The following is a 140,906-nucleotide window of genomic DNA, read 5'->3' on the forward strand; positions in this document are numbered from 1 at the left end:
GGGCTCCCTGTTCGGCAGGAAGCCTGCTTCTCCCTCTCCCACTCCCCCTGCTTGTGTTTCCTCTCTCGCTGTGTCTCTCTCTGTCAAATAAATAAAATCTTTACAAATAAAATAAAATAAATAATAAACGAGGGGGGGGGGCACCTGAGTGGCTCAGTTGGTTAAGCGTCTGCCTTCGGCTCAGATCATGATCTCAGGGTGCTGGGATTGAGTCCTGTATCAGGCTCCCTGCTCAGCGGGAAGCCTGCTTCTCCCTCTGCCTGCATCTCTCAGTGCTCATGCTCTCTCTCTGTCTCTCTCAAATAAATAAATAAAATCTTTTTAAAAAATAAAATAAAAAAAGAGAAGAAAATAATGCATCATATGGCTGACTTACAATAGCTTTAGTCAATTTACCCCAAGACCTTCTTTCATGCCTCCTTTATCATTATTTTTGTAGCATTTTTTTTCTTTTGAAGATTATCCTTGCACTGGCCTGTTGAAGTCTCTTCTAATTCTCAAATTCATCAAAGCCACTTTAAAATGGAAAGCTTATCTCCATCTTAGCACCAAGACGTTTTACTGTGAGTTGAGCTCCTACTGTATATTGGGTGTTTTACATACACTGCAAACACTACTATCCTTAAATGAAACCTTAAAGATAAGTAATATTTTCCCACTTCATTGAGGAAACAAGTCTCAGAGAGGTTAAAACATTTGCTCAAAGCCACACAGCTGGAACCAAGACTAAAACACAGCTCTATGTGACTACAAAAGCTACCTCGCCAAGCTACTTTTCAATTAAAGTCTCAGCATGGACAGGTTCTTCGCTTGTAGAGGCACATATCTTTACCAGTCAAAAAATCATCAGTGTCAATCTGATAAGTCAGAAGATACTATTTAGAGTCCCAAGCAAATCATAACATAAGATAATGACATTTCCCTTATGTATTTTGCACACTGGCTTCACAATGCAATTGGAACTTGTTCTGAGAAATGACAGTATCTAAGAACACACCTGTGGCCTCACAAGGTCTCAACATTGGGAACCAACAGTCCTTTGGGTAGGTTTGTTAGAAAAGAAAATGACTCGTGAAGATTATACCTATATGGACTTCATAATACTAGTTAACATTTGTTAAGCACTTACCAGGTTATCTCATTAAGTGCTTGTAGTATGCGAGGCCAGTACCAAAATGTATCCTCTTCCTTTTGCAGATGAAAAACTAAGGCTCATGCTAGTGCTGAGACCCAAACTCTGATGTAATGCCAAATTCTAGTCTCTCTCTTTTTTTAAGTAGGCTCCATACCCAGCGTGAGCCATGTGGGGCTTGAGCTCACGACCCTGAGATCAAGACCTGAGCTGAGATCAAGAGTCAGACGCTTAATTGACTGAGCCACCCAGGCACCCCCAAATTCTAGTCTCTTAATCATTATGCTACACAGTCAGAAGAGACAAATCAAAACCAATAAAGTTAAACCTCTGTCTTTTTAAGCCTTCATATTCCCAAACCTTATGTTGGAAGTCTCTGAGTTTGAAGTTCTTTTTGTCCTTATTACTTTTTTTCATAGGTTCTCTCTTCTCCTTGGGTTCTGTGGAGGGAATATGGAAAAATTGAAAAAAGTGAGCTCTCCTTTCTAATCCCCCAGTCAAACCCAAAAAAGCAAGAATCAATTTTCAAGTCTAATTAGGATTATTAGATCCAATTTAAGAGCAATGAACACTTGGTCTCATAGAAGAATTTAACAGACTCAGCAACAAGATTCCCTGGCAATTCACCACCAGAAACTTCATGCAATCTACCCATTGACACTGAACTCTGTAGCCATTTTTTAAATTTTTTTTAAAGATTTTATTTATTTGAGAGAGAGAATGAGAGAGAGCATGAGAGAAAGGAGGATCAGAGGGAGAAGCAGACTCCCCGCTGAGTAGGGAGCCCGATGTGGGACTCGATCCCAGGACTCCAGGATCATGACCTGAGCTGAAGGCAGTCGCCTAACCAACTGAGCCACCCAGGCGCCCCTCCCCGTAGCCATTTAGAGAAAGAGGCACAGGCAGCAGCAGCACCTGCCTCCCAAAGTCCAGAAATCAAATTCTACGAGGCTGTTGAACATAACATTTGAGTTCTAATTATTTTGAGGCTTCCCTATAGGCAGACAGAAGAGCTCTATCTGCAAATCTTTTATGGAAGTGTTACTATAAGCTTTTAACCCAAATCAGGGGACTTCAAAGAATTCTAAGAATTATTACCCATATTCAAATATACAAGTTAAATACACTGTTAGCCAAATCAGATTCAACAGGGATTGTGAATCCTGCTCCTTCAGTGTAACTTACTTATGTCTTGCTTTTAAAACCCGATAAAACAGTAAGAATTGATTATAAATAGACTACATGTATATAACTAAATTTTCATTACCCTTAAATTGAAATATCCATTAGAAGAAGGCAAAAATTCTCTATCATTAATAATAAAAAGCCTGTAATACCTTCCACTCACAGTTTTTCCATCTACAAAGAGTTTCAAACACAGTATTTCACTAGACATCCTTGCTGTCTGGACATCTTGAAATGTGCCCCATCTTTGGCCCTGTGACTCTCCTCTCCTGATTTTCTGGGTTCTGTAATACTTCCTTCTAGGTCCCCTCCCCTGGCCATCATTATCTACTGGTGTTCCCAGGATTCCATCCTTGATGCTGTTCTCATGCTTTATGAGGGGCTGCCCATTCACATGCATGGCTTACACTACCATCTCCATGCTAGCTCTTCCCATTTCTTTATCTACAGCCCCGCTTTTGGTCCTGGGCTCTGGACTTGTATTTTCAACTACTTGCTGGGCATATGAATATATATATATATATATGTAAGTTTGGATGTAATAGGTTCTTCAAACTCAACACCTAGTCTCTAAAGATGATTTTTATCTCCCACCTTTTGCCCCCTCCCTCAATGAGCTCCACCCCCACCAACCTGGTGGTTGTTCCTCCAGTATGCCAATCACAGCCTCTCTGGACATCGTGAAATGTGCCCCATGTAAGCCTCACTACCTTACATTTGCTCTTCAGTAAATGATGTATTTAGAATATTTTCCCCAGATATCCTGATGACTCATTCAGGACTCTGCTCTAATGTCACCTCTTTAGAGGGGGCTTTCCTTGACCACTCTCTCTAAAATAGTAGCCTCCTGGGGCGCCTGGGTGGCTCAAGTCGTTAAGCGTCTGCCTTCGGCTCAGGTCGTGATCCTAGGGTCCTGGGATCGAGCCCTGCATTGGGCTGCCTGCTCCGTGGGAAGCCTGCTTCTCCCTCTCCTGCTCCCCCTGCTTGTGTTTCCTCTCTCGCTGTGTCTCTGTCAAATAAGTAAATAAAATCTTTAAAAAAATAAAATAGTAGCCTCCTTCACTCTCTTTCCCTTACTTCTGTTTTTCTTGTTATCACCTGATGTTATATATGTTTTTGTTTATTGTCCATCTCCCCCCCCACCACCACCAGAATATAAGTTCTGCAAGGGCAGAGTCTTCATCTCATTCAGTCTTATGCCAGGTACATAAACTGGCGCTCAGCAAATTTTTCTTAAATGACTTAATTTGTAATCTCGATACCCATCCCAGACTCCTCCTCTTTTGTGTGTTCTGGCTCCATTCATAGCATACTCATCCATTCAACAAATCACTTACCTCAGAAATCTGGATTTCATAGGTTCTGACTCCTCACAAGTCACTCATGGAAATAAAATTTTTTAAGTAACCTCTACATCCAACGCGGGTCCCGAACTCACAACCCCAAGATCAAGAGTTGTATGCTCTACTGACTGAGCCAGCCAGGTGCCCCCCAACTTTTTAAAAAAATTTTATTTATTTTAGTAATGTCTACACCCAATGTGGGGCTCAAACTCATGACCTGGAGCTCAAGAGTCACATGCTCTTCCTACCCAGCCAGCCAGATGCCCTGGAAATTTTTGATAGCACATCTGGAGCCAGGACTGGAAAAGAGTACAGAGGCCTGCCCCCTTCTTTTCCCATTCTGTCTCTGTCCCATTCTAGGAGGGCCCTAATGTCCACGTGTGTGAGGCTACCCAACCTGCAGGTATAAGTCTATCCTCCCAAACCTGGGCCTAGGGGTATACACATGAAGGTTGATTTGCCCTCAAGAAAACAACCTGGGGAAGAAGCTTGGAAGTGGGCTGTTTGGGCGAAGAATTCCAAGGTCCTAGATACTTGGGAGTCTGTGAACTAAAGAAGTGGGGAGGGGTATGAGCTCTAGATGGGCATGTCCCCTTAGCCCCATGAGGAAATGTACAAGTGGAGGAGATCCAGATCAGGCCCTTTAAAGAGCAGGGCTCAGGCAGGTGGCCCTGTTGTCCTGGTCTAATGGCAGTACTACCTAGGCCAAAAGCCAGACTCCACTAGAGTGGATGTAACTAAACAAGAATGAAGTCCAGAAAGCATGCTTCTGCCTTCCCTTGCTAAAAACCAAAGATTTAAGTGCTATGATTCAAGAGCTGTCAATGTGGAGATCCAGAGAAGGAAACCTTGGTTAAAAATCCTATCAGAAAATGAACATCAAAATTTAAAACTGGTTCTTTGAAAGACACTATTAAGAGAATGAAAAGACAAGCCAAAGACTGGGAGAAATATTTGCAAATCATATGTCTGATAAAGGACTTGTATCCAAAACATATAAAGAATTCTCAAAACTCAATAAAAGCAAATGTTGGCAAAACTTTCATTAGAGTCTCAAAGGGATCTGGATTCTCCCTGTAAAAAATTAATCACCATTGGTTTATGTGTTCTGCTTGGAGAATTCAGAGGTTGACCAAATACCAAACTTAGAGCAGGGAGCTTAAAATCCTACTCATGCTCCCTGTATCGACAGCCTGTCATGCAACACAACTCCAAAGTTGCCATAAAGAGTCTATTCCTAGATAACCCTCCAAAGATGACAATGTCTCATTAAACACAGGAACCATCAGGGCTGGGTGTCTTTATGATCCCAGCTTTATCTGGGGGAGGGGAGAGGAGTCGTCTTAGATGGCTCACATCACCTTGGGGAGCCTTCACCCTCTTGCACAAGGCCCCACCAGCTATGCAATGACAGAATTTCTACAGTTCTTTCGTGAGTAGCTTGTGTGATGACAATTCAGAACTGAAGCCACTGGCCTTGCTGAGGGGAAGTTTACACATATTCTCCTCTCATTTATCCAACAAATATCTGTTGCCTGGCTACTCTATACCTGAAGTCAAACATTTGCTAGTGGCTGAAGATACAATGGTGAGCAAGACACAATGACTTCTTCAAGGGTAACAAAGTTTAATGGAGGAGACAAAAAAGTAAACAGCCAATGATGAAACAGGGATAAAAGGGCTTTGATTGGAATAAACCCATGGAACACTGACAAGGAACATCTGATCCAGTCTTGTGGGATCGGGAAAGGGTTCCTAGAACAAGTGAGGTACATGACCTGAAGAATGAGGAGTTGGCCAGAAGAGTGGAGAGAAAGAGATGCAGCTTGGACAGTGAAGATAGTGCAGAGAACTGAAACTGAGGGCAGCGGAGGACAGCAGAGGCCAGAGCAAGGATGACCTCCTCAAAAATTACACCAAAGGAGTTTCACTGTATGCCACTGGCAGGGGGAGGCATGAGAAGGTTTTACACAGAACAGTGGCAAGAAAGGATTTGCCCTTCAGAAAGATCTAGCTCTAGCAAGGCAGAATTAGACTAAGGGGGTTGAAAATAGCAAAAAGACTGGTGGCGCCTGGGTGGCTCAGTCAATTAAATGTCTGACTCTTGACCTTGGCTCAGGTCATGATCTCAGTGTTGTGAGACTGAGCCTTGAGTCGGGCTCTGAGCTGGGCATGGAGTCTGCTTAAGCTTCTCTCTCTCCCTCTCTTAAAAAAAAAAAAAAGAAAAGGGCTCCTGGGTGGCTCAGTCGGTTGAACATCTGCTTTCAGCCCAGGTCATGATCCCAGGGTCCTGGGATCGAGTCCTGAGTTGGGCTCCCTGCTCACTGGGGAGTTTGCTTCTCCCTCTGCCCTTCCCACTGCTTGTGTGTGCTCTCTCGCTCTGTCTTGCAAAAATAAATAAATAAATAAATCTTTAAAAAAAATGAAAACTCATTAGGAGGTGGTTTCGGTAAGCAAGATGTGGGGTGTCTAGCTGGCTCAGAGGAGCTTGCAACTCTTGATCTTGGGGTTGTGAGTTTGAGCCCCAAGTTGGGTGTAAAGATTACTTAAAAATAAAAGATTTAGGGGCACCTGAGTGGCTCAGTTGGTTAAGCGCCAACTCGGTTTCAGCTCAGGTCATGATCTCAGGGTCTTGGGATGGAGCCTGCATTGGGCTCTGCGCTCAGCAGCAGTCGGCTTCAGGATTCTCTCTCTCGCTCTGCTCCACCCCCAGCTTGCTCACTCTGTCTCTCTTAAATAAATCTTTAAAAACAAAATAAAATCTTTTTTAAAAAAAGATTATTTATTTATTTGAGAGAGAGAGCAGAGTGAGAGAGAGAGTACAAGCTGGGGGGAGGAACAAGAGAAGCAGATTCCCCACTGAGCAGGGAGGCCGACATGGGGCTGGACCACAGGACCCCGGGACCATGACCCGAGCTGAAGGCAGATGCCCAACTGACTGAGCCACCCAGGCACCCCCCCAAATAAAATCTTTGAAAGTATTTGCAATGACAGATGGAGCTAGAGTGTATTAACGCTAAGTGAAATAAGTCAGAGAAAGATAAATACCGTATGATCCATGATCTCACTCATATGTGGAATTTAAGACAGAAAACAGATGAACATGTGGGAAGGGGGAAAAGAAAAAAAAGGAGAGAGGGAAACAAGCCATAGGAGACTCTTAAGGATAGCAAACAGACAAGGTTGTTGGAGGGAGGTGGGTGGGGGATGGGTTAAATGAGGGATGGATATTAAGGAGGGCATTTGTTGCGATGAGCACTGGGGCTTGTATGTAAGTGATGAATCACTGAATTCTACCCCAGAAACCAATATTGTACTGTCTGTTAACTAAAGAAAATTTAAAAGACACTGCAAGCAAGGTGTGGCCTGGTGATGGTCTGAATAACTGCAGCTAATATTTCGAGCCCATTATCTCACTTATATCTTTGCAACTCTATGAGGTAGATATAATTACCCCCATTTTATGGATGGGAAATCCAAGGAACAGGAAAATTAATTAACTTGCCCAGGGTCACATGGTAAGTGGTGAGAGAGCAAGTAGAGAAAGCTAGGTTGGTCATGTCTGAATGACTATTCCAATAGGATTTATTGGTTTGGGGAGGGTGCCAAAAGGAGCAGGAGCTGGTGAGTATGATAAGCACGTTTCTAGCTTGGATAACTAGGCAGTGACTGAGTTAAGAAATACAGGAGGGGTACCTGGATGGCTCAGTCAGTTAAGCATTCTACTCTTAGTTTCAGCTCAGGTTGTGATCTCAAGGTGAATTGAGCCTCGTGTCCCGCTCCCCGCTCAGCAGGGAGTCGGCTAGAAGATTTTCTCCCTCTCTCTGCCCCTCCCCCCATGCATTTTAGAGAGAGAGAGGAATCTCTCTCTCTCTCTAAAATGGATAAATAAATCTAAAAGAAAGAAAGAAAAAAGAGAAAGAAAAAGAAAGAAAGAAAGAAAGAAAGAAAGAAAGAAAGAAAGAAAGAAAGAAAGAAAGAGAAAGAAAGAAAGAAAGAAAGAAAAAAAGAAAGAAAGAAAGAGAAAAAGAAAGGAAGGAAGGAAGGAAGGAAGGAAGGAAGGAAGAAAGAAAGGAAGAAAGAAAGAAAGAAAAAGAGAAAGACAAAGAAAAATACAGGAGAAGCAGCTGGGAGGTGGCAGAAGAAAGTGGTAAGGTCAGTTTGGGGTTTGATTTTAAGGTGCCTGGGTAATTTCCAAATGGAGGTGTCTACATGCCAGCTAGGTGCAGGGGCTGTTGTGAAACTCAAAGTGAGATTTTGAGGTTATCAGCCTCAATCTCTCCCAGAAGGAAAAACAACACCGGAGGAGCTGAAAATGATACAAACTTTGAACATGAAACATTTAGGAAAACAGATTTAAAAATGGAATTAACTATGAAACAATTTTAGGTCATGAGAAGGTAATTTTTTTCTGGAAGTTTCACTCCTCAGTTGTTTTTCACTAATGACCTCTTATCTTGAAGTCTCCCATAGATAAGCAGTAGCCCACGATACTGTAGAGATGGGTATCTAACCAATACTTCAAAAAGTCCATTTCTCCCAGGGCATAGGAACTCCTTTTCAAATAATACCAACTTTTGAAACAGTAGGGAACCACTTAACAAATTATCATTTCAGTGCATTCATCGGTATCCTAGTGGCCTGGAAGCAAAGCCAAAGCCCTAAACTAGCCTCTTAGAGAAAAGATCACACAGAAGGAAATTTGTTCCATTACAATAATGGCAAAGTATTAACATATCAAATACCTTTAGAGCGGAGGCTCCAGGTGAGCCCGCGTTTTCCTTTAACTTTTCCTTCCAGAAATAAAAATAGTTGAACATGTAGAGGGAAAAATAGAATTTTAAAAATTTTTTGATAAAATCTCTTTTCCAAGTTTTGTCTATAGGGTTACAACTTTTCTTCCATATTTGTATTTTTCCCCAATTTAAAGCATTTCTACCTCCTCCCTCTGCCTAGATTGGCCCCCCCTTTGAAGAAAGGTTTCTTAAAATTGCTTGTAAGTAATTTGAAAATTGTGGTTACACCCTAGTAATACATAATCACTGCCTTAGGCAAACTGTAACTTTGTCATGAATAGAGAGCCTTTGACTGTTTCTAAGAGGTATCTGTTCTGGGATCCCAATACTGGTTCAGTAGAAATTGTTTCAGCGTTCTCAACAGATACCCAAAAATATCTCTTTAAAGCAACAAGGCCTCCTCTCATTTCTGCGTTTGGATGTGTTTGTTTTTTCCTTCTCCAAAGCTAATGAGGCACTCATAACCAAAGATTTCCATGCTGTTTTGCCACCAGCCCAATCTTCATAGGAAACTATCCAGATTTTTGCATCTTCCCCAAATATGGCAATATCCAGAGGGCTCACCAATGTGTGAAAACAATGTACTCCCAAATTTCCACAAGAACATCTGTACAAATGCATCAATGTAAAGACAATCGTGCCCCATTTTAATGAATCTGATGAAATGCCATTTTAAGAATCAGTGCTGGATTACTAAAATAATTCTCAGTGTTTTGATTTTTAAAAATTATACTTTTAATTATAGAATATTGTTAGAATACAGATGTAGATAGACACTAGTGTAACTGTGACCAATACCATACAAAAAACTGCTCTACACACTTACTTGTTCACTCACTCTCCACAACCATAAAAAACAGGCACAAAGTGTTCAGGGTATATGTGCAGAAGCAGCCAGAGGCTTGGGAGCAGAAGACATGCAAAAAGCGTTAGCAAGGAGAGTCTGATGCATAGGTTCTACACAAAGCTCAACACAGCAGATGGGCAGCAATTGGGAAAAAGAGAGGAAACAGCTGGCCTGGCCCTTGCCCTTTTAACTTCCCAGCTGGAGTGTATGCGTGTGCAGAGATGGCTGGGGCACTTGAGCCACTCACCTCTAAGAAGCCAAAGGCAGCAGCAGGAACAGGCTGGGGTGGGGCAGGAGGATAGGGAAGAGAAAAGGAGTGATACACACTTGGGTCGTGAGGATGCTGTCTTCTGTGGCCACTCCAAAGCTGATGCCCGTTGTGGCACACAGAAACAACAGGAGAACTCTGATATTCATTAAAACCGTTAGCAACATTGATACAGGAAAAGACATATTCGAGTTTAGTCATCAAGAACATGTTAAGTCATTCAACAATTAAAACATGAATACCCACAGTCGGCTAGATTTTGTATAGAACACCAAACATGCTCCCTGCCCAAGTTTGTATTTCAATGGGAGTGGCAACCTAATAAAGAGACCTCCTTGACTGAGTGGTGTTTCATTTTCTTACTTTCAAGGCTGTGTCACTGCAAAGGATGCAGTCCCACACAGCTGTGGGTCCTAATGACTCCTTTTAGTAGATTACCCGAGAAACCACTGGCTCCTTTAACACACCAAGTCCCAAAGAGCTATGGCAGGAGTATTTTTCAAATGTTACAACACTCACAATAAAGCACGGTAGAAAGAACTTGGGGGCACGCTTAAAAATATATATGCCTTACTCTAGTCCCCTCACACTGCCACCCCCAAATGCCTGGGTAAGCATCAACATCTGGGGTATTTCTTAATTCCTATGGTGGGCTGGGATAAGGAGAACGGACACTAACAGGCTTAAATTGGGTCAACTCTCATTTTAACCACATGTATCTGTAGACCGAAGGGATGGAAATATATTCCTATCTAGGTTTATTAATTCCTTGTGACTAGTCCAAAGAGAAGATAATTCGGTCTGAGAACAGGACAATCACCCTCTCTGTCCGGTCATTATCTCCCATAATTGACTGATACACATAAACAAGTGCTTAGTTCTGTACAAAGACAGATCTTACAGGAGATGCACACTAGAGCACTAGTGTTTAAATTTTTTCCTTAGAAAAAATGAAAACAAAAGGACATATCTCACATTGGAGTTGTCTGTAGTTCTGTCACATGATCAACATCACCCAAGAACATGCTAATTCTGTGTGAATTAATTTCTGCTACTGAAAAATTACAGGAATACACGTTTTACTGTACATTACACATGCCCTTATGCAAGCCAAGTTAAACACTGGGATGTGGCCCTTATCAAATTCTACATTTAGCAGTATACAGAGAATTGATCTTAAAGGGTAGAGGGGGAAGAACACAGAAAGGACCAGTGGTGTTTCTTGCGGAGGAATTCTGTGTTTCCTTCCCTGAAGTGGTCAATCCCACTTGCTCCTTACACTCCACCATCAGTATGGTCCTAGCTTTCCTTGAAGATATTTTCCCTACAGTGTTCCCTACAGTGATCCCCAAAGAAAATGAATACATTTTGATTAATGGCAGTAACAACAGTGGGCATCTCTTGCTAAAGTCACTACCACTGATAAGTCCTTGGTCCCCAAACCTGTGTCTCATTTTTCTTTCAATCTGTATCTTCAGTTAGCTTTTGCGAAGATGCAAGCTTTAATAAAGTTAAATTAGAAACAATGAGGAAAAAAAGTTTTGATCATTGCCTTCATTATGCAGAATCCTGCTCTCAGGAAGATGGAAAGATATAAATGCATGAGTAACTCAAGGAAAAAGCCTTTTGAAGGGGAAGATGTGTGTGCCCAACTACTATGGAGAGTGAATAGGTGTGGCAATTCAGGCAGTCTCTGGTTGTCTTTTTCCGAAGCAGCTGTGACCACCCTATTACAGTACAACATTTCCCCTAGCATAGTTCTTTGGGCCAAGGATGAGAGAAATAAGTTTTAAAGATTTACTCCATTCCCAGGCCTGAGTATTTACCAGCATTTATCCCCTAGTCTTCAGATTCCCAGTTATTTGTGGGGCTGATTTTGATGAAGTACTTCATTAATATCGAATGAATAAAAATCACTACTTTGGAGGAGGGGATAACATTCCCAGAGTTGTGGGTCAGAACTGCAAATGGCTTATCTTCTTTGATGTTTTAAACCATGGCCCACAAAGAAATTCAGTATGGTAAAAGAAGCTCAGTCTTGAGAGAGCTCTTTGATGTCAAATAAAATTGTACCTTCAAATGAATCATTTCTTGTAATTACAGGACTTAGTCAGTGTGAACTCTCTTATGTTTAATAAGGGCTGAGCTCCGGCTGAAACTCTTCTCACATTCGGTACATTCATAAGGCTTCTCTCCCGTATGAACTCTTTGATGTGTGATGAGGTTGGAGCTCTGAGTGAAACCTTTTCCACACTGTACACACTCATAGGGCTTCTCTCCTGTGTGGGTTCTCTGGTGTTTAATTAGATCTGATCTTTCACCAAAGCTTCGCCAACACTCATTGCACTCATAGGGCTTCTCTCCAGTGTGAATTTTCTGGTGTGTGATGAGATGAGAGCTCCGGCTGAAGCTTTTCCCACAAGCATTACATTCATATGGCTTTTCCCCGGTGTGGGTTCTCTGGTGCTGAACCAAATGCGAGATGCGGCTGAAATTCTCCCCACATTCATTACAGTGGTACGGCTTTTCTCCTGTGTGGGCTCTGCGATGGCGCACTAGGTCAGAGTTCTGACTGAAATTCTTCCCACACTCATCACACTTGTAGGGCCTCTCCCCTGTATGGACTCGATAGTGTTTGATGAGATCAGATCTCTCGCTGAAGCCTCGTCCACATTCATTACACTCATAAGGCTTCTCACCTGTGTGGGTCCTCTGGTGCTGAGCTAGGTGAGAGCTCCGGCTGAAGCTTTTCCCACACTCCTCACACTCATAGGGCTTTTCTCCACTGTGTGTCCTTTGGTGCTGGATTAGGTGAGACAGCCGGCAGAAACTTTTCCCACACTCGTTACATTTGTGGGGCTTTTCTCCAGTGTGGATTGTCTGGTGCTGAATGAGGTGAGAGCTTCTTCCAAAACTTTTCCCGCACTCATTACAGTCATAGGGCCTTTCCCCAGTGTGTGTTCTTTGATGCTGAATAAGGTGTGAGCTTCGACTGAAGCCCTTTCCACATTCATAACACTTATAAGGTCTGTCTCCAGTGTGGGTTTTCTGATGTCGATTAAGGTCTGAGATCTGACTGAAGGCCTTTCCACAATGAGAGCATATATGGTATCGGATGCCTGTGTGGACTTCCTTGTGAACAAGCAGATCAGTGACTTGTTGAAGAGGATAGCTTACCCATTCGTCTGCTGTTAAATCTCCCCACTGTCTTTCTGGTCTATCCCCGCTTTCAAAGGCCTCTTCATTTTCAGGATTTTCCTCAGTATTCTCAACAGGTCTTTCAGAGGCAGTCCCAAATTCTACATCTTCACTAATCTCTTGCTTTGGATTCACCTCGTTCTCACTCCTAATCTCAAAATCTGTAACAAAGGGTAAATAATAATAATAATACTGGCAAATACACACAAAAAATTTATCTACTGTGTACCAGGCATTGTGCTATGTTTTTTACCTGAATTACCTCAACCACCCTGAAAGTCGGGCATTATGATGATTTCTATGAATCATTCTATGAATGATTTAAATGATTTAAATCCAAGACCCAGAGAAGAGGGACACCTGGGTGGTTCAGTCAGTTAAATGTCTGCCTTCAGCTAAGATCATGATCCCAGGGTCCTGGGATCAAGTCCCACATTGGGCTCCTTGCTCAGCAGGGAGCCTGCTTCTCCCTCTGCCTGCTGCTTCCCCTGCTTGATCGCACACTCTCTCTGACAAATAAATAAATAAAATCTTAAAAAAAAAAAAAAAAAAGACCCAGAGAAGTGACTTGTGCAGGCTCATAGAGTAGAAAATGGTGGAGCCGAGATTTAAATCCAGGTCTGTCTGATAATAGTTCATGCTCTCTACAGTTAATGGTTCTTTATGAAAATTGTATATATTCCTGGTGTTTTGAAAGAAAAGAGTCAGAAACAGAAAGTATAAGAGACTCTATTTTAGAATCTCTAAAAGCCAAGGGCCTAGGTATTTTATGTGTGATTGTGTTGCATGTTATGTTCTTAACTTTTCAAGTCTTCATTATTACCATTATATAATAGTTACTAAGAATCTACTGGGTTATTATGAAAAAAAACAAATTTTTATCTAGCTATATCAAGTCTTAGTTGACAGGAAAGGTGACTGCCAAAAGTTACTTGTTACTTTCCAGTGGCCTTTTAATATGAATAGAGGAGGGAAGGTTGGAGGATGCAAAAACAATGCCTGGCTCAGAACATTCCTGACATTAAATACAGTCTTCAAATGAAAATGAAAATAAACCACCACTTTCTACAAGAAACTTTCTACCAGACACTGTATTCTCCAAGTTGTGTTCTTAGCATACTCCTTAACAAAAGGGTTACTAGGTATGCTGGGAGAAAAGGGTCCATGAATAAATTCAGTTGGTAAATGGTGCATCCAACATCTTCTTAGAATTCACATACAATTTAACACATTAAAGGTTCTGAAGAGTCTTGAGGTAAAGAAACCTCGTAAATATTACTAACCCAGTTCCAAATTTATTTGGGAAAGGAACTTGTGTGTGTGTGTGTGTGTGTGTGTGTGTGTGTGTGTGTGTGTGTGTGTGTGTTCTTCCATGCTTCAATCCTTCTAACAAGTGCTCCTTGGGCTGGACCACAGCCATATAAATTTACATTTTTTTTTAAAGATTTTATTTATTTATTTGACAGAGAGAGACAGCTGCAGGCAGAGGGAGAGTGAGAAGCAGACTCCCCACCGAGCAGGGAGCCCGATGTGGGGCTAGATCCCAGGACCCTGGGATCATGACCTGAGCCGAAGGCAGACGCTCAACCGACTGAGCCACTCAGGTGCCCCTAAATTTACATTTCTTTAAGATTCTCACTTCCTGCTTTTGTTGGATTGAGTGTAATATTGGGATTAGAGACTGTCATACATCTAGGTAAATAACTTCATTTCTAGTTACTTTTCTAAAGGAAAGATCCAAGAATCTTGGAACATCAGGAAGAGCCCAAGTTTAAAAGGAAAGCCCTCATAGTTGCCTTTGGTTCTGGAAAAGGCTACAGAAATAAAGGTTTCCAAAAAACAATTAGTCCTAATGAGTGGCAGATGACCTAGTGAACCATACACAGTTGCTAACTTCTGTCAAGTCTTACCAGAGGATGAACTGAGTCAAAGACCGTTCAGCTCAGGAATATACTGTTTATTATAGTTACACCCAGACCAAAGGATAGCTAAGAGAAGACAGGTTTGCAGACCATCAAAAAAATTAGCTTCCCTTCCTAATAGCATCTGTGATCTCATTTAGTTCATGATTCTCCTGAACAACCTTTGACACACTCAAAACCTACAATTGACTCTGAAACATCTCTAGACAAGTACCTGCTCCAGATAAATAAAGGACCTCAGGCAAAGCCAGGGCTCTGAAGCCAAAACAAACACAAAAATGTGGCTTTTGCCCTCCCATGAACCTGGGTCAGAACCCCCCTCATCTTCCAGTAAAACCACCATTTATAGGGGCATTTACATCCTGGCACGCACCATTATGTCAGACCTGTTTGGTCAGTGATCTGTACAAACAGGCTGGAGAATGGTAGATGACTCAGGGCACAAGAAATCTGAATGTTTCTAAAATGGGCAGAAACAGTTTTTCTTTTTAGACAATATGACCTTGATGTTCCTACGCTCAAAGATTTGCCTGAGGACTCAACTCAAGCCAAAAGCCAATTAAATGCTTTTAAAAATCCAACAACTAGGTTGCATTGAAAGATTTAGCCATTTTTGAGAGTCTTGAAAATGTGGGGGTAAAGAAAGAGAGAGAATCCTTACTTACCTAATGAGACAACGTTTCCATAATTCTCCTGCATAACATCCCTGTAAAGGTCCCTTTGTGTAGGGTCCAGAGGTCTCCATTCTTCCCGAGTGAGGTACATGGCCATATCTTCAAATGTCACAGGTGCCTGAAATCACACAACGCTTCCTCATTACTTGGTATCCGGAGGTTAGTACCAGTTTTTCTTCTTGAAATTAGAGACATGGCTAGAATTGTTGAGAAGGCAAAAGGAATTAACTTTGATCTGAAGAGTCGAGAGAAGAAATAAGCAGGCAAAAAAAGAGATGTGGTAGAGAAGGGAGCCATTTACCAGCTGACTGCTCTGGTTCCATGGCCAGATACTGCTGCCCACTCCAGAACTTTATCCTCTGTATGTCTTCTCAGAACACATACAACACCTACATCACTCCACACCTTTACTCACAATGTTCCTCTTTTCATGGAATCTCTTTCTCAGACTAGTGAAATCTTACAATTCTTTAAGGCCCTGTTCCAGTACCAACTGTTCTTCAGTGGCCCCTATCCCCCTGCTCCGCTCCACTCCTCCCTCGGACTCTCGAGAATTAATCACTCCCACTTCTTGGTTCGCACACCACGGCACTTTGTTCCTACGACAAATAAAACTGTTATCACGTTGTATCACGGTTAATCGGATGCGTCGGTCTCCCTACAGATTGTGAGCAGGCGGGGAGGGCCCGTTTCATCCATCTTTTGTCTCCCCAGTATTTAAAGGCATACAGCTGGTGTTCAATAAATGCTTGTTAGTGGCTATAATGGCTTGGTACTGAGGTTCCTGGAGGCAGGACACTGAAGCGAGCTAATTACTAATCCCCGGAATTTCCAACAGGGATTTGCAGAGCAAAGAAACGCGGGACAAGGTGGATAGGCAGAGGCAGGGTCCGAGAAGCCACCCCCGGCTTACCTGGGACCCAGCCATGAGCAGGGTGGCTGCCATCACGGACTCAAGGATTCACCTCCCAGAAGATAGAGCAGGAAAAGCAGCTAGCAGACAGCGCTAAAGGAGGCGAAAAGCAGGGCGTGAGGCACAGAAAACAGGCCCTGCCCACTCCCCAGGGCTGGAGTTCTGGCCGCCAGGCGGGTGGGGAGGGCCCTGGACCCGGGGCGGGTCACTCTCCTCCCTGACCCTCAGGCGCGACCCGCCCTCTGTGTCTCCGCCACCGTAGGGTGGAGGCACTGCAGGAATCTACTAAGACAGCCCCCTGGCTCGGGCCCTCCGGGGCCGGGGGTCAAGCCGATGCTGTCTCGGGGAGGAGGCTCTCAGCCCAGCCCACAGAACGCCTCCGCTCTCCCATCTCGAGGCTGGGCCCTTTCCGGCAGCTACCTCAACCAACCAGCGAGCAAAGCTCGCAAAACCCTCTGCCAACGAGCTGCCGAACACTAGGCCCGCCTCTTGTAGCGTGGCTGAGCACCTCTATCACGCGTGCGCCTGCCCCCGTGGCCTGCCGGGAGTTGGAGTTCCATTCTGGCGTACAAAGGCCAGTCAGAGGCCAAAAACCAAGGAGGGAAAAGAACAAAAGGGTGAAGAAGCACGGCCTCCTAGCCAGGGCGTAGTATCTTCCGCTTTCTTCTCTTGGAGACCACAGCCCGATTAAGCCAGTGAGGTTGCCCTGCATCTCCTCACGACCTTAGAAGCTTATCCTGAGTCGGGCCTTAACTTCCACGTCGGGCCTAATTTAGGCGCTGGCCTGTGTTGGGTTCTTCTGGGGTTAGCCCTCATTTGACAGCCGGGGCCCGAGAGGAAAGCGGCAGCCGCCCACTCCCCAGGGGAGACTCAGCGGCCGCACTGTAACTTTGAGCTCCGCCCACGCACTACGTCTCCCAGCAGTGCCTGCGGCACTCTCCTCCGGCCACTCAGACTACAACTCCCAGGAAGCCCCGCGCCGCCCGTGCGCCGGCTAGTGCAGTCCGCGGCTTGGCCAGGGGGCGTCCCGGCCCCATCGCTATTAACCCTATAGGGGACTACAACCTTGTCCTTCTAAAGAGGGCGCCCCTTGAGGGGCGGGTTGAGTTGCGCCCAGTGGAGGGGAGGCGAAAACCCCGAAGGAATACAGAAGGGAGGGTGGGGGACAGGGCGTCTAAGGAGGAGCGAGTCAAGCTTCAGGGCTGAGAAGAGTCGTCCTTACCATCCCTGAGAGCTTGTCTCCTAAAAGGATTTCTGACAGTTTCCTGCACGGATGGGCTCTCGGGCCTCTGAGGGCCTGAGCCGGGGAGACAGACCATCAGGATGCTAGCAGTCCCTGACCGGCTGAAGGTGGGAAGCCGAAAGACCCAGCTGGGAAAAGAACAGACTTACCTCTTGACCCGCAAAAGATCCCCTAGCTCGCCGGCTCCAAGATCCGAGAGGCCTCAAACAGATTCCAAATCCGCAGGCAGAGTTCTCTGAGACTTCGGATGTTTGGGAAGATTCTGGAGATCACTGGCAGATCCCGGATATCTCAGCCCCGTAGGTAGATTTCAAATCCGTAGACTTGCAGGCAGAGCCCAAAGATCCGTAGGCGGATCCCAAAGACTCACAGACTCTCAGGCAGCTCGGGGAAACCACAGACTCATAGGCAGATCTCTGAGACCACAGCAGCTAGCCAAGAAACACCAGCAGCAGCTAAGCTGCATTCAGCTGGAGTTCTTCCGAACGGAAGGACTTGAAGCCTTCCCTTTCCCCAGCCAGGATGAGAAAACTAGACAATGGCAGCCCAGCATTAGGGTAAGCAGGCATTCTGCGTGGGGAAGAGCTCTGAGCTCGCTGTAGCCTTGGAGAGGGAAGTGATGGAAAAAGAATATAGCAGCTTATTAGGGACTCCCACCCTCTTCAAGTTATAAATATCCCCAGAACCTTGGCTATGTGCCCAGGAGCCTGTTGTCTCTAACTTTACAGGAGACTTCTCTGCCTGGGCTGGTAAAGGGGCTTTTCTTTTGTTTTGCAGATACATCCACCCACTGAGTGACTTGAATTCCCCCCCTTCACCCCCAACATGACTCCAGGCTATGCTTTTATTAGTGAGTGTCCTGTTCCCAGTGCCCAGTTATTTATGGTTAAATTACTCAAGTGTCTAAAAAGAACTAGGACCCTACCCAGCCATGAGGCGGACTCCCCCACTCCCACTCCTCTTCTCATCCCCAGCTGTGAGACTGGGAATTCTTTAGGTAGCTCAGAATTGAACCATCCTACCCCATCTGAGATTTATTTGGGTACCACAAAAAAAGGGGGGGAAGGAATTGTAGAGGGTCCCCGAGAGACAGTGTCCATGGTGGGAAGAATGTGGGGTATCAAGGTCAGACAGACCTGGGTTGGAATCCAGGCTGTCTGTCCTTTAGGTAGTCATTCAATCTCTCCAGGCCTATTTCCCTTTCCGTAAAACAGGGCAATCATACCTCAGGTGGCGGTGAGCACTAAGCGAGGTGATATAAAGCACTCCACACAGAATGAACACTCATATGACAGCTGGTATTATTATTAATCCTGCCTTTGGTGGCAGGGGAGACTTCCAGAAAGGCCTGTGGATGTTTACCCTGGCTCATAAAATCTGGGAAGTCAGAGTGGCCCAAGAGCTGTGAGAATCTGCTGGTGACCTTCACCTCACATAGTGTTTCTGCTGGAAATCCAGAGGGAATTGGAAGTTGGGCCAGCGGGTGGATTCAAGCAAATTGGTAGATTGAGCCCAGTAGAGCAGAGGTATTTGAGGCTGCCAGAACCCAGCAAGTTGAGGCCTCACGCTCAGGGAAACTTCTGGGACAAGGAGGAGGGGAGTCAGTTCAGACTTTTGTGGAGTAATTACACATTTCTAATTGGGCCTAAGGTGAGTTGAGCGCCTGAGCCTCTCAGCCCAGCAGGGCTCCCTTTTCATCCCTTCTCTGACAGATTGCTTTGTAAACTTCCTTAGGCCTTTCTCCCCCTTGCTTCAGTGCTTTAAGTCCTTCTTTGTCCTCTCACTGTTTCTTTTATTCCTCAGGCCTGCCTGGGGGCAGGCTGCTGGCCTCCTTCTGTGGGTCTGTGCTTTTCTCTCTCTTCACCTGGGACCCTCAAGAGGGTGGAGGAGAAGAGAGGCTGAGAGCAAAGGGAAAGCCCGACTGCCTTTGGTGCCCTTGGGGAAGTAGGGGAGGAAAGACGGTGGGTGAGGGGCTTCCTGCTGCAGCCTTCAGCGGGACTCTGAGGGTTGGGGGTCACTGGAGAAGGAGGTGGCTTCCTGCCCCATTGTTCAGGACTTCATTGTTTCTCAGGAATACTTATTGTATGTGAATTTTCAATAATTAACTGGAAAGCTGCAGGTGTTCCCATCATTCAGCAAACACTGAGCACCTACTGGGTACAGAGGGGGCAGTGGAGCCCCTCATCATGGAAAGGGGCCAGACGAACCACTGGGCCAGGGTCTCCAAGTTAGGCTTTTGACATTATCTCCGAATGGGGTTGGTTATACATTGTGTCAGATCCACTGACCAATTTGGATCCAAGATCCCCTTTCTGTGTCCTTAGGCTTGTTTCTTATTGACAAAGACCGCTCTGCCTGTGGAGCACTATACATTATTGTATTTTAATAAATCCTATAATCATCTTGTGAGCAGCACAATTATGGTGTAATTTTTTTTTGTATTAGAAGCCATTAATGCATTAAACATGGAAAAATATGCCTCAGTATTTATTTGTGAACTTGTTTTGCCATCTCTTCGTTTTCAAATATACTAGGAGTGTCAAAAAAATCGAAGCGCCTGGGGTTCCTCTTGACCCCTGCAACGAGCAGAGATGAAGCGTCATCCCAGCACAAGGAACTGGGGACATGGGGGACACACCGACTCTGGGTCATTGCAGTCCAAGTGCTGTAGTATATGATGAGCAAGTCTCTGCACAGGAGGGGGCGGACTGACAGCAGAGGGTAGGAGAGGAGGCTTCCCCGAGGAGGTGAAGTCTGAGCTGGCTTGCAAAGATTGTAGGAGTCTCGGAGGTGGAGAACGAGGGGAGGGAAAGCATTCCAGTCTTCCAGAACAGCATGTGCGAAGCCAGGGAGGCGTGAAAGGACAGAGCTTGTTCCAGGATGGCCAGGAGTGTGCATGGCTAGAAGGAAGAGTGTGGGGGTGGAGTGGCAGGGGGAGGAAGCCGAGTAGGGACAGTCTCTCATGTCCCCTTGCCTGCCTGCCTCAGCCTTTGGCTGTGGATCAGCAGAGCTGGTGATGAGGTGCAGATGGGGGGCTGCCTGGGGGCTGGTCTGGGGTGAGAAGAGCAGATTGACTCTGCAGGAGGAGGGGGAGTGGAGAGGATTGGGAAGGAAGTCCTTTACCAGCTCCTGAATTTCAGCTGGTTTTCTCCTGAGAGGATCAACATTTTCCAAAAAATGTAAACAATTGCATTAAAAACGTAGAACAATTTTATTTAGTATGAGTTAGCCTACTTAAAGGCGTCGGATAGGCCCATATTCACTGAACATGCTTTGCTGTGTCTCACTTCTGTATCAGACACTGTGCGGGGAGACAGGACACGGCCCCTCACAATGACCGTGGGCTGCTGTGAGGATTAAATGGGAGAATGGCGGCAAAACACGGGCACAGAGGAGGCCTGGGCGCACGGGCACCACCATTGTTATGAGGGAAATAAAACACATCACAGATGCCCTGCGAGATGAAGCCCTATTTCACAGTGGCTTGAGGCATGAACTCGGGCCTGGGTTCAAGTACAGATTCTGTCTCCTAGAAGCAAATTACTCTCTGAACTTTGGTATCCTCGGTTTGTGAAAAGAGTATGATAATATGGGGCGCCTGGTGGCTCAGTTGGTTAAGGGTCTGCCTTCGGCTCTGGTCATGATCTCAGGGTCCTGGGATTGAGCCCAGTGTGGGGCTCCCTGCTCCGTGGGGAGTCTGCTTCTCTCTCTCCCTCTGCCCCTCCCCCTGCTTGTGCTCTCTCTCAAATAAATAAATAAAATCTTTAAAAGAAAAAAGAGTATAATAATACAATTCGTAGAGACAGAAAGCAGAATAGTGCTTGCCTAGGGCTCAGGAAGGAGGGAATGGGGAATTGCTTAATAGGTATAGAGGTGCAGTTTTGTAAGATGAATATGTTCCGGAGATTGGCTGCACAACGATGTGAATGTACTGAACACTACTGAACTATATGTATACTTAAAAATGATTAAGATCGGTGCTCACTTTGGCAGCACATACACTAAAATTGGAACAATACAGAGATTAGCATGCCCCCTGCACAGGGATGACATGCAAACCCGTGAAGCATTCCATTAAAAGAAAATGTCAAAACAAAGGTTAAAATCATAAATTTTATGTTATGTATATGTTATCACAATTTAAAAAAGGGGCACCTGGGGGCGCCTGGGTGGCTCAGTCAGTTAAGAGTCTGACTCTTGATTTCAGCTCAGGTCATGATCTTAGGGTCATGGGATTGAGCCCTATATGGGGCTCTAAGCTCAGCATGGAGTCTGCTTCAGATGTTCTCTCTCTTTCTGCTTCTGCCCCCCCCACCCTCTGTGTGCACGTGCTCTCTCTCTCAAAGTAAATAATAAAATCTTTTTTTTAAGATTTTTTAAAGATTTTATTTATTTATTCGACAGAGAGAGAGATAGAGCAGAAACACAAGTAGGGGGAGTGGGAGAGGGAGAAGCAGGCTCCCCACTGAGCAGGGAGCCCGATGCGGGGCTTGATCCCAGGACCCTGGGACCATGACCTGAGCCGAAGGCAGACGCTTAACGACTGAGCCACCCAGGTGCCCCCCCCCCTTTTTTTAAAGGGTGCACCTGGTTGGCTTAGTTGGTAAAGCATGCGACTCTTGATCTCGGGGTTGTGAGTTTGAGCCCCATGATGGGTGTAGAGATTACTTAAAGATAAAATCTTTTTTTTAAAGATTTTATTTATTTATTTGACAGAGAGAGACACAGTGAGAGAGGGAATGCAAGCAGGGGGAGTGGGAGAGGGAGAAGCAGGCTTCCCGCTGAGCGGGGAGCCCGATGCGGGGCTCCATCCCAGGACCCTGGGATCATGACCTGAGCCGAAGGCAGACGCTTAATGACTGAGCCACCCAGGCGCCCCACTTAAAGATAAAATCTTTAAAAAACAAAAGAAAACAAAAGAGTATAATAATAGTAACCCAGTTCATGGGGTCTGAGGGTTAGTGGGACAATAAGCCCCTATACTCACAGTAATGACAGTAGCTGACATTCACTAATCAAGTACTTTGTGTCAGGTAGGATTGTAACGTATCCTCACAACCCTTTGAGCCAGGTGCCATTATTACCACCATGTTACAGATGAAAAAGAGAGGCATGGAGAAGTTGTTACATAATGTGCCCAAGATACCTGGCTAGGTCAATGCTCAATAATTAATAGATGTTATTGATACTGTGATACAAAGAAATCATCATCATCATGGTAGAATGCAGTGTAATTATTCAATTGTCACAGCAGTTGCGGGAGTTCTGAGAAACCTCTCTTGCGGCCAGGGGGTTAGAGACGACTTCACAGAAGACGTGCCTCTGGGGAGGGAGGCAGGGGGAGGGGGTGACCTAGGTGAGGAGGGTTAAGAGGTACAAACTTTAGTTATAAAATAAGTAAGTCACGGAGACGAAAAGTACAGCAGGAGTATAGTCAATAATATCGTCAACGTTGTACGGTGACAAGTGGTGCCTATAATCTCTGTGGTGAGCACTGGGTCATGTATAGAGTTGTCAAATCACTACGCTGTACACTGGAAACTAAGAATGTATGTCAACCGTACCTCAATTAAACAACAAAAAAGATGCGCACCTGAGGTGAGCCTTGAAAAATGGGCAAGATTAGGACAGGGGTGGGGGGTGGGGGGTGGGGTCAGAATAGGCAGCCACAGCTGGGAAGGCCCATCAGGTTTTCAAGGGCAGGGCAAATACCTCCCATAGGCCGGAGCAAAGGGGCAGCGGAGGTGGAAGATAAGCCACCCAAGGCAGCAGAGGAGCTTGAAAGTCAAACCAAGGAGTTTGAGTTTTGTTTGCCAGTTGGAGGGGATCCGGTGGAGGAGACTGGGGGGAACGACGCTCAGAGCCGTGCAGGGCAGATGCAGGTAAGGTAGGGATGCTCTGAGCTGGGAGGCCAGTGGAAGGTCTTGGCATCAGTGCAGGAACAAAGAAACCCTGAAAGAATGCTGCTAGTGTTGGGGGAGAGCAGGGTTGGACAAGGGAGGGGCAATAGAATCCGTAACTGACAAAGAGAAGAGGGCAAGGGGGAGGGTCAGAGATGGTTCTAGGTAGCCATCTAGCTGACAAACATGAAAGACAGAAGAGGGCACTTAAGAAAGAGAAGATGTGAGTTTAGTTTCAGATTAATTGTATGGAGAGGGCCAGCGTATTGAGAGGAAAAATCCAGAGAGACACTTGGTGACGTAAGTCTTAAGCTCAAGGAATCTCAGGGCTAAAGACAGATTTGGTAGGCTGGATGAGCCTACTAGGAAAGATTTCTCACTCCATATAGTCTTTCAGATTCCTGTAAACCTTTAGAAAATATCTTCTAAGTTGGTCATAAGATCTTGAATGTACTTTGCTTTCAAGGTCTTTTGGCCATGACATTGCGGGTGAGAAGTCCTCTCCTTCATCCCAAGCATGGTCTCTGTTTCACCTTCCCTGACCTTGCCTTTTTCCTCCCGTAAGGGAGCCATCTCCCCTCCCCCGGGAAGCCTTCTTGGTGGCAGAAGTTCATGCTAACTCCCTTGCAGCTCGCCCTCTTTGTCTTTGACATGAAGGAGGGGATGGGGTTAAATCATGAGTCCCAGGGCGCCTGGGTGGCTCAGTTGTTAAGCGTCTGCCTTCGGCTCAGGTCATGATCCCAGGGTCTTGGGATCGAGTTCCACATCGGGCTCCCTGCTCAGCAGGGAGCCTGCTTCTCCCTCTGCCTCTCCCCCTGCTTATGTTCCCTCTCTCGCTGTGTCTCTAGCAAATAAATAAATAAAATCTTAAAAAAAAAAATCATGAGTCCCAGCCAACAGGCTGTGTGCAAGGACTGTGTGACGAGGGGCACAGGGTACGGGGGCAGGGCAGAGGCCAGCCCTGCAGGGCCTGTGGATCCTGCCAAACACAGTGGGGGGAAATGGAAGGCCTGAAATTTGGGGTGGTAGAGGGGGGGCACTATAACATGATCAGATTTGCAATTTTGAAAAGCCTATTCTGGTCAGTGCAGGGGAGAGCATGAACTGGAACAGGTCCAGAGTGGACACAGGAAGACCAGTTGGGAGGGTATTGATGTCTGCTGATGAACACAGTCTGAGGCCTATTCATGCTTTTCTGTGTCCTTTTGTGAAGTGGAAGTGTACTGTATAGATGTGCGGACTGGAGCCGACTTGTTCTTGTGCTGTTTAATCTGACTCACTCCTTTGTAAACAGTAAGGTTATTGAGGGCGGAGATTCAGTGTTTGTACTTTTTCCTGTGTTGTAATTCCCCACGACACCAGGAACACAATGGGTATTAGGACTGTGACTACTGAAATTCACCCCACGGGGCCACCTGAAACAGCCCGAAGTAACATTTATTGACACAGTTATATTGATAATTGTTGCTTTTGGTTTCTAGACATTTGGATGGAAGATTTGATCATGCAAAGAAAAAGTTGGATATCTCAACCCTCACTACTCAAAGCATGGTCTCTGGACCAGCAGCATCAGAATCACCTGGGAGCTTGTAAGAAATGAAAAATCTCAAAAAAATAGAAAATTAAAAATAAATAAATAAATAAAAGTTAACCAAAAAAAAAAAAAAAAGGCAGGGGACACCTGGGTGGTTCAGTCGGTTAAGTGTCCAGCTCTTGATTTCCGCTCAGGTCATGCTCTCAGGGTCATGAGTTTGAGCCCCACTTGGGGGCTCAGGGCTGGACGTGGAGTCTGCTTGAGATGCTCTCTCTCCCTTTCCCGCTGCCCCTCCCCCCACCCTGCTTGCGTACGCATTCTCTCTCTCAAAAATAAATAAGTAAACGTTAAAAAAAGAAAAAAAAGAAAAACTCAGACTCCCCTCCCCCCAGCCCAGACCGGTTGAATCAGTATCTTCATTTTAACATGATCCCCAGGGGATTCGGGCCTAGTTTAAGAAGCACCTGGCTGTGTAAACAACACGGCTCCCCACTCCTGTGGGTAATATTTGTACCTCAGGTATGCCATTTATCACATCCTGTCCGGTGTGGAAGACTGCTTATGGTTTCTTTCCCTGCCAGGCCGGGCATTCCTGGAAGGCAGGGGCTGAGCATTGTGTTCGGCTCCGGAGCTTCCATAGCATCAAGCACAATGACAGGAAGCAGAAGACCAAGGTTTTGGTCCTGGTTCTGCCACTGACAAGCTCTGTGTGTTTTATCTTCTGAGAGAACATTTTCCGTCCTTGGGGCGCCTGGGTGGCTCAGTCGTTAGGCGTCTGCCTTCGGCTCAGGTCATGATCCCGGGGTCCTGGGATCGAGCCCCGCATCGGGCTCCCTGCTCAACGGGAAGCCTGCTTCTCCCTCTCCCACTCCCCCTGCTTGTGGTCCCTCTCTTGCTGTGTCTCTCTCTGTCAAATAAATAAATAAAATCTTAAAAAAAAAAAAAAGATTTTCTGTCCTTCCAAATGACCCACCCCAAATCTGACGTTGGCAAGGCTGAAGATGGTGGCCGATTTCTATGCACCGTTTCCTTCCTATCCACCATTTCGTCTATAGGAGGAAGCACGTTATGGGTGGAAGGAGGAAGGCAGTAATCAGTTCCAGAGTGGATGAGGCCCGGGCATATAAGGAACGTGGGCAGAAGTTACTCCCAACAGCTGCCCTAAGAGGGAACCAAGGCAGACAGAAACCAGCCGCCTCCGTGCCATCACACTGTGAAGTAGGCACTCGGGCTGCTCCTATATTTACAGGTAAGAAAGTGGCTCAGAGAGGTTCAGTGACTTGCCCAAATTGCCAGGAGTTCACAGACTCCTGTACTTAGGCCATTTTAGGAAACACAGAGTCCAGGAGGCTCAGCCTGGGGCTCTCAGGAAGGCTAGGGACAGTCAGAGACTGAGACCCTGGACATGCCCACCAGGCCTGCTCACAAGGCTTTTCCAGAAGGTTCTAGATTTGCCTAAAGCTCCTATAAGCCTAAAAAAACCAAGCCAATGTCATTGTAGGAGGAGCATGACAAGGCCCCTCGTGGCCCTGCAGACTTCCTCTGAAGCTCAGGCCATGGATGGAGCTGTGCTGACCAGGTTCTGAGCCCCAGGATCTGCAGAACTTGGGCATCACTGTACCCTTCACTCCGAAAACCTGAGCTCAAGAGGATCTGTTCCCTGCCTAGAGGGACCGGGTCTGGAGTCCTTAAAGGCCCCCGAAGTCAGCTATGAACAGGGGATAGCAGAGAGTCTGGGAAGAGATCTTTCTATACAGCGTGGGAGTCCCATCTGCCAATGCCAAGCAGGGTACCAGCTGTTGCACACGTGACTCTGGGGTGGGGTGGGGTAAGCTTTGTGTCCGGCTGGTATTTTTCAATTCACTAAAAGCTGAGAGGTTGGGATGTGAGGGAAGGGACTCAAAGCAAAGGACTGTCAGCCCATAGTCCAAGACATGACACCTCAGCCATGAGGCTCTGAAGTCTCTGAGCTCCTACAAGAGGTTTGTCGACACAGACTCTGAGCATCATACCCCAATCAGGCTCCCCTGTTAGCGAATCAATTTTAATAACAGATTATTAGTTTGCAAAAGAATTCTCCCTCTGATCCCTAAGACCCCATTCAGAATTCAGCATTTTTCTTCATCTTAATTTTTATTTTTTCTCCAGCTACAATGGCTTAGTGCTTTCTCTTTGTTCTTCCTCACCTTGTTCACCGAAATCCTGGCTGGCGGTTCTATCAGCAGAACTACAAAACCAAAAAGGCAATACAATTTTAGAGCTCTCCCTGTGTCACCCAAGGAAGCCAGGGGCGGGGGAGACATGAAAAAGAAGGTAGTATCTGGAGCCACAGAAACCAGAGTCCAAATCCCAGTTCTGCCCTTATTAGCTGTGTGGCCTTGAATAAATCACTCAACTGTAAAATGGGATCATAATTCTGGCCAGTGCAAGAGGCTAGCAGGTAATAAATAAGAGGAAATTCGATGCTGGGCGCATGGTGGGCTTTTAATTCATGGTCAAAAATATCACTGTGATTGTCAGTTATCAGTTGGCTAGACTTTAGGCCTCCCACATGGCAATGGGCACTACCTGAAAATGTTGTCAGAAGTCATGTAGCTGCCATCTCTAGTGGGCCCTGTCGCTCTAATAGGAATGAAGGAAGAGGAGCTGGGTTTGGAGCATGCAGAATGTCCTCTCCCCAACAGTAATAATCACAAGAGCTACCATTTATTGAGCACTTACTCTGGGCTAAGCAATAGTACATCCTCATGATCACCCTATGAGGTAGGCACTATATATATCACTCCCATTTTCACAGGCAAAAAGTAATTCAGACAGGTTTAGTGACTTACCCAAACTCCCATAATACTGGTAGGTAACAAACTCAGAATAATAAGAATGGTGGTTTCTGTGTGCCAGCCCATAAGTGCTCAGGGCTTTTTTTGTTGTTGTGGTTGCTACAGGTTGTGCACTGCACAAGAGAGCCTGGCCCCAGGGCAAGTTGGGGCTGAAACTTAGCTCCTGCCCTGTTTGCCTAGCTCTGTACCCTGGTGCAAGGCTATGACCACTTGGGAGGCAGGGAGACCTTTTTTTGATTTGACAAAGATACCGTATGAGCTATCAGCTGTTAATAACAAAGCTGTTAATGCTTTGTTTATATTACCTTCTCTAATTCCTCAAAACAGCTCTGTAGACTAGATATTAATACTCCCTTTTTATAGATGAGGAAATTCAGGCCTGGAGAGTTCAGGTCACTTAGCAAAGTCACTTTGTAAGTGATAAAGGTAGAATCTGAGCCTGATGCCAAAGCCCACACTCTAAACCACTAGGCCACTAAGCTGGCCCCATCCCTAAGTGCTCAATAGGTGAATAAATGAAAAATACACCATCATCTGACTTTTACCTTAAAAAATATGGCAGTTCTAATGAGGCCCCAGGGCTATCAAGGCCCTTAGTAAGGTTGCAGAAAACTCAATCGATCAGGAATTTGGAGTATTGTCTTTCAGGGCTCCAAACTGCATGGCTTTATGTTTGCTAAGTATTTTTCAGTAGCTCAATTTCCTCGCCTGAAAGTGAGAGTAATATTGTAAGGAACATTTCTCATAGTTGTTTGCCAAGTGTGTATGTGTGTATAATAATCTTCACATCAGCCATGGGAGAAAGGCATTATCATCACCCTTTTGCTCAGGGAGGTGAGTGACATGCTCAGGGCCACACAACGAGTAGGGCAGAGTGGGACCTATAACCAGGGCTCCCGAATCCCAGCCAGTCTTAGGCTCCTTGCTAAGTACCTCAGAACTTTTGGAGCACTGCCGGCTGCCTGGTGGCCCAGACATCACCCAGTGCCCATGCAAGTCAGACGGTAATGGAAACTGACATTAGTCACACGATCACACTGAGTTTTTTTCAGAAGAAGACGTGGCAGGAAGGAGCACTCTGGGAGGAGTCTTTGCTTGGCTCCCATGCCTGAAAACAAAACCTCTGTCTTTGCAGGGGCTGGGACACCCCAAATTACAGTCTTGGGTAACGTAGGGCTCTTCCAGAGCTGCCTTACAAAGGGAGGATGACCTGGGAGCTATTTGGTGGCAATGCCCCCTGACAGGGCTCAGTCTTCCTGTCATCCCCAGCTCTGGCAGGGTTCAAAGGAAGTCCCATCTGTGAAAGCACTTTGCAAAGAGGTGCAGTCCAAAGGCAGAGTGCTGTTGTTTTCCCTCCCTTCTGTGGATCTCAGGAGGCTGACTTGCATCTATGCTCAAATGACAGACTTGCCCATCCTGTGATAAAATGTGGACTGTTCCTCCCACCCGCACTGGGTGCCTTCCAGAACAAAAACATGCACATGTGACCTCTCCCCGCCTCCCCAACAACCGTCTGCCTCTATCTCCAGCTCTGCAGACCCACTCTGCACAGGCTGATCAGCCCCCCTTCTTGGCTGTGGGTATAGTACTCCTTCTGTGGGTCAGCGGCTGTGGATGACAGGGAAGGGAGAAAGTTATGGACATACAGACCTTCCAGCGATTGCCACATTCATTGCATAAGACAAAGGTAGTCATGGGCTCATCAGCACTGCGTGTTTGCACCTGAGAGAGAGAGAGAGAGCGAGGGCTGGACCATTCAGGAATTCATCCCCATGCTCTAAGACCTGCCATAGCTCCCACTGTCTGTAGCAGTAGGTCCAAATCCCAGAGCTTGGCACTGCTATTCCCGACCCATTTCGGCAACTCCTTCATCGCTGAGAACTCCAGAGTGTGCACCTCCTCTCTCAGGCCCATCAGCTCACCTCCAGTGCCTCACTGGCTCAACCAGTCCTCTGCACTTTCACTTTTGTTCTTCATCCTTCTGAACTGATCCCTCTTCTCTTGCCTCAAGGCTCATCTCCTACAGGAATTATTTCCTGACTCACCTCTGAACACACCCTATCTGCTGACCCTCACTGGTCAGAACTTCAGGGAGCTGGAAGCACCCTTAAAGATCTTCTAGTTCGTTCCTCTATCTATCTATCTATCTATCTATCTATCTATCTATCTATCTATCTATCTATCTATCTATCTATCTATCATCTATCCATCCACCTAAGTGGGCTCCACGCCCAGCTCCCAGTGCAGAGCTCAAACTCACAACCCTGAGTTCAAGACCAGAGCCGAGATCAAGAGTCCGACACTTCACGAACTGAGTCCAGGTGCCCCTCCCCCTCATTCCTTATGTTAGAGGTGCAAGACTTGAGGCCCAGAGAGGAAAAGCAAGTTGAAGATCAGTGGACCCCTGGGACTCTTTAATGTCTTGTTTCCTAGTTTCTCACACCTTTGACCAAACCAGGCAGATGGCAGGAATCGGGCTTCCTGCGGCAAATCCCTTCCATTTGAAGATTTAACAATTACTCTTCTGATTTTCTACAGCCAACCCTGGATGAGCATGACGTGTTACTTTGCTGACACTCACCTCTGACTGTGATGTCAGCTGGGAGTCTGTGAGGGGGGAGGCGGTGGGTAGTTGCAGGGCTCCTGAGTGAGCCCAATGGTGGGCCAAGAGGGCACAGCTCAGCCCAGCCTCCTTACTGCAGAGTGGTAACACGGGAGGGACAATAACACTGGGGTTTCTCTGTGCAGAGAAAACTCGGCTAATGGGCGGTTTACTTCTGGTGGGAGGCGATGCACAGGAAACACATCACTCCACATGGAAATGTGCTTGGAAGAAAGCAGGAGGCTTGCACAAGCATCCCTGAATTCCTGAATGGGAATTCTTTGAGAGACTCCTCCAGAACAACAAGGCTGGCTGTATTTCTGCTGCAGCCACAGATTCCCGTGAGCAAGGTGCTCTTGATAAACCTTGCTTGCCCAGCAGATGGAAGAATGAATAGAGTTCTAGAATGACCAAGTACAAATTAGAATCCAAGAAGAGTGGTGCCCCAAGAACATAATATGTACAACTCAGAAACAGAAGGCAGTTCTTGGGTTTTAAGTCTTTCAGAGAAGCGGGCTCCACAGCCTTTTGCGACCCCCCCCCCCCCCGATGCCAGGACACTGGTCTTCAGCCTTAGGACTTGGGGCTAAATGCCTTCAATTCTCTGGCCACGTTGGCTCTATTACAGGCAGGCAGAAAAGTTTAGATCAGGGTTTGTTACTATCTCTGCCATTTATGACTGTCTTGGCCACCTTGGACAAAGCTGCGAAGCTTGACTCTTGCCTGGGCCTCAGTTTCCCAAGTATGAAACGAGGGAGCTAAGTTTTCTATTGCTAAGTTTTTCCAACCATCTGTGACTCTACAGATGTCCGTGCCTGGTGAGTCTGGTTCCTCCTATTCTTGCTTCAGGGCAGGCCAGAGCATGCTGGCCGTGGCTCACAGACCCCAATCTGGGTGATTCTACATGCAGGAGAACATTTTCTAGAAGCCACGGGTGCAGCATGGTGGTGGACCAAGACTTGGCCTTCTCTCTGCAGCCCGGAGTTTTAGTCCTTTCTCCCCATCCCCCCCAACCCCTGGCTCCTCCCTAAGCTGCCTCTCCACCTCCAAGCCCTCATAGTCCCCTGTCCCACACCTGGTTATAGGTACAGTTCTTCTTCTTGCATTTGCTGCACTGGAAAAGGTCAGTGGTGGTGCCGCCTGTCTTGGCCATCTGGTGCTCACGGATTGCCTCCTGGGTCATGGCGTTCCTCAGTTCCCTCAGCTCATCGCTGGCCATTTCCTGGAGAGAAAGCAGTCTGCCCTTCAGGGTGAGAGAGTCCCAGGGGCCCTGCCCCCCACCCGGTTTCTAGAGAGCCTGAACAGAGGAGAGGGGAACATGCTGGGCTGAGGACAAGGAGCTGGAGGGAGGCCTGGACTCCTGGCCTTGGTCCAGCTTGGAAAAGGCTATACCCAAAGAGTCCCCATCCCGCTCTGGGTGGAAGGACAAACCTGCAGGCTCTGACTGGGCCAAGAGCAGGAGGGCGTGTGTGGGAGAGCAGAAGGCAAACAGCTTCCACCCCAGGGGCAATAGCTTGTGTACATTTCCTCAGATCTGGTGCTCACCCTGCCTGCCAGGACCTTGGGTACCTGCCTGAACCTCCTGCTTGAGCTGCCTGGACGGTGACCCCCTGATCTGCGCTGTTCCCTTTATCTTTCCGGTCTGGACTTGACCCGGTGCCTATCCAAACTGAGATCACGGCCTGCTGGGAACCTTGACTTGCTGTGGCGACCCTGACCCACGCGGGACCCGAAGCTCCTGGGTTCACATAGCTAACTGCTCCCCTGCATCACAGAACATCTTTTTCTTTAAGCTCCTATAGAACAGGGGCACCTGGGTGGCTCAGTCGTTAAGCGTCTGCCTTCAGCTCAGGTCATGGTCCCAGGGTCCTGGCATCGAGCCCCGCATTGGGCTCCCTGCTCGGCGGGAAGCCTGCTTCTCCCTCTCCTACTCCCCCTGCTTGTGTTCCTGCTCTCGCTGTGTCTCTCTCTGTCAAATAAATAAATAAAATCTTTTTTTTTTTTTTAAAAGCTCTCAGTCCCACGTCTCCTGTCAGCTCACTGCAGACACTCAGTGTTTGCATTATCCAGGTCCTACCTTTATCCATCTCCCTGGCTGTCTGACTCCCCTTTAAACCTCTGCCAGAGGACAGCAGAGGAGGGGACACTCAAACTGGAGAGAGTTCTAGGTAAGGTTGGTTTAGGGGAGGAGGGATGGCCGGAGCTAATGTTAAAAGGAGAACCGGGGTGCCTGGGTGGCTCAGTTGGTTGAGCAACTGCCTTCAGCTCAGGTCATGATCCTGGAGTCCCTGGATCGAGTCCCTCATCGGGCTCCCTGCTCAGCGGGGAGTCTGCTTCTCCCTCTGACCCTCTTCCCTCTCGTGCTCTCTATCTCTCAAATAAATAAATAAAATCTTTAAAAAAAAAAAAAAGGAGAACCTGGCGCCGGCTAAACATTTCCACTGTTGCTATCTATCCCAACTCTTTAAACCACGGAAAACAGAGTTGGCAAAAAGGTCAAGTGACTATAGTGTGCTGACCACTGCATTATCACCACCTGGGCTTCCTGATGAAATGCAGAGTCCTCTGAATCCAAAATCTTAAGGGCAGGCCTGGGAATCTTACTAGTGCCCTGAAGTTATTCTGGTGCATGCCAATGTGTTAAGTCCAGCCCTATTAAGTTCAAGGACTAGGTCCTAACCATGGGCAGGAGTATACAGAAAAACAAATCAACCTGGGGCCATATAAACAAAAAGCAGCTAATTTTAATTTGGGGGAAAATCCAGAGCATAATGCATTCATTCAAAATGTATCGAGTGTCAATTTACTGAATGCCTTTAACTGCATTTGTGTGCTGGTGAATGGGCCTTGGCCTCACTAGTGCCCGATTTCCATAGTGTAAATGCTCCTCCCACGGCCAATTTCAAGCTACGAATGTAGTGTAACTGAGTGCAGAGCTAAAAAACAAACAAACAAACAAAAAAAACTGAGTGCAGAGCTGGGAATAGCTACACAGGATCACCTCTCTTGAGCTGGTAGGTGCCGACCGCGGACTGCTGCTTCTGAGCCCTAAGGATTCAGATATGAAGATTTGCTTCCTGTCCTCAGGTAATGCTAATCTGGCACAGCAGCCAGGTATTTAGACAGGATTGTGAGATAGCATAGGAGGTACTTAATGCGGAGGTATACAAAGTATAGGGGGAAGCCCAGCGTAGGATGGCTAACTGCTTCGGGGCAGGGGAGGCTGTTAAAGAAGCTGACACCTTAACCAGCCTTGAAAGATAAGCAGGAGTTCCCAAGGGAGACAGCAGTTGAGAAAGAGAATAGTAGACACAAAAGATCAGGCAAGAATAACGCGTTTGGGGAAGGGTGTTTGGGGATGGGTTCAAGCTGGGACATGTGGCAGGGGGGTCAGATCGTGGAAAGGGGGGTTCTGTGTGCCAGCTAAGGAACAGAGAACAGAAAGAACACCCACTCACCAATCCATTTGCCTGTCTCTGCCCTGCCTCATGGAGGAGGTAGTGTCAAAGGCACGTGGAGTGAACACAGTGCTGTAGTAATACTATAGTTCTATAATAAGGTGGGGCATGAGGATGCAGATGGAGCGGGAGAGGACACTGGTCCTTGTGTGTACACATCTCTGGAGGAGGAACCCCGAAGGTGAACCCCGTGAGTATGTGCTGCACACCTATGCGGTGCCGGGTACGGGTCTCAGTGCTGGGCGAGCAGCGGACAAACAAAACCCCCCTCCTCACGGGGCTGACGGTATAGCCACTCAACAGCTCTAAAGAACATCTCAGAATCAACTCCATTCTGGGATACGTCTGGGTAGAGAGGAGAAGAGGGAAGACTGAGGGAGACACGGGATGCGGAGAGGGACACCCACGTCCACGGGCATCAGCTCTCCCAGGCTCTCCCTGTCCCCTGAGCCAGGGCACAGCAGGCCGCCCAAACCCAAGCTGTTCTTTTTCTTACTGGGGCAAAAATGGTCTTCTATTTCTTATAGAAACTTCCTGCCTGGGGCCAAAGAGGTCCCCAAGGTGAAGGTCTCCACTGCGTTCGGTGCCTGGGCTGCTGGCAGAGGGTAGGGTCCTTGGTGCCTGGCCCTGTGGAGGACCTGCTAAGTTCTCGGCTTGCCCCTCTTGGTCTGGTCAGCCTCTTCATGGGCATGGGTTGACCACCTGATTCTCTTGCTCTGTTCTAGTGAACGGTCCTTGGGTGGGGCCACACCATCCACACATCTGGCTTTGGCCAGTTACTTTGCTGGGTTGTCTCGGGCCTGTCTTTGTCTTAATCCAGACACTCAGCTCCATTCTGACCTCTAGTTTATGGGAACTTGCTGGGTTTGGCTCAAACCTGTGTCTATACCTTGCTCTTGGTTCTCCTGGGCCTGGTCTCCCCATGCCTTGGATTGCCTGGAAGAGTCTCTTGGTAGCATTCCTACAATGCACATGCATAGAGGTAGAGGGACCCCAGAGCCATGGAGTGAGGGACAGGGACGAGGAAACACAAGGCCAGGTTTCCATAAAAGTCACAGCTTCTCCTTGCAAGGAAAGAGAAGATTCTGTAAAGCCAAGTTGCAATTTGTAACTCTGGGCATACGTTGCTATTTGCCTAAAAAGATCAGATTTTTTTTTTTAAGATTTAATTTATTCATTTGAGAGAGACCACATGTGCGCCAGAGAGACAAGCTGGGGGAGGGGCAGAGGGAGAGGGAGAAGCAGGCTCCCCACCGAGCAGGGAGCCCAACGCAGGGCTCGATCCCAGGACCCTGAGATCACAACCTGAGCCGAAGGCAGATGCTCAACCAACTGAGCCACCCAGGTGCCCAAGATCAGATATTTTGAATTAAGCAGAGAACCCCGGTTCACCTGTGCCAAGTTCCCCATTTTTATACTAAAGCCAGGGCTCACTCTTGTTTTGGGTATTTGAGGAAAGCAATGAAGAGAAGAAATGTATATACCCCCGCTACATCCCCCCCCAACATATACTAAATACCAAGTACACTCCACACACCACACACATTACACACCACACATATCACAAACACACACAGGCACACCCTTGCCAACAGTTTCAGAGGGTTCCTAGATGTCCTGAGGCACAGCCAGACTCCAGGATCCCAACGCACTTCCACTCCCCTTGTCCGGGCCACTTTGATTTAGTGGTGCTTGCACGGAATCCCCTCGATCAGCCCTGGCAACAAAGGGCCACTCATACCTGAGGGTGTACAAAAGGTGTTTCCAAGATGTGGGCTCTGAAATAAACCGATCTGGGTTCGAATTTTTATCTGTCACTTACTAGTTGTGTGTGGCTTCAGTTTTTCTCATCCATAAAATGGGGATAATTATTTCCTCTTTCACAGCATGGTGCCCAGGGTTACATGAAATGGTCAGTGACTGAGCCTATCATGTACGAATTCTGGGGAGGGCTTTATGTATATTAACCTAAACACTCACATATATTAACTCATTCAGTTCTTCACGAGATAGCTATTATTTCTTATTTTTATTTTTTAAGGCGTGGAGCGTGGAGCCCAACTCAGGGCTTGAACTCACAACCCTCAGATCAAGACCAGAGCTGAGGCCAAGAGTCAGACGCTTAACCCACTGAGCCACCCAGACACCCCATGTTAGTTATTATTATTATTCCTGTTTGACAGATGAGAAAACTGAGGCACAGAGAGGTTAAGTAGCTTGTCTAAGAGCACACTAAGTGTGCTAAGTGAGAGAGGCAGAATTCAAACCCATGCAGTTCTGAAGCTTGTAACCACTGCCCATACTTCCTCGGACAGGCTGTTCCCTTTTCCTTCCCTTCTTGACCCCTTCAAGTTGGGTCAGTCCTTCCCTGCTGTAAGTTCCCATGGTGGCTCGATCGTGGCACTTACCACCTCTGTACTGTACAAAGTTGAAAATATGTCTGTCTCCCCACCTTGGACTGTGTTCCGCGGAGACAGGCTCTGCTAATCTGGCTTGGGCCCAGGACTGAACGAGGCAGGAGAGGGAGGTAGACGACCAAGCAGTAGAGAGTGGGTGTTCTGGGGCCAGACAGCTTGGCTTCTGGCTTTGACATTTTCTTTTTCTCTTTTTTTAAAGATTTTTTTTTTTTTTTAAGTAATCTCTACACCCAACGTGGGGCTTGCACTCACAAGAGCCCCTGAGATCAAGAGTCGCACGTTCCACTGACTGAGCCAACCGCGCCCCTGGTTTTGACATCTTCTAGCTGTGTGTGTAGGCAAATCAGTTAACTCCTCTGAGCCTCAGTATCCTCTTCTGTAAAATGGGGATACTAAACATTTCTACCTCAGATGCTGTGAAGATATAATTGGCCAATGAGCCTAAGGCACTTAGCACCATGTTTAATTCATAGTGGCTGTGTTCACTATCCTGATGGTCCAGAAGCCCAGAGGGATGGGGAGTCTGAGAGGGTCTGGCTGAAAAAGCCCCCAGGTTGTCTCCCCTGAGTCACAAGGCACAGACACGGGCAAAGCCAGAGGGGCCTGGCCTCCGACCCCACCACTCAACGGTCCCAGCCCCACTCTCACCTCTGCCGTCATCCTGGCAATGAGCCCAGCAGAAATGGTCCCGCTGAGCACATTCCTCCTCAGGCTGGGGTTCCTGGGGTCTTTGAGGTTGCTGATTCGGCTGCGCACCCGGTTCCGGTACTTCATGTCCGTGCTCTTGAGCTCCTGGTAGATATGTGACCAGATGTGTCAAGGACCAGCGAGCTGCTCGTGGAGGGGCACAGAAGGATGGGGAGCCACTCCCTGAAGCCCGAGGAGCCCCAGGACCATCTGCTCCTCTCCTCGGACTTGTACAGGGATTGGGCACCTACGTGGCCTCTGACCTCCGAAGTGGGGATCTCACTCGGGCATTTAGGGTCAGCAACGCATCAGGGACAGCAAGCACTGTGGTGTCCGGGCCCCCAGGGATGGGCATCCTGGGTTTGTCTGAGCCTTTTATGTGACTCGGGTGAGTCACATGACTTCTTTGTGCCTCAGTTTCCTTATTTATAAAATATAGGGCTGTTATGAGGATTTAGCAAGCTACACCGCATGATGCACTAGGCTGGTGTCTGGGATATCAAGTGCTCAACATTTAGGGGCTGTTAGGATGAAGACAGTGATGAAGATAACCCCCAGTTTTGAAGGGCCTCTGGAAGGTAGGAGTCCAGCTATCAGAGGAAAACAGATGATGAGGAGCCTCATGTTGAAGGCTCAGAGAGGTATTGCAATAAAGACCTCATTTTGTTCAGTTGTGTTCCCAACATATTCGAGCATAGAACCCCCTCCCCCCGCCCCCTCCCCTTTTTTCCCTAGAAAGACCTATTACCATGCCATGGAACCCACTTTGGGAATTGCTGGTCAGAGTTACTTCTGTCATGAATAGATAAGGAAGCTAAGACTTAGAAAGGACGCGGGGGCCCTTGCTCAAGGTCACAGGGCAAATTCCCGGCAGAGACAGGGCGGGAAGCCAGACGCCCCTCGGACGGTAATGTTCTCTCCTCTCACGCGGCAGGAAGTCGCCCCTGACCACCGACCACAGCGAGCTCTCTGTCCAGACAGGTCGCCCACCCCCTCCTCCCTTCCCCACCCTCTGGAGGGGACTCAGGACATGGAATCCAAAAGCCAGGGAACACAGCCGCAGTGTCTTGGTCTCCCACGCCAAGCAGGATCAGGAAGACAAACCCTTTGCTGGGAAGAGCCATATGCGAGAAAGGCTGTGGGGAATCTGGACGCATGGAAACAGCTGACTTGCTAGAAGTGGTGGGAGCAAGGTGGTGTTAGCTATTTTTTTCTGCGATTGCTGTTTTTTTTTTTTTTTAAGGTTTTATTTATTTGAGAGAGAGAGAATGAGAGATAGAGAGCACGAGAGGGAAGAGGGTCAGAGGGAGAAGCAGACTCTCTGCCGAGCAGGGAGCCCGATGCGGGACTCAATCCTGGGACTCCAGGATCATGACCTGAGCCGAAGGCAGTCGCCTAACCAACTGAGACAGATCTTTTGGGGACCCAGAGCATTGAAGCCCCCGGAACTTATCCTCCCCCTTATCTCCCACCTTCTAAGAACAAAGAGGTAAAGGGCTTGATGCAGCTCCGATTTCCTGTCCTTCAGAAGAGGGAGGAAGGGAAGGAGGAAAGGCCAGGAGTGGAACCACGTACCAGGTCACCCGGCCTTTGCTTCCAACTGGGCTTGAAAGTCGAAGGGACCTGTTTGGAGGGATGACTGCTCGGAGAGAATAAAGATGAAGCTCAGAGTTTCGCTCTGTGTTCCTGAACCATTGGGATTGATGAAAATGTACTTGGTGAGGAGTTCGATAGCCTCAGACGTGCTAGTTAATAATTAAATGACGGAGGCGCCGGGGTGGCTCAGTGGTTAAGCGTCTGCCTTCGGCCTGGGTCATGGTCCCAGGGTCCTGGGATCGAGCCCTGCATCGGGCTCCACGCTCCGCGGGAAGCCGGCTTCTCCCTCTCCCGCTCCCCCTGCTTGTGTTCCCTCTTCTCGCTGTGTCTCTCTCTGTCAAATAAATAAAATCTTTAAAAAATAATAATAATTAAATGACGGTGGAGGGGAAGTCCCAGGAAGTATGTGGGAGGATATCCAGGCAGGCCTCCCACAGGAGGTGACAGCAGGGGAGCCGGTCAGACCAGATGGCCCAGGACCCTCCACAACAGACCCGACTGAGCTCCCTAGGTAGCCCAGGAGGCTTAAAAGGGCCACTCACACCTCACTGTGACACTCAGAACCCCTCTCCCCTGGGGATTCTGTCTCCCTCCCTTGACACCTCTTTGATATGCTGTGGGGGCACAGCAGAGAGGGAGTTTCTTCCCCCAAACAACAATCCTTCGGTGCACTGGGCCCACATGACTTGGGTGGTCCCCTCCTCTGTCTACACAGCCCCCTCTCAAAGAGTGGGAGGGTGGGTCACACGGAAAGAACTCAGGACATGGAATCCAAAGGCCAATGTTTTCAGTCAAGCTGTGGCACCCAGTAGTTCCTGATCCTCAGTTTCCTGATCTATAAAATGGAAGCAACAGCCCCTGCCTCATAGAGATTGTGAGAACTGACGGAGCAGGAAGCTATGCAGCAGGGAATCAGTCTTCAGGGGACAGAAGAGGGGAGAAGGCTGAGCACGAGGAACGCTGTCCTCCCTGTCTATTCTGACACTTGACATTGCAACCCAGCCACGTGACGACATGGCTTGCCTAGCACGGCAGTTGAGCTCCCAGGTTCTAGAGTCACACTTTCTGGGTTCAAATCCCAACTCGACCACTACTATTAGCTGTATGAGCTTTGGCTGGTGACTTCACCTCTCTGAGCCTGTTTACCTCCCTCACAAAATGAGATTAGTCAGGGAACCTACCTTGCGGGATTGTTTTCAACCTTGAACGAGGTACTGCTCATAAACAGCAAGAGGCTGGCAGGTTGCAAGACTTAATAAATGTTAGCTAGAATTAAGAACTCTGGTTCAGAGGCAGAGCAGGGGGCTGTCCCCAGAGCCCTTCCCTACCCCCTCACTGTCCCGGGTCCCTTGCACTTGGGAGACCCTTCCGCTGGACAGTCCCGGCACCCACAGCCCTGGCACAGCTCAAGGATATGATCTTCGATTTCTGACGCCATCTTGTCACAGTTGACTCCATAGTCCTTGTAATTGTCTATAAGAGATTTGGGAAATACAGGCGTCAGCCAGACATGACCTTGGCAGTGGAGCCTGCCCATACAGGGGAATGGAGTGTCCTGTGCCACTCCTGAGAGGGACCACATCTCATCGGCCCTCGGGAAGCCCTTCCTCCCCCCCGCCCCCTCCCAGCCCAGGCCCTCTCACCTTCGGCCTTCAAGGCTGCTGAGAGCATCTCCACACACTTGTCCCGCACAGAGTCTCCTGTGAGATAGCAGGGTGCCAGGAGGCAGACAGAAGGGGCGAAGGTTGGGGTCAAGGGACTGCTGGGTGTTTTGGGGGTCTCTGCTTTCGATTTGCTGCTGTTTGATCTGAGGATGACAAAGAGTAATAGACATTTTGACATTAAGCGAATAAAGCCTTCACTGAGCACCATTCTGGATGTTTTCATGGGTGATCTCCCTTAATCCTCATGACAACACTATGAGGTAGGTGTTATTTTTAGGTGCTTGACATGGATCATCTCATTTAATCCTCATGACAACCCCAGGAGGCTGTTGCTATTCTTACCTTCATGTTAGAGCTGCATTTTAAAGTGGATTGTAGAGATAGTCGCATTTACAATAATTTGACTCCGGTCACACATCTGGAAGCCAGAACTGAAACCCAAGCAGCTGAACTCAGGTGCCCAGACTCTTAACCAACCACTCTGCTCTGCAGGTTACCGAACATTGTAACACTGCCCGAAACTACACTATGATCCATTAGACACCGTGCTAACTGCTCTCTCTACCCTCTCATTGAACCATTTACTCACTCATTCAGTGAATACGTATTAGGCCCTTATTCTGCAGGTCATGTGCTAGGAACAAGGGCTAAAGCAGACAAGTCAGGAAAGCTCCATCCCTCAAGGAGCTGACAGTCTAGTGAATGGTGAATTTACCACCACTGAAGAGGGCTGGCTTTTACCATGTGCCAGGCACTGTGCCAGGCACTTTAGGAACATTTTCTAATTTAATCCTCAAAGCAATCCTAGGAGGTAGATACTGTTCTCCTTCTTGTTTGCAGATGAGGAAACACAGTATTACACCATTGAGATTTGAACCCAGGTCTGTCTGATTCCAAAGTCTACTCTTAACTCCCACGATATACTGCCTAAGAATGATCTCATTTTAGGGATGTGTGGGTGGCTCAGTCAGTTAAGCATCTGCCTTTGGCTCAGGTCACGATCTCAGGGTCCTGGGATCGAGTCCCACGTTGGGCTCCCTGCTCAGTGGAGAGCCTGCTTCTCCCTCTGCCTGCCGCTCCCCCTGCTTGTGCGCTCGCTCTCTCTCTCTCTGACAAATAAATAAAATCCTAAAAAAAAAAAACAAAAAAACAAAAACGATCTCATTTTGGTTTGGGTTTAAAAACCCACAAATATATATACAGATGATTGGCAGGATAACCATGTGTCCTAGCTTGGGCTGCTATAACAAAATACCATAGACTGGGTGGTTTGTACACTAGATATTTCCCACAGATCTGGAGACTGGGAAGTCCAAGATCAAGGTGCTGGTCAATTCAGTTTTCTGGAGAGAGCTCGCTTCCTGGCTTGTAGACTTTCTTGCTAGGTCCTCACATGGCAGAGAGCAAGCAAACTCTCAGGTGTCTCTGTAAGGACACTAATCCTTTTGGATCAGGGCTCTATCCTCACGACCTCATTTAGCCTTAATTACCTCCATAAAGGCTCCATCTCCCAATACAGTCACTTTGGCCACAATACACTTAAAAGTGGTTAAAATGGCTAAATTTCATGTTATGTGTATTTTGACACAATAAAAAAATCCATCTAGGAAGTTCATGAAATAAGAATAACCATAACTTGAGATATGCAGTGATAACTAATCTGTTTTATATATTTGGTAAATCAATGCATTCAAAATGATAAAATATCTTTTTTCTTACGCTGGAAAAAAAAGGTTAAAATGCACATTTTGTTATATATATTTTATCACAATAAAAAAGCTTAAAAAAAAAAGAAGTACTGATACATGCAACCAAAAAAAAAAAACTAGGCTGAAGCTCAGACTCCAACTGTTGTTGGTCCCTTTCAAGTCCTTGCAAAGAGAGTGCTGGGCGATGGAAGAGGCATCCTCCCGCATCCCGTGGTGACCTGTGCCAATCAGTATCACAATGGCAGCCCTTAATAACTGCATGGCTTAAGAAAGCTCCAAGAGGTTCCACACTGCAGTGCAATTCAGTTCAACAAATTCCACAAGGGATGGGGAGTAGGAGTTGGCCACTGGAGGAGTGGACGGGAAGATGCAGTCTTGGCAGAAATGCACAGAAGTGCGAAACCCATGGTTTGCACGGGCAATGTTGAGGGGCTTGAGGCAGCTGGAGGGTGAGGGTTGAGGGGGCTGGCGAGAAAGGACAGAACTTGTTAAGGGGCTTGTTAAGGAAGGCAAAAGCCAAAGCCACCTTTTACCGCCTGTTTACTATTTCTTCCTCTCCATAACCCTGAGAGTTGCAAGTTCCCGGCCCCATTTCACAGATGAGAGGATGGAGTGATAGTTGCACAACTCCCTCCCTTTCAGAGCTGCTTCTACACTACTCTTGGGGTGGGGGCCAGGCAGTCAAGAAGCCTCCACCTTCATCTCTTTCAGTAACCAGCAGGATCAGCCAGCCAGCCAGCTCTCAGGCCTCCTAGGAAAAACTGACGCGTGAGAGTTGAAGAAATGAAGGTCCCTTCCTCCACTCCAGAGTCTTAACACACTAAGCCCTTATGGAAGGTCTTAAAGGGCTGCTGCATTTCTTAATTCCAGGGAGTGCCATTCATATTGTCAGCTGGGTACCTTCTGGAGTTGTACAGTGCACAGCCTTGGCAGCTGCACCAGACAGCTCTGGAGCTATGGAAGCCCTTCTTCCCTTCAGGAAGATGATGCTGGGCTTCTGAAAAGTCAGGTCCAAGGAGTTGGTCTGAGAGTGAGGCTGAGTAGCCTAAGCTTTCCATTGTTAAAAATCTGGGGTTACAAGACCCAACATCCAACATCCTGCTGGGTACTCTTCAATGTAAATTCTGCCAAAGACCTTCTTGTTCCTCAGCCTTTGCTGTTTGGCTTGAACTTGGATGCCCTCTGTCACCACAGACACCCTTGGATCATTGGGAATTTTGTGTTCTCTGGAACCTTGAGATTCCTCAAAGGTGCCTCAGTGCTGCCTCAGGACTGAGATGGGCTGGGGAGGGAAGGCTCTGCTCTTGTAAGGTTTATATTTTGAATTACGAAAAATTTTGTCCAAAGGGATTTCTTAGCTTTTATTTATTTTTAAAAATGCAGTTTGAACCTTTCTGTTCTAGATAAACTTACCCTGGATTCGACCCAACCCTGCCTGACAAGTGAGTGGCCTGGCAGCCGGGCACAGGGCTGGGGAACCTGAGCTCCAACCTGCTCTCTGCTGGAGTCAGATTTCAGTGGGAGGGAAAGGTGTGGGTGAGGGAGGGCTGGGAAGGGTGTAAACTCTAGAGCTTAAGGGGCGGCCTGCAATCAGAAGGAATCTCCCCGTACCCGAACCTGGTCCTGGCCACTGGGCTCTCACCCATAATAGCCCAAAAGCTGGTCTCCCGGCATCCTCTTGCCCCCCTTACAATCCATTTGCCACACAGAAGCCTGGGGAATGCTTTCAAAAACTCACAGCAGATCTCATCACTCCCTGCTTCTGACCCTCTAATGGCTTCCAATTATTTTCAGCATAAAGTCAAACTCTTCACCATGGCCTCCCAGCCCCCTGACATTGGCCCCTACCTCCCCTCTGATCTAATCAGTTCATGGAAGCCCCCCCCCGCCACCGCACCCCCCCCCCCCCGCCACCGCACTGCTTCTTTTTCTTCCTTAAATACACCGGTTACTCCCACCCTGTACAGTGCCATTGCACTGGCTGCTCCCTCCTCCGGGAAGGCTCTTCCTCCTCCAGATTTTCTTAGGACTGGTCCTCTTCCCTCCAGTCAGGTCTCAGCTCCAATATCACATCCTCAGGGAGGTCTCCCCCAAACAGCCCGGCCAAGCAGCCTATTCCTGCCCTGTAACTCCCTAGCACGTGACCTCATTCATCGCCCTTATCCAAGTCTAGAATTAACTTGTGTGTTTATAAGCATTGTCTGCCTCCATCTCCAGAGTATAGGGACCCCTTTGGCTGGTTCACCACTGTTTCCAGCACCTGGAACAACATTCTGGACCACCACTTGATGAATCTTTGTTGAGTGCATGAATATAAGATGGGTTGAGGGAGCTGGCCACAAAGAGATGAAAGGCACATCCAGGGGGCCTAGGTAGAGCTGAATTGGGGGGTGACAGGTCCTCTTTGGAAGGCTAGTGACCCTACTCCTTGGGATTAAGAGAGTGATCTCTCTCTGAGCCAGTGTCTGTCAACTCCCACCACCCAGGTCAGCCCATCTCCAACTGTGATGGAGCCCCAGATTCTTCCTGGCGCTGGCCCTCACTGACCTGCGTGTCCCATCACCATATCCTCAACGTCTAGGACTCACCAGTGGGGACCCTACAGGGGAGCCTGGAGCATATGCTGCTTGGAAGGACGCATGATAACAAACAACAGCTTTTGTCTGGGGAATGCCTACACTGAGGTGGTATATTTATTAAGAACCCAAGCTGCTCCAGAGCTGAACTCCAAGGCTCAAGGCCTGACACCACCACTTTGTAGCTCTGTGACCCTGGGCTAGTAATGGGGATGACAACAGTACCCATCTTACAGAGTTTCTGAGAGGATTAAAGCACCGAGGAGAATTCTAGTACTGAGGGGCGCCTGGGTGGCTCAGTCGTTAAGCGTCTGCCTTCGGCTTACGTCATGATCCCGGGGTCCTGGGATCGAGCCCCGCATCGGGCTCCCTGCTCGGCGGGAAGCCTGCTTCTCCCTCTCTCACTCCCCCCTGCTTGTGTTCCCTCTCTCGCTGTGTCTTTCTCTGTCAAATAAATAAAATAAAATCTTAAAAAAAAAGAATTCTAGTAATGAAGCGTTAGGTAATTTACCTAGTTTGCCACATTAAGTGTGAGTATTATTACGAAGCATTATGCACTGATTGAGAATTTATATGGGTTGGGAAGAGTGTTAAGCATTTTGATACCTCATTTAATCCTCATAATGACCTGGAAAGGGGGTCATAATTATCCCCATCTTACAGATCAATAGACTGAGGTTCAGAGAGCTGAACTGACTTGTCCAAGGTCATCCAACCAGCAAATGGCAGAGTTACACCACAAACCGAGATCTGCCTGCCTTCCAAATTCTTTTTTTTTTTTTTTTTATTCATGAGAGTCAGAGAGAGAGAGAGAGGCAGAGGCAGAGGCAGAGGGAGAAGCAGGCTCCTTGCCTAGCAGGGAGCCCGATGCGGGACTCGATCCCAGGACCCCGGGATCATGACCTGAGCTGAAGGCAGACGCCTAACCATCTGAGCCACCCAGGCACCCTCCAAATTCTTTTCAACACATCTCACTGTGTCCCTACAAGGCAGAGAGTTTTCCAGGGTCCCCTAACCCAGGCTAGGTTAGGCTGCTTGTTGCCTTCTTCCCCCCACCTTCCGGGCAGGGCACTCCCAGCCCTGGTCCCTCCTCTTGGCTAGGAGCTGGCTGGCTGGCTGGTATTCCTGTCTTGGTGCATTTCAGGCAGCCAGGCTCATTTTGCTTTCAGTGCACACGATTGGAAGTGCGACAAATTGCAGAGAGGGCATCACTGGCGGGGGTGGGGGTGGGGCGTCGGATTTATCAACAGCTTCCTTCTGCTCCCCGGATGTGCCAGCGCCAGCCCCCCCAGCCTGCGATCTGACATCACCAAGCCCTTAGAAAAAGTCTCCCGCCCCAGGTCGGAGCTGAGGCACCTGGCGGCCCACTCGGGGCTCCTGCGCGCCACCTCGAGGACACTGCGGTTACTACACCGCCAGGCAAGCCTAGCTGCTGGGTGAAAAGTCAACAATTCAGACAGCTGGGTCCTAAGGGCAGTTGGTAAAGGGCAACCTTCCTCCTTGTCACAGTGGTGCCCTTCGCGGTCTGCTCCCTGATGCCCCAGCTACAGTTCCCAGAGCATCACGCTCACTCATATTACTACACCTTTGCATGTTCCAGTCCCACTGCCGCGCAAGCCCTCTCTTGACTTGTCTACCAGACAAACTCCTTCTCATCTTTCAATTCTGAGCACAAATATATTATCTTCCATGATAATGGAAGTTATATTGAGACTCTCTTCCTATGTTCCCATCGAATGTTATACCTTTGAAAAACATTTAAAAAAAGCATTTGGAAAACAAAAACAAAAAGCATTTTGGTGTCTGCCTCTATGTTAGTGATTTGCTGTATAAAGGCAGAGATCATGAGTTTAAATCTTTGCCTGGGCTTAGAGGCTGCACCTGGTGGGCTCCAAATGTATTTTGTTTGCCCTACTGTGTCTCAGAAAAATATGAATACATTGTCCATATTTAAGATTGGGAGTTTCATATGAACATCTAGATGTCTAGCTTTCCTTAAAAAATAGGAAGACAAGGCATGCAGGGCCTGCATTTCCAGCAACAGACAGCTGGGCTGGATAGTGAGTGCCCCCTTCAGACAGACAGGTACCCTCCAGTCTGCCGTGGTCTCCAGTAGTCACCTACTGTGTGCACATGACCTTGGTCTTTGGAGCATGTTAGGTTTGCAAGGAGGTGCTCAACAAACGTGCTCATCAGATGGATGGAAGGATGGATGGATGGAGGAGAAAGATGAAATCGAGAGGTAGAGAGTGCAGGAAACAGTCTGGGTAGTAGATGAGGTGGATTTACAAGACTTGCTTGTGTTTCTTTGGATTCCCCACCCCCAATTTGGAACCAGCAGGAAATGGCACAGCTGCTCTAAGGACAAACATATTCTGCTTGACTGACCTTCAGAAAAAAAAGGATTTAGAGGAGGGAGTCAGGAGACTTCAAGGTCACAAGGCAAAGTCATGAAAGGAATATGGAGGTATAAATCCTTACACAAACACGAAATGTTTTTATTATAACATCACACCCAGAACTGGACTAGTGGTCAGTGTTTCCTTTTGGGATAGAACAATCCTTCATTATGCAGGGTTGTCCTTCATGTTCCAGGACATTTAGCATGTCTGGCCCCTGCCGACTAAATGCTGTCGTGCTCCTGCCTCTCTCCCATTGCAGACTGAATGTTTGTGTCCTCCATAGAGTCGTATGTCGAAGCCCTAACCTCCCCCCGGACCACAGCGCACGCTCTCTATTTCAGTCACAATCTCTCCTTAGCGATCTCTTCAAGGTTTATGGCTTCAAACAATCCATACTAATGAGTCTGAAACTTAGATTTCTAACCCCGATGTTCTTCCTGAATTCTAACTTGGTATAACAAGTGCCTATTCAACTTCTCCACCTGAATGACTAGGACACCCCTCCACAACCCAACACTTCCAGACCTCAGCTCTGCATCACCTGCTGCAGCCTGATTTACACACGGTCTTCCCCATTCCACCCTTGCAGGGGCTCAAGAGAAAAGTTTTGGAGTCATCTTGACTCTTGATATTCTCTGCTACCCCCACTCCCCAGTCTGTCGGGAAATCCACCGTCATATCTTGCCTGAATTATTGAATAGCGTCCTGGCTGGGCTCTGCTCCCGCCCTTGGCCCCGACAGCCCATTCTCAGCTCACAGCCAAAGGCATTCCGAAAAATTCCCTCTGGTGATTCCTGTTCCAGAGCCACAATTCTCTCGCCTCACTTACTCACTCCGGCCCTGGCACCTCCCTGCTTCTTGACCCTGCCACCCAGGGTCCCGGGCTTAGAATGACCCCGCTATCTGCATGGCTAATGAAGGGTTTGTTCAAAGAGGGCTCTCTTGACCACCCTGATGACCATCCTTCCCAACCCCCCTCACTCTGCTCTGTTGTCTCCACAGTGCGCGTCCCCTTCTAAATCATTGCCTGATTTACTTATTCTGTGGATTCCCTGTCACCCCTTATTAGAATATAGGCCTCATGACCGTAGAGATTTTTCTTTTGTTCATTGCTGTATCCTTGGCATCTAGAACAGTTCCTGGCACATAGCTGCCCCTCAATAAATATTTGATGAATAAATAACTCGATGACTTATGCCATTTCGGGTGACTAAAGCCAGAGATCCCACTCCAGGGATAAGCTCTCAAGACCTCTGTCCTCACTGGGTTCAACTTGACCTTGAGAATGTTCCCTGGATATCGATGGGGCAACAGTGACTGGTCAGCCACCCCAGTGAAGGAGCCATCCCTCTGATTCAGGGTCCCATTCAGTCTTACTGTGTGGGTCCTAGAGTTGGCAAGCAACATAATGTTTGAGGCTTCCTCAAAGAAGCCCCAGGGCTTCTTCCATGAAAGCAGAGATGGGGACGCATGCTGAACAGGACTTCTGGGACGGAGAAGCTTTTTTTACCTTTCCATCGATGGCCTTTTTGGAGAGGAGCTGGTTGAAGACTTGGAGTCCACAGAGTCTCTCCTGAAAGAAGAGAAATTGGAGATGAGATTCTTGTAAGCTAGCACCAGGACTGATCTAGAAAGCTCAGAGGCTGGGGAGAAAGCTTCTGGGAGCCAGGCCTGCTGGGCTGAGAGTGATGGAACCCACCTGGACCACGGCTGTCTGGAGACGAAGCTGCAGGTAGTGTGGGCTGCTCACCTGCACGGACCCTCCAGCAAATGAAGCAGTCAAGGGAAGGAGGCCTAATACGTGCCGTATACATTACGTGTATTATGCCATGTATTACTATTGTTTTTTTGGAAAGATTTTTATTTTTAAGTAATCTCCATACCCAAACTGGGGCTCGAACTTACCACCCCCACACCTTTAATTTGCATTACTAATTATTAATTATTAATAAATAATTCTCAGCAGGCTCCCCTCCTCCTTGCTGTCAGGCAAGCCTTGGCTAGCTGGAATCCTTGGAGACTGGCATTTCTGGGACCGCCTAATCTCCGGAGGAGCCGAGGAGTGGAGAAGATCAGCTTTAGTCTCCCCTGCAGGCACCTTACTTAGGAGAAGTGGAGAGAGGCACACAGATTTTGGAGATAGTAGAGCTGTGTTAAATTGGCAAGTGAGGGGCGCCTGGGTGGCTCAGTCATTAAGCGTCTGCCTTCGGCTCAGGTCATGGTCCCGGGGTCCTGGGATTGAGCCCCGCATCGGGCTCCCTGCTCTGTGGGAAGCCTGCTTCTCCCTCTCCCACTCCCCCTGCTTGTGTTCCCTCTCTCGCTGATGTCTCTCTCTGTCAAATAAATAAAATCTTAAAAAAAAAAATGGCAAGTGAAATAGCGCACAAAGTTAGATGTATACTATTTATAAAGTCACACAAGAAAACCAATGCCTAGGAGGAAGAAAGATTAAAAGAAAATGCCATCGGGGCTCCTGGCTGGCTCAGCTGGTAGAGCATGTGACTCTTGATCTCGGGTAGTAAGTTGGAGCCCCACGTTGGGTATAGAGATTACTTAAAAAAAAAATCTTAAAAAAAAAAAAAGAAAGAAAATACAACCATGGCTATATTAGGGTGATGGGATCAGAAGTGAAAATTTGTTTCTATTCTCTAAAAGGCATGTAGCTACTACATTCTCTTTATGATTACATTTCCCCCTTTTATTAGTTTTATAAAATTAATCTGTGAATTGTAACCATCACTCCCCATTTCACTTACCCAGGCTTCCCTTTTTTTTTTTTTTTTAAAGGAATCTCGGTGCCCATCGCGGGGCTGGAACTCACGACCCTGAGATCAACAGTCGCACACTCTACCAACTAAGCCAGCCAGGTGCCCCCCCAGACTTCCTTTTAAGTCCAGTGCAGGCATCCCCTTCTAACTATTACTTATCATGTACATTATCTGACCAGCTCCCATGTAAATTCTGCAAGCACAGAGTTTGGCGGGGTTTGTTCACTCTCCCTGGGGAGTCCACATCCCCTCGGGCACTCACTCTCCCAGTGCACTGGGACCCAAAGGCTCTGTGCTGTGGGCTCCCCCCCGACTGTGCCCGAGGGAGTTCTCCGTGCCAGCCAGTGCCAGCCGGCCGGAGGGCCGGAAGTGCCGAGGAGTTAAGGACCCCAGGAGCCGCCTTTAACCAGACACATAGGAGTTGGTGGATAAACACCCCAGCGTCCTCAGCCCTCAAGAGGGTGAACCCGAGGTGTGTTCTCCACGGTCACCCAGAGTTCCCCAGCAGGATTTAAGCCCTGGTTGACCACAGCAGTAGCCTGCCCACTAATACACCCTGGGCTGGCTTCCTTCCCTTCCCAGTCTCACGTCCCTCACTCCTGTCTCTGCATTTTCTGAAATCACTTCCCAAGTAAACTCCTTGCACTTGAATCTGTGTTTCAGGGTCTGCTTCTGTGGAATCCAATCTAATATGTTCACTGGCTTATTTCAGGCCAATAGAAGAGTGCCTAGTGCAAAGTGGGTGCTGTATAAATATTTGCTGCCAAATGCCGTGGAGTCAGCCGATACAGAAATATAAAAACTAAAAAAGTGGGAAAAGAAAGATCCCCACTGGTAACCATTGTTAGAGGTCGTTCTTTCCAGTTCCTTTCCGACGCGCACACAAGCACACATAACAGGTATTCTAAAAAGGGAGGCAGTGGCCAGAGTTGCAATCCCAGCCCTGCCCTGGGCAAGTCATCTTCTCTGAGTATGTGTTCCCTCCCCCGTCAAATGGGGAGAAAAGCATCTGTGTCCAGGGGCTGGCTGGGAAGAAGACGTTTCTGTCCCTACAGCAGTTTTCAGAACATAGAAGTCCTCCGTAGTCCTAGGCGCCTGATTTCTGGTTTCCCAGGTTGTGCAATGTTCCCCGCACAGATTTCCTCCTCATCCTCCAGGTGGTGTGGGAGACAGTGGGTAAGGCAGCTTCAGGGGCCAGCCCTGATTATCCCGTGGGCAGATCCATTTGGCTCCAGACCTTCACCCCCAGCTTAAACACAGGGGGAGGCAGCAGAGAGGGAGAGGGGAGGAGAGACCCTTCTTCCCATGCCCCTCCAATCCCTCGCTGGACCCTGGGAGTTCCCCTGCAGGGTTCCTCCCCGATGCCCCACGGGGACAGACAGGTGCAGGCCAGAGTGGGAAGCTGGAATTCTTGCAGTAGAAGAAAGAAGGGAAGGCATGAGCCTCAACCCCTGGGACTCCTCTTCATTGCTTTCCTTTTTTTTAGAGCAAACCAGAAATATCTGCAGTTATTGCAAGTGATCATGATGAAAAATAGGAACAAGAAAAAATGCTTAGAATACAATAAGAAGATAAATAAACAGGGACGTAATTGTACATTCTGCCTATAGGAATGGAAAAATTCTGTATATAAGCAGACGCATCTGCTTATATGGGAGGGAAGAGAATGTCCAAAAGCTGTTTCATTTGCTGGAAGTGGCACACTGTGGACAAATTATTTTTCATTTTTATTTTATTTTGAAGATTTTATTTTTAAGTAACATCTACACCTAACATGGGGCTTGAACTCACAACGAGATCAAGAGTTGTGTGCTCTTCCAACTGAGCCAGCCAGGCCTCATTTTAATTTAATTTATTTATGTATTTATTTTTTCAAAGATTTTATTTATTTATTTGACAAAGAGAGACACAGCCAGAGAGGGAATACAAGCAGGGGGAGTGGAAGAGGGAGAAGCAGGCCTCCCGCCAAGCGGGGAGCCCAGTGCGGGGCTCGATCCCACGACCCTGGGATCATGACCTGAGCGGAAGGCAGATGCTTAACGACTGAGCCACCCAGGCGCCCCTCATTTTAATTTTAAGTATCACTAATGTGGTTAGTGTTTATATAATAAATAATGATAGTGAAACATCATTAAGGAAACTAAAAAGAAAAGAAGTTCACCAACAGAGTTGAAATTGGACTCCTGCTAACTTTCCCTACAAGGTGGGGAGACAACCTCCTCATTCCCTGCTTGGTCCCAGTGACAGCTTCATTTCACAGCAAAAAGTAAACCAGCATTAACAACTTAATGTCGCAGAAGAATGGTCAAGTTGTTGTTAAATGTAGGGGTGCTCAGTCGGTTAAGTGTCTGGCTCTTGATTTCGTCTCAGGTCATGATCTCAGGGTCATGAGACCAAGCCCTTCATCGGGCTGCACGTTGGGCATGGAACCTGCTTAAGATTCTCTCTCCCCCTCTCCTTCTGCCCCTCACCCCTCACTAAAAAAAAAAAAAAAAAAAAAAGCATGAGAAAGGTACACAACAAAATGTTAACAGTGGTTACTTCTGTTATTTTCTTTTGTGTTTGAGTTTCTAAACTTTTTACACTAAACGTGCCTTACCGTTGAAATAAATATATGTATGTGAAAAGTTATAAAATAATATATAGAATACAACCCCATGTTATTGACACAATAAGTACTCTAGGAGTAGTGATGATGCATGCAAAAAAGTCTGGAAGGATATATATGATTACATAAATGATATATATATTTATTATGTATGTATGTATTTATTTAGAGAGCGTGAGGGGGGAGGGGCAATGGGAGAGGGAGAGAGAATCTCAAGCAGACTCTGCATTGAGCATAGAGCCCGATCCAGGGCTCGATCTCACAACCCTGAGATCATGACCTGAGCCAAAATCAAGAGTCACATGCTCAATAGACTGAGCCACCCAGGCGCCCATAAACGATATATATATATTTAAATACAGGATTACTATACATGATTATATGTGCTTGTCTCTAGACAATGGATTTTTTCTATTTTCTTATTTGTATTTTTAAAACTTTCTACAATGGGCAAGTAACTACCTGTATAATAAAATAAATATAATACAAAAGTTAAATTAAAACAATAAATATAATTAAAATATATTACAAATAAGACATTTTATTTTTAAGAGGAAAAAAAACTGAGAAAGGGATGCCCATTTTTCAGGCCACAATACTGAATCTCAGAGACTAAGGGTGTGAATAAGTGACCAAGTTCAGCCCAGAACTTGGCTTTCTGCTCTCTAATCGTCTCCTCTCCCATACCTGGCATCCTTGTAGGCCTTAAAAAAAAAAAAAAAAAATCCCTTTAATGATCATTTAGTGAGATTCTGGGATGGAGCAAAAGGAAATGCACGTGTTCAGGCTGTCACTTTACCCAGATGCCTATAGTCCCTATTCTACAGGTTAGTCGGTCCCATGTCCCATTTGGCATACTCTCCCAATGGTCCAGCCTCTAGTCTTTGAATTTCATCTCATAAGACCCCCTCCCCATCCTGGCCCTTCATTGGCCAGGGTGCTCAGAGCCGGCTCCCGGTGTGGCCAGACCAGCCACAGCATGAACACAGGGAAGGCACTGGTAACAGGTGGCCTAGGGAGCGGTATTCAGGAAACGTTAACTCCGCACTGGGTACCGTGGAGAGGCGCAGGGGCTCCCTGCCAGCCAAGCTTCTCACCCCTTTGCGAAAGCAAAACACGCCATATGAAAAGTTAAATGTCCGTAAGGATTTCTCCAAGTGGGATAGAAATACAAAATGAACACAATGAAAGGAACGGAACAACAACAACAAAGATTACAGAACCCTTTGACAAGTATTGCATTTTAGAAAGCAGCCTATAAAATTGGTTGATAAACTATATAGAAAGTCAGCCAAAGAGGGAATAGAAAGAAAAACCATATACCAAAATATTGAGTGACTGTCTTTGGGTGGTGAGAATGTGGGTGTTTTTTTCCCCCTCTTCTCCATATTTTCCATTATTTCTACAACAGATTTTTACTTGTTTACTTGTTTATTTTTTAAATGGTATTATTTGTTCTGATTTCAAAGCTACACAGGATCACTGTGAAAAGAAACTCAACAATACAGATTTTAAAATTTTATTGTAGTAGAATATGAAGCTCTTCTTAATTATAATCACACAGATGTATTTCTGTTTTTTAAAAAAACAGTTTCATTATTTTTTTCTTATTTAAAAATTAGTACATATTTATTGGAAAAAAATAAGAAAGACACAAATTTGCAAAAAGAAGAAGGAAAAAAACCTTCTCAATCCTACCACCCAGATATAATCACTATTACCATCCTGGTATATATCCTTCTCAACTTTTTTCCTATCCATATATATAAAACTCATTTAATTTTTTTAACTTATTTTTTTTTCTAGTAAACTCTACACCCAACATGGGCCTTGAACTCACCACCCCAAGATCAAAAGTTACATGCTGTACTGACTGAGGCAGCCAGGTGCCCCTCACTTACTTAATTTTTATAAAAATGGAATCATACTATATGTACTACATCATACGCACAGCTTCTCTTAATACTCAGTGAATATTTTCCCATGTCATTAAATTTTTTTTTACCCAGCACTGCCTCTCCATGGAGACCCTATCAGCTTTTTGAACATAATAAGTGGTTTTTCAATGTGTGGGACTATTCTGTGCGTGGAAGGATATTTAGGATCCTTGCCCCACAGCTATTTGAACAGCCCAAACTGGAAGTATCATGGTAGAGGTATGTCTCCCTCCTGGGTGAGATCTTTCCTTCTACAGCATCAATCCCTAACGTGTTTTCTGCAAAACACTTGTTTTATAGGATTATAATAAACATTCATTTAAAAAGGATTCAGAGATTAAAAATGTTTCAGAAATGCCAGCAGAAATATGTTACACATACAACATGTAGTCTTTATGCTTTAATCTGGTTAATTCCTTTTTTTTTTTAAAGTAATCTCTACACCCAACGTGGGGCTTGAACTCAAAACCCCAAGATCGAGAGTCCCATGCTCTTCCGACTGAGCCAGCCAGGGGCCCCTAATCTGGTTAATTCCTTAAAATGAATTCCTTATAGTGGCTATACTGGGTCAAAAGGTATGTTCATTAAAAATGTTGATATATCACGGATGATATTATCCATATATAATACCTACTATTATCTACCATCAGATACTATTCAGTATTATCTAAAACTGCCTCCTTACCTATCAGGTGAACAAATGCAAACCTCTTCCACCCACCTGAGGAATTAAGTGCTCTAGTCACATAGGGATCGGGTAGGATTTATTTATACATGGACTTTTATCTATTATCATGGATAAGGCATTTGCGTCTATCTGAAGTCATGCAATTTGGGGGACCCTGACTAGGTGGGCAAGGGGGAGTGGGCATGGAGTTGAGACAGACAACTCTTCTATTCTCAGCAGAGTTCTGGGGGGTCTGACAAAGATGGGACCCCATTCAGTCGCATAATAGCTGGGTGGTCTTGGGAAAGTCCCTGCTCCCCAACCTTCGGCTTCCTCCTCACAAAATGAAAATGTTGAATAGAGAGCCAACAAAACACTTTACTTTCTGTACGGTTAAGTGAGTTCCTAGCCCCATTTACCTGGAACCCTGACAAGGGTGGGATGTCAGCTGTGTTACTAGGCAACATTGCTTATAGCAAATGAGCCCTGATTGGTAAATTATGTCCAGACAGGAGGGGCTCTGAATGAAATATAAATGATTAGTGGAAAACCATAGCTTTTGGGGGCTGCGCCGAGGACAGTGAATCCTGCTGGAATCCTGGCAGCTTTGTCTTCTAAGTCAGGGGTTCACCACCGCCCCCCCCCCCCCATTGTGGACTCATTACCCTGCACCTGGGTAGAACCGAGAATAGCTCTGGACGCTGTGTGGTCCCCTAGCAGATGAGAAAGGCCTGGGCCTGCCCTGCTGGCACACTGCGCCTCGTGCCCTGGTGTCCTTCTCGGTGAAGCCCGTGCCAGGGATGGCCTATTTGGGTCTTACAGGTCTGTCTGACTGAGCCCAAGAAGACCCTCCCCAAGGGGGCCCCATAGAAGATGAGAACAGTAGCTCCTCCTGGGGCATGAGGATTAAACGAAGTTACATAAACAGAGCCTCTGGCAGAGGACATGACAAGTGTCTGCCCCCTTCCCTCCATCCCAGGAAAAATACCTGTCTTTGGGCTCTTCGCCTCGTTTTTTCCTCGGTGGAGAAAGGCCTGTCTCTGGCTTCCAGCTGGAGTAGTTGAGCCCTTTTTCCTTCTTTGCTTTGTCTCTCTCCTCTCCTTTTTCCCCCTTGGGGGGTCCAGGGGAGTCTGCAAATGAAAGCACGGCATCGTTCTCAAACTGAGCTCTGTCTCTGCAGAACCCAGCACGACTTCAGGGAGGGAGGGGCAAAGGGCAGGGACAGCGACAGCTGCACATGCCCCCAACACACCTGCACACACACAGAAACACACATTCATACACAGATGCATATAAAACATGCACATGTGCGTGCAAACCCACATTCATACAGGGGGACAGAAAGACATCTGCACACAGACCATATTCACACAAATGCGTATATATAGACATGTGCTCCCTATATAACATGCAAGCACAAGGAAATACATACATAGAGGCACACGTACACGTACACAAAAACTCACGTCTACACATGTTGCTGTGTGTAGACCAAAACTGGCATTCCCCACTTAAGAGGCCATCTGTCTTTTCTTAAGTCATTCGACAAACATGCACTGAGCGCCTGCTATAAGCCAGGCATGGTCCCGACCCGGGTGATGGGAGAAACACGCAGCCCAAGTCGACCTTGCCCCCTCTCACCCAGCAGCCGCTTCCAGTTTTTGATGAGGACTTTGGCCAAGGACACCACCTCCTTGTCTGAGCAGTGCTTGCGGACCCCATTGACGGCGACTCCAATCCTGGTGGTCTGCAAAGCCAGAGGGTCAGGGGCTGGTCTTCCAGTGGACTCACAGGACTGCCCTAACCGGCAAGGCCTGGCCTGGCTCAACGCCCCCTGTGCCCGGCCCCAGCCTCTCCAGAGCCCCGGCCCTGAGCCGTGGCTAATGTAGTAACACAGGCCCTGACCTGCAGCCCTCAGTGAGGTCCAGGGCCCAAGGCCCGGCCCCCGGCACTGACGGCGACCATGGCTTCGGTGAAAAGCTGAGGTAGTGGTGGGTTCGGCTGCGGCCGAGGACCCCTCACCACTTCCACCTCCTGGTGTCTTTGAGTTCAAGTTTCAGCTTAAGACACAGCCCTGGCGACTACAGCTTGGCTCTGTGCTGATTTTTTTTCAGGGCCAAGAACTTCTGGTAAGGCTTGGGGGTTCGGTGGGCAACAAAGGAGGATCTAAAAGTGGGCAACTTTTCCTTCTCCCTGGACCACTGGCCTCTCAGATCCCATAGGCCTGGGGCTTAGGGATTGGGGTATTTAGGAAAGCAAATCAGTCCTTCTCACAGACCTAGAGGGCCCCCTGTGCTTGGAAGGTACCCGGCCCCCATCTAAGTGCCTCAGTCTCCACCCTCAGAGCGCAAGGCCTCCCCTGCCCCAGCCCTCCCGTCAGAAATCCCTCCCAGACCCCACCCTTGGAGGGCTCCCCTACCCCAGGTCTTTCTATTCCCCAGAAGGCCTTCCCCATCCCCCAGGCACAGCCCCCAAGGCTTCCCACCCCCGCCCCACCTGGAGTAGCTGGATGGACATCTGACAGCTATTCAGCTTCTTCAGAAGGTCGAGGGCTCCTTCCTGTGGGAGGCCACAAGGTGAGGACGGAGGCCATGGCTTCTGCCCCAGGCCCCTTTCTGACACTGTGTGGTGCGGGAGGTAGGGGGAGATGGCTCAGCTACAGGATACAGGTAGACAAGTGGTGGAAGGACAGGCAAGGGACAGAAAGAGGGAGGAGAGAGGGAGAAGATTCTGCCCCAGCCCAGCTACCTAACTGCATCTCGCACCACCCAGCCGGCCTCGTGCCCCCTGAGCCGGGGCCCAGCTCTAACCACGCCCCCTGGCCCCAGCCTCAGTTCTGCTGTTCCTTCTCCTGGGCATGCTCCCCCTTCCCCGTCTCGTCCTCTAACATTAATTACTTCATGGCTTCTTGTTACTGCTTTTGTGTCTGCACCCTCATCTCCCCCCAGCCCCCACTTCCCAACTGTGAGCTCCTGCAGGGTGAGGGTCGTGTTGTTTTCCTTAATAGCTTTATTGAGATATAACTGACATGCAATAAACTGCATGTTTGACGTTTGTATACACCCATGAAACGCTCATCACAATCAAGAGAAGAACATAGCCGTCATCCCCAAAAGTTTCCCTGTGCCCCTTGTGATCCCTCCCTCCCTGCACCCCAAACCCAGGCCCAGGCCACGACTATTCTGCTCTCACTCTAGATGCACTTGCATTTTATTTTTTTTAAAGATTTTGTTTATTTATTCATGAGAGACAGAGGGGGAGAGAGAGAGAGAGAAGCAGAGGGAGAAGCAGGCTTCCCGCGGAGCAGGGAGCCCAATGCGGGACTCGATCCCAGGACCCCGGGATCATGACCTGAGCCGAAGGCAGACGCTTAACCATCTGAGCCACCCAGGCGCCAGATGCACTTGCATTTTAAAGGATTTTATATCAAGAGTACTGTGATGGGCTTTCTCCTCTGGCTTCTTTGACTCTGCATAATTAAGATTCATCTATGTTGCTGCGTAGATCAATAATTATTTTCTTTTTCTTTTTTTTTAAGATTTTATTTATTTATTTGACAGAGAGAGACACAGCGAGAGAGGGAACACAAGCAAGGGGAGAGGGAGAGGGAGAAGCAGGTTTCCTGCTGAGCAGGGAGCCTGATGCGGGGCTCGATCCCAGGACCCTGAGATCATGACCTGAGCCGAAGGCAGACGCCCAACGACTGAGCCACCCAGGCACCCCAGATCAATAATTCTTTTCATTACTGAGTCGTTTTCCATCGTGGAGATACACCACAATTGGCTTATCCATTCACCTGCTGGTGGGACTTTGGGGGTAGTTTCCAGTTATTTGGGCCTACCACAAAAAAGCTGCTAGGAGCATTCGTGTACAAGTCCTTGTATGGACATATATTTTCATTTCTTTTGGGCAAGAAGGACTGTTTTAATCTCTGAAACCTCAAGGTTCAGCACGCAGCTCAGCGCTCCCTGAGTGAATGAGTAAAGCAGAAAGCAGAGGTGGGAAGGGAGAGGGGGAGGGGAGCAAAGGAGCCTCAGATCTGCAAATCTGCTGGCTGCCAGGCCCTGAGCAACCCTGCCCCATTTCAGCCTTCTCCTTCCTACACCCGCTTCCCAGAGGCCAGCCCTGCTTCCTGTCCTGAGATCGGCTCCCTGGGGAGCACCAGCTGACTGTGTCCTGCATGCCCCTTGCCCTGGTATCATTGTGTGGTTCCAGCTGCCATCCCCCGCCCTGCCAGGCTTCCTTGCCAGGGCCACATCCCAAGGGCTGCCCTCTGTCAGCCCTCAGCCTCCCTTGGAACTTGGGTTTGTAGTACGTTTTTGGAGGCGTAAGCTGCGGATGTGCGTGCGCGTTCATAAACGTGAGGGCATACAACTCTGCATGCGCCACTAATTCAAGGCTTGCTCTATGCTGGGCCCTGCTCTCAGTCCTTCACCTGCATTAGTTCCTTTCACTGTCACACTGGCCCTGCGAGGTACATACTCTTACTACTCAAATTCTTAACGAATTATTACCCCGTTTTCACAGATGAGCAACCCAAGAAACAAGGAGATTAAATACTTTGCCCCAAGTTACAAGGCATTGAACTGGGATTCGAGCTCAGGCCCTTCGGCTCTTACCACGATACAAACTGCATCGAGATGGACACCCAGCTACCTCGATGTATACAATTATGGAATCTCAAGAGGAGTAAGGGCAGTGGTATGCCGCCCGATGCTTAATGCCCAGTTCTCAAAGAAAAAAACCACCTGATTTGTAGAGTTTGTCAATTTCTGCAGTGTCAATAGTCCTCCTGTGGCCAGTTTCAAGCTACCAACCTGCTGTCATTGAACTAAAGGAGGTACTGGGACATGTGCAGAACCACACACACCATATGCCGTTTCCACTGTATTGATGTAATCGAAGTGCATCAGCTCTAGATGACAGATGATAGTGAAATGTAGTAAAACAATTAGCAGTGATGAACAAACACTTTGGAGTGTTTATTACCTTTGTTTTTAATATAACTTATTTAATTGTAAGTATATCATTTGATTTTTTAAAATAATGGCTCTCTACATAGGGAATGTAGTCAATGGTATTTTATTTTATTTTTTTTAAAAGATTATGAGAGAGGCAGACTCCCCACTGAGCAGAGAGCCCGACGTGGGGCTCGATCCCAGGACCGTGAGATCATGACCTGAGCCGAGGGCAGGCACTGAACCGACTGAGCCACCCAGGGGCCCCACGTCAATGGCATTTTAACAGCATCGTACGGTAACAGGTGGTGGCTACACTTGGGGGGTGAGCACGGCATAATGTATAGAGCTGATGAATCACTATGTCATACACCTGAAACTAAATGTCACGTTGGCTGTCAACTACCGTCGATTAAGAAAATAAAATAACGGCTGTATTTCACAACCAGCTTGCAAAATTCCTGAAAAATGGCCATTAAGTGGCCCTTAAGCTGGCTGCAGCTCACCACTGTGAGTGTGTCTCTGTGTGTCACACTGTACAGCTGGGTCGTGTTGCCGAAGAACAGCCATGAGCCCCGGCTGTAGCCGGGCTCACAAAGGCCCGCGCGGGAGTTGCCAGGTATGCCGCTCCGTGTACAGGGATGGGCTGTGCACCCAGCGGTACCTCTGGTCCACGCGTGGAGCTGCGGGTGCGCGGCTCCGAGCAGTGTGTCTGTGTGGGAGGATGCCTGTGTTATAATCTCTGAGTGGCTAAGTGTGGCCATTTGGGGGTGGCTGTGCACACGTTTGTGTGTCTTTCTGGAAACATAATGGTCAGTGTGTCTGTCACGTCAGTGCCAGTGGCCGTGTCTCCTATGCAGTTACGTGTGTAGATGCTTGTCCAGCTACTGCGGTGTGTGGCTGCGTGCGTGGAGCTGTGTTTGCTTTATGCAATTGTGTGTATGTGTCGCTGTGGCTGCTGGTGTTCAGCTGTGTGTCTGAGGCTGCCTCAGTTGTATGCGCACAGCATCGGACAAAAGCCCTAAGTAAGTTGCTGGGACTTCAGTAATTGGCAGCGAACCCCAGGCCTGAGCTGCAACGTGGAGGATCCGTCTTATTACAGGAAGTGTGTCCTCCTCTCCCTACCCACTGCTGGGCGGGCTCACTTTTGCTCCCAGGACAGGCGCCGCCTCTCTCGGCCACAGGCCCAGAGCTCTGTGCCCACCCAGATGCGGCCAAGAGCCTGGGCGCAGACGTGGCTGCGGAGGAGCTCTGTGGTACAGAGACCCTGCGGCCGGTCTGGCCTCTTTCCTGGCAAGAGCGCTGGGTACTTCCACAGGAATCCATCCCGCAGGGACATGGTTTCCTCTTCCCATTTCACAGAAGAGGACATTGAGGCCCCGAGAGGGAAAGCAGAGTGGTGAGCCGAGGGCCATAAAAGGGGTGAGGGGAAGCCAGGGCAGATCCCTTCCTCCTCAGCCAGAGCTCTACTCCCCCAAAACTGCCTTTCCTCAGGTGTCCGTGTCCCACCCCCCCCCCACCCCCGGCCCAGAATCTGCTGGTCCAAGCCCGGGGTCAGCAAGGGGCAGGGCTGTGAGGTGGAATTCAGGGGCTGAGCTCCACCACTCCCAGCTGGGAAAGCGCCCTCTGACGCGCAAGGCTCAGTTCCACTGGTTTTGGAGGCCCTGGGAATGGGGGTGAGGGGAGGCTGGGCGTGTAAGGGTGATAGGGCCCCAGCACTCCGCAGGTTTCTGTGTCCCGCCTGGCTGTCCCAAAGCAGGTGTCATTCTCTAACTCTTACCAAGCACCCGTACAAGTCCTCCCGAGGGCCTTACCTCTCTTCCACCCTCACCACTGCCCGCAGAGTCACTCCTTCCCAGGAGTCTCATCTCTTAGGTGAGGAAACTGGTAGACTCTGGCCTTTATACGGACACCCGCTCACTGTGTCTACTCTAGGGCTGCTTCACAAACCCCATGGCTCCAGTGACTTCCTTCTCCCCTGCTCTAAAGCTTCCCCTAAGGGTCCATCTTTCCCCAAGCTCCCAGAGTCACAGAATGGGCTGGAAAGACAGGTCCGGCTCCAGGACGGGGCTATGGATGGTGGGACTAGGAGGGCCTTGGCACAGGGTGAGGTGGGGGGACAGTCTCAAGGGCTACGCAGGCTCTCCTCTATTCCCTCTCCGGTGTGCCCAGGCCCTCCCAGACCCAAGGCCAAGTCTGCTCTGACCAGGCAACCTGATGGCCGCCAGCTTGAGGCAAAGATCATGGTGAGGATCAAACATTAACTTCAAGTTGGCCTGAGAGCCCAGGGCCCCGCAGGTAGGGCCATCAGTCTGGATTCTCCTCTGGGTCCGGCTCCCCCCTCCACCCCCCCGCCCAGGCCTACAGCCAGTCCCCCTTCCCCCCGCCCCGCGGGCCCTGAGGGCGCTGTGGCTGCCCCGCACCTGTTCGGCCCCCCGCCCGCCGGGGCCCCACCCTGCGGCCAAGTTAAGGGAAAGTTGCAAGTAGAACGGCTCCTGGAGCCCGCAAGCTGTGAGGTTGTGGAATACGCGGTCCCTTGCTGCTCCACCCCAGATCCACTACCGGGGTGAGGGATAGAGGCGGCTCAGCACCCCACATCAGCTCAAGTTCCTTTGCCCCTTCTCGGGCCACCCAGGATTTTGTAATCCACCCCCCTCCCCGCCGTTCCCCCTTCTCCCCCGCCCCGCTGTCGCCACCACTCCCCGGACTTTGCACACGCCTTGAGTCCCCGGACTCCGAGAAAGTCCTTTTCCAGGACTCGGTCTCTTCGCTCGCTTTCCCGGGCCCTGCACAAGCCACCCAGGGCCCCTGAACCCCACTTGTCCAGAGGGGCGTGAGCAAAAAGCCTCGTCCGTGGGGCCCGCACGATCCTGCCCCGCGCCCTGGGCCAGGCACACGCCCACCCTGGGGTTCTCAGCTGTCCCCAAGGGGCGCTGCGTCCTGCGCCAGCCGCGCCTCTCTCGGGCCCCGGCGTCCCGCACGCGCCTCCCGGGCGCCCAGCCAGCACGCGCCCCCGGGACTCCCGGCTCGCACGCGCCGCGCCTCCTGGGGGCGGGGGCTGTGGCCCAAACTCTGCAGCCTCACCGTGTTCTTCCTGGCCACCATCTTCTCCAGCTTTCTGGCGATCCTCAGCAGCTCCTCTTCCTGGCCCATGCTGGCGCGCGACGCCCGGCGGGGCGAGGGGCGCCGGGGCTGCAGGAGGCGCGAAGGCCCCAAACCCACACGACACACACGCCTGCGGGGGCGGGGCTCTGCCTCACACCCCCGTCGGCCCGCCCGCCTTGCAACCGCAGGGGGGAGGGGTGACGTGCACTAAATATAGACTTCAAGGACTCGCCCGGGCAAAGTTTGCCCGTGCGGGCGGGCCTGGCCTCCCGAGAGGGACGAGGCTTCCAGAGAGGGCCCTTCACCTCGGCCCTTCTGCCGGAGGAGATTTGGCAAGTGGGGAGGCCGTGGTCCCCGCCACAAGAGGCTGTCTCGGTGAGCGGGGCGCCCGAGGGTGCCCCAGCGCTCTGGGAGGAGTCCTGGCTCCCGCAGCTCTGCGCGGTCGCAGCTCCAAGCGGGCGGACCCAGCTCCGTGCCTGCGCCCAAGTGCAGGCGACTTGGAGCGCTCGGATCGTATTTCGTACGCGATCGTCAAATCCAGCTCCGCTCTACCGGTCATTCGTGCGCACGGCCTGTGTACACGCGTGTATCCAGGCCCCCTGGTTCCATCTACTTTGTTTGCTGCAGTGAGGTTCTGTGTTTCTAACAAGCTCCCCCAAGTGCCCCAGGCGCGGCTGCCCCTAGGACAGCTCTCGGAATAGTCAGGGTTTGGGAGATTCTTAGGTGCACCAAACTTTGAGAAATACTGAAATACTCAAAGAAAAACTTTGAGAAATCCAGGTGCATGGGCGGCCCCTAATTTATTCAGGGTCAGGCCACTGCCTCCCCAGTGGGGTTGGGTCTGGAGGGGTCATCTTGGGTGAAAGGAAGTTCACAGAATTGTGCCCCCACAGCTATGCGCACATCTGTGTTCCCGTGGAAGGACCTTCCGAGTGTCCCCAGCAGACCAGGGAAGAGTCCTAAACCAGTGAGCTTAATTAACACAAAATTACCCTTTTGCTGGAAGAGGTGCTTAGGGACCTGGAGGGGAAGCATGAAAAGTGGTCAGTGCTGTGTAGAGGGGGGCACGGTGGCTCGGAGTGTTCAGTGACATCTCTAGACTTTTTTGAGAGAACTTTAGAGAACCCCATCCCAGCCTGGGTCATTACTCTGGCTTCTTTTTTTTTTTTTTTAAAGATTTTATTTATTTATTTGAGAGAGAGAGAATGAGAGATAGAGAGCACCAGAGGGAAGAGGGTCAGAGGGAGGAGCAGACTCCCTGGCGAGCAGGGAGCCCGATGTGGGACTCGATCCCGGGACTCCGGGATCATGACCTGAGCCGAAGGCAGTCGCTTAACCAACTGAGCCACCCAAGCGCCCATGACTCTGGCTTCTAACTGCTGCTGAGTGACCTGGGACCATGGTAGGAAGGGATGGGTTTATCTTTCATTCAACAAATGCATTTTGAGTGTCCAAGGCTGGTCCCAGCAAGCTTGAGATGCAGTCTATGGGCAAGAGAAAACCTAAGCAAATTTGGATGCAATCAATTCTGTATTATCACAACTGGGGTGAGGGTCAGGAAGAAGTGAGGATACTTTAAGGACACCGGGAACTGCACCGGTGGAGGTGTCATCTGCTCTGAAGAAATGAAGTTTAAACTTTGGGGCAGGAGTGCAGCGTGGGAGTTGGAGGCAGGAAGAAATGAAGAAACATTCATTCATTCAACATATATTTATGGAGCACCTCCAATGTGCCAGGCAGTTCTAGCCCTGGTCCTCTGGAGAGGAACAAAACAGTCCTCCTGGAGTTCTGAATGTGCAAAGCTTAGGGATGGGAGTGGGCTTGGCGTGTCAGGGCCGGAAGAACTGAAATATTGGTGGGGCTGTAGCACAGAGGTTGGCTTGGGGGCAGACAGGGCAGAAAGCCAGAGATGAATGCGGTCTGACCGCGCCAGCATTATGGACCACTTTTAGGAGGTCAGACTTTATCAGTTTGAGATGTGGCGAGGTCTCTTGGCCAACTCCCGAGCAACCTCTGGGTTGAAGGGACAGCTGTCTGCAGTTATTTAGGACTGCTTTTTTTTTTTTTTAAGATTTTATTTTCAAGTAATCTCCACACCCAATGTGGGGCTCGAACTTACAACCTCGAGATCAAGAGTCACACACTCTACTGACTGAGCCAGCCAGGCATCCCAGGATTGCCTTTAGAAAACAAAAACAAAAACAAAAAACAAAACAAAGAACAGAGTTGATTTTCCTCAAAGTTCCACACAGTTCCCACCCTGAGTTGTATGACATCAACAGAAGCCAAGACGCCTACATCATTGGGGCTCAAAGGACCCTAAGAAAACATCAAGTCCAACCCCTTCATTGCACAGATGGGGAGACCGAGGCTCAGAGAAGTCCAGGGTTGCACTGCTCAACCGTATCAAACACTGTTGGTACCCACGTTATTCCCTCTGTCTACCCGTCCTCATTTGGAGATCACGGCAGGCTGTTCCTGGACGCACCTCCAACACCTTCCCACATCTTGGAATGAGGGCTTCAGAGCAGGCTGAGGTGCTTGGGAATTGACACCCCCAGGAAGGACCCCTCAGCCAGTGAGAAACCAGAGTTGGCGGTAAACACACCAATTTTTTCACTTTCAGTGGGACAATTCAGAGACGTGTTCTTTTTTCTTTTTTAAGCAACTTCTATGCCCAACATGGGGCTTGACCTCATGACCCTGAGATCAAGAGTCGCATGCTCTACCAACTGAGCCAGCCAGGTGCCCCAAAGACATGGTCTAATCAATAGTCCCTCAGAGATCCCTAAGATAAACCCTAGTTCATGGTAGTAGCCCCTCACTAACACACCCCCTATTGCTTTTTGACCCACTGCTCCACTCCCTACCTTCTCATTATTTCCTGGGATCACCTTAATAAACTACTTGCCCTCAAATCTTTGTCTCAGGGCACCTCAAATTGAGACAAGGCCTGTGGCCGACTTAAACTGCTGGGCTCCCGGCCCCCCTGCCAGCACGTTTCCTCCGCACCCGTGTTTCTGAACCTGTGCGCCATTAACATTATGGATGGGATGATGCACTGTTGTGGGGGCTGAGCTGTGGACTGGAGAAAGGTCAGTATTCCTGACCTTTAGCCACTAGATGCCAGTAGCACCTTCCAGTTGGCAACGGTCAAAAAGTTTCTGCATTGCCAAACATCCCCTGGGGCTAAACCAGCCCAGGTTGCAAACCCCTGTTCGTACTGCCCTCTTCCTTAGTAGGTCCAGAGAAAGAATTCCAGGCCCCAGGATTCCCATCCCTTCCCTATTGTTCTTCAGATCCCACAAATGAAACCACTGGAATTTAATCAAAAAAATCTTTTATTAGAGATGAGTGAGATAACAAGTCTGAGATGAACAAAACCAGACGCTAGAGGCCCAGAAGACAACCCCGTTCCTGTGGGATCCCAGACCAGTCAGGGCTCCAGGGTAAACAGCCCAGCCTCCTGGGCCAGACTGCTTCGTTGGCCATTGGCACCCTCTGGCCTCTCCTGTTTGGCCTGGCCCATCCCTGCCAGGGCCCAGGGCCTGGTGCCCATAAAACCGTGTTAGAAACTGATGATGGCTTAGCTGTACCTGTTTTCTAATATGGGGCTGAAAGTCACGGTGGCACTTCTGGGACTGGGAAGCAGAACCTTTAGTCCCTGCCTTCCGGTTCCTATTATTCTCCTTCCTCCTTTCTTAGCTCTTTTTTCCCCCAAGACTGGAAGGCTCCTGACTGTTCCGTTCCTTCCTGCTACATCCAGGAGAGTAGGCAAGTGGGGGTTACTCCTCGTCTACTTCCTGGCTGGGGAATAGAGCAGAGGTCCCCGGGAGGGTTGTGCTGTCCCTCGAAAGGAGTGCTAGTGAGTATTTACTTAACAGGCGGTACAGCATGAGCACTGGCCAACCAGGATGGGCACAGACAATGCAGTGTCCCATTGGTGTAAGCCAGCTGACTGCCTGTCTGCCCCTGGGCCCGGGACCATCCCCTGGAGTCTAGCCCTGCCCATTCTCAAGCCCAGCCTTTGGGACCAGCGTCCCAGAAGGGGACCACATCTGCAAGACCCTTGTCTTACTCGTGTGGCATCTGGACATAGAGAGAAACTCAGTAAAGTCCTAGACCAATGAATGTCCGCTTGGAGGAGGAGACAGCCGCTTGGCTGGCAGAAGCCCTGGTCTGGATGATGAAGGTGGGCTGGTCCTACTCTCATGGAGTCCCCAGACTGATGGTAGAAACATATTCTGGTCTGATGCGAGACTGAGGGTTCTGCAGCTAGAGCTAGCTCACGAGTATCAGACCCAGCCATAGGGCTCCCTGGGCGGTGACGGGGTAGAAGGGAAGGAACCGCCATCAGCCCTAACATGGAAGGGCCCTGTATCCCTGGAGGGGGCAAAGGCCCACGGTAGGGAGGAAGGCCAGCCACAGAGGTGCAAGAGACAGACAGAGCAAGACCCAAGGGAATGGACATCTCAGTTCCCCAGTCTTGTGGGCTCAAGGCCTAGCTCTGAACATTGGGGTCCAACATGGGGCTAGTTCAGGCATGCAAGGGCCAGCAAGGAGCTAGTCTTGCAAAAGCTGCACAGAGTTTCCAGGAGAACCCCTGTCCTGGAGCCCTCTCCTTCAGTGAAGCCAACCTGGGGAGAGAAGAATGAAAATTGACATGTTCTAAGTACCTGTATTATGTACCAGCTATTTGTCTCCCTCAGTTCCACCACTGTCTTATCGTGGATAGATGAAATTATCCCCATTTAACAGACAATGAAACCAAGGCTTGAAGAAGCAAAGCCACTTTTCGTGGTCCTCCACGCCCTACAGCCCGAGTTCTTCTTATCACACACGTCTCAACAACAGGTATCAATTAAATGCTGGCTGACGGGATACCTGGCTGTAGACACAGATTGGGGTCTGGTGCCTGACTCCGAGGGACTGAGGATGACGATTCCTCAGAGAGCCCCAGCTCCTGCCCCTGCTGTCTCCCACTCCCAGCACGGACAACCACCGCCCCCCCCCCCCCCCGAGGGATTCCCCAGGGGAACAAGGAACAGTGGATTCATGCTCAGCCCAACTCGCTCTGTCCTGTGCCCACTCCCAGGTTCCCCAACTAACTATGGGTAACTGTGAGAGACTTCGGGATTCAGCAGGGAGAAGCCGGATTCAGGGTGACAGCTCTTGTCTTGTCCCTATCACATGCCCCTCTGCCTGGCAGCTGGCAGTCCGAGCGGATTCCAGGAGACTCCTACACAAGGAGACACTTAGGCAAACCAAGGGCTGCTATGCAGCTGCCCTAATCCTGCCTCATCTGCAGGGAAGTGAGCCACCAGCCTGGCTGACACAGGTCTGCTCATCTTCCCCTGTGAGAAGCCACAGCTCAGGCCTCCTCACCTCGGCCATCCCTCAAGACCTGGGCTCTCCCCAGCTTCATGAGTCCTGGGCTGGAGTGGGAAGGGGGTGCACCAGGCCAGGGACTGGCCAAACTGTGGCCAGCCGGCCTCCTATGTACTCCGGTCATGGGCAGAGGTCCCCATGACCCCACCCCACCCACCTACTGTTGACCAACTCTGCCTCCCAGGTGTCCTGCCACCACCCCTCAAACCACAGTCCCAGAGCTCATACCGGCATGTTCCTTGTGGGCAGAGGCTGTCTGGCTGAGAGACAGTCTTCCAGGCTCCAGCCCACCCCGCCGATAGGAGCGAGTGCTCTCGGAGCTGGAAGGCAAGGAAAGGCCAAGGTGACCTCATGCCAAGATCCTCTTAGAGTGGGGGAGAAAGAGCTCAAGGTATAGGCTGGGGCCTAAGACAGGTGGGCAGAGAATCCTCCAGGGCCCCCGGCTGGGTCCACCACAGGCTGCAGAGGCCTGGAACCGGAGCTTTCCTGTGTCTCCTCCCCCAGACTCCAAACTGAAAGGATTGTTTGCCGGGAAGGAAGGACTGGATCGTGGGTTGGAGATGGGACACAGCAGAGATCCCACTAGAACCTCTAGAAGAAGCCACGCGGGTGGGACTCAGCCTTCTCTACTCCATCTGCAGCAGTCTGGGTCCCAGGCTCCTTCCTAGCTCTCCAGGCCAGACTTGGGGGCAGGTGTGTGAAGGGCGAAGGGTCTACTCACCCTCTACTCAAGGGCTAGCATATCTCGTTAGTCATGGGCCTCAGAGCTGGGAGGTGTCCCAGTCTTTAGGCAGGCACCATTTCCAGGTGGGGAAATAAATGATGTGCAGAGGGGTCAGGAAACTTGCTCAGCTGCACAGCTGGGCTCTTACCTGAACCTGACCGGGGGATACATCTCTGCAGGGGTGGCTCCAGATGTCAGGCTGGATCGGGAGGGGCCCTCCTCAGAGCTGGATGGGGTTTGGCTGGAACTCACAGCTTCCACAGGGCTTGTGAGGCTGGAAGGCGTAGAGGCTGGACTGCCCAGGCTCTCAGGGGCCCCGGAGGGCTCTGAGCTCAGGCTGGGGACTTCAGAGCGATCTGGAATCAGAAGTGATAAAACCTGTCTTTATCTCTTACTCTGTTCTCAATTTCAAAGCAATCCTTGGCCTCTAGGGCCTATCACGGCTGCCCCCACTCCCCATGCCACCCACCTGTCCAGTGTTCCCCTCCAGCTTCTCCCCACCATGCTTGGGTCTCACTGGCTATGACAGCTAGCCCACGCTGACGCGCTGTTTTGCTTCTGCTCCCCTCGCTCCTCAGTGTGGACTCCTCTGCTCATCCCTCGGGCTCAGCTCAGATGCTACCTCGACAGGACGCCTTCCTCAACCACCCCTCAGTCCCAACAGGACATGTTCCCCCTGAGCTCCCAGAACAAGCTTCTTCATTCATTCAACAAACAATTCTTGAGACCAGCCAGGTGCTGAAATACTAGTCAACAGAACACTCGAATTCCTGTCCTTTTGAGATTTACATTCTTTTTTAGGGGGGGCGGGGTGGGAATTTACATTCTATACCATTGTGTCTAATATTGTAATGAATTGCATTCCGGCTTTTATTTCCCCCACTAGGCCATGTCTCAGTAAACCACCCCCCCTCCAAATACTGGAGACACAGTGGATGGTCAATAAATGCTTCTCTCTCTTTTTATTTAAGTAAAGCATTGAGGAATTTGGAATAAGACAGACCTGGGTTTGGATCCCACATTGGGGACTTAATTAGCTGTGGGATCTCTGACACGTTACTTAACATCTCTGTTCCTTTACCTGTAAGGGGAAGATGATAACCTCTACCTGGTAAGCGATTGCGAGGGCAGGAGGGCGGCGTGGACTAACCCAGGCAGCCTTAGCTCAGTGCGCCGGCACACAGTAGACCCTCCATGAATGGTACGATGAGCATTTTTCTGCGCAGCCAGCCATACCTCCACTGGCATGTCCTGCACGCCCTTGGACCGCCGTCCGGGAAGGGTTTTTGACCGGCAAGGGTGGGGGGCAGGCGTCACTCTGGCTCTGAGGGGCAGCTGATCCCAGGCTGGTGATGCTCTCATAGGTTTTGTTGCTGAGGTCGACCCTCCCACTGGCCCAGCGGGCCTGGGCTGTGGGCTTCAGCGGGGAGCGCTGCAGGGGCAAAAGTATGGGAGAAAGGACAGTCGGGTTCCTCCATTTAGCCCTGCCCCTCCCCTCACCAGGCCCAATCGGGCTCTTTCCATCTGTAGTCTAACAAAGGCCCGAGAGAGGGGGCAGGGACCCACCTTCTCTTCCTCGTCCTCCTCACTGTCTGAGCCAGGCTCAGTGGCGATTCCCCAGTTGTAGTCCACGTGCAGAGGGAAGGCGAGGGTCCCAGCCTGGGCCTGCTCCAGCTGCCAATAACAAAGCCCTGGCAGTTCAGAGGGTCAGGGGCTCAGCCGAGAGAGGGAAAGGGTCAGGGGCTTCCCCTCCTTTCCTAGACCTCACCAGCTCCTCACACTCCTTGTGCTGCTTCTTCCTGGCTATGTCCAGAGCTGTCTCTCCTGCCTCGTTCACTGTGAGGGGTAAAGTCAAGGGTCATGGTCAAGGTCAAAAGGCATTATAGCTTAGAGGTTACAGTGGGCCTCTGGAATCAGATTGTGTTTGAATCTTGGCTCTGCTACTTTCTGGCTGTGTGAGCTTGGGCAAGTTACTTAGCCTCTCTGGGCCTTGATTTTCTTACCTACAAAATGAGTATAATACTTGTAACTTCCTGATGAGGTTGTCGTGAGGACTAAAGGAGTTCCTATGCCGGTAAATAGTAACTATCATAATCACTATCATTCGAGTTCAGCTAGGATTTATTCGGCTAGGTACTTTCAGAAACATCCTTTTATCTTCTTCGCAGGTCTGCTAGGTCAGTGGTGTTATACCCATTTTACACACAAGGAAGCTGAGGTTCAAGAGATGAATGGACAAATCCCAAGGTCACAGAGGTGCTCAGAGGCCAGCCAGGATTAGAACCCAGGTGTGTCTGCGAAGTCCGTGCTTGTTACCAGCGCTCTCGGTCTGGGAAGAAGGCAGGAAGCTCCACACGAGGGGTAGTAAGGAAGGGAAGTCTGCTGGGGGAGGAGTTGGGAGCCCCACCTGCGCCAACCGAAGCTCTCCCTTTCAGCAGCAGCCTGAGGCAGTCAGGTTGGTTGTAGAGTGCAGCACAATGTGGTGCGCTCTTCCCGTCAGCAGCCTTGGCATCCAGGTGACCTCTGGGGGTAGGAGGCCAGGGAGGAAGAAAGGGGAACAGGGGGAGGGGCCAAAGTCAGGGAGAACAAGAGGGAGGGGGGAAGGCTTGTGGAGAAGAGAAAGGGACGGGGTGGGGGTGGAGGAAGATGAGGAGGTGGGCAGACGGGCAGGCAGGGTCTCACCCGTTCTGGATGATGAAGTCCACCAGGGGCAAGGAGGCGGGGCTGGCGATTCGGATCGCCAAGTGCAGGGCGAGCTCTCCAGATGCCTGGGTACACATCCACACCTCTGAGTTTCCCCCAGTTCGCCTGCCCCCAACCCAATATCATCCTCTTGAACTCTTTTTTTTTTTTCAACACCCTCTTGAACTCTTGCTGCCCCGACACCTCCAGATATAAAGCTGCCAGAACCCTGAGAGAGGAGACTGCAGGGAGGGAGCCTCATGTTTGGGAAGAGGGCAAGAGACCATTCCTTCAGGCTTCCTTCCGTGGCTCTGCCTCCAGTAACATGTGCTTCCCAAACTTGGTTCTTAGCCCCGGCTTTCTCTCTCTGCTCGCCTCTCTCACTGGCCCCCCAGAGAGCCCAGCTAAACCTCAGACTTTCAGCTCTCACTCATGCACAGGCTGTTCCGAATTCTTACCTCACCTAAGGGCTGCACCCTCACTGCCCACTGGACAGCCCCACCAGGATATCAGACAGTTCAAAGACATGACATCCATTTTTCATGTACAGTCAGTAACTCCTGTCCATTTAACCTTTCAAACGTCTCTGATACCCTTCCCCTCCCAACCCTCTGGCTCATGTGATGTTTGCTACTAGAATCACCAATGCAATAGCCTTCCCTGATGTAATCTGACTCACCCTTACCCATGTCCAAAGCTAGCCAAGGAAAAAAAAGATACTAACATTTCTGGCACACATGTTATATGCTTGGCCCTTTATATACATGACTTCATTCTCACTTCAACCCTCGGGTGCTATCATCCACTCATTTCACAGATGAGAAATGGAGACTCAGAAAAGTTAAGTCACCTGCTCTAGATCACACAGCTAGGAAAAGACAGAGCAAGGACTCTGGCCCAGGTCTGCCTGATGGAATGCTCCATACCATTTACCCCTCGGGGTTTGAGCAGATGTCAGAGTGGGGGCAGAGGGGAGTGACAGCTGGTCCTGGAGAAGGACTGGGGAGTATGAGAGAGCGGGTGGGGTATAAGTGGCCCTTGGAGGTGGTCCTCACCTGCCCCTCAGGCCCAGGCAGCAGCTGTCCAAAGTCCTGCCCGTTAGCGAAGGCCTCCAGGACCGACAGGAGGTCCCGGTTGCAAATGGCCATCCGGAGTTTCTGAGGCTCGGGTGTGGACCGGCGGGCAAACCTGTGTTCCACATACTTGGCCACGATGTAGTCCCTGCGCGTGCTCCTGCCGAGGTCAACCAGTCTCAGAGCATGGGCCGTTTCCACCCCGCTGACCCCTGGAACCATCCCACAGGAGCTACGGATCTCCTTTCCCCCGAACCGTGTCCTGGACTCTTCCAGATCTGCGGCTCCCTTCTCCCTAGACTTCTGGTCCAAGATCCTCCTGAGACTATGGGAGCTGGGGAAGCAGAATCCCCAGCCAGGACGCACCTCCCAACTCCCATCTGAGAATCCCCTTACATGTCACTCTCAGCTGAGGGTTTAGGGCCGCCATGTGAGGGCAGCTGAGCCTCCATGACCTCATTGAAGCGCGTGTTTCCGATGTTCAAGGCCAGCTGAGGTCGCAGGAAAGCGATGGGGGTTAAGACCAGTGCTTAGGACAGCGCCCCCTGGGGGACCGAGCCTCCAGAGGCCGGGCCCCGACCCTCCCCTTTCCGGATCTTCAGGATCCTTCCCCACCTCGCCCCACCCCACCCGATGCCACAACCCTTGGGCCGAGGAGGCCGGTGCAAGCCCCACCCCTGACGAAACCACGCCCCAACCCCACCTCTGGCCCCGCCCCGCCCTCACCAACAGCTCGGAGGGGCCCAGCAGGTCCAAGGTGAGGGACTGCATGCGCGAGAAGCGCACGCCCAGCTCGCGGTGGACGCCGGAGCACTGGATGCAGGTGAGCACGCCCAGGTTGGTGCTGAGCCACGTGGGGTCTACAAGGGAGAGTGGCTCGTACCTGGAAGTGTGGGCCCATCCCCTCCACTGCCACCTCACCCCTCCCCTCCCCTCCCCGCCCCGCCAGCCCACCTGCAGCCCCGCAGTCGCAGCACTGGCCGTTCCCGGGCCTGCTCTTCACCTCGGCGATGAGCAGCTTTGTGAGATCCTGGGGCTCTGCGTCCAGCCCGGCACCCGCCCAGGGTCCTGGGCCACCGCCACCGCCGGGCTCGGCTAGGAAGGCACTGCTCAAGGCCTCATCCTTGCTGTTCTGTAGCACTGACACCCACCTATGGAGAGGGTGCAGGGTGGCATGGGAGTGATACCCGCAGGGGTGGTGGGGTCCCCCGAGGCTGGGAAGTAGATAAGGCTCCCCTGACCCCACCCCCAGGCTGGCCGTCGGGTGTCACTCACGCCTCACACTCATGTTCATCCTCTGCCTGGAAGTGGTATGTCCTGTTGTCTGTGGGGAGAAGGGGGTATGTCTGGCTCACAGAAACCCAAGGAGCCCTCACCCAACCCACGGGGTCCAGGTGGAGCTTTGTCCCTGTGGAGCCAGGCTCTGCCTAGCTTGCAGTGGGGATGGTGATGGCCAGCAGGGTAGTGGCTGGTAGTGGGCAGTTTCTCAGAAGTCACCTCCAAAGGAGGATCCCAGCAAGGCCCCTCTGTTCCAGGGTCTGGGGAGGTCTCCCAGAGCACAGGACAGCCCCCCCCCCCCCCTCCGGTCAGAGGCAGAGTATCCTCCAAACCTACTGCCACCACCCAACGTGGGCCCTCAGCCTCCTGTCTGGACTCCCTGCTCCCCAACTCCCCCCGCTCCCCGTACCAGCTGCCAGATTGTTGTGCCCAAGGTTCTGATCTAATCACGCCACCCTCCCTCCAGGACCCTCTGTGGCTCCCTACTGCCAGTAAATAAGGTCCAAAACTTTAAGAGGCATTTCCAGGCCTCATCTCCCACCACTCTCCCTGCGAACTCTCTACTCTGGTCAGCCTGGTCAGACCCACTCTCCTGCTTCCATGCCTTTCATCATGCCAGTCCTGCCTCCTGGGACAATCTTCCCCCAAACTCTGCGTTCTCTGTCCTTCAAGGCTACACTCAAATGCTCTCTCCTCCAAGCAGCCTTTGCGGATTCCCCACAGCAGGGCAGGCCTTTCCCTCCCTTATCTTTGACAGTCCTATATCTGTACCTCTCTCCTGGATACTCCCATCATCTTACTGGGTCTCCACATCACATCCCTGCCGGAGAGAGCTCCCTGAGGATGAGATCTAGGTCTTTCTCAGCCTGCACCGGCCCCCATGTAAAACCTGGCACCAAAGCCTCCAAAAGACGAAGAGTAAGAGTAAAAATTTTAAAGAAATAATAATTTCAGGGCGCCTGGGTGGTTCAGTTGGTTAAGCGACTGCCTTCGGCTCAGGTCATGATCCTGGAGTCCCGGGATCAAGTCCCACATCGGGCTCCCTGCTCAGCGGGGAGTCAGCTTCTCCCTCTCACCCTCCCCCGTCTTGTGCTCTCTCTCTCTCAAATAAATAAATTAATTTAAAAAAATCTTAAAAAAAATAATTTCGAAAGCCAAATTACCCAAATCCATTCAAATATACTTTACAGAAATAATGATATTTACTGTGGGATGGGGGGTGCATTTTAATATTTAATAGGATGTGGATTGAAGCCTCTAAAAAGAGTGTCCAGGGCGCCTGGGTGGCTCAGTTGGTTAAGCGACTGCCTTCGGCTCAGGTCATGATCCTGGAGTCCCAGGATCGAGTCCCGCATCGGGCTCCCTGCTCAGCAGGGAGTCTGCTTCTCCCTCTGACCCTCTTCCCTCTCGTGCTCTCTATCTCTCATTCTCTCTCTCTCAAATAAATAAATAAAATCTTTAAAAAAAATAAAAAATAAAAAGAGTGTCCAGGGCCTCAGATGTCTGCTGCCTGCAGGGACAGCTGTTTGATTAAACACATGGGGGACTGGACGCAGGCCCCTAACTGAAGCCTCCCGGGAGCTGACAGGTCTCTTAGAGAAGCCCTGGGCAGTTGTCGGGGAGGAGACAGGGACTACTCACGGGTCACCAGGTCAAAGCACTTTTTCTCCTCAGGGTTTGGCCTCACTTGGCACGTTAGCAGGGTCAGCTTCACTGGGGGCCGGTTTATCTGTGGGAATTTGGGGAGAAAGGACACATGTTCCCCTCCGGGTCTCCCAAACTCTCAGGCTTCCATTTTCCCAGTCCGTTAAATAGGCATAATAGTCCTGTTCCGGTTCATGTCCCCCCTCTCCCAGCGCCTCATCGATGTGGAGTGTGGGCCAAGATTAGGTCGGGAGCTTTGAGTCCCAGCCTTCTTCCCAAAGGGGGTCTCCAGCAACTTGGATCCAGGTTTGGGGGCCAGGGCTGCAGGGAGGGTTTGACACTTGTTGGTTCAGAAGTGAAGAGAGGACCTATCGATTGCGCCCTGAGACCCCCCACCCCCACCCCTCCAGGCCTCACCGTGCTGTGGGAGATGGTCAGGCAGCCATACTTGACTCCACACTTCCTTTTCTGCCAGACTCTTCGAATTCTAGAGCCCAGAGGGATAGAGAGACACTGACCCAAGGCTCACACCTAATTCCCCTGTATCAGAAAACAAGAGTCCTGGACCGGGTCCCTGGCCCCACCCGTATAACCTCCAGGCACACCTCTTCACCTCTTCCATCCCCTGACCCCTACACCCCTCACTTTCTGGGGCTCCCTTCTGATGATGGAGACATAGCCTGCCCTGAGGTACCTCCCAGTCTGATGGGGGAAGCATAGCCCCCACTCTCTGGGAATCCTTATTCTGAAGGGGATCACATGACCCTGGCCCTCTGAGAGCTTCTCGTCTGATAAAGGAGACACAGCTCCCAACCTTAGGGAACTCCTAGACTGGAAGGAGGATCAGGCTCTTGATCAAAACAGATGCATTATGATTAGGGATAAAGCAAGATAAATATTTAGACCCCAAAAATAAAATTAGCAAATCCACGATCCAAAGCTACTTAACACTTCTGTAAGAGGTAAATATTAATTGGTATAACAAAGTTATTCTTCTCTGATAAAAACTGATTAGTAAGTAGAAACGTGAACACATCCCATGGAGCCTTTGCATTTCACACACTGATTTTTTTACACCAGGGAGCAAGGCACAGTCAACACTTTCATTTCCAGGCATATTCAGTATATTATAGAGGTTAAAGGTAAGGGCATGGGGATGGTCTAGGGCATCGTAAGTGCTCAGTAAGTGCTAGCAGCTGCTTTTATTCTTTTTCAAGTTAGGAACAACCAGTGACTTCTAAGCAGACGTTCACGTGCCTAGGATTCTGATGATTTTGCATTGCTAGGGTGGAGGTCCTGGAACCCTCAGAGTCTACCTAAATGATGAGAACGGTCCCATTGGGCAGCTCCCCCAACTGTCATTTCCTGGCCGTGTGGCTTTGGGCAAGTTACTCAAGCTCTCTGAGTCACTTACCCATCACTCTTCTTGTAGAGAAAGCCCACCTTCTCTGTCCCAAACTGCTTGTTGCCTTGGTGCTGATGGATGCTGTAGCCACCTCCACCTCCTGAGTTCTTCCGGCTCAGATTCTCCTGTTCCTCCGACATGCAAAGGAGACCTTAGGGCATCTGGGTGGGCAGAGCCTCATTCTGCAGGGGTCTCTCTCAGGGACATTTCTCAAGGGACCCTTGAAGTGGGGTCTTCCTCCTCTCCCTCCCTCCACGGTGGGCCTTGGGAGAAGGCGTTCCTTTGGGGATGATTCAGGGGCTGACCTCTCTGCTCTCGAGCTGCAGTGTCCCTCGGAGGGAGTCCCGGAGCCGGGTCAGCTTCTGGAGCTCCTCCTCCTGGGCTTGACGCAGCTGTGGAACAGAGGGCCGGACCCCACCGTCAGCCAGCAGACGGGCCAGGCGCACAGGCCAGAGCAAGACGAGCAGAAGCCCGGAAAGACAGGGGCTTGACAGTGGGCCCAAGGCTGAGGCCCAACTTACCGCATGTACAGAGGCTGCCAGCTTCTCGATGAAGGGGGACAGGCTCTGAGCAGCCTTCCAGCCGTCTTGGAAAAAGCTAAGGGGTATCAGGCCAAACAAGGGATGAGAAAGATGAGAAAGAGAGAAGCAGGAAGTGTGGGAGAAGGTGCTCCAAGGATCACAGGGCAGCTGGGGGCAGTATTCTCTGTCAGGCAGGAGCCGGCTCTCTGGAGCCAAAGTTGTCTGGGTCCAGATCCCACTTACTAGCTGGGTGATGTTAATAAATCTGAGCCTCAGTTTTCTGAGGAGAAAATGGGTTGCTGGGGATTGAGCAGGAGCCAATGTGTAAAGTACTTAGCGCTGATACCTGGTGAGCACCCACCAAAGAGGAGCCGTGGAAAGCACTACCAACAAGGCAGACACAGAGTCCTCGAGGGCCTGCTAGACCCTGGGGACGGGCCTTGTTTGGTGTAGCCTGAAGGGTTAAGGGGCACGGGGCACGGGGTGGGGGCGGGGACAGGGGCGAAACCTACTTGTGCTGCGCGTGGAAGAACTTGATGAGGCTCTGCAGGAAATCAGGACCCTGCTTCATCTGGCTCTCCCCGGCTCTCAGCAGATACTGGGGAAGGAGCAGGGCCAGGCATGCAGTGTGAGCAGAACCTGAATCCTGGGGGCAAGGGGCTGCCATCCCCATCCCGGGCTAATCTTCTTGGCCATCACTGAACTTCAGTGATATCCCTCTTGGCCAGAACCTGTGACTGGGCCCCCCTGGGGGTTCAGGAGACGAAGACAGGAAGACACGTCCCACCCCACCCTCACCCCGGCAGCACCCTTACCTCACACATGTGCAGCTGGAAGACACGCCGCTCTCTCTGGGTGTCCTGGGCCACCTCCCCGGGGCTCCCTCCTGTCACCCTGGCCCGGTCTCTCTCCTTCTCCAGCCTGGCCCTAGGCCCCAAGGAAAGAGAGGCCTGAGCGACTCTCACTAGAGCCCCTTTCGCGTCCCACCGCCTCTCCACGCTCCTCTCTGCCACAAGCACACGAGAGAGGGGCCTCCTGTGTGGCAGGGCTGGGGTACAACGGTGAACAAGGTGGATTCGGGAATCCACAGGCTGGTGGGGGACAACGACGTGGATCATATCACAGCCATGATGAGAGCCATGGAAGGCTAAAAGGGGGATCCGACCTCGTCGGGCTGCTCAGGAAGTGCTGTTCGAGGTGAGATCTGAAGTCTGAGAAGCTGCCTGGAGGCAGCGAGGAGCATCAGACCACGTGACTGCTGGAGGCAGGAGGCACCGGGGCTCAGGAGTGGAGGTGGAGAGGAAGTGGTTTCCGGTGAGCTGCAGAGGGGCCAGATCACGCAGGGCCTAATTCAGATCATGTCAGGGTTCCCGAGAGCAATGGGAAGGAGTGGAAGGTTTTTATGCAGGGAAGGGGTGGGCTTAGATTAGGGCCAGGTGGGGTTTGGGGTGACCAGTACGATTTTGCTGGAAGGGATTTAGGGCCTCGTGGCTTAAAGGATCACAAAGTGCCTTCATACTTCTGAGCCCACAGAGCTTCCCACTTAAAGCTTAGAAAACCCTTGTTCTTTTCTTTGTAAGTGAGGACAGTGCCTCCCATGCTTGCAGCTAAGTGTAACCTGGGCCTTGCCCCCACAGATCTCAAGGGTTGGCTGTTTTCCCTCTTTGGGGATGGGTGGATCTGTGTGCAATTGATTTCCTGGAAATCCCACGCCCAGCAGACCACCCACTCTCAGCAGGAGAGTGTTTCCACATCTGGGGCTGGGCACATGTAACCACAGCTCCTCTGTCAAGGAGATGTCTTGCTTATCAGTTTTGCTTTCAAGTAGGTGCCAGACCTGAGCAAAGAAGACAGCTGTGGGATACATTACAAGCATCACTTCCCCTCTCCAAGCCTCTGTCTCCCTCGTCTGCAAGATGGGGATCCTTATCTGTACCCAGATGACAGAGGATGCAAAACTTAGCATACAGAAGACCCTACAGCTGTTATTATCACAGGCCCCCCTAGGCCTTAGTTTTTCCATTTGCAAACTGGGGAAGCAATGGCCTAGGCAGAGTTCACTCTGGCTTTAAAGTTCCAGGCCTCACTGAGGTCAGGCCTCCAGGACAGTGTTTATATGCAGAATCTGTCCCTGGAGACCCACAGAGCAGCTTCTCAACCATGGAACTACAGATACTTTGTCCAGACGATTCTTTGATGTGGAGGCTGTTCTGTGGATGTGGGATGTTTAGCAGCATCCCCAGCCTCAACGCACGAGGTGCCTGTAGCTTCTCCCAGTTGCGACAGCCAGAAATGTCTCCTGGGGGTGACGGTGGGGGTGCAAAATCACCCCTGCCTGACAACCACTGCTCTAGAGTGCAGTTCTGTAGGTGTTCTAGAAAAATTTCTTAGGAGTGGCTCTTTTACATTTCCCTAAGGCTTTATGATATCCTGAGAGGGAGTCTGTAGCAGGGCAGTGGAGTAAGGGTGGGGACTGTCCCTATGACCCGGGCCTGGGTCATGACAGATGCTTTTTGGGGGATCTGAAGATGAGCAGCAGCCGAGAGAGGTGATGGCTGGGCCGGTAGGGTGTCAGCAGTGAGCCTGGCAGCTTGCTAAGGAGGGCAGGAGACAGAGCAGGCAGAGGGGCTGGGCGGCGGCGGGGGGGGGGGGGGGGGAGTCTCCCATAGACCTCGCTACCACATCTTCCAATAGTGAAAAATGAAAAATAAGCTAAATGTCTATCAGTAGGAAGTAGTTAAATAAATTATGCTGCGGCTAACTATGGGAATACTATGCAACTGTTACAAAGGATGAGGAAGCATATGTACTAACATTGAGAGACATCTGCTCCAGAGTAAATGGACAAAAAGGAAGCCCAATAGGGTACAGTGGCTAGAAACGCATAGTCTGGATTTGAATGGCAGCTCTCTCACTTAACCTTTATAAATCTTTCTAAGCTTCAGTTCCTCCATTTCAAAACTGAGACAAATACCGTCTTGTACTCAGATGGTATGATGCATGGTACAGTCCCTGGCATATGGTAAGCCCTCAATAAATAGCAGGATTATGATGATGCTAATGATATTGATGGTTATGGTAATAACCACTGGTGATTCCTTTATTTAGATTCTATTTATTCATTTGAGAGAGAGAGCAAGCAAGCACAAGCAGGGGGAGCGGCCGAGGGAGAGGGAGAAGCAGGCTCCCCACTGAGCAGGGAGCCCAACTCAGGGCTCGGTCCCAGCACCCTGGGATCACGACCCGAGCCGAAGGCAGACGCTCAACTGACTGAGCCACCCAGGTGCCCCTGGATAATTTTTTTTTTTTAGCATAGGGTGCTTCCTTATTTACTTATTTAATTTTGGGGTGTGTGTGTGCAGGCTCTAGTGGAGATTAAAGGACAGAAGCTAGTTAGCTCAGGATGAAGACAAGCTGTAAAGTACTATAGATGGCTTCGTGGATTACCATAGCTTTGTCCCTCAGTCTCAGCTGAGGTAACCTACAGAGATTTACCCCACCAAGGCTGACCTAGTCATCTGAGATGACCTGCCACCTCAAACTACTAGCTGGGGAGTGCTTTTTATTCTCTCACACCCTGGCCAGAAAAGAGCAAAACTCCTATTCCCTCAATGTCCTCAAAGGTTCACCAGTGGTTCATAAACATTTCAACTTCGGACATATTTTATTTCCTTTGAATGGAGTTGCCAGAAGAGGAGTAAAATGAATAGGGAGTGAGAAGCAGGGAAATGCTAGTTACTGAGGAGATTGAGAGGAACGGAGAAGGGGACTTTGGGCACAGTCTGGTATTCAGACAGGGACTGAGGGGGTCAGTGAGGAGGACGGTGGGAGAGGAAAGGAATCCAAACTAATCATGCACCTGCCAAACTGACACCTTGAACAGCCTCTCCTGTGATGCCTCCTCCCACCGCCCTCCCGTCCACCCAAACAAAACCACCTGTCTCCCCTGCCACCCCGGTGCTCGTACTGTCCCTGTGGCACCATCACTTTGTATTTTCGTCACTTATCGACCCACCTCTCTTCTCGCTTACAAACCAGTGGGATCCACTAAGGCAGGGATTGTGGTGGTGTTTTTTTCCCTTACTTCTTACCTGTAAGTTGGGGATAATAACAGCCCCTTTCCCTGCCAAGGGGAGTCAATCTGATAATAGATCTAAAGAGCTTATCACAGTTCCTCGGACAGAGGAAGCTCTTAAGTAAGTATAAGTATCAGCTGCTATTATTACTAATTATTATTTTTAAGCACTAATATTATGCCGGGTGCTCCGCTAGACCCTTCACATACTAAAGTGATAACCCCGTGGGGCAGGAATCATTACCCCATTTTACAGTTGAGGAGCCTGAGGCTGAGACAAGTCACAAATCGCTCGGCTGTTAAGTGCTAGAGCTAGGATTTGAATCCAGGTCCGTCTGACGCTAGAGCCTTGGGGACAGCACTGGTAACCAACACAGTGCCTCAGATTTGCTCCATCCCTCCTGCCTTGCCTGGTCCCCCCAGCTCGTGACAGGCACAGTGTCTTTTTTTTTCAAAATGTATTTATTTAATTTTTAAATTTTAATTCCAGCATAGTTAACATATGGTGTTCTATTAGTTTCAGGTGTACAGTATAGTGATTCGACAATTCTATACATCGCTCAGTGCTTGTCACAGTAAGTGATTTATTTATTTGAGGGGGGGCAGAGGGAGAGGGACCGAGAATCTCAAGCAGACCCCTGGCTGAGCGCGGAGCCCCATGCAGGGCTCCATCCCACGACCCTGAGATCATGACGGAGCCGAAACCAAGAGCCGGTCGCTTAACCGACTGAGCCACCCAGCTGCCCTGTAGGTGTACTTAATCCCCAGCACTATTTCACCCATCCCCCCACGGTGTCTTTTCTGACAGGTCACAGTCAGGGATCGTTTTACACAAGATGAAGCCGAGCCCCAGAGAAGGGACATGACTGTCCCAGATCCTGAGCCGGTCAGGGGGAATGCTAGGGGCCGAGGCCTGGGCTCCCGCCTCTTGGCCCCTTGCTGTGCTATTCTGGTCTCGGTTCTGGCTCAGAAAGATGGCCAATAAAGACTTGGTGAACTGCAGTGCTAGACGCTTTATAGGCACTGTGCTTCTTGCATTTCCACGTCAACCCTGCGAGGTATCGGCCGGCCCCATGTTTCAGATGAGGAAACAGACCTGCATATGGAACAGCCTAGAAAAACCAGGGCCCTGCAGACAGATGCTATTCAGGGCCCTTCCAGCTGCTGCCCACCCTGGTGTGGGAAGAAGGAGGTGGAAATGCACAGTAGCTCAGGGCTCGCCCATATCTAGCTATACCTGAAGCCCTCACCAAAAGGCACGTACCACAGACAGCTGTGCCAGGACATGTAGCTCAGCCTGTGTGACGTGCACGGCAGGGGCCAGGAGTCCATGGAGCACAGACTCAGAGAGAGAGCACCGGACTCAGAAGCCCTGGGTTCTAGTCCAGACCCTGTTGATAACTCACTGGAGAACCTTCACCGAGCCCCTCTCCCCATCAATTACAGACTCTTTTCTTGAAACAAGACCTTACAGGCAAGATCACGATGGAACTCTGGTAAAAGCAGAACTGCATGGAGGAGGTTGGCTGGGGGGGGCGGGGCAGGGGGAGTTATTCTTCCCACTTGATAGACGGTGTCCTGCGAGGCTGAGGGCTTGCTTACGGTAACTCGGGAAGATGCAGGCCATGTGGTGACCCCACATCAAGTCCCAAAGACAAGGACTGCCTGCATGTGTGCACCCTTCCCTGGGCCTCTCCCACGCCCTTCACCCCAGGGTCTACCTGCACAACTGCAGTGTAGACGGGGATGCTGCTGGCATGGGGGGGTCCCAGCCTTCCTTCAGCCTTGGGAGGTCCCCATGGCCCTGGGGCTGGAGGAACAATAAAGCTCCAGGATCTACTTCTTAGAATGGATCCTACAAAAGTAATAATTATGGGTGGGAGCAAAGATTTAGTTCCAAGGACAGCTTCCCGAAGGACAGGGGAGACGAAATACGTCATGGATCATGCATATGTTTGCACCCATTTAAGTGACATTGTATAAGAATATGTAACAGTGTGGAAAGATGGTCAGGCTGTATTTTTAAGTAAACAAAACAAAACAAAACAGTATGATTATTATGTTTTCAGTTTTGCAAAAATATTTCTTTATATATAGAAAAATGACTAGAAAGGGGCGCCTGGGTGGCTCAGTCGGTTAAGCGTCTGCACTCAGCCTAGGTTGTGATCCTAGGGTCCTGGAATTGAGCCCTGGGTCTTGCTCCCTGCTCAGCGGGGAGCCAGCTTCTCCCTCTCCCTCTGCTGCTTCCCCTGCTTGTGCTCTCACTCTCTCTCTGTCAAGCAAATAAATAAAATCTTTAAAAAGAAAAATGACTAGAAAGATGTTACTACTTGAGGCTTGGAAATTAAGAATTTTCCTCTTGGTTTCAGTAGCTTCCCCTCCCCCCTCGTTTTTAAGTGATAAAACGACAGAGTGTGCCCCCATACTATGTAAAAATATTCAAACAACAGAGAAGTAGTGGCTAGTCCCCATGTGGCCCTAATCCTCTCCCAAGGATAATTAAAATTTTTTTCTTCTTTTGCTTCTCCTTATTTTCTAAGTTATTCACAATGGACAGATACTGCTTTCGCAAAATGCAAGCGAAAACAAAATTTTACAAACAGCCAACAGTGCTCTGAGGTATGGTGAGCCTGGCCGAGCCCTGGAAGAGTCCTGCAGACAGAGCCTGAGGAGTCTCTGTTCTGGGGGAATTGGGTTCTTCTGTCCCTGTGATGTCCCCGTAGCTGGTGAGAGATCCCGAGTATCGTGTGGTGAACCCAAGAGGCCCGGGTAGGACACTGACTCCTTCTCTCCTCTATGTCCACCAAAATGTTGAGAGATACCACCTGGTGTTGCAGAAAGATGATCAAGGAGCATGAATCCCAGTTCTACCTCTGCCTAGCTGTGTGGCCTTGGGCAAGTGACTTAACTCATCTGAGCCTCCGATTCCTTCTCTGACAATCGGGACGCGAACCCCTCCCAAACAGGGCTGGGTAGTCACGAGGATTAAGTGGCTGACACGCAGAGGTGTTCAGTAAATGGTAGCTGCCCACGTCCGGAACCACGGAGCAGATGGGCCTCTGAGAGCAGCATCTTGAGGTCCCTTCCCAACTGCTTCCCTTTGGTGGTCTCGCAGTCCAACCCCCAGACTTCCATCAGGCCTGGGCATAAATCACCCCCCGTAAAATGCCTCTAGAGAGTGAGATGCTGTGCGCTTTTGGGTGACATGTTCGGGCAGCACTGAAGTTCTCCCCAGTGTCTAGCCTCCTGCTGCAAGACCAGCATTACTGCCCTGGGGAAACCACCCTGACCGCAGCCACTTACATTTTGGCTTCATAGTCCTTCCACGCCTTCTCCAGCTGCTTTTTGGAATCCTGTGGTTTTAAAAAGAACAATTTGCCCAAAGGGGCGCTTGGGGTCTGGAATCCACAGTCCACTTTGCTACCTTTAAGGTGACCCTGCACTTTCGTGCTCACCTATGCTGCTCAGAGCCATGCTCCAACTAACCCCTACACCCCCAGAGCACTTACTGTAAACCTCACCCCCGCCAATAGACCCAACTGGCCCCGTTCTCAGGGCTGAGACGCTTCACCCACCTAACCTCCTCCCATAGTTGCTGAGAATCAGCTGGGTTTGGTGGGCGTTGGCCCGAGGTGTGGGAAGATTTTTGGGGTCTGCCCTAAGTCCTCTCCCTCAGAAGATGGAGATCACCATAAGGATAAGGATGGGAAGATGAAGGTCAGACTCCTCCCCTAACTTTATCCCACCCCTTCCTCCTGCCTGGTACTAGATCATGCTCTCAACAGGAAGAGTACGGGTAGAGGGACGAGGGACATATGCACAGAGAGGCTGAGAAGTCTACCCAAGGCCACACAGCAAGCCAGTGAGACCTGGCTGATCCTTGGCCTAGTTTGCCTAAGCCTCATCAGGCAGGACTGCTCACACCCTTCAGAATTGCCCTAGTCAGCCCTGGGGGGGGGGGGGCGGAAGCTGCATGGCTGGTTTGGGTGGTTCCCAGGCTGGTGACCGGCCTCAGGCAAGAGGGAAGCCTCTGGGGGGAGGACAGCTTCTCCCCAGGGCCTTCTGGGGCAGATTTCTCAGGGAGATTATTCTGTCACTTTCTTTGAGTTTTGCTCTGCCTAGAGACCGGAGCTGCCAGGTGCAGAGAGGAGCCAAGCCTGGGAGTTAGGAGCCCCAGGTCCCACCCTGGCTCCTCCACCAACCAGCTGTATGAACTGTAAGCAGGTTCCCCAACTCCCTGAACCTCGGGTTTCCTCCGCTGCAGAACAGGGATGACAGTGCCCACGGAGCCCACCTCGTGGGCTATCTCACAAAGGGCTCAGGCAGATAGTAGGTCAGCCATCTTCGGCTGACGCCAGAGCCAGGTCTTCCCAGCCTGAGGGTCCCTAATATGGAGTCAGCACTCCCACTGTGACAGCCCCACTTGACCTCCGGCTTCAGCCCAGCCCTGCCTCCCCTCTGGTCTCCTGCCCACCACTCTCTCGTTCCCTCCCACCACCTTTGGGCATCCCCACTCCCCAAATGGGAACTCACCTGTCGTCCGTCCCTCAGTTGCCCCTTCAGTAGACTGTCCAGGGGGAATGAGACGATGTTGTTCAGGTTTTGAACCTGGAAAGAGCAGAGACCCCCACACCCCACCCTGGGTGACCATCTGTCCAGCCCCAAGGGGCTAGGACACAGCATCAGGAGGCAACGGATGGCACTGGGGGGAGAGGAGGTGGGGGGGGAACAGAGGTGAGAGCGGAGGGTAGCAGGGGTGGTGGAGTCGATCTCCCATAAGAGCTGTTACCCCCCCCCCCCAACTAACCAGCCTCATCACCTCCGAGCTCTAGGGACATCCACGGTCAGTCCCATCTCTGGCCCTTTGCCTCGAGCACCCTCACCTGTCCCCTCAGACCTCGATTCTGAAGTGCCCATCTGTCATTTGTATCCGGCTAGCTCCTTGTCTCCCCCTATCATGTGGGGAACCCTTCGGTGGTAGTATGGGGCGAACACAGGAGTCAGAGCTGACCAGAGTACCCCATCCTCGGGCTGTAGTGATTGGGTCAGGCACATGATTCAAGCCAGCCAATCAGGATGCTTCCTGGAACTTTCGGCCAAAGTCATGGGAGAAAGGCTGTCTTTCTTCTGGCAATATTGTGAATCTGGGTCTGCTGGGCCATCTTGCCCACCGAGCAGACACAGAGAGAAACTATCTACGAGAAAGAGAAGAAGCCTAAAGCCAGTTGCATACCTGGATTTCCCATTACAAGGGCCAATGCATTCCTTGTTTAAAAAATCCTAGTTTGAAAAAAAAAATCCTATTTTGAATTGAGTCTCTATCATTTGGCAGCCCCAACTGCCTGTCTGATATTCCAGCTCACCTTTCAAGGTACAGCTTGGGTCTCCCCTACTCTAGGAAGCCTTCCTGACTGCTCCTACCCATGACCTATGCTGATCTTCCCTTGTCATTTTTTTTTTAGATTTTATTTATTTATTTAAGAGAGAGAGAGCGCGCGCGTGTGTGCGCACAAGTGGGGGGAGGGGCAGAGGGACAAGCAGACTCCCCCGCTGAGCGTGGAGCCTGACTCGGGGCTTGGTCCCAGAACTCTGAGATCATGACCTGAGCCGAAGTCAGACACTCAACGGACTGAGCCACCCAGGCGCCCCATGACGCTCCCTTTTCTGAACTTTGGCAGCACCAGGCCTCTGACCCAACTTGCTGGGTTCTTGAGTTTGTGCCACACTGCTGGTCATGTTTGGTGTCGTCCCACATCTCAGTTCCTGCCTCGCCCACTAGACTGTGGCTCTCTAAGGCACAGCCTGACTTTTTCCTGTGTCACCAGCCCCCAGTACAATGCCCAGTACAGAGGAGCCCCTCAGCAAACCCTAGTTTGACCGTTACAGGGGGAGGGGAGATAAAGACAAAAGCAATCACTAATTCAGTTGAACTCAAACACTAAAGACCTACACAAAGGACAGTGCGAGAGGCGGGGCTATGCAAAGAGATATAATAATGACAGATGCAATAGTAGCAAACACTTCCTGAGTGCTTACTCAGGCGTAGGCACTTAACTTGCGTAAGCCTCATTACAGCTCTGTGAGGTGGGTAACGTTATTAGCCCAATTTTAGAGATGGGGCCCAGGCAGATTGAGTGACTTGCCCAGAATCACACACCTAGAGAGCAGCAGAGCAGGGATTCAAGGTCTGCGTCTAAGTCCGAGGTCCGGGTGCTCAACCACCAAGCAAACTGCCTGGCAGAGGTGATGCAGCCAGGGACTGGGCAAGGGAGGGACTGGAGCCATGAAAGCCAGTCCACAAGCCACGGAGCCTGGAGAGAGCTGGGCTCTCCCAAGGGGCTCCAGCCAGGCTTGTGTTCAGATGCTGGAGCTAGACACCCTGGGTTCAAATCCAGCGATATGAGCTCGGGCAAGTTGCTTGACCTCATGCCCTAGTTTCCTAGCCCGTAAAGTGCGGACAATTAGTAAAACCAAACCCACAAAGCTATGCTCTAGGATTCGGTGGGTTAACCCACGTGAGGTACCGAGAACTGTGCCCATTTGTGGGAAGAGCTTGTATCTCAGGAAAAAAACCTCAGGCAAGAACCTAAGGACACTGGGCAGGTGCAGGAGCTAAGACGCTTGCTGAGGGGAGGTAGGTTCCAGGCTCTGAGGACACGGCAGATGCAGTTGGGAAAGCAGAGGACCAGGAGGGGTCAGGGGAGGTGGTGGCATGAAGACAGGAACCCCAGAGTCGGCCTTCCCTTCTTCCAGACTCCCTCCAGGGAGCCCTCTCTTTGTGGGGCTCTTCCCCTCTGTGAGCCTCCCTCTGCTGCTGGGTACTCACCAATGAAGAGAAAGAGGAGGGCAGAGCTGGAGGGAGAGCAGGAGAGAGAAGATGTGGGGTGGGGAGGCAGAGAAGAAGAAGAATGCAAATGGGAGGTCAGAACTGGAAAGGGATCTGGGTCGTTGGTCAAGGTCAAGGGAGACTAGAGGTCCAGGGCAACCCCGGACAGTCAGGTTCTTAAGCCCACTTGATTTACCCCGAGCCTAGGCTAAGGGCTGCCTGAGAAAGGAACAGGGCCTCACCAGGTTCTTGAAAAGTGCAGCCACCTCGCGGGTGAACACGGCCAAGTTCAGGAAGCCCGTGGAAAGCTCGTGACTGTTTTGGGACAAGTGACTGTTGCCTAAGGATTCTACAGCCTCTCGGTACTGCTCCTCATTCTCCACGTGGCCTGTGGAGGTAGGAAAAGGCAGAGTCAGTTCCTCGCTGGGGCTGGGGAAGGGGCTGCTTGGCCAGGCTGGGCATCAAGCAGGCTCACTCACCAAGTCCGGAGCTGTGGATCGCCCGCACAGCCTTCTTTATTCTCTGCAAGATGGCCTGGTCTCCTTCCAGGATCTGGAAGCAAATGCAGACAGAGTTCAGGGATGCTCAGCTGGGAGGGGTGCCTGACTCCATGATCCCACCCTTCAGACACACATATAAAGTTTCTTCCCCCAAACATGAACAGACCACCCTCTTCCACCCAGACCACATAGGACACCATAGATCAGTCATACCACTCCAGGAAGACCTACAGACTTTTCTCCCCACCTCCAATGCAGGCCAAGTAAATGTAGCGATTCCGAGGCATGTGGTGTAGTGGGGAATGCCAGACCTGGGTTTGAAGGCTGACTCTGGCACTAGTGTGTGTGTCGATCTAGACAGATCTGTTAACTTCTCTGAGCCTTGGGTCCCTTATTTGCAAAATGGAGATGATACTATGGGCCCCTGGAGGTGCAGAGAGAAGTAGTGATCTGAAATATATACAAAAGTGCTTAGCAAAAGACCAGAGAGAACGCGGACATCTCTGTATTCTCAAAGACATATCTCAAAGATGGTAGAATGCTTGTTCATCAAATCCGGGGCTCAATAAGCCAAAGGGGCCACACTCAACCCCGACTGGAAAGAATTGTGGGGGCGGCATCAAGCAACCTCTGTGGATTGCAGAACAGACAGCAGGTGGTGGGGGAGGTCAGGAGATGTGATGGGGAGAAGCAGGCCTCACGGGGCCGGGGGGACGGCGGGGGGGTTCAGCCGGGGATCAAAATCTCCTCTTTCAGTGGGGTGCAGAAGCTCCAACCTCATGGACCCCTTACAGAATGCTTAGTGAAGCTGGAAATTATTATAGAACGTTAGGGCTGAGAAAGGCTGACAGAGCCCCCAATGGAGACTGGGGCCTAGAGAGAGCAGGGCTTGGCCCAGAGCCACTGCTGCAGCCACACACCCATCCCCCCCCGGCCACAGCCCCACCTATTTTGTCCGGTGACTGAAAAGGGATCAGAGTTTATCTCCAAAGAGTTACCTTCAACGTGACAGGAGTTAGCAAACACATTCGGAAAGGATACGCACAGGAGGGCACGCACCGGGCAGACCTTGGGGGCAATGTGGAGTGTTCTCCGAAGCCTCGGGCAGGTGGGAAGCCTCAGGAGGGAGAGGGGTCTGGTTTTGAAGCTCAGCTCCAGCGCCCAGATGCTGTGTGACCCCCCCAGCAAGTTGCTTCCTGATTAGCTATCTGTACAATGGGCGGAAATAATGCCTCCCTCTCAGGGCTGTTATGAGGATTATATGTATGAGACGATGCACATAAAGGGCTTCGCCTGGTGCTAAGCCCAGAGTGTGTCCTCAAATAACAGTACATGTGATCATTATCAGCACCCGCTGCTGCTGCTAGAAGGAGCCATCAAATTCTGAGTCCTGTTCCTACAGGGACTAGAAAGCTAACATTCTCCTCCCTGAGTACAAATTTCTTGTTTGGGACATGGAGGCCCATCCCAGGGCTGAAGAAAAAATGTCAAGGAATTAGGGAGATGGAGGGGAGAGGAGGCCATATCTAAATGAGCTACAGAACTCAGACACTCTACCGGAGAAACAAAGACAAGGGGGAGAACTCGGGCATCACCAAAGTTCCCAAAGACCCAGACGAGGAAACGTGCATTCATCAAAGCCCATGATCCTCACCTTGAGACTTGAAAGGGAAAGCTAAGACATGATTAATTTAAGGAGCTCTGACTTCACTCCAATAGACAGTGCAGATCACAGATACGAATGAATTCCAAAGAGACCTAGAAAACTCCAGGAAGGGGGCTCCTGGGTGGCTCAGTGAGGTAAGCCTCTGACTCTTGATTTCGGCTCAGGTCATGCATGATCTCGGGGTCCTGGGATGGAGCCCGGAGTCGGGCTCCATGCTCAGCGCGGGGAGTCTGCTTCTCCTTCTCCCTCTGCCCCTCCCCACCCCGTGCACTCTCTCTCAAATAAATAAATAAAAATAAAAATTTTTTAAAGATTTTATTTATTTATTTGACAGAGAGAGACACAGCGAGAGAGGGAACACAAGCAGGGCGAGTGGGAGAGGGAGAAGCAGACTTCCCGCGGAGCAGGGAGCCTGATGCGGGGCTCGATCCCAGGACCCCGGGACCATGACCTGAGCCGATGGCAGAGGCTTAACAACTGAGCCACCCAGGCGCCCCCAAAATAAAATCTTTTTTAAAAAGAGAAAGCTCCCTAGAAGGCAGATCCATGTGCCTAACATACAGAAAATACCCAATATTTGTTTACCTAAATGAAGGACGTTTTGCAAAGTCCTGGGACATGGACCTGAGAAGTATATGTTCATGCTCTAGATACTTTTCGGGGAGTCTCCCCACCCCATGTAACCTACTCTTGGAAAAGTGCCCTCCTTCCCTCTAGAGGTGGGTCCTTTATTACCCTGTTTGTTCTAGCCAGAGTTGACTGGAGCAGGATGGACACCTGAGCCAGGCTGGCCCAAACAGTTTCTCTCTCCAAGAAATTTGGAATTGGGCTCTGAAGTTGGCTAATTGATCTGAAGTACTTAAGCTGGGACCTCTTTCCCACCATGCGCAAAGAGAAAAGAACAAAGCAGATGTATAAAAAGAAGCAAATGAGACCCATGCTGCCCCTGAAAAGCAGAAGAAAGAGGCTGCTCTGGTTTCTGGCAAATCTCCAGATCCCACACCCTGAGAGGCTCCTCCACACTTCCTGTCCTTGGGTCTTCATGAAATATCCCTGAATGCACCCAACAAATTCCCCTTCGTGCTTAAGCTGGTTTGAGAGGATCTCTCTTCCCTGCAGTGTGGCAGAGACTGCTGGTTGGCTCCCAGTGTCCATTCTCTCTTCTTCCTTGGTAATAAGAACACTGACTTTTCAGATGGCCACTCGGCCACTCACAGTACAGGCTACAATTCCCAGTTTACCTTGCAGCTAAATGTAGTCACATGACTAAGTGCTGACCTATGTCATATAATGGATATTTCATTTGTTAGCTTCCAGAAGTATTCTTAACCAACTGAGCCACCCAGGCACCCAGCTTCCAGAAGTATTCTTAAAAGGAAGGGAGAGACTACACACCCATTAAAATGGCCAAAATCCAAAACACTGACAACACCAAATGCTGAGGAGGATGTGGAGCAACATGCACTCTCATGCACTGCTGGTGGGAATGCAAAATGGCACAGCCACTTCTCTAGACAGCTTGGCAGTTTGTTACAAAACTAAACATACTCTTAACCATATGATCCAGCAACTGCACTCCTCGGTATTTACCCAAATGAACTGAAAACCTATTCCCACATGAAAACGTGCACATGGATGTTTAGAGCAGCTTTATTCATAACAGCTAAAACTTGGAAGACAATGGAATATTATTTAGCACTAAAAAGAAGTGAGCTGTCGAGTCACAAAATACATGAAGGAACCTTAAATGTATATTTATGAAGGGCACCTCACGGGCTCAGCTGGTGGAATATGTGACTCTTGATCTTGGGGCTGTGAGTTCGAGCCCCACGCTGGGTATAGAGGTTACTTAAAGATAAAATCTTTCAAAAAATGGATATTACTGTGTGAAAGAAGCAACCTGAAAAGGTTGTGTCTGATTCCAAGTATGTGACATTCTGGAATAGGCTAAAGAATGGACACAATAAACAAGATTAGTGGTAGCCAGTGGGGGGAGGGATAAACAGGTGGAACATGAAGGATTTTTAGAGCTGTCAAACTATTCTGCATGATACTGACAGTGGATACGTGTCACTATGCACTGGTCAAAACTCATAACATGTACAACACCAAAATTGAACCCTAACATAACTGTGGATCTGGGGTCATAAGGATGTGTCGGTGTAGGTTCACTGATTCTAACAAATGTACCACTCTGGTGTGGGACAGTGATAATGAGGGAGGTTGTTTGTGGAGTGGGAGGTATGTGGGAACTCTGTACTTTTTTTTTTAAGATTTTATTTACTTGAGAGAGAGCGTGCATGAGACGGGGGGGAGGGAGAAGGAGAAGCAGACTCCCCACTGAGCAGGGAGCCCCACATGGGGCTCGATCCCAGGACCCTGGGATCATGGCCTGAGCCGGAGGCAGACACTTAACTGACTGAGTCACCAGGCGTCCCTCTCTGTACTTTCTACTCAATTTTGTTGTGCACTTAACAGTGCCCTAAAAAAATGTGTTTTTAAACAAAGGGGAGGGGCGCCTGGGCGGCCCAGTCTGTTAAGTGACCGACTCTTGATTTCTGCTCAGTTCATGATCTCAGGGTCGTGAGATCAAGTCCCATGTTGGGTTCCATTCTGAGTATGGAGCCTGCTTGATATTCTCTCCCTCTCCCTCCGCTCCTCCCTTCAACCCGCACGCTCTCTCTCTCTGAAAAAAAAAAAAAAAAGATAAAGGGGTTAAAAGGAAAGGGTACCCTCTGTCATACCTTGCTCCTGGCTAGAATGCATTTATGATGTCTAGAGCTCAGGCAGCCAGCTTGGACCATGAGGTAGAAGCTACATATTGTGGATGGTGGAGCAACAAAGTAGTAGCTTTGTCCCTGGTAACTGGGGAGCCACCCTATCAGCCCTGGACCACTTATCTGCAGACTTCTTTTATATGGAAGAGAAATAAATGTCTATCTTCTATGAGCCATGTGATGCTGGGTACACTGTTACTTGTGACTGAAGCTAGCTCTAGCTGGCACACGCAGGCAGGTCACCCGATGACCAACAAACTATCACTCAATGCCCTTGTCAGACATATATCAGGAAATGGCTTCCTGGCAAGATACCATTCCTGCCCCTACCAAAGTTCACACAGCTATTCATTCATTCATTCATTCATTCATTCATTCATTCAACTAGTTATCGAGTGCCTGCTATGCATTTGCACTCTGTGTTAAAAGCCAGTCTCAGCCCTCCAGGGATATCACTATCTAAGGAGAGAAAGAGCCAAGTAAATTGATCCCTGCAATGTGATTTGGGCTATAATGGAGGGTGGACAAGGCAGCCGTGAGCCCAGGGGAAGCGGAACCGCGTCTGCTTAGGAGGAACAGGGAAAGCTGTAAGTTCTGATGCCTGACCGTGGGCGTGGGACAGGCAGGAAAGAGACTAAGACTGCACTGTGAGGTGGTGTGCGGAGTGCGTGGTATAAACGGTAGGATTGCCAGAGGAGGGAGGCTTGCTCTGGGAAGAATGGGAAAGGAGAGGAACATGGTCCATACGTTCCTTCCTTCATTCGTTCGTCCATTCATTCATGCATGCATTCATTCGTTCATTCCAACAAGGATCTACTTGTGCCTATTTTAGCCAGGCATGGCCCCTTCCTTCAAGACGCTCCCAGGCATATAAACACGGAAGTGCCCGAAGTGGCACAAAGAGGGGAGAATTCTAATTAGCCTTTTCTCAAGAAAATACCTGAACATTCACACTGGGGTATAAATGACTAATAGTATCTATCTACCCTTTGTGATATAATGCAGCAAAGACTTAAGCTAAAGAAATACAGTTTTAAGGAGAAAATGCTGATCATAGTCTGGGGATGGAAAGGTATCTGGGGAAAGGCACCTGGTTTCCAGAACTCCTGCCACCATAGCACGAGGAGTCACAAGCGGAGATTCTAGCCCTAGTCTCCTCAAAACTACCTCCCTGGGCGATATTAGCACAGCAGTTCTCCAAATCTCCTCTTCTTTAAAATAGGAGGGAAATAATAGAATGTGGGGAGAAAATCCATTCTCCACTTACCCTCAGAGTTCCTGGTGAAGCTTACATGAGATCGCAGTCATGGCAGCACGTGCCAAGGCTTGAGGCATTTGGAAAATATGAGTATGAATCTTGCTGTGGTTTGCTTTCTGCCTCTCTATGAGATCAGCCCTCATTCCCCATGTCTGAGATTGGATAGATGAAAAAAATAAATTAGTCTCTGGATTCAGATGGGTCTATTTAATCCTCAAAGTGGGGTCTCTGAACCAGCAGCGTCAGCATCACCTGGGACCTTGTTAGAAATGCAATTCTTCAGCTGAATCAGGAAATCCAGGGGTGGGGCCCAGCAATTTGGTTTAACAAGCCCTCCCGGTGACTCTGATATATGCTAAAGTTTGGGGATCACTGGCTAATTCTACCGTTGAGACGCAATAAATCATCACAGCCAAACATATGGGGCTGGCCCCAAACTACCTGGTTTTGAATCCAGCTCCCTTAGGTACTTGCTGTGTGACTTCTCTGTGCCTCAACGTCCCCATTCCTGAAATAAGGATGATAATAGTTTCTACTACAAAGGGTTGTTGGGGAGATGAAATGACTTCACCTAGGTAAAGTGCTTAGAACACTATTATTATTTGATAGCCAATAATGTTACCTATTCCAAAACTAAACTGAATTTGGCTAGGAATTTCTCAACCTTCCTGGAGCTAATTAAAGATCCTCTCCCCACCCTGCAAGGATCCAGCTCAGCAAAAGGCGTGAACGACAGGTGCCGAGGGGCCCCTGGGCAGTCACACAGAACCTCTGCCACAGGGCAGACAAGATGGTACATGTGAACACCTGTGCTGCACCAGCCATGTTGCTTGTCACCCTTCCAGCCAGCCTCTGAGGAAGGCATCACCTCTGGCATTTTAGAGATGAAGCTGCTGGGGAAAGGAACGTGTCCAGGGACGGTCAGGTCGCATAATGCCGAAGAGTGGCAGGACTGTAACTGAAACCCAGGTCTGGCCACATCCAGGGCTGATGTTCTTTCCCTACCACCAAGCTGCCCCACAGACATTCAGAGACATGGCTTCTTTGTTTTTTTGCTTTGTTTTGTTTTTAAGATTTTATTTATTTGAGAGAGAGAGAGAGCGCACACAAGCAGGGGGGGAGGGAGTAGAGGGAGAGGGAGAAGCAGGCTTCCCGCTGAGCAGGGAGCCCGATGTGGGGCTTGATCCCAGGATCCTGGGATTATGACCTGAGCCGAAGGCAGACGCTTAACCGACTGAGCCACCCAGGCGCCCGACATGGCTTCTTTGATCCGGGGACTGGCTCTGCGTCTGAATCTGAACCCTAACTCAAGCACCTCTACCATATCCCCTCACCATCCTTCAAACAGGGGTGGGGCAGGTAGAGACCTGTGCCAAAACAATAGGGTTGACAGCCGTGCCCCAAACACAAACACTCCACAGGCTAGCCTACTGAAGAGAACATAGATTGCACAAGTTGGACCAGAAGAGGATTCCCAGGCCTGAGAGGTAGAATTTAGGGAGACAGAAACAAATTTCAGCTCAGAGGAAGAAGTTCCTAAGGAAGAGTAATCGACCCTTGGAGAGAGTGAGCTCCCCACCACTTGAAGTATTCAAGGACTTCAGGTAGTAGAGCACGATTCAAGCACTGGAATTGGGATTAGTAGTGATGGCCATTTAGAGCTCTCTCAAATCTCAGAGTCAATGGCTCCATGCAGAAGCCTGGGCAGGCATCGGGCAGAGGCAGGGGAGACACAAGACCATCAGGGATATGCCTAAACTTGGAAAACCAACCGGAGTCCTTTGGGTAGCCTTGCCTGGCTGGCCCTAGACAAAGCCTGAATGCCTGCTGGTGGCGCTGCCCTTTGTGCCCCTACCTTCCCCGGCGTGCCCCCCGCCCCCAGTGCTCTGGCTCTGATTTGTGTTTTCTGCAGGCAAAGACTACAGATGGCTGCACTAGGGCCATGCCCAGCTGCCCTGCTTGGAAAGGCCTTCTGCATGCCCCCCTCCTGGGTTAGGATTCATCAATAGGACCCATTCTTCATTCCTGTGATTTCCCAGAGCCAGCTGTGGTAACCATGGCGACTCAGCCAAGGGAGCAGAGCAGCGAAAGCTAAGGCCTTGGGAGCTGCTGATTAAATTTCACCATTAGACATTCACTCCTTTGGACTATTATAACATGGGGCATAGGCGCCACTTTTGTGGCATCATTAATCCATCTCAGTATTTTTCCCATTGACCCTGGATTTGGCTCATCATTCTGCTAAGACTACTCTGCAGGTAGCCTCTATCAATTAAACTAGAGTTGGCACAGGAAATGAAAAACCATTTTCTATCTTTGCTTTGGACCATGATGTTGTCCCCCAAAGGACTAAATCATGGAATATTAGAGATAATCTAACATTACCTCCTCATCCTATGGACGGCAGAACAAAGGCTCGGATGAGTTTCTTGCCCCAGGTCTCATTGGAAATGCAAACAAACAAAGGAAGGAATACAAACCAACACTTTTACGGGGCTTTACAGTTTGTAAAGCAGCTTCACATCCATCCTGTAAGACTCACAGCACCCCAACAAGGCAGTTGTTGCTTTTCTTCCCATCTGGCTGAAGCGTCAGTGAGGCCCAGGGAGGTGAAGGAAGTTGCCTGACCTCACACAGCCACAAAGTAGCAGAGATGCACCTGAGACCCAAACCTTGAGACTCTAACCCCCTGTTCATTTCTAGTCTGTGGACCCCAGACCCTGGACATCCACAGAGTTACTCCCCAGGCCCTATGAAGAGACACTTACAGGAAGCACTAGAGACCAATAAAAAAAAGCCTCACAGGTTAGCATGACCACATTCCAACCTGTATGCAGCTGTTATGATCAATAAGACACAAAAGTCTTTAAAAGCATTCTCGAATTCATGGTGGAGCGCCTGGGTGGGTCAGTTGGTTAAGCATCTGCCTTCGGCTCAGGTCATGATCCCAGGGTCCTGGGATTGAGTCCCACGTCAGGCTCCCTGTTCCTCGGGGAGCCTGCTTTTCCCTCTCCCTGCTCATGCTTTCTCTTTCATTCTCTCTCTCTCAGATAAATAAATAATTTTTCAAAAAAGCATTCTTGAATTCATGGTAACTTTTTGTCCTTTTCCAAATTTCTCAAGCAATACTAAAACTATGACTTCGTGGGAAGGTCAGTGAAACTCTGACATTAAAAAGGGGTCCCCCCGTTGGGGCGCCTGGGTGGCTCAGTCGTTAAGCATCTGCCTTCGCCTCAGGTCATGATCCCAGGGTCCTGGGATGGAGCCCCGCATCAGGGTCCCTGCTCTGTGGGAAGCCTGCTTCTCCCTCTCCCACTCCCCCTGCTTGTGTTCCCTCTCTCACTGTGTCTCTCTCTGTCAAATAAATAAATAAAATCTTTAAAAAAAAGGGGTCCCCCCGTGAGGGGACAGAATCTTGGCTCCTTTGAGCTTTCATATCCACAAAGAAGATTAAATTATATGTACTACATATTAAATGTGAAAATTAAAATACCATATTTTAACGAGTAAGCCAAGTTACACCTAAAACATTTAATGAAATGATATATAAAATGAAAAAAAAAAAAAACCCACAAAACAACAACAAACCAACCCCATACAAAAAACTCCCGGGGCTTCTAATTTCTACATCCGACTATTAATGTACGGGAAATGCAGATGGAGAAATTCGTGAAGCCATGCCTGGGGAATGCGGCAGTGAGCACAGACCATGTGAAACTACAGAAAAAAACCACTGGTTTCTTTAACAAGGGGATCACAAAAAACGAAACAAAAAACGATGGAGGAGAAATCATAAGAGGCTCCAAACACACACTGACAAATGGCAATGCATGGACCTTACTTTGCTTTTTAAAACATTTTAGGGAATTTAAGCAGATTTTTGGCATTTGCTTCAAAATAAGATGAGAGTCAGGGAAGCAGGTGGGGATGTGGCCAGGGCAGGACTGGGTCACATGTAAATGGAGGTTGTTTATCATTTTGTTCTGTCTCTGTGACACTTCCGAATTCTCCATAAAGTCAGAAAAAAGGGCTAATAGATGAAAAAATAAGATTGGGAAAATATTAATAGTTGTTGAAGCTGGGCGAGTCTACTTTTGAGTATGTTTGAAAATTTCTACAGTAAAGAGTTAATACAAGAAGACAAGGGGTCCTTCCTTCCTTCCCTTTTTAAAGGAGGCTCAATACCCAGTGTGGAGCCCAATGTGGGGCCCAAGCACATAACCCTGAGATCAAGACCTGAGCTGAGATCAAGAGTCGGACACTCAACTGATTGAGCCGCCCAGGCGCCCCGACAAGGGATTCTTATATTCAGAAAGGTAGGGAACCACTGAAACTAAGTTACTGAAACTAGCCCTTGACACCTTAGTATGTGGGACTGATTCTTGTCAATGGATAGCTGTCTGGGTACACCTTTCGACAAGGGGAATGGGATGGAAGACTGGGTTTGGAGAAGTTGGCCTGAGGGAGCCAGGGGCCTGGGGCGCGGGGCCAATGGAGGGCAAGGATCAGGTGGAAGGGTCTTTGAGGAGCCGGCAGGAAGGGGTAATGGCTGAGGCAGCTTCCACGCTCCGTGGCCTGGTTACAAAAGGGCGCATAGTGGAAAGAGCACAGGATGTGGAGGCAGGTCTATTCCAGACCCAGTTTCTCACTCACTCCAAGACCCTGAGCAAGGGTCTCTCAGCCATAGGCTCTCTACCTGCAAAACGGGAATGACAGTCACCGCTGCTCCAGTCACCCCCCCCACCACTGAGAATCAAATCATATAAAGACTGAGGAAATTTGTAGCCCATGCAAACTTGAGCTGTCCCGTTCACGTCAGGCTCTAAAGTCTGCTTTTTCTCGTCCACCTGCTCAACCACCAGATCCAGAGAAAGGCAGGGAGCCCCGCTGGGCCCTTCCTGGGTGGCCAGCAAGGAAGGGAAAGGGTGGGACTGAGAAGACTTTCCAGCCTCCCACCTCCAGGGCAGTCCCAGCTCAACTCCACACCCTTAATGGTGTCTGCTTGGGAAGCTCCAATCTGCAAACCTGCCCGTCTCCACCCAGCGGGACAGAGGGAGGAACTGGGGTAAGGTCCCTAACGAGTCACTGGCACATAGTAACGAGCTCATTCACACATACCGAGCGCCTAGCTGTCCCCAAGGCCCTGCATGGGTGCTGGGGAGAGAGGGATGTCGGCTCAGGTCCTGCCCTCAAGGTGCCCGGTGTGGGAGATAGGACACGATCTCGAGTAACTGAGGAGGCCCCTGGGGAGCCCAGAGGAGGAGAGAAGCCTGTGTGGGGACACAAAGAGTACCCACCCCACGCTGAGATGAAGGGATGCTTCTCCAGGGCCTTGAAAAACAAGGAGACACTGACGGAGCGAAGTGAGACAGGGGAAGACGGCTTTAAGAGAGGAGAGGTGCTTGGCCAAGTCCCTGGGTAGGAACGCTTCCCACATTTGGAGACCAGCCAGGAGCTTCCCGGAGCAGCACTTACCAGGGCCAAGGGGGATGCGGTGAACAGTGAGGCCTCAGGGCCGAGAAGGGCCCAGAATGACCCACTGGAAGGCCAAGCTCACAGTGAGAGCTGAGCAGATGCTTTTATGAAGTCATCTCTATCCCCAACGTGGGGCTCCAACTCACAACCCCAGGATCAAGAGTCGCGCGCTCTACCACATGTGACGTACTTTGTCCCATTTCATGTAATCCTGTCAATAACCCCAGGAGGTTTTACAGATGAGGAAACTGAGGCCCAGGGAAGTTTTGGTATTTGCCCAGGCTCGTACAACTAGTAAGTGGTGGAACTTAGACTTACACCCAGGGTGTCGGACTCCAGAGTCCATACTTTTAACCAAACTCCTAGGTTTTACCCTACAGGTGAAGGGGAGCACCCGCAGGGCTCTGGACAAGACAGGAGTGATGTGGTAAATTCTTATGGTAGAAAGATCAGCTCTAGGGCTTGGCCGCAGACCCGTGTCCAAGCGGGAGAAAGGGGTGCAGACTCATCCTCCAGGCACGACAGGGTGATGGGGAACACAGCCCAGCCCAACCCAAAGCCGATCACACAACAGGAAGGACTTGGATTCCAAGGTCCCAGAGTGAGTCTACTTACTAACATGAATCCAGCCACCCCCCTTCTCACTGAGTGATCACTTTGGGGCAGTTTATGTTTACCTCATTTGTTCTTCCCAACGGCCCTGCGAGGTAGGTATTATCCTTCCCATTTTACAGATGAGGAAACCAAGCCTGGGGTAGATTAGGCACCTGGCTCAAGGTCACGTAGGCAGCTCCAGGAAGGGTAGAGTCCTTAATTTCCAGAGCCTTCTCTCACTATCATGCTACAGCAAACCATGAGGTAAATCCCACCTGGCTGAGCCTGTTATCTCTGTGAGCACTACTGTGAAGATTAAATTAGTCCATATTTTTTCTTTCTTTCTTTTTTTTAAGATTTATTTATTTATTTATTTGGCAGAGAGAGAGAGAGAGCACAAGCAGGGAGAGCTGTGGAGAGATAGGGAGAAGCAGACTCCCCGCTGAGAAAGGAGCCCGACGTGGGGCTTGACCCCAGGGCCCTGGGATCATGACCTGAGCTGAAGGCAGACGCTTAACCCACTGAGCCATCCAGGTGCCCCTAGGCCATATTTTTTTCCAATAGTGGATGTCAGGCATCTTGAGAGGTAACGCAGAAACATTTTGAGGGAAGGGAAAGGGACTGAATTTAGGCCTGCCTCTGCCACTAGCCCCTCTGTGTCCCTCTGAGCACATTCCCTCCTCTTGTGCCTCAGTTTCCCCATCTGTAACCTTAGAGTTGATGGACATGAGTGCTAAATCCCTTTCCAGGTCAATGTTCTGGGACTCGGAGTCCTGTTCATCGTATCCTGCAAGGCTGCTCCAACCTCAGGCACCAGCGAGAGCATGTCTCCAAATGGTTTTCATCTGGACGGGCAAGGCCCCCGCCCCCCAGGACCCGAGAGTCCAGGCTGCGGCAGTCAGAAGGCGATGCCAGAGAGCAGGGCAGGGCTCTTTGCAGCTCTCCTCTGCATCCTCCATGTGGAGGGGTCCTAGCCTTGGCTGCCCGCGGCCCCTGCACTAGCTAAACGACAGAGCCTGGGAGCCAGGACCTGGGCCCAGCTCTACTCCTGCCCCTGCTGTGACCTTGTTCAGTCTCCTTCCCTCCCGGACTGACTCCTTGGCTCCCATCTGGAGTCTGGAACGAAGCGGTTGGGCGGGATGCGGAAGGCTCCTGCCAGCTCGGACATTTATTATTTCAGGGTCCCTCAGCCTCTCGCTGTTTTCCTTCCTGCACTGCTGGAGCCTGTGACTGGCCGTGGGCCCCCTCAGTTGGGCCCCTGCAGATGTCTCCCCAGCCAGGGAAGCTGCTCGGCCTCACCAGCTGCCCCTTGCAGGGTGGTGGGAAGCGGGGAGGAAGAGGGGTTGCAGGAAGGGAGCCGCACCCTCAACGTAAGCTGAGGCCTCTGCAAACCCCAAGTTTCCTGGCTGGGATTTTTCTCCGGAGACTGCTAGGCAGTGATGAGCTAAGAGAGCAAGAACTCTGCCGGACCGATCGCCTTAGATTCCCGTCTGACTCCTGGCCCCAAGCCCTGAATTCCACCCAGCTCTGCAGACAGCCTGGCCTGCCCTCCCTGGATAGAGGAGCCAAGTGTCCCCTGCTTCCCATTCTCTAGTTCCTTTATTGGCCTGGATGAATCCCCTCCCTGCGCCCAACTGGATACCAATCACTGATCCCATAAACCCCAGTCCTACCCAGCTCTGCAATTTCCTCAACATGCCAGGCTCTTGCCAGCCGCCAAGGCTTTGCTCATGCTGTTCCTGCTGCCTGGACAGTCCCTCCCCCATCCCACCTTGTAGACACTTAGTCTTCCCAGACTCTGCTTAGGTCACCACCTCCCTACCTCAAAAGAACTGGCCCCTCCAGAACCCATCCCTCCTGCCTTTATGCTTCCCTGTGCCCACGTCAGCCTTTTATTGGGGCATTCGTGGCCTTTTTGTACCACACATGTCTGACCTCCCTCTGGGGCTGAAGACCCAAAGGGCAGGGATCGGCTCATTTGCCTTTGCATCCACAACACCCAGTGCAGGGCCCAGCACGTGAGTAGCCACAAACATCTGTGGAATGAATAACTGAGTGAATGAATGGATGAATATTTGCAAGGCCCTATGCGAACACAGAAAAAGCAGCAAGGGCTCAGGACTCCAGCTTTCACATCACACTGTTTTGAGGTCCAAATTCTCTTCCCGATAGTCTTAGCTGGGTGACCTGGAGCAAGTGACTTAGTTTCTCAGAGCCTCTATTTCTCCATCTGTCGAGTGGGATAATAACAGCATCTATCTCACAGGACTGAATGCAGTCAGGCATTTCAGCCCGTAGCCCAGTGCCCTGCGTATAGGGAGGGGGGCAGGCTAGCTCTCCTGCCCAGCGAACATCTTCTCTGTACTCCCAGGCCCTGACACCCACACCCCAGGTTGCCAGGGGAATCACCTGGAGCACTTCAAAAAGTAAGGATGCCGGAGCCTCACTTGAGACCCGTTAAATCAGAGTCAGGCGTGACCCACGGAGTGAGAGGTCAAGCACTCCCAAGGGCTTTGAACTGCCAAGTCCAAATCCTGGCTTTGCCACTTAATGCTAGTAGAGTTGCTGGACATAGCAAATATAAACAGAGGACGTGCAGCTATATTTGAATTTCAGATCATCAATGAATAATTTTTTAGGATAAATATGTCCCAGATATTGCATGGGCATCCTGGATGTTATCTGGTGACGCTGTTTACTAAGCTGTGCGTCTCTCCACGCTTACAGCACGGCCTGCTTGTTTGCTGTTCATATTTTTATTGCTTTTAAAGCAACCCAGATGACATGGCAGAACCTTGCACACATTGACGCTAACCGAGAGAAGCCAGACCCAAAAGGCCACATATTGGAGGATTCCACTGACATGAAATATTCAGAATAGGCCAATCCAGAGGGACAGAGAGTGGCCAGGGGCTGGGGGAACGGGCAGTGGGGAGTGACTACTAAGGAGCACAGCATTGCTTTTTGGGGTGAGGACATGTTCTGGAGTAAGAGGCGGTGTCTGTACAGTACCGTGAATAAAGACCACGGACCTGCATGCTTTAAAATGGTTAAAATGGTGAATTTTATCTTAGTTTCAAGAAATCTACCTAAAAGCAACCCAGGGGACTATAACGTGTAGTCGGGACCGAGACTCACGGAGGCTCTCAATAGACGTTTGATGAAGAAATGAACGGTTGAGAGGCCGCAAAGAGCAGGGCTGAGGGAAGAACCTGCCTTGTCCAGAACGGGGCTCAGCTCTTCACTCCTGGACACCCGCAGGGGACACAAGGGTCCTCTTTTGGCTCTGGTGCCAGGACGGCCCAGACAATTTTAGCGCTCACTTGTAGTGGCTTCCTCCCTGTTGCAAGGACCTCGTTTTGCTGTGTGACTCCTGATCTCTTTAGCTATCCCATGCGCGTGTGCAACTGTGTTTTTAGTAAAAGGAACTTTTATTTATTTTTTTTTTAAGAATTTTTTAATTTGTTCATGGGGCGCCTGGGTGGCTCAGTTGGTTAAGCGACTGCCTTCGGCTCCGGTCATGATCCTGGAGTCCCGGGATCGAGCCCCGCGTCGGGCTCCCTGCTCGGCGGGGAGTCTGCTTCTCCCTCTGACCCTCTTCCCTCTCGTGCTCTCTCTCTCTCGTTCTCTCTCTCTCTCAAATAAATAAAATAAAATAAAATCTTTAAAAAAAAGAATTTTTTTTATTTATTCATTTGAGACAGAGAGAGAGAGAGAGAGAGAGAGAGCAGGAGCAGGGGGGAGAGGCAGAGGGAGAGGGAGAAGCAGACTCCCCGCTGAGCAGGGAGCCCGACCTGGGGCTCGATCCCAGCCCAGGACTCTGGGATCATGATCTGAGCCAAAGGCAGACGCTTAACCATCTGAGCCACCCAGGCGCCCCTAAAAGGGACTTTTAAAAAAGTTAAGCATCTGTTATGTGCCAGGGATATACTAGATGCTTTATATGTAATCCCCTCGAACGACCCCACAAGATAGTTATCATTGCCCATGATTTACAGATGGGGAGACTAAGACTCAGAAAGGTGAAGTCATTTGCCTGAGGTTACACAGCCAATGGGAATTCAAACCCAGGCTTGTCTGACATCAGTCCCTGGACTTTCTCCGTAGACCTCAGCCACATCTCTGTATGCTGTGGGTTGTCCGCCAGGCTTCCATGGGCATAAGTCCTTCTCCTTTCCAGACTGGGGCCTTGTCTTGTCATCTCCATGCCCTCAGAACCTACCTTTCTGCCTTTGCACACAGCAGGTGTTCGGTAAGTTCAGCAACCTTACGTGGGCATGCCGTGGCTTACCACAATCGTTTTCACCCTGACTGCTCATCAGTCGCCTGGGGAACTTTTGAACCGCTCAGGTGCCCAGGCCTCACCCCTGGGAGATTTTCATAAAGTGGGTCTGGGTGGAGCCTATGGCATCTGAAGTTCTTAAAAGCTCAGTCAAGGTCAAAAGCCAGCTGAGTTGGAGAGCATTTAGCAGCTGTTCCCAGGTCAGCCTCCCGTACCCTCCACAGTGAGGCCCACTCACTGACCCCAGTGAGGCCCAGTCACAATGTTCCCAGGACAGAGGGTGCCCAGGGCTCTGCCCCAGAGCCTGGGGAACTCACTGTTCCTCCATGGGCCTCACTGCCTCATGTGCTCATGAGTGCCCAGGCACTAGTCCCATCGAAAGAATCTTCTAGCAGGGCACCTAGGTGGCTCAGTTGGTTGAGCCTCTGGCTCTTGGTTTCGGCTCAGGTCATGATCTCAGGGTCGTGAGATCAAGCCTTGCGTTGGGCTCCATGCTCAGTGGGGAGTCTGCTTGAGGTTCTCTCTCTCCCTTTCCCTCTGTCCCTCCCCCTGCTCGCTCACTCTCTCTCAAACAAATAAAAATCTTAAAAAAAAGAAAGAAAGAAAAGGATCTTCTAGTAACAACGTCTGCCTGAGGGCTAGACTACCAAACTGCCTTTGGGGAAAGCATTTTCCTTCTGCCATGCCCTGAAGTTCCAGTTTCTGTCCTCAAACCTGCTCACATCACCTCAGTGGCCCAAAACAGCTCAATGTCAGGCAAGGAAGTGAACACTGAAGACTGAAATTTAGAGAGGGAAGAAGACTCTACAAGGCTGGGCCTGAGGTGGACACTCCGGAAAGACCCTCTGCCCTTGTGCAGAGGCAGGTATGGGAAGAGGTTGGGTTCAGCCGGGGCTGCGTTCTAAGGCCATCCTGGAAAACCCGCTTGGCACAGGTCCCCAGCCATCATCCCCCGTCTCTGCTCCCCATCCCGGGAGAACTCATCGGCCCACTCCTCGAATCAGTCCAGGCCAGTGTAGAAGGGAAGCCAGCACTGGCCCTGCTCGTAACCTGTTCTTCCACCACCTCCATTATGTCTGCCATTTTCCTAGTTTGCCTCTGGACAGCTAGGCAGCGTCCGACTGAGCTGAGCATGGCTCCCTCCTCGAAACATTCCTCTCCTGGCTTCCAGGGCACTGTACCCTCTTGAGTTCCCTCCTTCCCCACTGGCAGCTCCTTCTCAGCCTCCTTCATTAGCTACTCTTCCCCTCCTAATCTCTCAGCCCTGGAGCTCCCCAGAGCTTGGACCTGGGGCTCTCTTCATTCCTCTCCCTGGGTGATCTCCTCTACTCCCTCAGTCTTCAACACCAGCTAATGCAGCGTAAGCACATGTGGTCCACGGACCACCTGCACGAACATACCCTGGGGTGCTGGGTAAAATGCAGATTCCCAGACACCCCCATGGTTGCTGGCAAACCAGCCAAGGACATGTGCCACTCTTTGCCAGTCTGGCGTCTGAATCTCCTTCCTCCATCTGCAAAATTACTTGCGGTGCAAGTCTTGGCAGAGCTTGCCTCCTGCAAAAGCTGACAAGTCTAAATTCTTGCTGTTCCAGACTCCCTTGCAGCTCCAGGTGTGTGAGCGAGGCTCAGCTGAGCAGGCAGTCACTGCAGACTCTGAGTCAGGAGCGCAGAGTGGAGGATCTGTTCTCATGCTGGTGGCGACAGCAATGAAGGAGCCCAGTCTCCAAGGACAGTGGCAGTAACAAGCTGTGGCACTTAGTGCATGGCGGCACTGTCCTCGCCAAACTGGCTCAGTGGAGTGATTTTGGCTGAGATCCTGCCAGCCACCTCAGCCCAGCTCTCCAGCTTCCCAAAAATTCTGTGCCCTACTGAATATTCCCTTTCAGTGAACTCCTTTTTTTGTGTGAAGCGGCTCAGGTTGGTTTCTGTTGCTTGCAATAAGGGGCCTAAAAAAGATACAGCTGCTGAATTAGACGCTCTGCGAATGATGTCTTACACAGATCCAAGTTTGATACCCACTATCTCAACTCACAACTCTCCCACTCCTTTCATCTCCAGACTCATATATCCAAAACAAACAAACAAACTCAGATAACCAACCGCCCTCTCGACATCTCCACTTGGACGTCTCAAAGACCTGTAAGATTGTACAAACAGGATTCTTGACTTTCCCCCAAACCTGTTTCTCTCCCAGATTTCCCCTTCCCAGGAAAGGGTAAATGACACTCTTCCTTAGGAATCTGGGGACCATTCTTGACCACCGACCCCCACGCACTCTATCAAACAAGTCTTGACGTTACCACTTATAAAATACTTCTAAACTCTGTCCACTTCTCTTCTCCACCAATCACGGCCCTAGCCACACTTCTATCATCTCTTCCATGAACAGCTGCAACGGCGTCCTTGGGTTTTCTCCTGCTCCCTCTGATCTGATCTCCACACGGCAGCTGATGTGATCTTTCTAGAACAGAAATTGGATCATGCTGCTTGCCTGCAAAATAGATAAAATCCAAACCTGCTACCAGGGCCTACAAGCTTGAATATGAGCTAGGCCCTGCCTGCCTTCCCAAACTCGGCTGGCCCTGCTCTTCCATCTGCTCATCACTATGCTTCTGTCCCTCTGGCCTCTTTTCAGTATCACAGATACTTTAGGTTCTTCACTGCCTCAGGGCCTTTGCTTAAGCTGTTCCCCTGATCTGGAGCACGCTCACACCATTATTCTCTGTTAATGCTCCTTTTTAGTTTTCTTCTTTTATTTATTCATTCTTCAACCAATATTTTCTGAGCATCTACTATGGTGTTATGGTAAATACCAGGGGTACAGTGCTGAGATTCGATTCTATTCTCATGGAAGTCAAAATCTAGGGAGAAATCAGATTTTAATAACATCATTCAAATAAATACAAAATATATCTATGATGTGTGCTGCAAAGGGGAGAGATACAGTGCTATTAGGGAGAACTGAGCTAGAATAAAAGCAGAGAAACAAATTAGGAGGCCACTGTAGTGCACCAGGGGAGAGGTGATGGTGGTTTGTACCAGAGCCGGGATGTAGAGAAGTGGGTAGCCTGCGGAGATGTTTATAGAACTGGTGACCCTTGGTGATGAAGGATGTGTGTGGAGGTACAAGGTTTCTGGCTGGTGTTAACAGAATAGAGGGAGGTACCACTCACGGAGAAGGGATACTGGAAGGGCCAGCCTGTGGAGGAAGTCATGAGTGTGGTTTTGGACATGTTGAGATTTCTAAATGAAACCGCCAAGAGAGCAGCTGAACATGAGGGTCTGGGCTGGATATACCAATGTGTGAGTGAGTCACTTAAAGATGAGAGAGAGCCGAAGCCATGGGTGTCGATGAGATTGACCAGGGAGGGGCTAGCATGCAAAGAAATGAGGACCCAGGACCAAACCCCAAGGAAGGCTTTGACCAGGAGGATGAGCCTTCATGCCCCTTATCACAACATGCAATTACTTACTTGTTAATCTGTCTACTAGCTGTCTTCCCCAGAAGACTTGTAAGCACAACAGAGCAAGGCCTGTATTTCTTTTAATAAGCAGTGTGTCCACCCAGTGCATAATACAGGCCCTGGCACTGGGCAGTCCCAAAGGCCCTCAGCAGGACTGGCCTCATCCATTCCTTGGACAACATGATTGGGTTTACTGGTCCCCAGTGTCCAGCAAAAAGCCCAAGTGACAAATTGGCAGTCACAGCCTTCCACATCATGCTACACCCTCTAGCTCTCCATTTTTTTTTTTTTTTTTTAAGCAGGCTCTATGCCCAACACAGCCCAACTCAGGGCCTGAACTCACAACCCTGAGATCAAGACCCAAGCTGAGATCAAGAGCTGGATGCCCAACCGACTGAGCCACCCAGACGCCCCTAGCTCTTCATCTTTTTAATTCCACTAAACCTGAGCTTTCTAAACAGGGTTCCATCTACACCTGGATAACCAAGTAGGCAGAAAGCAGGATGAGCACCATGCCTCTCCCTGGATCTTAGAATGTGCCAAACAAAGCACAATTGCCATGGATGTGGGGGGGGCAGGGACTTTCCAGGCTCTGCCCCTCTTCTCTGAGAAGCGTTCCCCCCCACAGCACAGGTCTCTGTAGCTACAGGAAACCCATTTTCTAGAACCAATCCAGAAGCTGAGCCGGGCCATCAGCCTCTCCACCAGGAACTGGGAAATGGGACACAAAGACCAGCTTGGTTACCTTCAGACCCGAGACCAGTGAGGTCACGGGAATGTGGGGGCTGAAGCCGCCTTCTTCCCCAGAAGATTGTATGATACCTTGTGGGGCCTGTGTGATGCAAGTGAGCAAAAGCACTGTTCAGATGTGCAGAAAGAAGCCCAGGCTAGGGAGTCAGAATGATGAAGGAGCTGCCTTTGTTCCTGACGACTTCCCAGCCTTCAGGTGAGGCCCTGGTGTGGTCTACTATTACTTGCCACGCCTCGGTCCCAGGAGGCACCTCTAATTCCTTAAAACAAGTTTCCCTTCAACACAAACAGCTTGAGAGGGCTTATGTTTCTTGCAAACAATGTCGAAGATTACATATTTTTATTATTTTTTTGTAAAACAAAGACAAATGATGAAGCAGAATATAAGTCATAAGAGTATTAATATTAGCAACAAAATTCTTTCTAAAACAAGATTCAAAAAAAAAAAAAAAGCAAGGGGCGCCTGGGTGGCTCAGTCGATAGGTGTCTGCCTTCGGCTCAGGTCATGATCCCAGGGTCCTGGGAGCCAGCACTGTGTCGGGCTCCCTGCTTAGCAGGGAGCCTGCTTCTCCCTCTCCCACTCCCCCTGCTTGTGTTTCCTCTCTCACTGTCTCTCTCTCTCTTAAAAAATAAAATCTGGGGCGCCTGGGTGGCTCAGTCGTTAAGCGTCTGCCTTCGGCTCAGGTCTTGATCCCAGGGTCCTGGGATGGAGCCGCACATCGGGCTCCCTGCTAGGCGGGAAGGCTGCTTCTCCCTCTCCCACTTCCCCTGCTTGTGTTCCTTCTCCTGCTGTGTCTCTCTCTGTCAAATAAATAAATAAAGTCTTTAAAAATAATAATAAATAAAAATAAAATCTTAAAAAAAACTTAAAAAAAAAGCAAAACCACAAAGGAAACGACAAATCTGACTCCAATAAAATATGAGCTATGTAATATAGGACATGATACTAATCGAGCTAAACATTCCTCCTAACCACCACCCGCTTACGATAATGTATTGGGAAACACATTTCCACTGCAATTACCTCTGGGGAGAGTATAAGGGTTGTGAGGCACGATCAGAGGTGACTTTTGCCTTTTCTTTTATGTTTTTATATGTTTTAATTATAAATGATTATGTCCTTATAACCCTATATGTTAACTATATTGGGATTAAAAATTAAAACTTAATAAAAAATTATCATGTCCTTTGTGCAATTAAAACTTCATTAACCTTCAAATAAATATGTGAGACACAAGCCTTGGAAGATCTCCTATTTGTGGAAGACTGCTTTATCTAAGATCCAGTAGGAGATACAAGTTCACTAGTAGTTTGAGATGCACAACACAGCATGAATTCTCAGCACTGGTCAAAATGGCTTACTTGGTTACTGAATATGCCCTCTTCCCACCAGTCTCCAAATTCACTCTGACATACCCTCTCCACTGAATAATGGAGTCCTTCCATTTTTCAAGACCCATCTGGAAGTCACCTCCTCCAGGAAGCTCTCCCTGACTGCACCAGGCCTCACTATTCTCTCACTCCCCCACCCCACTGGCCTCTTATGGCACCTTTCTGTACTTTTCTCTAGGCACTCAGGACAGACTCCTGGGATTCCTACTTATCTCCCTAAGATAGGCCACATCTCCCCAACCAGCCAGCAAACCAGAGCAGCATCTCCGTGTCCTTGGTGCTTAGCCCGAGATGGCATGGAGAACTGGACAGAGAATACATTTAGAGTCAGACAGACCCACTATGGGACACTAGGTGGCTGCCTTAACCTTCTTGGGCCCATTTTCACCTGTGTTCTTGTGAATACCAGTAAGATGATGACTGGAAAGGGGCCCAGAACAGGAAAGAGGTGGTTGACAGGATGATTATTTGTCTTAATATTCCCTCACATTTGTATAGTGTTTCACAATTAAAAACAAAAAACTTTCACAACCTAGACAGGAAATCAAGGAGGGATTATCAGACCCATTTTAAGGGTGGAGTAACTGAGGTTCAGAGAAGTTACATAGGGAGAACAGGCATTTGCACTTTGGAAGGAAACAGAATAGGACCAGGGGTTAGAATATTTGGGAGGCAATGCCAATTCCTCTATTACCCAGAGGTAGGAGCTTGGACAAGTCTCTTGTACTCTCTGGACATCAGTTTCTCCAACTTAAATGAGAGTTCCTAGGTGATCTCTATCTTAAACAGTTGCTCAATGCTGACATTCTAGTTTTCACCTGCCCAGGGTCCTTCCTAGTAGGACTGCAAAAAAGGGCTGCAAGTCCCGGGACAGAGTCTCTAGTTACTCCCAGGAAACCAGCGGGGACTGGAAGACTTGCTTTAAGAATCTGTTGTCTTTTAATTCAGCCAAATGGAGCTTCAAGCCTGGGGGTGGGTTAGTCATGCCCAGAATGGGGGTAGGGATGGAGTGGGGGAGCTGGAGAGTAGGGGGTGGGCGGATGCCCGCATCAAACTGCACGTAAATAGAAACATGAATGCAAAATCAAACAGGAAACCTCAGGAAAGTCCAATCCAAAGGTCAGATTCTAACTTTTCGGACACTGAAATGCTGAAGAGAAAAGCTGTGTTTGGGTGCCACAGGCTTTCTGCTATAAAAACAAACCCTCACTCGCATGCACCAAACCAAAGTCCTGAAGGCAAAGAGACCGGATTTTTGTCTGGCCTGAACTGGGGCAAAGCTGAGCCCTGACCAGAGTCTACGACAGCCTCCAGACCCGTTCCAAGGGCTCCCCCTGCTACTCCCCTCCACCCCCTCCGCTCGTTCCCCAGCACACACAAGTGCTAACACACACCAGCCAGGCAAGGCCAGATGCAGAGGCACAAATGGGCATTTCTGTCCCTGGAGAAAGGTTCATAGTCCAGTCCCTTCTCCTGCTCCTGCTCTGATTTAACATTTTAATGATCAACCCAGAGAGGAGGGTGAACTGTGAAAGGCCTAAGGATGCCAGTGGCACTGAACTCTTCCAGGTCACGAAATGTGAGGCTATGAAGACAACCCTCAGGAAGCACCCTCCCGTCAGGATGACAGTTTCCCTGTGAACCTCCCAGAAACACAGAATCCACACTCATAGGCGGTGGACTCCAAGTTACTAGTTCTGCCCGAGGAAAGAAGCCTAAAGGTCATCGGCTGCTTCTTATTTTAATGAAAGCCTGTAACCCTACTATGTGCAATGCCCTAGGCTAGGCTCTGTGAGAGAAATGAGGACACAAGAGACCCAGTCACTGTCTAAAAAGGTCCATCAATTAACCTAATAATCATCCCATTTATCAAGATGCATGCTTTACACTCACTGACTCATATAATACCATAGCCTGTGAGGTAAACATTATTATCCCATTTTATAGATGCCAAAAGTGAGGCTCAGACAGATCAGGTCACATACCCAAGCTCACAGAGCTGGCAAACTGCAGGGCCAGAATTTGAACACAGCTCTGCCTCTAGCAAAGTCAGTGCTCTTTCCACAATCCTCTAACACCCCTAGAGAGAGATGCACACAGACTCTGGGATGGGGGTTCAGCCTGCCAGGGAGAGGCGGAGAAGGAGATACTCCTCAAGACACTGGCCCAGGGTATTATGAACTATTGAGCTTTGTATGTGCCACACAGTAGGCGCGCAATACTCTTATGGTGAAGGATGTAGGACGAGAGCTCCTGCTGAAGTCCAAAATGCCACCCAATTCGGGGCATCCTCTGAAAGGGGGATGCACAACCACATTATTCTCCCTTGGCCCAAAGGCACAGGGTGTCTGCCCTAGAACAGTCCCCGCAGAGTGCAGCAGGTCGGGAGAAGAGGAATGAACTCCAACACAGACGGGAATGGGGTGGGGCAGCCTGCAAGGGCGAAAGAAAAGGCCTGGGACGCGTTGCTGGGAAAGACAAAGAGAAAAGGGAGGGGAGGGGAGACGACAAACTTGCCAACAGCCTGGCCAAGGTGAACCCCGGCTCCTGGCGCCTTCTCATTCGCATTCATTCCACAAGCGCCGGCCAAATCTCAGAACCAGCAGCCAGGGGGAGGGGGCCTCCCTGCAGCCCGGGAGAAGTTAATTTCAGGACTGAGGCGGGAAGGCCTGTTTTCCAGGAGGGGAGTGATTGGGGAGCAAACTCGTGGGGCTCCGAAGATGAAAACCCAAACAGATGCAGTGAGGCGCTGAACAAACACGCATGCGACGGGTCAGGTCAACAAGAGCACTGGGGTTATGACCCCGACCTGTGAAGTCCGTCATCGAGATGACCTCAAGACCCCCGCACAAAAAGTCCCTCGGGCCCTCCCCGGGACTCGACAGTGAGGACGCCGATGTTTGAGATGCGCTCGGTTCTCACAGATCTAGAGAGGGGTCAGGTTTCTGGGGCGCGGTAAGGGCCATCGCAACTCCGGTCACGCCCGGAAAGGTCAAGGAGAGGCCCTGCCGGGACCCCCGACCACTCCCGCCTCGGCCTCCTCACCTCCTCCCGCGCCAGGGCCGCCCCCCGGCACCGGAGCATCTTGGCGGCAAAGGCGGCGGCCCCGGCCGGGGAGCTGAGGTCCTCCGCTGTGACGGCCAGGAACTCGGCGACGCTGAGCTGCTCGGGCATGGCGGGCGCGGGGCAGGGGCGCCGGGACTGCCGGAGCGGGGCACGGGGGCGCTCGCTGCACGAAGCTGGGCCGGCCTCACAGCCCGCCGAGCACCGTCGGGGCCTCCGCACGCCCCGCCCCCTCCGCGCCGCCCCGCCCCTGGCCTTCCAGCCTCTCCGCCCCCTCTTCCAACCACCACCTTAGCCTAGACAGCCCGGCCCAGGCCCCTCGCCCGGCTCCACAGCCCCACCTCTAGGCCTCCCAGCCCGAGAACTCCGCCCCTGAGTCACTGCGCCGCTCCCGGCCCTTCGCCGGGCTCCTCGGCCCCGCCATCAGGCCTCTGAGCCCGGAGCTCCGCCCCTCACTGGGCTCCTCGGCTCCGCCCCCAGCCCGCCCAGCCCGAGAGCTCCGCCTCTCGCCGGGCTCCTCAGCCCCCGCCCCCAGCCCGCCCAGCCCCTGAGAGCTCTGCCCCTGACTCACTGCTCGGTCCCCGGCCCCTCGCGGGGCTCCTCGGCCCCGCCCCCAGCCCGCCCAGCCCCTGAGAGCTCTGTCCTGTCTCTGCACCGACCCGGCCTCCCTGGAAGCTTCTCGGCCGCTTCTCCCTCCTGGCACCTCCACGACCACGCCCCCTTTCATCCCTCTCCTGGGCCTCCCAAGTTTGCTTCCCTCCCACCTCCCGGGTGCCCCACCTCCGCGCCCCTCCTGCACGCGCTTTGTGTTTTCTCTTACGGATTCGTTCCCAGCCCCCGTGACCTCGCCTCTTCAGCCTCACCCGGACTCCGGCCCCCATCTCTCCAGCAAGCCCACCTGGTCTCGGCCCCCCTCTCCGCTCCCAGTTGCACCACTGCCTTGCTCCTCACACCCAGCTCTCGGCCTCCGCTCTGCGCTCGGCCAGAGCCGCCCACGCGCCCCTTTTGGCTTCGGCCCCCTGCGGGGTCTGTGTGGCTCGTTGCCTTTGGGTAGTCGTGTGATCTGGGGGAAAGTACGTTCCTTCTTGGAACCTCAGTGTCCTTCTCTGCAAAGTGAGAAGTCTGCTGCCCACTAAATTGTGATGTTGCCAGGAAAAAAACCTAACACGTGCGTGTAGCGAATAAGCGCTGAGAAACTCGCTCGCCCTTTGCGGACCCTCTCACCGTGCCCTCATTCCTCTTGGGCTCAGTATGGTGCCTTTCACTCCTCAACCCTGCTCACTGTCCACCGGGCTGAAGACTGCCACTCTTCCCCACTATTAACCCTTGCCTCTTGGGAACCACCTATATATATCTTGGGTGGATGAGGAACGGGGTTCAGGATAGAAATCCATTTAGGTTTTGTTCTGGAGCCTTTTGTCCTATGGAAAGGATTTCTTCAGGTAAAAAAATAAAAATAAAAAGATCAGGGAAGCACTGCAATGAAGAATATTGACTTTGGAATTTGATAGATCTGAGTTCTAATCCTGATGGCTGCTGTTGACCAGCTGTGTGCAGCTGAGTAAATTGCTTGTTTCGCTAAACTTGAATTTTCTTTCTCTCTCTCTCTTTTTTTTTTTTTTTTGAGTGGGAGAGAGAGGCAGGGGGAGGGGCAGAGGGAGAGAGAGAATCTTAAACACACTCCACGCCCAAAGGGGCTGACCTCACAACCCTGAGATCATGACCTGAGGCAAAATCAAGAGTCCCAGGCTTAACTACCTCCAAACCTAAATTTTCCACTCTTAAAGTGGCCTAACAGTATTTTACTTCATAAGGTGATTGAGAGTATTATATAATTTACATAGGAAAAAAACACTTAAAAAATACACACTAAGATATTACCTGCTGAGGACATTATGAGTAATTTTTTTCTTTTGGCTAATGTGTATATCCTAATTTCTGTGTAAGGAGCATATACTACTTGTGTAATTGAATTAAAAGTTGAAAGATTGTGTACAGTCTGATGGAGGAGATAGGACAAATAGGCTGTGAAATACAACTCAGTCACCCTTCAACTCACTCCAGTTTGTTTTCAGCAGGAATCCCTCCAGAGTTATTTCAAGGTCAACGAGGATCTCTCTCTTAAAAGGCAACAGGCACTTTTCTTGCTTGACTTCTAGCAGCATTTTGCACTGTTAACCACTCCTTCCTTCTTGAAACACTCTTTCCTTTGAATTCTGAGACAGTTACTTTCCTTGGTGGTCTTCCTCCCTCTCTGGCTGCTCCTCAGGGCCCTTTCTCAGAGGGTCTTCCTCTGCCTGTATCTTAAATGCTGGAACCATTGGGAGCTCTCTGCTAGACCCTTTACTTGTCTCACTCCACCCAGGCTTTCTGGACACTTTCATCCATCCCCACCAGCTTCCTTCACACCATTAATGTTGATGATTTCTGTTTTAGTTTCCTATTGGGGTTGTAACACATTATTGCAAACTTGGTGGCTGCAAACAACACACGTTATTCTCTTACAGTTCTGGAGGTCAGAAGTCTGAAATGAGTTTCACTGCATGGAAATCAAAGTACCAGCAAGGCTGCACTCCCTCTGGAGACAGTAGGTGGGCATCCATTTCCTTACCTTTCCCAGCTTCTAGAATTACATTTCTTACATTCTTTGGCTTATAGTCAATTTCCTCCATCTTCCAGGGCATCTTGCTTCTGTGTCATATCATACTGCTTTCATTTCTGCAGTCAAATCTCCCTCAGTCTCCGTTTTATGAGCACATTTGTGATTACATTTAGGATCCACCCAGATAATCCACGATAATTTCCCTATCTCAGGATCCTTAAATTAATCACATCTGCAAAATTCCTTTTGGTATATGAGGTAATATTTATAGGTTCCAGGGATTAGGACCTTCATATCTTTGGGGACCATCACTGAGGCTACCACATCTTCCAAGGCTCTAGCTCCAGCTCAGACCCTTTTCTAGTTTAAGATCTACGTATCCAAAGGCCCATGGGATGGTTTCAGATGCTTATCTCACAGACAGACCTGTCAAACTCTACATTGTCTAAAACTGAACTCATCATCTTGTACCCCGCCCCTGGCTCTGGCTCCTTCTCTGTCCCTGTCTTGGTGGAAGGCACCGCCATGTACCCCCTTGGGGTCATCCTCTCCATCTCCTTCCACCAACTTCCACTCAATCCTGTCTTAGCACTGTCTCCTAATGTCTCACCAATATGGCCGCTTTCTCCTTCTCCAGGCCAACCCCAGTCCAGGCCAAGCCACCTCTCACCTCCTCACAGGTCTCCCTGCCCCCAATCTTGCATGTCTGAACCGATACTGCCCTGCTTAGAGCTCTCCAATGGTCCGCGTTGCTCTCTGGGTGAAAGATGAACTTTTTTTCATGGCTAGCTGGTCCTGCACGATCTTGTTGCTCCTGCCCTTTACAGCCTTATCTCTCACCCCACCCCCCTATTCCTGACATCATCTGAGCCCTCTCACTCTACTGCCCACTGCCTGTAATACCCCCCGACCTCCTTTCAGCTGCCCAAATTCAATGTCACTTGCTTCAGGAAGCCTTTCCCAATGTCCCTCTAGGGATTCCCACAGGACCTGGTATGCCCTGCTACAGCACTTCTCACTGTGCTCTGTAATCACCTGCTTGCTGATCTGGGTATCTGGCCCACATATTTATTTACTGAGCACTTACTGTGTACCAGTCACAGTGCCAAGGGCTATACAAGCAATAGTTTGCTCAACACCCCCAATAACCCAGTGAAGCAGGTAACATTATTCTTGCCATCTCTGTGTGATAGGTGGGAAAACTAAAGCTTAGAGAGGTTAATTTGTATAAAATCAGAATGAACAAGCAATAGAACCCAGATTCCAAGCCAGTCTGCATGACTCAGAAGGCTGTTTTTGTTTTGTTTTGTTAATCACCAAGCTATATGCTACCTAACTTGAAAATATTGCCTCTTGCAAATTAACTAGATATAAATGCTCCATATATTCTCTCCTATAATTAAAACATGCCACCCACCAGAGGCAGAATACTGTCGTAATATCTTGCAGGCTAACAAATTCCTTACGATCTTGTAAAGCAACTACTTCAAGGTCAAATCCTTTACCAAATGCTCAAATGAAGAGACACATGCTACTATGGTGGGCCCTTTTCTGAAGCTGAAGTTCTTGTTGTTTGGGTTTTTTTTTTAAGATTATTTATTTATTTATTTGACAGAGAGAGACCCAGCGAGAGAGGGAACACAAGCAGGGGGAGTGGGAGAAGGAGAAGCAGGCTTCCCGCGGAGCAGGGAGCCGGATGCAGGGCTCTATCCCAGGACCCTGGGATCATGACCTGAGCCAAGGGCAGACACTTAACGACTGAGCCACCCAGGCGCCCCTGAAGCTTAAGTTTTATTTCAAGACTTTTGGGAGAAAATTAAATAACAAATGGTAAGTAAATTACAGCATTTTGGGGAAATAAGATAAACCCTGGGCTATATCAGCATAAGTTACAAAATTTGGGGGAATTCTCAGAGAAAATATGTGACTTCAAGGAAATTTCCAGTGGTTTCAAGTTATTTGCCCAGACCACCCTACGAAACCATTCATACTTTACTAGGGCTATTTCAAGGGAAGAGTTTGAGACACACTACTTATACAATAGCTGTTTCTAGGTCCCTGGACCAACCTATACAAATCCGACTCCCGGAAATTTACTTATTCACTCAACAAACATTCACCAGGCAGTTCCAGGCGGATTCCTGAGTGGCAAATGAGCAGTGGAAAAGGTGTGGATACAGAGATTGGCACGATATGGGGAGGTTCTCAAGGACCTTGAACTCAAATAATTGTAAGAAGGAAATTGTAGGTACCCTTGAAGAGGTGCTGTGGAAATGAGGGTTTAGGAGGGGAAAAGAGAGTCCTTTCAGTGTGTGACTCAGGGAAGCTGGGGAGGCTTTAGAGAAGAAAGGACACCTGAACTGAGCCCTGAAGGATTTGAGGGAGCTGGGGACAGAATGAGCCAAGGCAGGGAAGAAAGATGATACAGAAAACCTGCTCCCATCAGCACAGACACAAGTGCTGTAACAACTCTCGTAATAAAGCAGTTTCTCTTCTCACTTCTCCTTCCAGCTACTGCCTCTTTTCTTTGCTCCCCTTTGCAGCTGGAGTCATTGAAAGTCACCGCTGTCTTCGCTCTCTCCAATTCTACTCCTCCAATATTTTTTTCAGTAAAATAACCCTTTTGCTTTTATTGAAGTATTCTGTGAACAACTCAGTTAAACTGAGAATTTCCCTAAGTTTCCAGGCTTGAGGAAATCTCTAAGTAATCGATAGGTGTTTGAAATCCTGTTGTGCCCAAGATTATGTTTATATTGGAGCAAAGTAAAGGAGAAAAATATAAGGATCCCTGTGTTTGATGTACCTAATGCAGATGACCTCTTTCAATGTCACCACTTTCTTTTTTTTTTTTTTGTAAGATTTTATTTATTTATTTGAGAGAGAGCGCATGAGCACGAGAGCAGGATGGAGCGGGAGAGAGAATCTGAAGCAGGCTCCCTACTGAGTGCCGAGCCCGACTCGGGGCTTGATCCAACTACTGCGAGATCATGACCTGAGCCAAAATCGAGAGTCAGATGTTCAGCCGACTGAGCCACCCAGGCACCCCAGTGTCCTCGCTTTCTAAATAGAACCTCTTAAGATAGCTTCTCTTCCTTTCTGCTTGCACCCGGTAGTATAAAGTCAGGATAGAGTCAGGAGCAGCTGCCCAGACATCATTCACTGGCATCATTGGATTACTGTGCTTGATTTGGGGTCTCAGGCGTATTGCATCTGTCAAGAGGAGAACCCAGGGTGTGGCTGGGATTAAGTGCTGGGGAGGGTGAAAAACGAGCTCGGAGAGACCTGGAAGCATGATCTGTGGAGCCACCGGGGACAGCAATAGGAGTTCCGGAAAGAGACCTGAACTCCAGTATTTATTCTCTTAAATTCCCTCAAATCAGGCTTTTGTTCCCACTAGCCACTGCACCTGCTTGCATTCAGGTCACTGGTACCCACATGTTGCTGAACCCAGTGCTCAGTGCTCACTGAGCTTGGCCTCACCCTGCTTGGCCTCCCTTCCTTGGTCTCCGGGACATCACACTGCCTTGATTTTCTTCCTCCCTCACTGGTGACTTCTTTTTGATCTCCCATGTCAGTTCTTCCTGTTTTTTCTGGTTTCTTAACATCGAGGACCCCGGTACTTGGTCATCTCCTCTTCTATGCATGCTCGGTCCCCTGATGATCTCACCTAGTCCCATTGCTTTAAATACCATTTAGATCCTGATGATTCCCAAACTTATAACTCCAGCCTGGACCTCTCTCCTGAACTTCAGTCTCCTATATCCATCTGCCTGCTCGATGCTCCTGGGAGGCAAATGGGACATCTTGAACTTCACGTGTCCAAAGCTGAACTTTAGATTTCCCTCCCCAAAGCTCCTTCCCCACAGTGAGAAACCTCTTGCATCTACATCCAAAATATATCCCAAATCCACCACTCTTCTTCACCTCACTGCTACCAGACTGATTTAAGCCATATCATCTCCTGCCTGGATTGCTTCAGGAGCCTTCTAATTGGTCTCTTGGCTTCCATCCTTGCTCCACTATAGTCTACTCTCAACAGAGAAGCAAATGATCCTTTAAAATATCATGTCAGGGGGCACCTAGGTGGCTCAGTCATTAAGTGTCTGCCTTCAGCTCAGGTCATGATCCCAGGGTCCTGGGATGAGCCCCGCATCGGGCTCCCTGCTCGGCGGGAAGCCTGCTTCTCCCTCTCCCATTCCCCCTGCTTGTGTTCCCTCTCTCGCTGTGTCTTTCTCTGTCAAATAAATAAAAATATTTTTAAAAAATATCATGTCAGATCATGTAATTTCACTCCTTAAAAGCCTGTAATGAGGGGCACCTGGCTGGCTCAGTCAGTCAAACGTCCAACTCTCTTGATTTCGGCTCAGGTCATGATCTGAGTCATGAGATTGAGCCCTGCATCAGGCTCCAAGCTCAGCGGGAAATCTGCTTAAGATTCTCTCTGTCTCTCTCCCTTGCTCTCTTGCTCTCTCTCTCTCTCTCTCTCTAAAATAAAGAAATAGGGCGCCTGGGTGGCTCAGATGGTTAAGCGTCTGCTTTCAGCTCAGGTCATGATCCCAGGGTCCTGGGATCGAGGCCCACATCGGTTCTCCCTCTGCTTCTCTCTCTCTCTCCCTCTGTCTCTCATGAATAAATAAATAAAATATTAAAAAATAATAAAGAAATAAATCTAAAAAAAATCTTTAATGCCTCCTCATTTCACTCAGACTAAATGCCAAGTTTCAACATGGCGGGCAAGTCCCTACATAATCTGCCTCCCTCTGCCCTCATCTTCCCTAACTCTTTCCCTTGTTCTCCACCTCTGTTGCAGTCACACTGACTTTCTTCTTTCGTAAATGTACTAGGCACACTCTCGCCACAGGACTTTTGCACTGGCTACTCTCACTGCCTAGAGTGCTTTTTTCCACAGACATCCACATGGTCAACTCCTTCACCTTTTTTCCAGTCTTAGCTCAACTGTCACCACCTTAATGATGCTTATCCTGACTGTCTCATTTAAAACTGCAATCACCTATTTCTCCCCATACTCTCCACCAGCCTTACCCTGCTCTATTTTTTCCCCCTATTTAACACTTATACCTTTTAACATGCTGCTTTTCTTATTTGTCTATGTTTTATTGTTTGCTCCCTCCATTAGAGTATAAGTTCTGTGAGAGCACGGACTTCTTTGTCCTTATTAGGTGGGAAGCCAGGTTATGTGTCCAGGCTTTGGAGCCAGACTGCCTGGATTTGAATCCTGGCTTTGCTATCTACCTTGAGTAAAGAGCTTAATCTCTGTGGGCCTCAGTTTTCTCATCTGTAAAATGGGGGAACAATGACATTTCCCTCATAATGTTATAGAAATGGGTTAAATGATGTGATGGATACAAAGGATTTAGCGGAGTGCCTGAGTGGCTGAGTCAGTTAAGTATCTGCCTTCAGCTCAGGTCATGATCTCAGGGTCCTGAGATCAAGCCCCGCATTGGACTCCCTGCTCAGCGGGGCGTCTGCTTCTCCCTCTCCCTCTGCCTCTGCCTCTCCCCGCCCCCCCCCCCCAGTTTGTGCTCTCCTCTCGCTTGCTTTCTCTCTCTCTCTCTCAAATAAATAAAATCTTTAACAACAACAACAACAACAAAGGATTTGGCAATAGTGCCTGGCACATAGTATTTCTTAGCTCAGTAAATGTCAGTTATTGTCCCCACATCTGGTCCATAGTAGGCATGCTGTAAATATTTGCTGGATCAGGTGTAATTTTTCCCGTTTTACTGATGCCCAAAGTTACACGACTAGTGAGTGACAGGGACAGAGTTAGAATCCAGGTTTATCTAATGTCAAAATATCTTGCTTCTTCCACTGCTCCATGATCTATCTACCTTCTGGAGATTCAAGGCTGAGCTCCAGGGAGTGGAGAATTCACATTTCATGTCATGGGGTGAGATGAGACCAGAGACTAGAAGAAGTGAAAAATGAGGATTACCAAGGGAAAATGGCTGCAAAGAGGGGATTCTCCCCGCCCTTAAGATCAAGCCCATACTCTTTTGCGAGGCCACAAGCCCCTTCCCATCTAGCCCCATCTGCCTCTCCAATCCTCTGTCTCAGGAGAAGAAAACGGACCTCTGTCCAGTTCCTAAGGCCACCAGACCCCCACCTCTGCTCACACACTGGCTGTTCCTTTTCCCTGCACTATTCATCCTCATGACCCAGATGTAACTGCCTTAGGAAACCTTCCCTTCCTGTGCCCTTCCTGTAGGCCCCCTTGCTTCCCCATCATGTTTCATGTTTCCTTGTTTTTCCCTCGCTCCCTGTGTGTGTACGTGTGTGTAAAGACCCACTCCCACCCTTTGCTAGACTGTGAGCTCCATGATCCTGTGGCTTCAAGCTGTGTAAAATCTATCCTACCCAAAGGGTCCCACAAGAAACTGGCCAATACTCAAAAACCAAGAGCAGCTACTCTCCAGGGCCAAATGGTCTTCATTTGCATATCCTCAGTTCAAGCCGCCAGTAGAGACTAATCTTAGAATCTCAACTCTTAAATTCCCTTGAGAGAGAGTTGGGTAGCCACAGTCTGGATCAGAAACTCACAAGGCTCCATGTTGTAGGACTCTAGGATTGTGAATTGTGGTCTACGTCATGGTGCCCCTTAGAGTCGGGCAGTGCACAACCTGCACAGCTGGGAAGCTGGACCAAGTAGCCCTGGGTGCCCACCAGTGTGAACCAGGCTCTCCGTGAGCTGTGGAAGCCCACCAACACACACAGTCCAAGGATAGCTGCAGGGACCCATCCCTGTGCACCCAGAGGCAATTTTCAGAGAAGGGTATGGACGGATCAGATATACAAAGGTCTATATAGTTATCATCAGAGTCCCAAAGGGTCTACAAACCCACAGAAGGTTGAAAACTCCTGAAGAGATATTCTGTGAACATGTAAAAATACTCATATTAAAAGGGTGTATGTGTGAATCCATCTGCACAGCTGATCACCCCCACTATTCCTGAGAAGGGGAGTTGGGATGGGGTGGGTCTCCCATGGCATGAAATGATAATGCAAATAATGATAACAGTTATAGACTTGCTTTGTGTAGGTAATGTGTAAGTCCATTACATACATGCAATAGCCCATAGAACAGTCTCGAAGGTAGATACTATTATCATCCCCATTTTATAGAGTAGGAAACTGAGGCAGAGAGTAGTAAGGAACTTGCCTGGGACCAAGAAACAAACACAGGCAATCTGGCCATGAACCTGTGCTCAATGCCTGGGCTTCTGTCTCCCCTGGCCTAGTGGAAAGCAGACCCAAGGCAGGGTGGTACCTTGAGAAGCTCAAGTTTGTCTTCACCAACCTCCTCATTGGAGGGGGAGGATGTCCAGGGTCCTCCAACAGTGTGCCGCTGCTCCAGCCAGCAAAGGCCCCCAGCACCTTGGGCTGAAGCTCACCCAGGCAACCTCAAGTAGAAGCTGTCACGGCGGGCTAAAGTCTTCTCCAGCCGAGTGGGGACAAGCTTTGGAGACAGGCCTGGGTCTCAGTATTGGCTGTGCTCCTTATCAGTTCCGGCAAGCCTCAGTTTCCTCACGTGGAACAAGAAGATAATAATGCCCATGTCATGGGGGTATGGTGAGGATTAAAGGGAGCATGTTCATAAAGTATACAACACTATAAGCACTTAGAAAATGTCATTTGTCTTCGGTTGAGGAAAAGAAGACTTCTTGCAGTTTTCTGGAGGTCTATCCCATAGCTCTGGAGGGAAGAGGTCTCAAATGGGTCTCACTGGGCTAAAATCAAGGTGTTGGCAAGGTTGTGTTCCTTCTGGAGGCTCTGCCCCTCTGGTACCCTGCCTTTCCAGCTTCTAGAGGCTGCCTGCATTCCTGGCTCACGGCCCCTCCCTCCGTCTCCAACACTAGCAGTGAGCCATCTTAAAATCACTCACTGACTGTGGCTCTGATCTTCTTCCCTCTGTCACTTATAAGGACCCTGTGTTACATGGGCCCATCTGGATAATCCAGAATAATCTCCCCATCTCAAGGTCAGCTGATTATCAGCCTTAATTCCATCTGCAATCTTCATTTCCCCTTGCCGTGTAACATAACGTATTCACAGGCTCTGGGGATTAGAACATGAACATCTTTGGGGCCATTATTTTGCCCACTACAGTGGGTAAGCAAGAAAATGCTGTGACGTTGGGGCGCCTGGGTGGCTCAGTTGTTAAGCAACTGCCTTCAGCTCAGGTCATGACCCCAGGGTCCTGGGATCGAGTCCCACATCAGGCTCCCTGCTCGGCGGGAAACCTGCTTCTCCCTCTCCCACTCCCCCTGCTTGTGTTCTCTCTCTTGCTGTGTCTCTCTCTGTCAAATAAATAAATAAAATCTTAAAAAAAAAAAAAAGAAAATGCTGTGACGTACTAGAACTTTGAGCTGTGAGGGGCGCCTGGGTGGCTCAGTCGGTTAAGCGTCTGCCTTCGGCTCAGGTTGTGATCCCACGGTCCTGGGATCGAGCCCCACATGAGGTTCACTGCTCTGCGGGGAGCCTGCTTCTCCCGCTGCCTTTACCTCTCTCTCTCTCTCTATCTCATAGATAAATAAATAAAATCTTAAATAAAAAAAAAAAGAACTTTGAGCTGTGAGCATACCTGTGCTCAAAAATCTACCATGGCTCCCCACTGCCTCTAAGACTAAAGCCAGACCCCTCAGCCTGGTGGGCAAAGCTTTTCATGAACAGGCCTCTGTCCTACTTGTGAACAGGGCACTTCCTGGCCTGCTTGCCTCCACTCTGCCTGAAAGGCTTTTTCTTCCATTTGTGATCTGCCTCTCACTGTGTGACTTCAGAGACCTCCCTTGCCCCCTCTGAGCTGCTTTCTCATCTCTGAGAGAATGAATTCATTCTCCACTCCTCCCCGCCCCCCCGCAATGTTGATGTAGAGAGGACCAGGCTTAGGACAGTGCCAGGCACCTTGCTGGGGCTGAATGAATGGCCTAGAGCTTTCCCTCTGCAAGTGCCCTCACCCTGTGTCTTGACTTCCTAGTGGCTGCTCAATAAAAACTTGTGAATTTGGTTTTAGGGAAAACTACTGGCTTGAATCCTGATGAAAAATGCTGGCAAAATGAGAAGAGCTAAAACAGCCAAGCTGAGTATGTATGGTCAAAGGAATGCTAACTGCCTTCACACCCATGAGCATTTTCCTTCTATGCCTCACGACCACACAGTACAATAACGATCATGTGTATCGTCACAATGGACAGCAGATCAGCTGTTGCAAGTTTATGGTCATTTATCACACACGTTTCCCCAGCACCTCTAAGGAGCCTATGTGGTGTTCACTGGCTTGTCTCAGGGGATGCGCTGCCTGGGCAAGAAGATGCCTGTAGCCAGGACACTGCCTCCAGGCTTCCCACCAGGACTTGTTACCTTAGAACACCAAGCACACACACACACCATGCTTCCTTTGCTGTTCCTGGAGCAAGGAGTCTTCTCACACCTAAGTTTGCAGGACACAAGTCATGTTCTTCATGGGCAAAAACCTGTGTCTTTGTTTCATGAGCATCTAGCATTGCACACACCAAGGAGACATCCAAGGTCAGAATAGAATCCCCATCATGCCAGGTAGGAGGCTGGGCTACCAGGTGGTTAAGACCAGGAGTCTAGGAGCTTGGCTGACCTGATTCCAGTCCTGTGCCTTCACCAAGCATGGGGTTAGGGTGGAGCAGGTGAGGGGCCTCTCTGGCCTCCGCCTCCTGCCTTGCCCTACTCTCAACCCACCCACCACTTCCGGCTGTGTGACTTCAGGCAAGTAGCTATAAGATTGGGGGGGATTAAATAAGATAAAACCTGCTTCTTAATAGTCTCAGTAAATTGTGATTCTTTTCCTAAATTTGGCATTAGGCAGAATGGCCACCAGAGGGCAGCGGCCCCCATGCTGGGAAAGTAACCTGCCTGGTAATCAGTGATTCCCTTGGAAGGAACACACACACACACACACACACACACACACACACACACACACACACACACTGTGTGTCACTCGTGGCTGTGGTCAGTTGAGGATTGGCATGAGCCTGACACCAGTGAATTGAGATTTACTGGGACACTCTATTCTACTCTCCCAGGATCGATGGAAGGATCAAAAGGCAAAATGTATGAATTCACATAACAAAACACCATTGTCACGCTGCTGAGCCCCGTTAGAAACTCTCCTTTCAAACCCCCTGGGAGGTCTGGTCTCCGGGCTGTAATCCAGAACACTTCAGGTACTCCAACACCCCTGTTGCAGACACACACCTGCCAGGCCGTGAGCATCCGTGGAAAGAGGAAGTCAACTCTTTTTTTTTTTTTTAAGATTTTATTTATTTATTTGACAGAGAGAGACACAGAGAGAGAGGGAACACAAGCGGGGGGGGGCGGGGGGGGGGAAGGGACAAGCAGGCTTCCCGCGGAGCAGGGAGCCGGATGCGGGGCTCGATCCCAGGACCCTGGGATCATGACCTGAACCGAAGGCAGACGCTTAACGACTGAGCCACCCAGGCGCCCCAAGATCTCATAGTTTTTTTAAGATTTTTATTTTTAAGTAACATCTACCCCCAACGTGGGGCTTGAACTGACAACCCTGAGATTGAGTGTTGCACGCTCTACCAACTGAGCCAGCAGGCACCCCAATATCTCATGGCTTTGACTTGCATTTCCCTGATGGGAGGCTAATGTTGCTCCACATCCTTTCATGTGCTTATTGGCCATTTGTATATCTTCTTTGGAGAAATCTTTATTCATATCCTTTGACCACTTTTTATTTGGATTATTTATATTCTTATTATTGAATGGCCTTTTCATTTACTTGGGTGTTTTTTAATTTCTTCCAACAATGCTTTATAGTTTTCAGAATATAAGTTTTGCACTTCTCTTGTTAACCTTATTCTTAACTATTTTATTATATTTGATGCTACTGTAAATTAAATTTACTTCATTTTTTGCATTGTTCATTGCTAGTGCATAGAAATACAACTGATTGCTGTATGTTGGTTTTGTGTCCTACAACCTTACTAAACTCATTTATTAGTTTTACATTTTTTAATGGATTCCTTAGGATTTTCTATATACAAGATCATGTTACCTGCAAATACAGTTAGTTTTTCTTATTTCCCATCTACATACCTTTTATTTAATTTTCTTGCCTAATTGCCCTGGTAAGAACCTCCAGTACAATGTTGAATAGAAAAGGAGGGAGTAGACATCCTTATCTTGTTTCTGATCTAGATGCAAAAGCATTCAGTATTTCACAATTAAGCATGATGTTAGTTGAGGGTTTTTCATAGATGCCCTTTATCAAGTTGAGAAAATTCCCTTCTATCCCTAGTTTGTTGAGGTTTTGTAAGTTTTTCATTTTAACTCCAGCATAGTCAGCATATGGTGTTATATTAGTTTCAGGTGTGTGAGGGTTTTTTTTTTCTCTTAAATCATGAAGTGGTGTTGAATTTTGTTAAATGTTTTTTTTTCTGCATCTGTTGAGATGATCATGTGGTTTTTATCCTTCATTCTACTGATATAGTACATTACATTAGTTGGTTTTCAGATTTTTTAAAAGATTTTATTTATTTGAGAGAGAGAGAGAGAGAGAGCATGAGCAGGGGGGAGGGACAGAGGGAGAAGCAGGCTCCCCACTGAGCAGGGACACTTACGCTGCTCCATCCCAGGACCCTGGAATCATGACCTGAGTCAAAGGCAGACGCTTAACTGACTGACCCACCCAGGTGTCCCTGATTTTTAGATTTTAGACCAACTTTGCATTTCTGGGATAAATCCCATGGCATATAGTCCTTATATGTTACTGGATTTGGCTTGCTAGTATTTTGTTGAGGATTTTTGCAACTCTATTCAGAAGAGCCAGCTGATGGATATTTAGATGTTTCCAGTTTGGGGCTATTATGAATAATGCTGCCATGAACACTCATGTGCAAGTCTTGTCTTTGCATGGACATGTTTTCATTTCTTTTGAGTAGACACCTACGGGTGGAGTTCCTGGGTCCTATGGTAGTTTTATCTGTTTTAAGATTTGTTAATTTATTTGAAAGACACAGAGAGAGCGAGAGAGAGAGCAGGGGGAGGGGCAGAGGGAGGAGAGAATCTCAAGCAGACTCCCTGCTGAGCACAGAGCTGGACATGGGGCTTGATCCCCTGAGATCATGACTTGAACCAAAATCAAGAGTCGGACGCTTAACTGACTGAGCCACCCAGGCGCCCTGGTAGTTTTATCTTTTTTAGGAACTGACAAAATGCTTTCCAAGTGGCGGTAGCCTTTTACATTCCCAGCAGCTACGTGTGAGGGTTACCTGAGAATTCATTTAAACTGTTTCTTTCTCTATAAAGTGGTGGTAATGATAACACTGACTTCATAAAGTCAGGGAGTTTATGATGTGTGACGGCTTTAGCAAGGCACTGGGCCCAGACACCATAAAGCTCAGTACATGACATCTCTTTTATGTTCCCTTGTCTTCACTAATGTCCCAAGCTTCAGACCTGGCTTAACTTACCTGGATGAGATTGTCTTCGTGCTTTCCACGTAAACTGACTTCTTGGTGTCAAGTTCCACACCCTTCTCATTAGTCATAGTCTCCTAATGGTCTAACAGGATCCTCCAACCTAGTCCCCCTCTCCCACTGCCCTCAGGGTTTGTGTCCCAACCTCTTTGGCTCAGGGGGCTTTCCTAGGGCAAGAGCTCCAAACGGGCAGATTTGGGGCAAACAGACAGTGCTCCATGAACCGCTCCTCTCTGCTGAACGACAGGACAGAACATATTCATTGCTCTGCTTGGAAGGGACGTCTCCCGTCCCCCATATGCCCTAACTCTAGGTGACTCCTGTTTATCCTTTAAGTCATAGTTTGGGCATCACCTCCTCCAGGAAGCCTTCCCTAACAACCACGCTCCCCCTCCCATAATGTATGTTACTGCAACTACCACGTTATTTGTAATTGTATTTTTATACGTCTATGTCTTATGAACATCCTAAGGATGGGGACTGTTTTTATTTACTTCTATCTCCTCAGTGCCTAACACATAGTAGGTATTCAATAACCCGTAAATAACCATATCTGTGTACAAAATATTAATGGTTACATGTTAGTATCTAAGTAAACTCTATAAAAAAAGGCACTTGAACAGGGTCTTAAGGAATAAGCAGGCACCTACTCCGACGAAATGGAGGGAAGGGCATGCTGGGTGAAGTGAACAGTATGTATAAAGGCCCCACAGAGGAAAAACATATTTTCAGGAACTAAGAAGTCCAGTGTGGCTATGGGTGGTGGGATGGAGTGGCCAGTGAGCCTGGAGAGGTAAGGTAAGGCACTAGTCATGTTGTAAATTGACTTTTATGCCAATTGAAGGGGTCAGAGGGCAGAGAGGAGCCGTCCATTAAACAGGAGAGACATGGTCAGAACTGCATTTTCGAAGGAACTCTGGGGTGGTGGGGGTGTACCCAAACTATGAGTACCCAAACTTCAGCTGCAGTAGAATCTCCTGAAGGGCTCGTTAAGCCACAGATTGTGGGTCCCGCCCTGAGTTTCAGAAGGTCTGGGGCAGAGCCTGAGAATATGCATTTCTCACACGTTCCTGGGTAATGCTGGTCTGAGGACCCCACTTTGAGAACCACTGATACAACGGATGCAGTGGAGAAGAATGGGTCGCAAGCTCTCCAAACCGTCTAGCTGAGAGGTGATGGAGACAGAGCAGGGGAGGCGCTCACATTTTCGATCCAGGTGCCGTGCTGCGAACTTTTCAGTGTCTTAGTGGTGGGATTTCAGGCTTGGTAATAAGCCAGTGTGGGAAAGGGAGGCTGTTTCTGGGGAGAAATCAGCCAGGTGGTCAGGATAGTCCCCACCTTTGACCTGGGAGGACCAGACCCCCACTTGGTAATGACCTTCAGAAAGCACAAGAATCAAGGTGTCCAGAGTTGTCATTTAATGCCCGATTATCACAACACAAGGAGGTTTACACGGTGCTCATCAAGGCAGGACCTGGGGCAAAACCAGACCAGAGGGAAGTGACCTGTATAGGGTCCTGGCACAGGGACCAGGTGCCCTTGGGCCTAATCACCCTCGAGACACATCTGCCATACACAAGGCTTCTTCCCTCATCCAGGAGCCTGCGGGCTGGCTGGGCTTCTGGTCACCAAGGGTCCTTGTGGGAGAACAGGGTCCCAGGATGAGGTGGGGACCGTGCACACAATGATGAGAACCAGACAGCTGTTTGCAAACAACCCCAAAAGGCTTTCACTTCAAATGCACTAAAGCCACACGACGCTCAGATGTAGGAACACCCAAACGCTTTTACTAGGAACTAAACACTGCAAAACTGGGGCTGAGGACACTCGGGGAGGGAAAGTCAAGCAAAACCCTCCCAGAACCAGCTTTCTGAGCTTCACCGTCCTCCTCGTCCTCCCACAGCGACACCAGTCCAACCACAGCATTGCTGCAGAGAAAGGGCACCACACTGGTCTAGCGAACACTTTTCATGGGAAGGGACATGGGAGCATGGCCCTGGTTTTAAGAAATCTCTCCGAACCTCCAACTCTACTGCACAACTTAATGCTACTGAGTTCCCTGGAGCCCCCAAGCCTCTGGTGCCCCGGGGGACACGGGTGACTTGGGGGCCGCCGGTGGGCTGGGAAATGTCCTGGCAGAAATAACGTACCTCAGAAAGAAAAGTGGCTTTTCTTCCACCCTAGTTCTAAAGTTTACACGGCCCCTAAAGGAAATACCATCCAAAAGGCATTCTTAAAGCACTTGATGGAACTCTTGAGATGTTTCAAGTTGTCACTGGCAAGAAAAAGAGGTGTGAGCTTGTCACTCCTCTGCCCCCAGCCTGAGGCTTGGCCTGGGCAGTCCAGCCCCAGGGCCAGGCAGGGTCTGGAGGGGATAGCACAGAAGAGGGTCAGCCTGCTCAGGGTACAGGCCATGGACCCAAGAGGCAGCCCCTCTGTCCAGCACTGTGGCCCTGCATTTGGGGAAGGAGCTTGAACTCTGGCCAGATTTTACTATTAAACCCATTCCCGGTGAGTCCTGCAGGCCTCTTCTCCCTTTTCTCTGATTTGATTCTGGGAGAAAACTCTAGACAGAACCAAAGGCATGGAAGTCAAACATCTCTGTCTTCAGAGATGGGACACGGCTAAATGGCAGCCCAGAGACCTCAGAACAGCAAGGCCATCTTGGCCCCACATGCCCCCAACCAGATTCCATGCAACATTCCTGTCCCCTGCCCAAGGGCCAGGGTAGTCCCTTGACCCTAGACATAGTGGGCTTCCAAATAGGCTTCTGATGAGACCCCTGTAAGTATCTGGGGAGAGGAGACCGAAAGCATCTCCGTAAAGCATACAAAATTTGCCCTGTTTCCAGAGCTGGGCATCTGTTCCTGAGAGGGCACAGTTAGGGCCCCGGGAAGTTGTGAAAATGACAAGGCACAACTGTCCCCATGTGGGCATTAGCTCACATCAGACCCCACCCCCAAAGAAGCCCACCTCCCCAGCTTTAGGGCAGCTCAGGAGCCATCCCATGAGGCCAACTTCATATTTAAAACCAACTTAATGCTACAAACTTAAAAAAAAAAAAAAAAAGTGCTGCCCAGCCGAGCCCCTGAGGAAACCTAGCTCCCTGAGGGTGGGTGGTGGGCCTCTTAGACCACCATCCCTGGCTGCCTCTCTCCAGAGGGCACAGTCTCGGGGCGGCCCAGAGTAGCCCCGCCCCAGGTTGGGCGGGGAGGAGAGCTGACCCCCTCCCCCACACCCAAGTGGGCTTCAGAGACACTGTGGGATGGTCAAGTCTCTGTGGGGGAGGGCAACAGACTTTCTCAGGACCCTAAGCCTGAGGAGGTAACATAAGCCCATCTCCCCATCAGCTGCCAAGGTCTGGTCTGCAATGAAGATTCCTCCCTGTCAGCCCTTCCGCATTCCCGTGACAAAAGGAGCCAAAATGCCACCAAGTCCTGGTCACCTCTGTCCTGGGGTGGTGGGGTTGGGGGGAGGTCTGTGTGAGAGCTGCTGGGGGGAGAGGAGATCCTTAAAGAATTACTCCCTTCAATAAACAAAAAATCCTTCCAGGGAAGGGGAGGGTGATACCAGCAGTTAACAGAAGGGGTGCTTTCTGGCAGTTTCTCGCTTTAATCCTACCTGTCTCTACTCGGGGGCCGCCACTCCCTCCCAGGTGCTCAGTGTAAGACAGCCCCTGTCCCAAGCAAGTGTCACAAATGGAGGAAAGGTGCCCCAGACAGCCCTTATAACTGCTTCCACATTCCTACCCCTGTTTCCCCCCGGGCGGGGTAGGGGGGGTTCAGTGCTGACTCCCTGGAGGGTCGTTTTTCATGTTCTAAGGGGACGGAGAGGTAGGGAATTCCATAGAAGTGGGTCTCCACACCTGGAGCCTCAGTGCCACCTCCCCTGGAATGGAGCTCCCTGCAACCATCTCTGGACAGAGGAGACCAGGAATTCAAGGCTGGCACCTCGGCTGGAGATGAAAAGCAGGAGAAGCCAAAGGGCCTGCAGCCACCACTTACTAGAATTACGAGGCCGAAGTGCAAGTAGCGTTCTAGCAGACTGGACGGCCCCCCAGAGACCCGGCCCACTGCTGCGGGAAAATCGGGGACCTGGCCTGCCCTCGGACCATGGACAGCACTGGGCCCGTCTGAGAAGCCTTACTAGAAACTAGAACGATCTCCCTGCTAAAAACTCAGGGAAGACAAACAAACAAAACTCAACCTGAAATAAATACAAAGGCATTAAGTGCTTCTTGATAAATTCAGGGTCCTAATTCCCCCCTGAAAGGCAGGGGCAGGGCCTTTCCCTGGACCTGGTTGCCTCACCTGTGGCCCTTCGTGTAGAGGTCAGAGGTCAGAAGCTGGATGGGCCTTCCCAGGCCCAGCTTCCATGAGGAAAGAGAGGACCCAACCCCTGATACACTCCTCACCCAAATCCTCTATGTACCCCCGGCCGAGACAGCTTTGGCTGGCTGGGGGGTAAGAAAGAGAAGAGGCCCCGGGCCCCAAGGGCAGCACCTGTGTCCCACGTCCCGGCACGAGCAGAGGGCCTGTCAGTCTGCGAGGAGGTAGAGCCAGGGGCGGGCTGCTGGGGGCAGGCAGGGCCACTCAATTAATCAGCAGGTCCCCAAGGTCGTAGGAGTCGAAGAGGTCACTGATGCCCTCACCCCCGTCCAGGCCCCACAGGTAGTCGTCCTGGTCCAAAGGCGGGGAGAAGCTGATCAGGGGAGAGCTGCATGGCAGGCTTGGGGACAGGAACTGGTCCTCGGTTTGCTGCAGAAGTGGGTGCGGCAGCTCCAGCATGCTGTCGGTGGCCTCCAGGGGTACAAGCGGCGGGGGCGGGGGCGCTGGCTGCTGCGGGACCTGCTGGGGAGTCAGCGCTGGCCCTGGAGACAAGCAGACAGAGGTCACACCTGGACTGGGTGCCCAAAAGCCTCTGGTCAGACCTCGGAGCACAGGAACAGCCCTCCCCCGTTCTCTGGACCACTGTGCACCCTCTTCTCTCCTAACCTGCCCCATACCCAATGGCAGGCGACACTCTCCCTCTCCTGACACAGCTGTAACCACTGCCCTCACTGTCCCACACTCTCTCTCCCTCCTTTCAAAGGAGGTGGGATCTCTTGCTCTCCAAACCTTACCCACTTGGGGCACCTGGCTGGCTCCGTTGGAAAAGTACACGACTCTTGATCTCAGGGTCGTGAGTTTGAGCCCCACATTGGGTGTAAAGATTATTTAAAAATAAAAATCTTAAAAAAAACAAAAAACCCTCGCCCCTCTCACCTTCAAGGCTCTGGCCCCGGAAACCACATCCTCTGTTTCCTGCATCACCAATTTCTCTCTCTTGAAGATCATGCCCATCACTAGGCAGACACATTCTAATGACTCCTATCTTTAAAAAGCATCCTCCCTGACCTCATGACCCTCTCGAATTCCCAGCCCAGTGTACTGCTCCTTTTCATAGCAAAATTTCTCAAGAATGCCTGTGCTCACCCTCTACTTCCCCACCACGATTCACTCTTCAACCCACTCCAACCTGGGGGCTGTTCCCACAAAGCCACTCAGCCCGTGACCTCCTATTGCTGGACCCAATGGTCAGTTCTCAGCCTCATCTTATTTGACCCTCCAGCAGAATCTGGCGCCGTTATTCACACCTTCTGGAAACACCTTCTTCACTTGGCTCCAGTACACTAGATTTTCCTGGTTTTCTGCTTACCTCCTTGGCTGCTTCTCTTCTGTCTCTTTTGCTGGACCCTCCTCCTCTCCCTCACTTCTAAGCCCTTGAGGCCCCAGGGCTCCACCCTCAGACTCCTCTCTCTGGCTGCACATCTTCCCAAGCAACCACAGCCACCCCTCGGCTTTAAGCCTCTCAGACCTACCACGCGCAGCAGATGCCTCTGGCACAGACCTCACCCCCGAGCTCTGGGCTCCTGCAACACCTCTGCTTGGATGTCTCAGCTACCCCAAAACTTAGCATGTCAAAACCAAACTCCTGGTCTTCCCCACTCAGTTAATGGACCACCAACCACTCAGCTGCCTAAGCCAAAAGGCCCGAGAATCACACAGAATCCTGCCATTTCCAGGACACCTGGGGGGCTCAGTCGCTTAAGCGTCTGCCTTCAGCTCAGGTCATGATCCCAGGGTCCTGGAAATGGCCTACCTCGGACTCCCTGCTCAGCGGGGAGCCTGCCTCTCCCTCTGCCTCTGCCCTCCCCCTTCTTGTGCTCTCTCACTCTCTCTGTCAAACAAATAAATCTTAAAAAAAAAACCCTGCCCTTTCCCCAGCCCCCAGTCCAGCAGTGAGATCTGTCATTTCCACAACCACATGAGTTCTGCAAACTGCCCAATCAGTTCCACCACTGTGATCCTGGTCTAGCCCATCGTCCCCACCGAGACCGCTGCTGGGGCTTTCTTACCAGTCACCTTGCAACGCTTGTGCTCCAGCTTAAAAATGGCTTGACCAGCACTGAGAAGGCCCTGCATGATCTAGCGCCTGCCTGCCTTTCTGCTGCCTCTGTCCCGCCTCCTTCCACTGACACTCAGCCTCTCCAGCTACACTGGCTCGGCTGTTTCTTTCCTGTTTTTTAAGATTTTATTTAAACAGCCTCTCGGCTATTTCGAGCACACCAAGTGCATTTCTCCTTAGAGGTCGGAGGGTGCCTTCCTACACAGAGACGAGAATAGGGCACCGGAAATCTCCCCCAGTATATCCTGATGCCTTAAACCCCAACCAAGTATTCCTTGGAAAATAGAGCCGTGCTGGTGTGCCTGCCTGCCTGATCAGCCTCTTACTCACCACGTATCTGTGGGCAAGTGACTTAACGTGGACGAGCCTCGGCTTCCTCGCCTCTAAAATGGGGACGATTCTCCCCACCTCGCAGGGTTGCTGAGAGGATTCAGTGATAGGTGCAGGGGGAGAACCCTTCTCAATAAGAAGAGCTCCGGTTTACCAAGGGCTTACCATGGCCGGCTCTGCTCTCAAGGAGAGGCGTGTTTCACCTCCTCAAGTGGCCCCACAGGAGGCAGTACAGGGACCCCTATTTACAGATGAGGAAACTGAGGCTCAAAGGAGCCAATTAAATGTATGTGAACGAAAAGAATGGCATGTTTCTGTAGCAGGTTGCTGAGGCCTGCAGGGGTTCTGGCTTGGGAAGAAGGGGAGGCCCTGGGCTCAGACCCCAGCCCCACCCGCACCAGCTGTACGACCCGGAGCCTCAGTTTTCTCGGGAGCAAAAATAAGGCGCCACCTCCCCGATGCGCCGAACAGCAAGGAGAGCATGCACGGAAGCCTCTGCCGCAGGCGGCCCTCGCTCTCTTGCGCTTATCACACCCAGGAGTGAGCGGCTCTTTCTCGGATCCGGGCCTGCCCCACACTCTGATGGCTCAGACTCACTTCTCAATCTCCAAACCACACAGAGTAGGCGCCCGGTTCGCATACACTTTTTAAAAAACCACATTCACGCTGTCTCACTGCCTGTAACCCACCCAGGAGTCGTGAGGGAGTTTTAAGGGTCCCAGTTTTAGAGACGTGAGGACAGTGGTTCTGAGGGGCCGAAGTGACCCGCCTCCAGTCACCAAGTCACGGTAGGCGAGGTGCAAACACAAGCCCCCATCTCCCAGTGTCAACTCCTGCGTGGTAGCGACACTTACATTTACCTCAGAATGTGAGAGCCTGGAAAGGTGTTAGAGACAACCCTTGTCCAAAGCCCCTCCGTGACAGATGAGAGAAACTGAGGCCCCAAGGGGTTAGTGATTCCCCCTGGTGATGCCAGAACCCGGGTCCCCAGACTGGGTGTGGCCCCTGGCGCTCAGACATCAAAAGGGCTCTGCTTCAGGCCAGAACATGGAGCGTGTGTGTGTGTGTGTGTGTGTGTGTGTGTGTGTGAGAGAGAGAGACAGAGAGTGTGTGAGTATGTGTGTGAGAGCGTGAGCATGTGAGAGTATGTGAGTGTGTGTGAGGGTGTATGAGTGTGTGAGAGAGTATGTGGGTGTATGTGAGTGTGTGAGAGAAGGTGTGAGTGTGTGAGAGTGTATGCATGTGAGAGAGTTGTGAGGGTGTGTGAGAGATTATGTGAGTGTGTGTGAGAGGGTGTGTGAATGTGTGAGAGTGTGTGCATGTGAGAGTGTGTGAGGGTGTGTGAGAGAATATGTGCGAGTGTGCATGTGTGTGTGAGAGAGTATGTGAGTGTGTGTGAGAGAAGGTGTGAGTGTGTGAGAGTGTATGCATGTGAGAGGGTGTGTGAGAGAATATGTGAGAGTGTGCGTGTGTGTGTGAGAGAGTATGTGAGTGTGTGAGTGAGAGAGATTATGTGAGAGTGTGAGTGTATGTGAGAGAGGGTGTGTGAATGTGTGTGAGAGTGTGTGCATGTGAGAGAGTGTGCGTGTGTGTGTGAGAGAGTATGTGAGAGAGAGTGTGTGTGTGTGTGTGTGTGTGTGTGTGTGTGTGTGTGTGTGTGTGTGTGTGTGTGTGTACACCTTCCAGGAAATGTCCTTCTGTTCCCTTTGGCAAGGACATCACTAAGAGACCACATGGCAAGGGTAGAGAGGGGCACCCATGGCATAGAGCTGGCTCCTGGGCTGGCCTCACCACCAAGCACTCTGTCAGTCTCTACTCCTTCTGGGAGCACAACTGATCCATAAAACCGAGGCAAAAACCTCACCCGTGCTTATGCTGGAGGGTTCCCCACCTCTGCCCCCGGTCTCAAGGACATCTAAAGTGAAAGTGGTTCTAACTGGGAGACGTGTGCACATGTTGACAGTGGAGTGAGAAGGCAGAGCGAAGCAGGAGGGTCAACAGGGTGGGGCACAGGTCTGGCATGGGAGATAGGCACTGGGAGGGGCCTGGAGGGACAGATGGTTGGTGCAGGGAGAAGCCTGTGTCCCTTGACCAGACCAGGACACAGGAGAGATCACCGGAGAAGAGCTGGGAGTCTGGGCTCTTGTTCAAGCTCTGCCTCCAACTTGCTGTGTGACCTTAAGGAAGTCACTCACCCTCTCTGAACCTCAGCTTATTCATGTGTGAAATGAAGGGCTGAGTTAGATCAGGGCTCAGCAAATTTCTGTAAAGGACCGATGGTATTTTAGGACTTGCAGGATACTTACAGTCTCTGTCACACAGTCACTTTCTTCTTGCCCCCCAACTCTTGAAAAATATGAAAACCATCCTTAGCTCATGGGCCACTTAAAAACAGGCCAGATTTTCCCTGCAGGCAATAGTTTGTGGACCCTTGAGTTAAAGAAATGGAATCCAGCCTGTGTTCTGTGGACACCCCACCAAGCCTCTTCCGTCAGACCAGTTTGAGCTCTGGTTTGTTTAAACACCAGAGTTCTACTTAAGGGAATTCTGCGGCTGAAAAAACAGAAAGTTGAACACTGGCCTCCATAGCCTCGAAGGATCTGTCAGTCCGACCTGATGTGTGATCCCAGTAAAGGGCAAAAACCATCCTGGGGGAAGGGCCTTCCCAGGCTCCCATCTCTACTCCTTCTGGACTCCTTCCCTGGGACCTCTCCCACCTCTTTGCTCCCTGGTGACTACCTCATGCTACCTCCTGCCAGGTATAGCCAGCGTTAGCTGTATGGTCCACCTCCCAGCCAAGGGGGAGCTGCTCCGGTCAGGAGCCCTTTCCTTGATCTGTTCCGAGTATCATGGAGAGAGGACTGGGCTAGGAGTGTGGGGACTGAGGGTCAAGACAGTCGTTACCTCCCAACTAGGAGACTTTGGGCGAGTCACATCAACCTCTCTGCTTCAGTTTATTCATCTCTAAACCGGGAACGATAATGCCTACAAGAATTGCTGTGAACAGTAACGTGATAACATAGATGTACCTAGTACATAGTTGTGATTTAAAAAATCTTAGTTGAGCCTTCCTTCAAAAATCTGTAGTTCCCATCTACTGTGGGCTTAGTGAGGGCCAGGAGCTTTGCTGTTGGCAGTCAGCATAGCAGTGTGGTTCTAGCAGTAGTAGGAGGTTAACAGTGACAAGAATAGTCAGCAGTTACTGTGAGGCACCGTCCCAAAGGCTTTACCTATACGAATTCACTCAATCCTCACAACCTACGAAGTAGATACCGTGAGTTACTGCACCCAACTTACAGGTGAGGCTAAGGCAAAGAGAGGTTAAGTGACTTGTCCAAGGTCACACAGCTGGTAACTGGAAGCATGGATTGGATTCAAAGCCAGGACCCCTCCGCCCCAGAGCACATCAGCCCCCCTACTAAGACAAGAACACAAGCACTTCCTTTATAAAGTGTGAGCTGTCCCTTCGCTGCCCAACCAACGTTGCCACGGAAAAGGAAACTCTAAGGCTGGTTTCTCTCCCCACCTCCTGTCCCTCTGGACAGAGGGTCCTACCTGGGGATGCCATGGGTTCTGTCATCCCAGGGTCAGTGCTGCTGCTGGGCTGGGTGGCGTCAGGGCTGGGGCCAAGGGTGGAGGTCGGGGGGAGGGGCTTCTTGGCAGGACTGTCCGGCTCTTGCACCTCCTCTGGGCACAGGTAGACTTCGATGGGCCCCTGGGTGCTCTTCAGATATATCTGCAGGTTCTCCTAGAGGAAGAAGAGAAGCCAGGTCATGGCTCTGGGCAGCTGGGCACTGACTCATGGGGTGGGGTGTATGGATGGGGACACCCAGGGCTCCCACCATCCATGTGAGCAAGCTCAACTCCTGAGCTGGGCCCCAACACCTGCACCATCTGACCGTGGAGGGCATCTGCTCTTTCTGCCTGTCTGGTCCCCAGGCTCCCTTCTTTGAGGGAGAGTATCTTGATTTTCCTTTGGGAAACCACTCCTCTCCCACTCTCAAGTCATGTAGTTTAGGGGGACAACATCTTTCCCAACTCCAGTGGGTGAGCTTGGGGTGCAGGCTGGGAAAGTCACAATGATGGTGACTAGTTCAGGGCAGCACATGACTCAGCTCGGTCCCCTAGCGTCAGACCCAGGACTCGTGCTGGACTTGGAAATGAAAGCTCCCTCCCATAGGGGTCGCTGAGCTGGGATCATGAAAGCTACCTTTGCCACTGGAAGAGGGGAACCCGCCTGGGAATGGAAACAGCACAGAGAATGGTAGAGAAAGACGGAGAACACGGGGTGAAGTGAAAGTCATAGTTGGAGCTCCTGCGTCTAGCCGTGCCTGCAATTTCCAAACCTTCCCTCTGCACCTGTCACTTGGTTCCCCACAGTCCTCTCCACCCCCCACCCCTGACTTAAGCCATTGGACTTGGCTTTCTGTTACTTATAAGCAAGAGTCCTGATACTTGGCCTTCCCACACCTGCTTCTTCCCTCCCACCATCAATACACACCTGCCATTCCAACACGCACTCAAGTCTCCTCCCCCGTTCATCTGCAGGGCCCTCTGTCTACCCCTATTTCCCCTGACAAAAATCCTGTTCATTCTTTAGGACCCAACACCTGTAACCATCTACGGGCTCTTCCTCCAACTGTCCTTTCTTTGGGCCCTCAAAGCATCTTAAGTCTATAAATGGCAGCATGACTGCTCGCTTGGGTCTTTTTCCCACTAGGTCCTGAGCTCCTTCAAGGCAGGGGTGGGGCCCCATTTATCTTAATGTCCTTCCATTAAACAAATTCTTTCTTTAAAAAAAAAAGATTTTATTTTATTTATTTGAGACAGAGAGAGAGAGAGAGAGAGAACACAAGAGGGGGTAGGGTGAGCGGGAGAAGCAGACTCCCCGCTGAGCAGGGAGCCCAATGCAGGACTCGATCCCAGGACCCCAGGATCATGACCTGAGCCGAAGGCAGTCGCTTAACCAACTGAGCCACCCAGGCGCCCTAAACAAATTATTTCTTGAGCCCTTATATATGTCCAACTCTGCGCTGGGGGTACCACAGGAGTGCAGCATGTTTTGTGGAGCTTACTCTCTAATAGATGAAGCAGAACATAATGACATAATCACCAAACTCTCCCAGCAAACGGAGGTTAAGTGCAGTAGAAAAACACAGGTAGTTATGAAATCGGGAGGGGGAGGGGGTGTAATCAGGGAAGGCTTCTTTGAGGAAGTGCCCTTTGGGTTGAGACCTGTAGGACG

The 140,906-nt window shown here is 49.9% G+C and overlaps 4 protein-coding genes and 1 non-coding gene across 9 annotated transcripts in view; 1 reads left to right on the forward strand and 4 right to left on the reverse strand.

The window, feature by feature from the left end:
* Positions 1–9,178: 9,178 nt before the first annotated feature.
* On the reverse strand, positions 9,179–19,326 carry ZNF436 (zinc finger protein 436). Of its 4 annotated transcripts, none has more exons than XM_027621603.2 (4): positions 17,671–19,326; positions 16,279–16,371; positions 15,357–15,483; positions 9,179–12,930 (listed from the first exon to the last, which is right to left on the reverse strand). In XM_027621603.2, the coding sequence occupies exons 2-4, from the start codon at positions 16,309–16,311 to the stop codon at positions 11,678–11,680; spliced, it is 1,413 nt and encodes a 470-aa protein (XP_027477404.1). In that variant the 5' UTR covers positions 16,312–16,371; positions 17,671–19,326; the 3' UTR covers positions 9,179–11,677. The 4 variants fall into 4 exon arrangements, with proteins under 4 accessions (XP_027477404.1, XP_027477413.1, XP_027477423.1 ...); XM_027621612.1 differs by lacking the exon at positions 17,671–19,326 and adding an exon at positions 16,787–17,163; XM_027621622.1 differs by lacking the exon at positions 16,279–16,371 and having other exon boundaries at positions 17,671–19,325.
* A 2,172-nt stretch (positions 19,327–21,498) lies between these two features.
* Positions 21,499–21,602, forward strand: LOC113917346. Its single transcript, XR_003518210.1, has one exon. It is a non-coding gene; the product is annotated as a U6 spliceosomal RNA (small nuclear RNA).
* A 5,384-nt stretch (positions 21,603–26,986) lies between these two features.
* On the reverse strand, positions 26,987–63,273 carry TCEA3 (transcription elongation factor A3). 2 transcript variants are annotated; one of them, XM_027625174.1, is made up of 11 exons: positions 62,926–63,271; positions 57,380–57,442; positions 56,525–56,630; positions 55,872–56,013; positions 48,414–48,476; positions 40,196–40,359; positions 39,969–40,025; positions 36,918–37,072; positions 31,470–31,616; positions 29,443–29,514; positions 26,987–27,182 (listed from the first exon to the last, which is right to left on the reverse strand). In XM_027625174.1, exons 1-11 carry the CDS (start codon positions 62,992–62,994, stop codon positions 27,174–27,176), a joined length of 1,047 nt encoding a protein of 348 aa, XP_027480975.1. In that variant the 5' UTR covers positions 62,995–63,271; the 3' UTR covers positions 26,987–27,173. The 2 variants fall into 2 exon arrangements, with proteins under 2 accessions (XP_027480975.1, XP_027480984.1); XM_027625183.1 differs by lacking the exon at positions 57,380–57,442 and having other exon boundaries at positions 62,926–63,273.
* Positions 63,274–66,303: 3,030 nt separating this feature from the next.
* Positions 66,304–114,102, reverse strand: ASAP3 (ArfGAP with SH3 domain, ankyrin repeat and PH domain 3). The gene is given in 27 exon segments (XM_027625161.1): positions 66,304–67,547; positions 67,550–67,583; positions 68,563–68,610; positions 68,612–68,654; positions 69,207–69,414; positions 70,295–70,490; positions 70,625–70,732; positions 70,827–70,894; positions 71,466–71,581; positions 71,741–71,826; positions 72,796–72,973; positions 73,210–73,304; positions 73,540–73,673; positions 73,768–73,964; positions 74,089–74,137; positions 75,733–75,820; positions 76,153–76,222; positions 77,150–77,265; positions 77,446–77,532; positions 77,662–77,737; positions 78,174–78,259; positions 78,477–78,588; positions 85,040–85,089; positions 86,270–86,344; positions 88,805–88,950; positions 89,042–89,114; positions 113,768–114,102. Coding segments are annotated over 27 exon segments (2,706 nt in total). The 5' UTR covers positions 113,897–114,102; the 3' UTR covers positions 66,304–67,509.
* Positions 114,103–130,293: 16,191 nt separating this feature from the next.
* E2F2 (E2F transcription factor 2) overlaps positions 130,294–140,906 on the reverse strand; it is a 22,394-nt gene continuing 11,781 nt past the window's right edge. The window contains exons 6-7 of the mRNA XM_027575392.2: positions 139,217–139,409; positions 130,294–133,754 (exon numbers count right to left, since the gene is read on the reverse strand). Of these exons, the coding sequence (XP_027431193.1) occupies positions 133,477–133,754; positions 139,217–139,409 (471 nt within the window). The 3' untranslated portion in view covers positions 130,294–133,476. The remainder of the gene's footprint in view (positions 133,755–139,216; positions 139,410–140,906) is intronic.

This window comes from Zalophus californianus, chromosome 4, assembly GCF_009762305.2.
Source record: "Zalophus californianus isolate mZalCal1 chromosome 4, mZalCal1.pri.v2, whole genome shotgun sequence".
In the NCBI taxonomy this organism is placed as follows: Eukaryota; Metazoa; Chordata; class Mammalia; order Carnivora; family Otariidae; genus Zalophus; species Zalophus californianus.

What these genes read in the sequence shown, in the direction of transcription:
- ZNF436 (XM_027621603.2), bottom strand. Translation starts at nt 16,311, where the DNA reads ATGGCAGCCACCCTGCTCATGGCTGGGTCCCAG. An exon ending in TGCTCATGGCTGGGTCCCAG is followed by an intron (nt 15,484 to 16,278) that starts GTAAGCCGGGGG and finishes GTGTGATTTCAG; the next exon opens with GCACCTGTGACATTTGAAGA. An exon ending in TGGAAACGTTGTCTCATTAG is followed by an intron (nt 12,931 to 15,356) that starts GTAAGTAAGGAT and finishes CCTTTGTTACAG; the next exon opens with ATTTTGAGATTAGGAGTGAG.
- TCEA3 (XM_027625174.1), bottom strand. Translation starts at nt 62,994, where the DNA reads ATGGGCCAGGAAGAGGAGCTGCTGAGGATCGCCAGAAAGCTGGAGAAG. An exon ending in TGGTGGCCAGGAAGAACACG is followed by an intron (nt 57,443 to 62,925) that starts GTGAGGCTGCAG and finishes GGCCTCCCACAG; the next exon opens with GAAGGAGCCCTCGACCTTCT. An exon ending in AAAAGGCCATCGATGGAAAG is followed by an intron (nt 40,360 to 48,413) that starts GTAAAAAAAGCT and finishes TGTCATCCTCAG; the next exon opens with ATCAAACAGCAGCAAATCGA.